Below are 144,179 nucleotides of genomic sequence, written 5' to 3'. Positions count from 1 at the left end.
TTAAAGTAGTAAGAAAAAAGTTTTAGAAACAGGATATTGACACCATCTCAAAATGTCTCCTCACAGATTACTTATAATTTACAAAGAGAAAAGTTGTAACTTTAAGGTGGAAAAAAGAACCTTAACCAAGCGATCAAAGCTAACATCACCTATTTTGGGACAAATGGACACAGCTTCTGACATGGTATAGTCACAAGGGCAGGGCATCACTTAAATGGCATCTCTGCCAAAAAAAACATAACCCAACTGTAAACACAAGGAAACTCCAGTCAAATGCAGAATAAAGAACTTTCTACAAATCAAAACAATACAAAAAAAAAAAAAGAGTATTGATCTGTCTTCAATAAAAAATGTCAAGCAGACAAAGGCTGAGAAACTTTTCCAGATTAAAGGAAACAAAGAAGACATAACTCAATACAAAGAATGATTCTGGATTGGATCCTGGTCTGGAGAAAAAAATAGCTCATAACAGCTTATAATTAATTATTGGGACATCATTGGAACAATTGAGAAAATCTGAATTTAAATTTGGACTGTGGCTTATATTATATGAATGTTAAAATACTTGATTTTGATAACCATGGTTATTATTCTTAGGAAAATACCAAAACATTTCAGGAAAATACCAAAACTTTTCAGGGTAATTTATTCTCAAATTGTTCAGAAAAGAAAGACTGTAATATAAATAGATGCATAAAAAGAGAGATAGCGAACAGAGCAACATATAAGTAAATATGGATCTCCGTAAAGGGTATATGAGGTTTCTTTTGCATAATTCTTGAAACTTTTACATCAATTTGAAATTATGTTAAAATAAAAAGTTACCAAAATGCTAAAAGGAAGTTTTCTGGGACTGACTTAGACATCCACAACATCCTAAACCCCAACTTGAGTGACTGATCAATACCAAGTAGAAAGTATAGGATGTAAAAATGTACCACTTGTCAAACCAAATGGTGTTGGCCAGATGAGGTATAGCTGATGCTAACAGAAATATTGGTGCCACAGGAAATATTTAAGGTTAAAAGTTCTTTTAAGGTAAAACTTCTGTACTAATTTTTTAGACCCAACTTTTCTTGACATGAAAGGGAATAACTGTCCCTCAACCATCATATTGGAATGGGTAGGAATGAAGCCTGCCATGTTTCCTTTTGGCCTTTTAATTTCAAGTTAATATTTTAATAATCTCTTGGCTCTCCAGTTGGTTGCTGTCACCTGCAAATGGACCACTACCAATATGTAATTAGAGGAGAATAACAAATAGTTAGAATATAGATTACACAGGTGCTAGCTTACAAATGCAAATGTTGCAGCAGAAGATTAAGCTCCCAGGAGGCTGTAGGTGTGTATCTCTGCTTATTGCCATCATAATTCATTAATGGTCAAAATAATGCTGAGATCAATTTTCCTGCAGTCATGGGAATGAGAAATAATGATCAGCACCAAAGTAAGATACAAAGACAATCTCAAAATGTTTCTTCCTGTGTACTTGTAACTGAGAAACCAGTCATTGTCATGAATTTCAAAGCTTAACAGGTATTCTTAGCTGTTCTATGTCAAGAGAGAGCACAGCTTAAAGGATCTTGACAAGAATTATTGTTCCCTTAGATAAGACCACATGCAAAAAGAGAGAGAAAAGGAGGTCATTTTTATTTTTTTCATCTTGGTAGTAAAGAAAGGACGGAAGGATGCTGGGATCTGGTAAACACCACAAAAGGCAGTACAGTAAGAGGTTGTCTCAAAAGAAGCTCAATCCTGAAATATACTTGAAGAAGATATACCAGTGAGACTTAGGAAGGTTCCATGCCTAAACCAGTGGTTCCAGTATAGCTTCCTGGGCTTCAGTAGAAGGGATCAAATTTAGGAGGGCTATGTTTGGAACCAGGGACTCTTCATTTTTAACAAGTATTGCATGACCCACTCTTTGAAAAATACTAATGAAGGCAACTGTTTTTATGAATTCAATAACTATAATACTTGTGTTATAGTAGTAAATGCATCTTATAATAAATTAAACAGTCTGGGTGAAATGGTACAGAGGAGCTTATGATGATTGCTCCCGAACCTCAGTCCTATCTCCTGTGAACACTGAGCATTTCTGTTGTTAGTTCTTCTGGTGTAAACAACCCTCCTCCTCCCTCCACCTTCCCCCACCTTTAGAAAATAAATACTGCTCTTTTACAATATGCTCATATATTAGACACATTAGAATAATGAATATTTGAAATAGTGTAATTGGCCTATTATGTAAGTACCAATTTTGTGCAAAATTTGAAATAGTCTAATTCCTGCCAAGAGTAATCAAGAATTGCATAATTTAAAGCTAGCAGGCAGTGTGGATGGCAACTGTGTTTATCTGTATGACTATGTGGCACGCCACTTTAGCCAGTAATCAGTAGTACAGTGGAACTTGTAATTACACACTCCTTGATAATGGGAATTTGGGTATGACGAGTCGGGTGATTGGATCCTGTCCTCTTGCAGCCGGCTCACCTTGGTCATTTCACTAGCTTTGCACTAAGTTGGCTCCGCGTGTTATGCGACTGCATTTTTTGGACCTCGCTTATGAACAGCACAGTTTTACTTGCACCTGCCATCATTTAACAGATACTTGTGAGCCATGCTGTTATTTAAATGCACAGGGATGTCTAGAAGTAATTCAAGTGACTTTCATGTTATTTTAATTTTAAGAATTATAATTTTAAAATAGTTTTTATCCTATAACAAGGTCACCTAAGCTTTCGTTCAGTAGGAGCAAAAACACAATTCTGAGAACATGTTCTTTTGGAACAGAAGTTAGATGTAACAAAACATTATAAAGAGACCACGTGGCTATGCACCATGCTATTCATTTTGGAGAGAGTACTCTGTGAAATATTACAGATAATTCTGAGAAAATTTAAAAATAGCACTAAATCAGATATGACTTTAAGTTTGTAAATATAATCTTATAACTGGGCATGGATAAGGGAATGGGGAAAAAATGCCATGGCTGTAAGGTCATGTGTCCTTTAGCTACAGAGATTGTTGCTACCTCTGCTCTGAGATTGTGCCCTCACAACCTTAATGTATGTAATCACTCATAAATTATGCATTCTTTGAATATATGGGGTGTTCTAAAAATCATTCCTCTTTCAATTTCTTGGTTATGGATGGCCTCCTGTTATGAAAGATAAGAATTTAGCTCATTTATGTTATTTTCTTCCTCCCAATTCTTCCTAGTTTTGGGTAGTACATTATTATTTTTAAGTTTTGTTGTGGTTACCCTTGTAACTTTAAATAGTATGTTATGCCTCAATTTCTCATTCTGAAAACTTAAATCAGTATCTTGACTTTCCATTATAGAAGTTGTGAATATCAGTGACGCTATCTTTCTTTTCATATTTCCTTCACTTTCCAATACCCACTTCTGTCTGCTACACTTTTACATTATAAAGATTAATGCTTGACTTTTTGTTCTACAACATAGCAAGATCTTCCTTACTTTGTCCTTAGGTTGACTGAAAGAGTTTAAAATCAAACAGAGTACTTGCAATATTAAGACTCTATCAATATTGTGCACTGCTGAGCTAAACAGCCCATTAGGACTGCCATTTCCTTGTCTATGAGGGCAGTGTCATAACCCCTCATCTATTCAAAGGAGAATGTTATTTTTGTACCATGTACTAGTCTTTCTTTTGCACTCCATGTAATTATTGAAATCATAAAACAGGTCATTATTCTGCAAAATCAGACCGTAACATTCTCAATTAGCTTTTTGTTTTTTTCTGGAATTCTTAATTGCCTTCTTTTTTATTCACTAAATACATACTTTATCTTATATTCAAGTTTTTTGTTTTTATTTATCTTTGTTCTCAATAACACTATGAACTACATGGAGTTCTCTTTTGTCCCAGAGTCCTTACCTTTGGGGCTCTTCATTCTCCTGCTCCAAAATGGAAGATTTTGTATCATTCTCTACTTCCCTTTCCTGTGTTAGGTCCTTTGCCTCCTTCTTCTTCTTCTTCTTTTTTAAAGATTTTATTGAGGAAGGGGAACAGGACTTTATTGGGGAACAGTGTGCACTTCCAGGCCTTTTTTCCAAGTCAAGTTGTTGTCCTTTCAGTCTTAGTTGTGGAGGGCGCAGCTCAGCTCCAGGTCCAGTTGCCGTTTTTCTAGTTGCAAGGGGCACAGCCCACCATCCCTTGCGGGAGTCGAACTGGCAACCTTGTGGTTGAGAGGACGCACTCCAACCAACTGAGCCATCCGGAAGGCTGCTCAACTCAAGGTGCCGTGTTCAATCTTAGTTACAGGGGGCGGAGCCCACCATCCCTTGTGGGACTTGAGGAGTTGAACCGGCAGCCTTGTGGTTGAGAGCCTACTGGCCCATGTCGGAATCAAACCAGCAGCCTTCGGAGTTAGGAGCATGGAGCGCCAATCACCTGAACCACTGGGCCGGCCCTGCCTTCTTCTTTCTTGAATAACCTCCTCAATGTTTATGTTCTACTCTCACAATTGACTGATAGGTTGGCTGAATATGAAAATTAGTTTCAAATTCAATTTCCCCTAGAATTAATAAACAAAAACAAAACAAAAAAAAACCTCTGTTATCTTCTAGCAGCCAGAGATGTTAATGATAACTTAACATCTCTCAATTGTCATTCCTCTGTAAGTGGCCTAATTTTTTCTCTCTGGAAGCTTTTAGAAAGTTTTATTTATTCTTAGAGTTCTAAAATTTTAGAATGTTGTGTCCAAGTGGGTTATTTTCCCCATTTATTGTGGTTGGCCCTTATGTGGCTATTTTAATACAAAGATTTATGTCCTTTTCTAGGAAATTTTCTTACATAATTTCTCTTTTATCATTTTCTCTGTTCTCCCCTTCTGGATTTCATATTATTTAGCTATTGGATTTCTTAGGTTGGTTTTTTGTATCTCCTCTTTTCTCTCATATTTCCCATCAGTGATCGAGAATGCTGTTTGTACCTCAACATCTGCTTCATGACTGCCATCTTTTTTGTCCACATCAATTGATAAAATAATACAATTTTTAATCAGTGTGTCAGCCTGTTTTTACCACTTTGAGTGCCTCATCCAGAATCATGCCCACCCAATTGCTGCTCCAGGTAGCATCGTCTTGGAGAGTTGATGCTGAAAATGTCAGAGGATGGAATTAAAAAGCAAAAGAAAACCAAACCAAAAAGAAAACCCCCCAAAAATACTTACTGTAGGTCTTGCTTTCCCTCTTCTGCCAGGCTCATCACTCTCTCATAGATAAAATTAAATTGTCCGGCATAATTTGTACTTCACAAAATCATGTTGATTACTACCCAGTACCTTGTGCTCTTCTAGGTAGTTGCAAATTGATTGTTTGATGATTTGTTCTTGTATCTACCCAGGTATCCAAGGTAAGCTGAATAGTCTATAATTATCTTGGTTGTGCTTTTCCCTATTTTTAAAAAACACATACACCATCTGCAGATTCCACTTGTCAGGACCTTTTCCTGTCCAACCTCTCTTTTCTAAAATAAAGGCTGATGGTTTTGCAATTACATTTGCCAATTCCTTACGTACCCTGGGATGCAAGTAATCAGGCCCTGCTGATTTGAATGTATTGAGCTTCCTGAAGTGCTCTTCAATCACTTCTTTCCTCTTGCTTGTCTTTGTACCTCCAATAAGATAGCACTTAATCTGGTTTAGTTTCCTTATCGCTGCTGATTAAAAAGTAAAAAAAAAAAAACAGATTGAAAACACAGTGAAAGCCTCTGGTATTAGTTATTTGCTAATAGTTTTTGTTTAGCAGTACTACTTAATAGTTTTGTTAATAGTTTTAGTAATTGTATTTTGCATCCCATAAATTTTGTCAGTATTCTTCCTTTCCTTTCCTTTTACCTTTCCTTTCCTTCCTCTCCTTTCCTTCCTTCCTTCCTTCCTTCCTTCCTTCCTTCCTTCCTTCCTTCCTTCCTTCCTTCCTCTCTCCCTCCCCCCTCCTCTCTCTCTTTCTTAAATTTCTTACAGATGATCAGGTAAGGAAAAGGGAAGCAATACAAAAGAGGCAAAGAACTTCACATAACTTTATGGCAGAGACATTTACTAATCACCAAATGTCCACATGCTCTCCCAAATTTCCCAGCCTGCTTACAGTTGGGGCAAGAGGCATGAAACTTAGCTTTGGCCAATAGGTACTTAAAAAACATGAGCTACCTTGTCCTCTTTCCTCCTACCTCAGTGAGCTGGAAGCCACGTTTCAGACGGTGTACCAACAGAATGCAAGTGGCCTGGACTACTGACTCACCCATAGAAGGCAGCACTATTGGAGAGCAATCAGACCTCCCAGAGGACCATGTGTTAAGCTGCTAAGATTTTGGAGTTTGTTTTTGCAGCACAGCCTACTTTATCTTTACAAACATAGTACCAATTTATGGATTAGTCAGATTATGCTAGGTTTTGCCAAGGGAACAAATTAACCCTGAAATCTAATGGGCTTACCATAACAAAGGTTTATTTCTTACTTGTGGTATGTGGTAACTTGTCTCCAAAGAAAGCTCCCACTGACTCTTACCTCCTGGTAGTCACACCCTTGTATAGTCATCTCCCACTGTGTCTTTGCACTGATCCCATGACTCATTTTAACCAAGAAAATGTAGCAGAAGTGACACTGTGATGGATCCCAGCCTAAGCATTAGGAAATCCTGACAGCCTCTGCATTTGAAGTCACTCATGACATAAGAAGTCTGAACATCTCATTGCATAGAGAGGCCATGCACAGATGCTTAGAGAATGAGACTCCATGTGGAGGAGTACTGAGAGGCCAGGCCTGAATGAAGAAGCCATTGTGGTTCAATCCCAGTCCAGCTCTCCAAGGACTCAGCATCAGCCACCATCTGACTACAACTACATGAAAGCCTGGGTGAGAAGAGCAGACCTGCCCAGCGGAGCCCAGCTAACTCACAGAATTGTGAGCTACAACAGTAAAGTGTTGTTTAAAGCCATTCTGTATGGGATGGCTTGTTAAGCAGCAATTGCTAACTGAAGAATGCTGTACGTCCAATGTTGGTATATGGGGGTTGAGCTCCACACCTTCACAGAACCATGTCAATACAGTTCCACCATCTTGTATCTGCACCATTGAGAACTTGTGATCTCCTTTACTGCAATGGCAAGGGAAGAGAGGGCTGGGGTTACATACCAACTTTTAAATACTTCTGCCTCTGTTCCCAGTACAGTGGCCAATAGGAAATGTGGGGGAGTAAACGGAGAGTCAATGAGTATTAAATGTCTCTGTCACAGAACCTACCACCTAAAATTTATTTTTTGTTTTCCCCACTAGTATCATAACAAGGTTTATGCAGGAATCATCTGACTGGCTTTCCAAAAATTGTAAGCAGTGGTGTGCAGGACTGGCACATACCGCTCGTAAGATCCCAAAGAACATGTTTCTCCTCCCAATTCTGCATTCTGTGATGCCATGTTGGTAGTGTGACATCAGCCGTAGTGGAAACATTTACACCGTAGAAATTGGCAAATGCTGCAAGTCAGGGCTCTCCCTGCCCCCACCAAAAGCTGGTTGTTCAATATTTACCAGATCACTAGTTGTACAGGATCCCAATACCTTTATTCAGGCTGCCCCTACATTCATGCATATTCATTTATCATTAAAGGTAGAATTTTTTAAACTCTCTATTGATGGTCTTACCTTTCCATTCCATATTTCAAATAATAGGCTAAACCTATGAAATGAAGATGTTTAAACAAACCTGAGTAATCTTCATTAATAATTTTTTTTAAATGACAATTTGAAGTTTTCTATATGTAATCAGAATGTGTATATTTTTATAGTTAACTTCCCTTTTAGTACAGTATTGGAAATGTTGCTATGAAATATAGCACATACCTATTTTCAGCCAGTATCAACAAGGACTTCATCCTTCCAGTAATTATTGCCTCCAGTAACACCATCAGCTACTGATTTATTCTGAAAGCTTCAGTACCTTTTAGGCTTGAGAGTTTATAAGACTAAATCTTTTCTTTTAAGCCTTGTTGAAAGAGTTAATTCAGCTTTCTGTTCCAGTTCACAACTCTTCCTCTCCTAGCCTTTTCCCTCCACACACACACAATCAAGAGATAGGCCATCAATAAAATTCAAGCTTTTATTATGGGATATGAAGCAATAACATTTTAAATAGCACCTTGGAGGCCGGAAGGAGTTAATACATCTTTCAGCATTGCCTACTTTATAGCTATGGGGTATTCTGGACCCTGAAAACCTGGATCATTATTTATTAAAAGTAAGAGAAGGGTCCAGTTGGAGGGAAAACCTCATTCACCAAGCAAGAAAGGATATGCTTACAAATGACATTTGAAAAAAAGATGACCAGAAACCTTTCACTACAAACAACAAGGGATATGAACTTCATCCACATCTAATTATATGGTAAAATAAAATATAAGATGGTTCGAGAATCAAGGAGACAAGTCATCTTTAAAATGCTGTTTCCTGGATAGAATCCAGTGAGACCACCTATGGATAAATTTGATGATCATTAATTCAGAGCAGGATGAAAAAGAATTCTCATTGTATCCACCATCAGGATATTTTCTATCACAATGTTGATAATTTTCTGGGAATTCTGATATCCTTTTGAGTTTTAGGGATTATTCCCTGTGTTAATCAAAGTTCTTCTGTTTAAAAGTATGACTTACTGTATTTTCTAAAAATGTCCACATTCATATACATTCCAGCCACATGTTCTTCTCACAATGTGATGGCGACATTCCTTCACTGAGAGGTGGGATCCCTCGAATATGGGTGGATCTTTGTACCTGCCTCCACAAATAGGATGAGGTGGTAATAACACTGCATGACTTTGGGGGCTAGATCGTAAAAGGCAATATGGCATCCATCTGGCCCTTTCTCCTTGGGACCTGTGCTTTTGGAGCCCTGAGCCTCCAGGTGAAAGTCCATCTACCTTGATGCCACCATAATGAAGAGACCACAGAAGGATAGAGAAATTGCCACATAGCCCCAACTCTGCCAGCCCCGAGCTGCTTGAGTCTTCCCAGCCCAGGTACCTGGCACACATAAGTAAGAGTTCAGACTGAATTCCAGCCCCTGGCCTTCAAACTGCACCAGCTGAAACCAAGTTGGAGTGGAAGTAAACTATCCATGCTAAGCCCCACTCAGTATGCAGATTTGTAAGCAAATAAATCTTGTTTTAAGTCACTAAATTTTGGGGTGATATGTTACACAGCCATTGTAGCTGGAACAGAAGCCCTTTAAGCTAGTGTTATCAAAATAGTGGAGATTAGAATATAAAGGTTCAAGAACATCTAATGGTGCCCCAGAAGAAGAGGCAAAATTGGGTCTCATGATGGGCTGAACGGGAACAAAAGCAGAAAACCAGCAGGAGCCAATCAGCTACTTTGCTCCAGTGTCATCTTTTTTTTCTCCTTCTGTCTTCTTCTCTGGTCTCTTACTTCTCAGCTCTCCCCTCTCTCTCAGAACACTTACTTCCTTGTCTCTGAAGTTAGAGTTTATATGCCCCTGGTTTAAGAGACCAGCCTACACTAGTGGGACCCTTCATTCCAGTGATAAATTCCTGGGAGAGACAATCTAATTGGCCGGCCTTGAGTCAGCTTCTGGTCCAGTCACCCCAGGGAAGGGTCACATTGTACCAACACAGCTGCTACTCCCACACCCTAACTTCCTCTGGGAGTTCTTAGAAGGTGGGCTCAGAGGTTCCAAACAGCAATATACCCAGTATCATTCATGAAAGTTAGAAGGCATTTTGGATGTTTTTATGTATACAGAAGACCCTACCATAGACTCCCCTTTAAATTGCTTGTTATTTTTGTTTACAAATATGCTTAAATGTATACTAATCTCCTCCCCATTCCCATCCCATCTTCATGATTATTTAAAGAGGCTTCTGGATCTCTACAACAACAAAGAAAGTGGATTAGATTGATGTGACCTCAAGGTGACTGAACTCAATGATTAATCTTTTTATTTTCATTTTTATTTTTTGAGGTCTATCTTCTAATGTGAACTTGACTCTTTCCTTTACTACCTTTTGGCTGTTAGGGCCTCTGGGCAACTGGGCCAACTAGAGATCAAAGAGGCCCTCAGGGAAAATGAGGATTCTTGATGAACTTTGATAATTTTCCCTTTACTAATATAAGGTGTTGAAGTCAGGACAGAGAGTACCCAGGGGGAGGAAGAGACTGGATAGGGTCTCTTGGGTGCAGGTAATGTTTGTTTCTTGTTCTGGAAGGTGGACGCATGAGTTTCTAGTTTGTGAAAGTTCATGAACCTGTCTGTACACATATGATATGAACATTTCTCTGCATGTATATATCATCCTGAAAAATGTTTTAAAATATTTCACTAATGATAAGACCTTGTTCAAACTAGCCTCACTCTATATTGTTGATCAATCTGTGAAAAAATGTATCTACTTATATATATGATTTAATCATACAAATAATATTCTGTGTGTGTGTGTGTGTGTGTGTGTGTGTGTTAGGGTGCAAACATTTCTTCAGGATGGTACACAGATATACCTCTCGTAGAAAAGTAGGTTCCTAAAATACTCAATTTGAGGGGCAGTGGAGTGGTAAATGGCTCAAGTCAGACTGTCCAGGTTCCAATCCATGTAGCTTTATGACCTTGGTGAAGTTATTCAACCTCAGCTTCTTTATCTGTAAAATAGAAATAGTAAAAATACCTATGAGAGGGTGGAGACAGATGAATGGGCAGAACACAGAGGGTTTTTAGTGCAGTGAAACTACTCTGTATGATACTATAATGGTGGACACAGGCTATTATACATTTGTCCACACCCATAGAATGTGCAACACCATGAGGGAACCCTAATGTAAACTATGGACTGAGGGTGGTTACGATGTGTCAACATAGGTTCATCACTTATAATAAATGTCTCACACGGTAATGGACGTTGATAATTGGGGGAGGCTGTGTATGTGTGGGGGCAGGGAGCATATGGGGAATCTGTGTACCTTCACCTCAATTTTGCTGTGAACTTAAAAGTGCTCTAAAAAATCAAGTCCTTAAAAAAACAAACCACCTCATAGGCATGTTGTGAGAATTAAAACATAAATAATGCATATAAAGTACCTGGGACAGGGCCTGGCCAGTAGTAAATACTTAATATTAACTGTTCTTATTATGTTACTAGGCTATCTCAAAATAAAAAAAAGAAAGCATCTTTATTTCTACCTTTTACTATGCCATCCACTCTAACTCAACAGACCCCACTGCAATTCAGCACACACTGACTGAACACCGCTATGTGCCAGCTACAGGCAGAGCAGATACTTACAGCATATTTCTGGCTGTTCTGAGTCTCCCACTGCAGAAACCTGAACCCTGGGAGGATTCCTAGGCTTGCAGCATTCCCTGAAAGGTTCTGTGGTTCATTTCTTCCCTACTTCATTGTTGGTTCTGATCTAAGTTTTACACATTTCAATCCTGAGCCAGTGCAAACAGGGGCCAACCCTCCCTAAGAGGAATCTGGCAAGGTGGGAAGGGAGAGATGATGAATTTGCTGCTGTGTTTGGTTTCTGCTGCGGTGGTTGTGTTGTGTTTTGTTTCACTGCAGCACCAGTGTATTTTACCTACACTGAAATACCCTGTGTAGTCTCCGGTAACACCAGTATTATTTTAAGTAAACATAAGGAGGTGGGACAAAAGAAAATGGCTATTAATCAGAATTCAGTCCCGACCGAGCAGCACTCTTCACAATGAGGTTCCTTTAGAACCATCCAAGCTGAACAGTTGTGTGGAGGCCATTCGTAACCAAGGTGATCTGCAGTGGACAGGAACAAAAATGATTAGTTACCTTCTTCAGAATTCACGGTCACCATCGTCTCCAGGAACTCTTGTTCTGCAGCTCAAATCTGGCAGTGCAGCAACAGATGAGCTGAGAACCCACTGACATGAAACTCGTGAGAAATGTAAGGGAAATACTGCTTCTAATTAGGCAAGCCTAACACTCTCACAATTGTCAACAACAAAAATGAAAATAAAACTGAAACCCCAAACCCTGAAGCAGTGTTTTTTCATTAATTTCCTAGTTCCCTTCCTGAATGAGCAGCTTCCTGAGACCACTATGATCTATGTTCCTCTTCCCTTTCAGATACACAATCGGGTGCTTGCAGGCACACAGCTAATGAAGTGGGGAAGCGCTGGGGGAAGGAGGGCCATAACTCAGCAGTGAGCAGTGGAGTCATCCCCCTTCCAGCCTAGGTGGCCCCATGCTCTACAGCCTGGGCGTGTGGAGGAATCTCACCCACTTGGTTATTTTCAGGCGGGGTCATCGAGTACTTAAGGGCATGGGCTTATTGCCAAAATGCTTGGGTTTGAATCTTGGCTCAGTCCCTCGTAGTTTAAACCCTCTGTGCCTCACCTTGCCCATCTGTAAAATAAGAGTGATAATAGTATCTGTCTCCTAGAGTTCCGGTGAGATTAAATGAGTTAATACCTGTAAAACACTTAAAACAGGGCCTAGCACATTCACCATGCAATAAATGTCAGCTATTATCATCATCACCTTGGAATAGTGCCAAATCATGATGACCGTGCAACATCATTGTATTATATTGTCCCCCAGTTGCTTACCATGAAACAACCATATAGGCAAAAATTAGTCAGTCCTCTGGCTATGTTATTATGAGATCCAAGATGAAACACCTAGGGCTGACTAAAGTCAGCAATGACAAAAGTGAAGTTCCAGCATTCTATTTTGCCAGTAAGCCTACTTTGAGGAATACCTTCTATGGGAATTTTCAGGTAGGCAAGCACAAGGTACAAAGATGCTTGCTGCAGCATTATTTACATGGTGAAAAGCTGGACACAGCTTATGGGTGCAATAACTTGAGAAAGATTAAATAAATTAGGTACAGCAATACTACGAATACTATGAAGCCATCAAGAGGGATGTTTTTGAAAAACTTTTAATGACTAGGGAATGCTATGAAATAAACCTAAGTAGAAAAGTAAGCTTCAAAACTGTATGTACAACAGGATCCATCTGATAACTATATATGCACATTTGCAGAAAAAACAACACTCTAGGGAAATGCATCAAGATGTTAACAGTGGGGTTTCTGAGGGTGGAAGGCCTTTATGCACGGTATTTGTTTACTTTTTTATATTTTTTAGTGTCTTCATGCTTTTACCCATGAACACAAATTATTTTTATATTTGGGGAAAACATTAAGTCATGAAATCAAAACATGTAATAAAGAATCTTTCAGAAGACACACAGTGGACTAACCAGAACTAAACCCATGTTTCCTAAACTCCTAGATTTTTAGCCCCAAGCAATGCCACGTAACGGAGACAGTGTTACTACCCTTCTACTTACCTTTTCTTTGGAAGAAAAAGCTATGGGAAATCTCTGGCTGAAAAAAAATAGAGAGATATGGGTGGGGGCAGTGGGGAGGATAGCAAGGGCCTCTTAAGGTGTTAGGATACAATTTGGCATTGACTAATACAACCATTTGTTTTCACAACATTGGGTAGACACATCCTTGGCCCACAGCAAAATGGAAGAGAGCCATCTATCAGCTCTTTTGGAAGAAGTTTAAAAATAAAATGCTGTGGCAAAAAGAGAAGGGAAGGGGAGGGGAGGGGAAGAGAGGAGAGAGGAAGGGACTGGAAAAGAGAAGGAAAGGTAAGAAAAGGGAAAGGAAAGGAATGGAAGGGAAGGGAAAGGAAGGGAAGGGAAGGGAAGAGAAAAACGAATACTAATGCAAAGAGGACATCAGACAAGTCCAGAGAAGCAGCAGAATTCCCGAATTCCAATACCTCTGCCACAGAACCTTACTAATAAACCTCCTTTCCTAAGGAAAGACTACTAAGAAGAGCCCAAATCTGAAAGGACTTGGAAAACCTCCGGGAATACCAATTTAAATTGCTGGCCACCAAATACCATTCAGACTGGGCCCCAGGTATTACCCGTGGGCAGGGGGCCTTCCCCTTTCGGCTGTGTGCTCAGGAGGAAAGGGGGCCTTACAGGAGTTGTGCCTTGGCCTAGAGGCAAGATTAATAAAATTAGGATTATTTATGATGCAGCAGTGATTTAATATTTTTCAAGAACCTGAAGGATTTATGTAGAGGAACTGCTGTTTTAGTAACTAAATCCTTTTGGATGGACTCCAAGATAAACCAGACTTGTCTGGCTTCCGCCCTGGGCCCCTCCACCTCTTCCAGTTTCTCTTGGCAAATATCTCTTCTACTTACTGGAGGGTGATGGTCAAGGAGATGACCTTCCTGGCTGCTTTATCTACCGTCATCCCTACTTCAAAACTCTCTCAGCTTCTCTCTTTGTTCCTTCAAATCTCAAAGGAAGAATCAAGAAGGGAGGGAAGTAACATTTATTGAATGTTTTCTACAAGCCAGGAACTGGCAGATACATTACCTCATTAAATCCCCCACAAACACCTTGTGAGGTAGGCATAATTATCCCTATTTTGCTTGTTCAGGGATAGAGGAAATGTATTCTTTTAGCAGCTGGTAGAATTCCTCCTGGGGACATAAGCATCTTTGTGGGAAAAAGCCTTGATCAGCCTCTGTGGGCTATAAGTGGGAGGATGGGGGGGCTAGGGAAACTTGTGGAGAATGGGATGGGGTGTGATATGGGTTCCACACTCAGAAAGAAGAGACATGGAGGCAAGAGAAGAACCAGAGGTTCAGAAAAAGATTGTGTGGAGCGCAATATGCCTCATTCTCAAAAGTGTAAGTCTTCAAATCTCCAATAATTTTACTAAACTAATAAAATACTGAAAGAAAATTTTCTGAATGGGCTTGTTGGCATAAGGTGAAACAGAAGTCCCATGTGTTTCACCTGAGATGGTGTCAGGTGGTACCACAAGTAAATGAATGTTTCCCACACTTGGCATCTGAGTTACATAAAGGATAAGGGGCAGCGGACTAAGGCTGAGAAAAATTAATGAACTTGACACCGATCATATAGCAGTAATGCATCCATGCATCACGAGCAGAGACAGAATTGAACCCAGGGCCGTTCATCTCCAAAGTCCATTGTTTTTACCTCTATTCCACACGCTGTCCTAAGCGAGAAATCTTTCTCTTCTCTACGACCAACTCTCCCACTGGGATACTCCACCCAATCGCAGTAATAGTAGTGACTATTTATTGAGTGCTACTGTGTCAGGCATTGTTGCATGCATTAGCTCATCAGTCCACCCAACATCACTATATATTTGAGAGTATAATTATATAGATTTTAGAATATGGGAACTGTTGCTTAGAGAAGTTAAGACACTAGCTTAAGACCCTTCTATCTGAGTGGTGAAACCAGCATTTGAACCAGATGGTTGTGATCTCTCATCTCATCCCTTCCCACCTTTTGCAGGAATGATTCCTCTAATTAACCCATTTAATGAACCCCCCACTCTCCCTGCAGCACCCTGGGCTGCACCCTGAGATGTGACCTGGGAGGGTCTGTAGAGGTCATGTAACACTGAACACAGATGGTGCTCTGGTGGTCTCAGGTCAAAGTCACTGTCAACACCTAGGCTAACAGTGTAACTCGGGGGGTTGGCAAACCTTTTCTCTAAGGGGCCAGACAGTAAATGTTTTTGGCTTTATGGGCCATATGGTCTCTGATGCCAACTCCTTAACTCTGCTGTTGTCACATGAAAGCAAACATAGACGTAAATAAATAAACACAGCTGTGTTTCAATAACTTTATTTATGAACACTGAAATTTTAATTTCATATATTTTTTTGTCACAAAATATTATTCTTTTGATTTTCCTCCCCACTATTTAAAAAGGTGAAAAACATTCTTAGTGTGAGAGGCACATAAAATCAGAGGCAGGCTGGATTTGGCCCATAGGTCACAGCTTGTGACCTCTGGTTGTACTGAACTCTCCCTCCTTTTGGGCTCTCCATCTATCTGTGCCTGCATCAGGCTGAACAGTCTCTGGGCTGGGCTTTGATTCTTCCTTCCTCTTGCCTATAAAACCACACAGATTCAGTTCCTGAGCCCCTGTTCATTGCTCTCTCATTCGAAGCTCTCTTCCAACCCTACAGCTTCTCCTGCTGAACCAGAGGAAAAGCAGTTGTCTGCTGTCCCTGAACAAGGCAGCTGCAAAATAAGACCAGTCACACTTAGATGAGCTGGTGAAGGAAGCGAAGCCCCAGGACAAGTTAAAGAAGCATCACCCTAAGGCTATCATAGAACTGCTGTCACTTAGATGACCCGGTGAAGCTAAACCCCAGGACAGGTTAAAGGAATGTTAGCCTAAGGCTATGACAAGGCTTGAGGATGACATGCTTCAAATACATAGACCGATAGTCCTAGAAGTATATCTCTAGGAAGGTGGAGAAGATAGTACTAAGAATCTGAGTCCAAGGAAAGAACTCTGGAGCCCAATATACAAATGCCTTTCTCATCTGGGAGAACAAGGCCAGAGGACAAGAGATGGTAGGACAGGTGAAGGACAGGAATGCAACTCAGCCCAGGGCCAGGGGACAGCTTAGGTGTAGACCCAGAGAGAAGACTAAGGAACAACTAAGAAGGATAACAACTACTAACATATTAACTATTTGCTATGTTCCAGGCACTATAGGATGGTTTCTTTACATGTTATCTTATTGAACCTTTTCAATACTCTGGTAAAACAGGCATTTTAAAAATCTCCCTGCATATATATATATATATATATATATATATATATATATATATATATATATATTCATTGTGCATCTTCTGTGTAGCAGACTCTGTGCTAGATGCTACAGTAGGTAAGTAAGCAAAAACACACCGCATACCTGATTGCATGGAAATGGAAATTGTCTAGTATAGGAATCGGCAATTTGTAAAGGGATAGATAGTAACTATTTTAGGTTTTATGGGCAATAAAAATCTCTGCTACTCAACTCTGCTACTGTAGTGGGAAAGTAGATATAGATAATATGTAAATTAGTGGATATGGCTATGTTTCAATAAAACTTTATTTACAAAATAGTCTGCGGGCCAAACTGGCTATAGTTTGCTGACCCTTTGTCTACTAGAAGAGATAAAAATTAAGTAAATAATTACACAAATAACAATCATGAAGTGCTATCAAATATAAGTTCCTGATGCTACAAAATACAAAAGCCTATAATAGGAAGGATTATACTGATTCAGGGAGATCAGTGATTTCCTAAAGGGAGTGGGCCACTGACGAAGACGGCAAGACTATTTCATACAGAGGAATCAGTATGTACAAAGGCCCTGGGGCAGAAGGGAACATGACAAACACAAGATTGAAAGGTTTTTATGTAGTTGGAGAATGAAGAGTGGGGATCAGTGGATGTAAGATGAGGCTGAAAAAGGCAGGTAGGAGCCAGACAGTGTATGATCATGTGAATCTTGTTAGGGAATTAGGTCTCTATTTAAATATACTCACCATGGCACAAGTAGTTAAGTAACGCTCAAGGCTGTATAACTAGTAAAAAACAGAGCTACTAGAAATCTAGTCTGTTTTCTTCCAGGCCCAACTTCTGTATTCTCTTTGTTCACTTTGGTTTTATGCTTGCCCAGTATCTTTACAAATTCCCCTTTATGAAATTCCAAAATCTCTCAACTAAATTAAAAGGGAATTTTGTCTACACTTAGACTAGGAGGCTAGCAAGGCCCTGAAATGAGCTGAAAACCAAAGTAAAACTGTTAGAGGAGTCACAGATACAGAGAAGAAAGTACACGTAGTGGGGAGAGCTGTACTCTCTATTCTCTTTTCGTCTCTGATGTACCCTTTTATGGAGCCTTATTAAACTGTTCTTTATACTCTGCAAATACGAGTTTTCAGACTATTGCCCAACTCCTTAAACCCACTCTGATGTTCCTTCCTGATCTAGCCCTGGCCTACCCCCTTCCAGCTCTGTCATCACCACCTCATTTGCCCCTCTCGCCTTTGGGAAAATTGGATGACTTGTGTCCATGTCCCCTCTTGAATCCCATACAGTTGCTTCTGTGCGAAGAGCCCATGCCTAGCCCTGACCCTTTGTCTGGATACCTGCCTTTCTTTAAGAATCAACTCAGGAACTACTCACGCTTCCAGTTCTATAGGAAGCCTTCCAGGCAGGCCTCTTCCCCACCTAGCTTCGTGCACACCGCGTTCCTCATCTGTCCTCACACAGTTCCCTGTGTTAATGGCTAACGTCCTAAACTGTTCGTGGCCAGCCTCCCACACTGGACTCTGAGCTTGTGAGCTCAGTGACAGCACAGAACTTACCTGATTGGCATTTAGCGTTCTCTAAGTAGAGGATAACTGAACCCCATATTCCATATGGAGGGTAACTTGTTTAACTGATTATTATCAGTTGTCAGAGCCTTCTGTTTCTGCCTCTTAATTATCCTCATATTTCTCCTTTAGAGCTCCTAGAATCAGCAGTTCTCAGAGTGGGGTCTCTGGTCCAACAGCATCAGCATCACCTGGAAACTTGCTAGAAATGCAAATTCTCAAGGCTTCCTCCACCTCTGTAATCAGAAACCCTGGGGGGTGGGGCCCAGCAATCTGTGTTTTTCATAAACTCCCAGGTCGTTCTGACGTGCACTAAAGTTTGAGAACCACTGCCTTACAGGGAGTTATTCCCTGAGGATGGTACTCAACTTATTTTCAATCTGGAAAAGAAAAAGTGTGGAAATGACAAAAGTTTAATTAGGCTGGAAAATGAATTTTTGGACATGACAATTTAAGTATGTGACAGGTTCAGAGACGTTTAAAGACAAGACTGGTTCTCTGTCTGTCTTGATGTGGTCGTGCTGAAGGGCAGGGATTTGGACAAGATAACCTCACCAGGTGCCTTCCAGTGTTCCAGTTCCCTGCTTCTAGGATATTCTATATACTATGAAAGAAATAAGTTAGGGAGTGGGGCATTACTGCTAGGGGACTTTGGGCTTTCAACCCACAAGGAAGTATATGCTTTTTCTCCCTTGTAAGGTGAGGCTTTGCCAGACTATACTCATAAAAGGGTTGACCAGGACCTTTTGAGAAAGGCAATTGTTTGTTTTTAGGTCATAAAAATAAATCCTCGCTTTGTTTTCAAAGGAACATGCTCTTCATGCAATCTCTACAAACTGAATGACAAGTAGGTGAGGTCCAAGATTAGAAAGATAAAAACTTCATTTGTTGATTCTTGGCCTAGAGATGAAACAATGGGGACAAAGAAGTGGCTTGTTGATATAAGCTCTATAAAACACAATAATATTAGTCGTGTAAACAGAAGAAAATAGGATGGGCTTAATGAGATAAATTACACCAAGTCACCACATTAGGGATTAAAATATTCTGATAAAGCAAACACTAAAAGGTCCAAAAGAAAAGGGTAAAGGGAAGAGTGATAACTGCACATTTAGAAAACAATGGGTCCTTCTATCTAGGGTGCTGTCTGACAAGAAGAGCTTTCAGAGGCTGCCTAAGCTGACTGTGAGCACAGTTAAAATCCCACATTTCATCCAAAAAAAAAAAAAATCACCCTACACGCAAACCCTGGGCAGACAAAGCCAACGCATTCTTTTCTTCCCTATTCTTTTTTACCCCCTACATTTGCACAGCAATCCACTTTGCAATATAAGTCTGTGAAGGGAATAAAAGCACTTCACAAGTTTCTAAATCTATTTGCATTCTCTAGATTTGTTGGCCTGACTTTCAAAGTGTGAAGCAGCAGCTGTTCTCAGGCTTGGTGGGGCAGGGGTGGGAAGGTGGGGGAGGAGCCGGGGAGGTGGGGAGGAGACAGCTAACTTATCAGTGTTTAAGATTGCCCATGTACCTGTGTGAACAGCAACTATCTCATGACCGTTTTTGTAAGAACACTGAACAACTGAAGTATATAGTGCACGTCTTGTGGTATTTAAACTAGTAACGTTGTCAGGTCTTTCGTCGATAGTATATATTTACATAGTTGTCTTTATTAAAGCATATAACTATGAAGAAATAAAACGTTTTCAAAACTTAGAATGGGTAAACTCTCACTGGCTTATACTTCCATAAACTTCTTGGCAATGGTGATAAGCACAAGGTTGCCAAAGCCAGTAAGCATTTAAAAAACAATAGAATGATAATAAGAAACAATAGAAGTACCCAAGCCACGAAGCCCAGCTTCAGGCAAAAAACTGATACTACTACTGCTAGAGTGGACTCCATCTGTGCTTTTCAGGAACATCTTTCCTGGCTGTCAAAAACGAGCTCGGTGTTTTCAAAATGTGAATGACAGGGTTCACGGAAGGAACATTTTAGGCTCCTTTTGCAGTGGAAATAAAAATTCCCAACACTAACCTCTTCCACACACAACCAACACCCTCCCTACCTCCTTTCCCCAAAACCACCTTCTATACTCAACCCAAAAGGATGATGGAAGTGAGAATACTTCATTCCTAGGAAAGAATTTCCTAATTCTCGCCCAGTGTAATTGTGGACCTACCAGTCCATGCTGGTTCTAATGCCCACTAATCTATTATTATGTGAACATGCCTCTTGAAAAACTGGGGTGTGTTTCCAAGGATTTGTTTGAAGACATTGGATAACAGCTGACAGACTGCAAATTTTAGAGATGCTTTCCCATTTGACATCGAAGGAATTCTTACTGAGTGAAATTTAAGAACTAAGTACCACCTTCTCCTCCCTGGTCCTTATTCCTTCCTCTTCTCCCCTCCTCCAACCCTGGGAGCTCAATGCACCGTTCACAGCATAAAGATGGGCTTTGTTCTATCTTCCCAAATAGAACTTTTTCTTAAATGGTTGCAGTGGGAGAGGGGAGTAATTGTGATGTAAAAGCTGGTAGAATTGGTCTATGTATAAAGCAGCTAATCATGAGGTGTTTTTTGTTTTTTTTTAAGCCTGATCTGAGTAGCTAAGATTGTTTACCTGATGGTTTAATTTTTCCTTACCAGAAAAAACCAAATCTAGAGAAATCCCTTCTTTTTCTCTTTCTCATAAATGAAGGTTTTGTATTTTTACTTTTCTTTTTTTGGGGGGCGGGGGTTGTTGTTTTGATAAAATAGGCCTGATTTCAAAAAAAGATTTCAAATGAAGAAAGACACGTGGAAGAGTTCCTAAAGAGTAGACAAAGAATTGTTGAATTCAAAGATAACTGAGTTTGGCTTCTAGCACGTAACAGCAACCCACAGACATGAGGATTCTTATTTCGCCAGGGCTTGTCAATTCTCACTAAACCTTATTCACAGATTTGAGACCTTGGCCATTACTAACAAAACAGATGATGTGAAAGGGAAGTCTTCAGGAGGAAAGTGGAAGTTCCAGTCCAAAAATACCCTAGACCAGATCACATTCCTAAAAGGAGTTCAGCTGAAATCTAATTTACCTCCTAATTTCTATATGTGTTTCTCAAGGTCTTTCCAATGTACGACTTCATATCCATTGGGTGAGATGGCATGACATTCAAGAAGAGCGTATTTGGGACCTAATTCCATTAACCTCTCGCTAGTTAGCCACTTTTTTTTCTTATTATATTATCTAAATGGGCAACTCAGGGCAGTTAGCTACAAAAAAATAACTGTTATATATTCAGTTAAAAAATAACTGTTGTTCATTATTTGTTTTCATACCCCTTCCTCCCCAAATTGTATTTTACTTCCAAAAACATACGTGTACTAGTGTTTTTTTCTTATCAAATAGCGTATGAATAGACATTGGGGTGGGAGGGCATTCAAGGTGGGTGGGTTGGCCTTTCCCTGAGATCCATTTGTCCAGCAGCTGAGAAACACCGTGATGATGTATTTCCTGGGCCTGAGTATTGGGCCATGACAGGACTTGAGTTCCACAGAACACACTTTCTGAATCCTGCTGCAGTCTGATCTTCCAGGATGCAGGCTGGCAGACGTGGTACTTTCCCAGCTCCTGGTATCTTAAAGCAGGGCCTTTATCAAGCCCCAGGCAAAAAAAAAAAAAAAAAGAAAAAAAGGGAAAGGGACCAGGTTGTTCGGGCAACCACAGTGATAAGTACTATAAGTACTACACTAGTTATCTCAGTTAATCTCTTTCAGTCCAGGCAACCACCTTGAGAGACCTGTGCTATTATCCTGATTTTATAGGTGAGGAAACTGAGACCCAGAGAGAAGTGTTTTGCCCAAGGTCATATAGTTAGAGCCAGACAGGAATTCCATTTCAGGACCCTGTAAGAACCTGGTGCTCTTTTCCTTATATCACTCTAGGCTTGGGAGTGGTGTCTGAGGAATGCCATGGGATGTGGGAGATGGAATGGGCATGCTGGGAGGGGAGGGGGAAAAGGCAGAAAAGGGCCAGCAGAGAAGGGAGTCACAAAAGAATTATTCAGGAAATTCTCTGAAGAGCTCTGAGTCCTACTGATTTGGAACTTAGACTATAACTTCATTTAAGGCAGAGATTATGATTTATCATTAGAAAAAGTGTAAAGGAAAGAACAGTGCATCCTAATGTTATTGAGTAGTCTGGTGTCACCATTTTTCATGAATATGGTTTTAGGGTTAATGTTAATGACTTTCCATAAGCTGGAGGTATTAAGAATTGAATTGAAAAACTCTATAGTTAAGATGGTTCATTCTGTGTATCAACCTGAATGGGTTAAGGGATGCCCAGAGACATTTCTGGTTGTATCTATGAGGGTGTCTCCAGAAATTAGCATTTGATTCAGTAGACTGAGTAAAGATCACCCTCACCAATGTGGGTGGGCATCCAATCCATTGGGGGCCCCCCAAATAGAATGAAAAGGAAAAGGAAGGGAGAACTCTCTTCTCTTGTTGAGCTGAGGCATCAAGCTCCTGGTTCTCCTGGTTTACCGGGACTCATACAAGTGGCCCCTCTGTTCTCAGGCCTTCAGACTCAGACTGAATTATACCACTGGCTTTCCTGGTTCTCCAGCTTGTGGATGGCAGATTGTGGGACTCTGTCGCTTCCATAACCATGTGAACCAATTCTATAATAAGTCTCTCTATCTCTTACTAGTTCTGTTTCTCTGGAGAATCCTGACTAATACAACATCATAATTTAATGCAATATTTTTAAATTGTGGGCTGCAACTTGCGTATGTGAAAGAGAGAAAACTGGACTGACATTTAAAACATTTTAGTATGGTTCATAGTGAAAGATATGTGAAAGCCATTGATTTTAAGAGGGCTTTGTAGGATAAAACAAATCCATTCACATTCAACAGGTCAAATATTTCCAAACATGTTATCAGGACCCAGACTACATATAGTGAAAGCCATTATTAATCATAAAACTACGTATGTTCCCATTTTCTTATTTTTTTTTAATGTTATCATTGGTGAAGTTGTAAATAAGGACGGTTGCTCTGCTGTCCTAGAGAAAATTAAAACTTTTAGTCTCCATTATTCCTCTGCTTCAGCTGGCTATTGAGCCCACCTTTTCTGCTGAACTGCAATTTGGGGTATGGATTGGGTGCTGCCAGAAAGCACACAACTGAAGGTGGTTGCATTTCTCTGCTGGCAGACACAATTTTAGAGCCCCGAGGCAGCTGTTAGCTCAGTTTACAGAAATATAAATTTTTAAAGTATCAACCTCACCTCAAAAGTACCAAGAGAAATCCATCCTACCAAGCTCGTGGGCAAAACACATATAAATGTTTTCCTATCAGTAGATCGATGAGGGAAGTGATCTAGTGAGAGCCGAGTGAGACATGGCACTGCGCTGTGAAGGGTAACTAAGGACTCAGCTCTGGCTGGTGGCTGCTAGTGAGCTCTCTGGAGCACGAGGGTTCAAAACCCAGCTAACACAGGTCACTCTGGGAAAGCACTGCGCCTCAGGTTTCTTGTCAGTGAAACAGTGATGATAATAGTATTTGTCTAACAGAAATGATGTGAGGGTCAAATGAGGTAATGCAAACAAGTAAAGCTCTTAGAACAGTGTCGGACACATAGTAAGTGCTCGATAAACAAACGGTAGGTAAATGCACATTTAGAAAATGAATAGGATGAGAATCCATTGTAAAACTCATGCAAGACAAAAAACAAACAAACAAACAAACAAACAAATCAGAATCCTACTGACTTAAAAATTGGTAACATACACATAATATAAAATTTATCAACTTAACCATTTTTAAGTACACAGTTCAGTGCCTTAGGAACATTCACAATGTGGTACTATCACCACCATCCATCCACAGAACTCTTTCCCTCTTGCAAAACTGCAACTCCGCATCTATTGAGCAATAATCCCCATTCCTCCCTCTCCCAACCCCAGGCAACCTCTATTCTTTCTATCTTCTATCTCTGAATTTGACTACTCTACATACCTCATATAAGCAGTCATACAGTATTTGCCTTTCTGTGTATGGCTTATTTCACTTTTCATAATGTCCTTCTAGTTTCTCCATGTTGAAGCATGCGTCAGAATTTCCTGCCTTTTTAAGGCCCATTGATTTTCAACCTATCAATGTAATTTTTTTTTTTTAATTTTCAGAAATTAAACATGTAGCTAGGATAACATCCCCTCTCTCCAGCAAAGGCAAATAACTTCTTGAAACACTCCCCAGAGTTACCTGAAGATACCTGTCTCTATAGAAATGCTAATTGGAAAACCAGTTTTCTTTAGAAAGGTTATAATTCCTTGAGGCAGGCTGTTTACATTAATCAACATTTCTCCAATACTTGTCAGTGTTTTGTAACACTTTTTTAAGTGCCAATTGTAGCTTGCCAGTTCTTCTGAAGTGTGGAGGCTGCAAATGGGGAAAACCAGAGCAGCAACTGTCCTCTTGGGGCTTTTCCTGTCTTGTTGAAACAGTTATTTTTAACATTTTCCTTTTACATAATCATTGCTTATGTGGATGGTGGCTAGAAATATTGGACAGACTGATTAGTCACTGTGTGTAAAAAGTCCTGGTTTCCCTGTATGTTCATATTTGTCTCCCTTAAGGTAAGACACTCAAGTTTTTCACTGGAAGTTGTGGATTTAATCTATTCACACACGCAAACCAGAATCTGTTTACCATTGTCACAGAAATTTTTCCTTTCAATAAACATAATGGTAATAATAATAAAAAAAAGACATGCTAAATTGTTACTATTGAAGAAAAAAAAATGATGGATGCATTTCAACGGTCAACTCTCAGATTATGCCCTGTCACTTTTCAGGGCTTTTCTGGAAAACTGTTTATTAGCATATTATAGATACTTGCCTCTGTGATTCTAGATGAGCATAACATCATCATCCAAGATTTAGCGCTATTTTCATTTCTTTGCAAGCTTAATAATATTCAAAGCTTAGTACACAGAATGATAACCGGTTTCATCATTATATTTCAAAATATTAAGGACATTTCCAAATCAATTTTATAAATTTCATTGCTAGGCTCAAGTGATGAAAAGTCCAGCAGAATAACTATAACGGGAATTAAGAAATTAAAATGAAATTCATTTGCTACTCCGTTATCCTTAATTTACATAAAAGTTTTCTTTTTTTATAGATTTTCTGGTGATTCTGAGCTTGATAGCCCACAAAACGATGCATTAAAGGATTGCTAATGTAATGCCCTAATTTATCTAAAGATTTCCACTTTATATTAATTGATAACTAATGGATATTTGAGACTACCGAAGAAACAAACAAAAATAAAATAGCACAAATAATAAAAGAACTCAAAGATCCAGTGCAAAAACACTGGGTAATACTTTGGTTACTAGTATGACAGCTTTTCCATGACAAGAAAAATAAAATAAAATAAAATCACCACTTTTTTCCTAGTTTTTAAAACAAGAAATATTGTAAGCCAATCTTTTAACTCCAAAGGGAATTTACACTTAACATATGAAGGAAAAGATGTAGACAATGAATGTACAATTATTTTCCCAAACTTTTTATCACGAAAAATTCAAATGGAAAAGTTGAAAGAATAGTAAAATGAATAACTGCAGACTTTATCCCTAAATTCTGTAACTGTTGAGTTCTTGCCAAATTTTCTTTCTCTTGCTTTAACCTTCAAAAAAATTGCACTTTTTAATTGCAGTTGCAGACATCATTTGAAGTTGCATGCTTCACCATGAGTCTTCTAAGAATAACATCCTCATACACAACTACCATATTCTCACATTAAAAAAAAAGATAGCCATAATTCCATTTTACTTAATATCCAGCCCACATTAAAACTGCCCAAGAATGTCTTTTATAATTGCTGTGGGTTTTTCTGGGTTTTTTTCCAACCAGGAGCCAATAAAGATTCGCATACTGCATTTTCATTATATGTCTTTGTTTTTAGGGAATAGTCCTCCCACTTCCCACCCTCCCACCCCCCACCTCTCATAACACTGACTTTTTAAAGAGCCCAGGCCAGTTGTCTTGTGGAATGTCCCAACCTTCTGTATTTATGTCACTTGACTTGTCATCTAGGCCTAGACTTGCCATCCTAGAATTCGTGGAGGTATCTGGAATATTTACTTGCCTTCTAGCCCCAACATTCTGTATTTATGTCATTTGACTTGTTCGTCAAGGCCTAGACTTGACATTCTAGAATCCATAGAGATAATCTGGAATATTTACTTGCCTTCTAGCCCCTTTTCCATCCCCCGAGTTCACCTGCCTTCAACCATGAATAGCAAGAGATCACAGATTAGCTGAACTCAAGCATTAACCCTTCAAAGAACTTGCTAGCTTCAAGGAAGAAAAGTTATTTAAATGAGACTGCCAAAGCAAAAGCTTTTAAGATAAAAGGAAAGGTGTCTCAGTTTAATGTTCATTTCCTAGCAAGTCTAGGGCCTGTAGCAAGGTGGGTCAATGGAAGAGCAGTGAGGGGCTAAGGACAGCTCTTGTTACGGGCATATGCAGGAAGGGACATCAAAGGTGCTGCCTTTAACTATTTTCTTTTGTCTACCAAATGCCTTTCAGCTTCTGTTGAGCTAAATGCTAAACTGAAAGAATAAAAAAGTGTATTATCCCAACTTTTCTCAGACTTTAGAATGGGTTAAAGGGACTGGGGTGGGAGCAATGGGTGGCTAACTTCACAGAGACCCATTATTACGGCCTGAGCTTCAGGCAGTATCTGATTTTGCCCCAAAATACTGTCCTGGTTTTTCAAGAGCATCACCTCCTTAAGTGGACTTGGAAAGCTCTGACAGAAAGGCCCTTTGCTTGAACTATTTCAAGGACAAATAATGAATATATTCTACTGGTGTGAAAATCCCAAATTAATCAGTCTACATTAACACGTAGGAGTGTGCCATACCTGTGCACAAGGCGTAAACAGGTCTAGAAGGAGCATCAATACGCAGAAGAACATGCTACGCTGGCGTTTGTAGCCACACTTCCAGATGGCTTATAGGGCCCAATACCTCTCTAGAAATACAGACTTAAATAAACAAAAGTTCCACCCCTGCAGAGGTGGTGTTATTCTGCAGGCTAGCTGTTTTTAAAAACATGATTGGCCAGATAAGATGCTTATCAGGCTGGTGCCTCAAATCCTCAGTTTATTTGAATGCCTTGTGAATGGGTAATCTCCTACAAGTTTTGGGGCTTTAACAAGGTAAACAAGTAGGTGGGCTGTGAAAGTAAACACTGCATTTCCTCCCAGGCTCATCCTTGGCTCCAAAATTCCGCCCCTCCTCACTCCTTTCACTAGCCCCAGCCTTCCCCTTCCCAAGCTTGGTCTCTTGTACCTTGTAAAAGTACTAAAATTGCAAAGGAGACATTTTTAATTATAACTACTACAGTAATGAATTCAAGTACACTCGTTTGTCATAAAGGGCTTTCCCATCTGTCTCTAAAGTATACTTAAAAAGGCTGTGTATTTGATAACATTAGCACCAAGCATCTTCTACATGTTAATGTTCAGTGTTTTAGATGTTCACTCCCCCCATCCTCAAAGACAGCATGGTGGCAGTTCCAGAAAGCACATTTATCGCTGTGTTTGGGAGTGTCTGTGTGGTCTCTTCCTAATTTATTTGCACTCCAATCCTCAGGGATAGCTTCGCAATCCCTGTAGGCTAAGGGAGATTAGAGATCGGGGTTGTCTGCTTCTCCCCACCCTCAAAGAAAAGGGAAAACAACTTCCCCGAGTCCCACAAGTTCTTCTGGCCACTGTACAAATTGTTCTTGAGCATGGAGGGTTTCCAAAAGCCCTAATTAGCAACTCACAGCAAACATTTCTTTGCATTAGCTAATGATCCGGCTACACTTGTAAGCAAACAGAACCAACATATCTAATCAATGCTGAAAAACCAACCAAATGCCTATTAAACATCTGGATGTAATTTTCTAGTTAGAACAAAATGAAAACATATGCAGGTTCCTTTGATCTGCGTCTTAACAACAACAAAAAAAATGTTGATAAAAAAGCATACTGGTCAGCCAATGTGTCATTTTCATAAAGTCTGCTCGTTTCTCTTCAAATGCTCCCAGTTTAATTTAGTTGGTTTCCTGCAATCTCTAATTTTACCATATTGTGTGAAACCACAAGAGATTCTTTGGATGTGATTTTATTTGAGGTTTTACTGCTGCATGGATCTGCTACTGATTTTTTTCTTCTTCTCTGCTTTCTCCCCTCCATCCCCCATGCCCACCCTGTCCTTTTCTTTGGTAAAAGGGTGTGGGGGGGGGGGCGGGCGGGGGGAAGGTCATAATGCAATGCTAGGAAAATTTCTTCTGGACTTTACATTCTTAGGTTTAAGAAACTCCCAATTAAAAAAAAAAGTCTAATGAGGAAATGTACAGCCAATAACTCACAGTTAAAAGGAAGAGAAAATTACAAAACTTATCTTTTAAAAATTGACATATTATTTCAAATAAAAAAGTAATAGATATAAAAGACGATGCATAATTTCTATGACCAGCAGATTTTCCTACTGTATCTAGTACTTATACTATATATAACATCTAGTTTTTGTAGTTTGCTTATGCTATTGGTGAGCTGAATATTTGATAATCATCAACAAATGAATGAAAATATACCCATATATGCATCAGTGATAAAACAAACAATCTAACAATCTTTTTGTTTCTTTTGCAGAGGATAAAAAAGGAACTTTTTTTCAGAGACGATTTCCTACAGAAGTGGAATACTTAATACTATTTCATGTAAAAATAACATATGAATATGTTAAAGAAGATTATGTTTAATAGACTTTAAATAGAAGACCAAAATTATAGATGGTATGAGTAGGACCATTTTCTTTTAAACAGGCTGTAGGCAATCTACACATATATTATTTATTTAAAACATAAGATTAAAGCTACTTGATTGTTTAAACACCATAATTTGTAATGCAGTTTGATGAGTTTTGTAGTATAATTATTACAGCATGACAATCACAGAGAAAATATGACCTTGAAAAGAGACCCAGCCTTCTCCCTCTCTCAAGGAGGATGCGCTGCTCTAGAAACAAGCCATTGAAAACCCACCATCTTTATGCACACAATTACGGGCCTTCCAATTTTAAAATCATCACTCTTTCTATTCTCCAGTTACTACATTATAAGGAAATCAGAGGCCTGGTGTTTCAAATTCTACTGGTAAAGAAGCATTAGTTAAAAGAGAGTTTCCAATTTTACCCATGGCAAACTGGGAAATATAGTGAGTAACAGCAAACATGTTTGCTGTAAACAGCTATATTAGAGAACATTTGAAGACAATGCTTTGAAGGGGATGGAAAGGTGATAGTAGAGAAGAAGTAGCAACACTTTCGTTCCTATCTCAAAATATACCACTTTAATTTTCTCTGTTTAAATTTAATTACCAGCCTGTGCCAGTAAATCACAGCAAAACTCGGGTAAGTGAGAAAGAAGTCTCAGTGGCCCCAGTTGTCCCAGCATGCACTGACATATTTGTGACATCCAAACACTTTCTACACAGTCCTGAAGCTGATTATGGAATGAACTGACCACAGATTAGCACATGTAGCCCAAACACTAGATGAAGATTTCAAGGCAGACCGGCTGTCAAAGGACAAAGCTTAGTTGCCCAGGGGTCATATAATTTTAAGAAGTCCTGTATGTGGCGCAAGCCTGCTCGGGTCATCACCAAATTTAACCAAGAAAAGAGGGCAGTGCTTCTTCCTTTCCATTCTCCATTTTAGCAAAATGAATATGACCCCCTTCCTAACTCTACTTAATATGGTAAGAACACTGCAAAGCCGCAATGCCCAATTTGTTTAAGAATTTACAATGGTCTTGTACAGCTGGCTAAAATAACTCGTTTAATTTTTCATTTATAATTGATGTTTGGGATTGATGCAGTTATAGACAAAACAATATCATACATATTTAAAAACTGTAACAGTGACATGTATTATCCAAAATGATTCTTTTAATATTTCAAGGAAAAGATCTCTGTAAAATAAAATGTATTTCTGGTTAAATAAATTGTTTTCCATAAGTCTCTTGAAAGTAAAATAATAGGACAGTGGGGTTATTAGTACTAAAAACTTGGTAAGTACATTACAAGGTAACATGAATGCTTGTCAAAGATGTGTCTTTCTCATGGAAGAATTCACCACCATTTGGCCAAAATAGCATTAGTCACTCACCAATCATGTGGAAATAGCTCCACTGAACTGTTCTTTAAACAAAAGTATAAATGCGGCAATATTGAAGGTTTTCTGCTGCGCAGTATATTTAGAGAAACAGACAAAACCTAGAGATTTATATGGTATGCCCCGTTTATTGAAAATCTCAAAATCCCTTTTATTTAAGTCAAGTTTCAAATCCACCTCATAATAATTTTAGCCACCTTATTTACCCAGCGCTTCTTATTTAGTTCCTTACACGGCTCAGCCCTGGATACCACCCAAACTATGGGTCTGGGGTGGGCAGGACATGATTTTTAGGTCTCAATGCTGGTTTATCCCATTGTCTCCCTTTGTTTCCAGGAATTAGAAACAGACTCGCGGTCATGTTGCTGAGAGGCTCCTAAAACTCTCAGCAGTCCTTTACTCCCCAACACAGAGAAGTCGGAACTTTTAAGACAAGGACCCTAGATTTCGAGCCCCGGGGCAAAGCATCGCATCTGCGACTGGGACGCGCGTGCCTTACACTGGCAGCACCTCGGGTATACTTCCCGATAAACGAGAGCAGACCGACCTTTTCGCAAAGTGGTCTCAAATCCTCCAATAAAAACCAAATCCTATCACCTTGGGTGCAAAGGGGGCGTGGGCATTAAAAGCCTCGTCTTATGCGGCTGGTGTACATACGCCAGCTAAATGCGTTGCCCACTTATTTTCCATCAAGTGCACAGTCCACTCCCCGTGCACCCGCGTAAAGGCAGCCCAAGGAAAAACAAACCGGATAAATTTTTGAATGTGACCTCACTTTGAAAAGAGTAGCATCAAACAAGGGGATAGCACCAAAAGATGCATTTGGCTCCAACTACCAAAAAGCCCCCCCCTCCCATAAGAAACTACGCCGTTAGTCGCTGAGTTACTTTCACTGTAATCTCAGGATTTTCATTTAAGGGAAAAGTGAAAAAGTGAACAGTGGCAGGAATTTTGCAAACTCGAACCCCCAGTTTCCGTGGCTGCACACTTGCGGGTCCCTCTCGCTCTCGCGTTCCCGCGCGCTCCCTCCCAGGCCCCACGTTACTTTGATTGACAGCCGGGCCCCGCCACTCTCCTTCCCACCGACCTTCCCATCCACAGTGCCAATCTCCGCGTCTCGCAGCTTCCCATTGGCTGGCTTCAGCGTCCCGCGGCTCCTCCAGGAACAGTTCCTCACCGAGCCCGGGAGGACGCGGCTGGCTGAGGAGGGGTGGGAGGGACCGGAGGGGAGACGGTGGAAACAGCAGAGATGGAAGCAAGTGGAGTGGGAGGGGAGGGGGAATAGGAGGGAGGCGGCCTGTCCAGTGCTGCGCCGCCATAGGCTCCGGGGAGGGTGCGTCAGCACCCCACGTTGGGCACCGCGCATGCGATTGGCTGACGCTGGCCTCCTGCTCCCCCTCCCAGCCGTCCGGGCCCACGTCGCCCGCCGGCTTGGTGCTCTCGTCCCCCGCCCGCCCAGGGCTGGGCGGGGCCCGCGCTGGTTAGCTCCGGAGTGTGAAACCGCGTGTTAATGTAACCGGCGCGAGAGGCGCGGGCGGCGGCGGCAGTGGCAGGAACGGCGACTGCAGGAGCTGCAGCAGCGTCGGCGGGTTCTCTGTGCCCTGCGTCCCTGAGGCAGCCGACTGCACCACCCCCACCCTTTCACGGCCGGGCGGGACCCGCGCCACCAACCCGGACCTTCGCCGGTCCGCGGCGACTTAATCCCGGTGGGCTGCGGCTGCCCGGACTACTCCAGACTCTCCCGCGGAGTTTGCCGGCCGGGAAGGGAGGCCGAGCGGCGAAGCGCACTCCTGTTCTTCTTCCCACCATCTCGTGGATGTCGTACCTCGGGCCGTGAGAGAACTTTGCAGCGGGCTGGAGCGCCCTTTACGTAGAGGCATACGAAGGGAAGGAAAAAAAGAGGACCCAGGAAGGGTCCGAAGCGGCCGGACGGGTTGTGTGGGGCGAGTGCTCACCGGGCGCGGCTCCCGGATGCGCCCTGGCCTCGTGGAGCAGTGGGCGACTGCGGGACTGCCCTTCGTGGAGTAGCCCCGTCGGGCCTGGAGGGTTTGTGCAACCCCGGAGAACACCGAGTGTCGGTCTTACGGAGTGTGCGGGGCAGCCTCCCGGCGCGCCCTCCGCACTTTCCCAGCCTCGCTGTCATTCCGCGCTTCTCAGCCAGGGTTGAGCCTGCGGGGCGCCGGGCGCGGAGCCTACACCGCGGCCGGGACCTCGCTCCCCGCCGCTTTCTAGGGGCTCGCGAGTGCCCGGCAAAGGTGCTGCCTGGACCCGCGAAGGTCGGCTCCGAAACGTCACTAGGTTGGTTTGTGTGGGGTTAGCCGGCAGCCACCTGCACCTCGCCCGCTGCCGGCGCCGCGGGGAAAACCCGGAGTGGAGGCAGACCGGGAGAAGAGCAAAGGAAGACAGCCCGTCTGGATTTGTTTGCCCGGACGGTTGCCGCGCACAGTGATCGCCTACAGGAGCGCGCCGGAGTCACCGTTCCCCCACCTCCTCGCCCAGGCGGCTAAGGCCTGCGGGTTGGAGAACAGCGCGGTCTCGCGGAGGTTCTTCGAGCAGCTGGGCCCGGGGTGCCCCACGATGTGGCCCTGAACTCGGGAGCCCACACTGGCGGGAGCAGGAGCAGCCGGGCGCGGAGTGGCCCGTGCGCCCCGCCGAGCGCGCCTGCGTGCGTGGCCAGCGGGCCCCCTGCGCGTCGCGTTTCTGCCGGGTTTACTGGCTTAATTTTTCTCGGCGGGATTAAAGTTGGAAATTGAGCGGAGAATTGAGTTGCCGGGGAACAGAGCCGCGGCGGCCGCCAGAGCGATGTTCCCGCAGAGCCGGCACCCGGTGAGGCGCGGCTGGCCGGGGAGACGGGGTTGGTGGTGGGTGGGGGGGCCGGGAGGCACTCTTCCGTGCTGTAGGGAGGCGGGTGGCTGCTACATTCTGACTGACCCCTTCGTCTCCGGGGCTGCAAGATTGGGAGGTCCCGGGCCCTGCTCTCTTGAGGTGGGTAGTGGGCTGAAACTCCCAATTCTTCCTCCCACCCTGTTTCTTTTGGGTCACCTCCTACTTGACGTCTAGACAGGGTGACGGGGGCACCGGGAGAGGCCGGGGTTTCGCTCCCGCAGCCACATCCTCCTTCCGCGGGGAGGGGAGGGCGCCCCCCCCCCCGCTTTGTTTCTGGTCTCGCCTATTTGCATGTCAATGCGGCCCCCGTTCCGGCGCGCTTAAGGTGGCCTTGGCGACTCTGGGAACGGGGAGCGTTAGGGATTTGTTTTTCTCCTCTAGTCCCTGGGGTCTTTATCGCCCCCGTGGGGGAGGGCGCGGCGATGACGACAGTCTGGCCTGGTCCTCCCCGGCCGCCGGGGAACCCCTTTGCCTCCAGTCCGGTGACCCGGGAAAAGCTGGAGGGGACTTAGAGCCTCTAGAAGCCGGGGGTCGGCGGAGTGTCCACTTTCCCCCACCCCAAAGTGAAGCGCAAACTCGCGTTCGGGACTCCGTTATCCGCCATTTCTAACTTTATTTTTTGTTTGTGTTCCACCCACCTCTCTGTTCTCTAACTGCTTTATCCACCCGCCCGCATCTCCGTCCCACGGTCCCCCTCGCTGGTCGCCCCCCAGACGCCGCACCAGGCTGCAGGCCAGCCCTTCAAATTCACTATTCCGGAGTCTCTGGACCGCATTAAGGAGGAATTCCAGTTCCTGCAGGCTCAGTATCACAGGTGCGTGTCGGCCCGCGCGGGGCGACTGGTCGCCCGGGCAGTCCCGTGCCCCACGTCGCCCAGCCCCTGGGTGGCGGCGGCGGCTGTACTTAGTATTTGTGTCCAGGCGGTGGCGTGTGGAGTCGCAGTTAAAACCTGTCATTCACGTTACCCCCTTTCCTGGCTCTTCCCGGGCCGCCTCTTCTCTTGTCTCCTCCTCCTCCCATTGTTTCCCTTCTGCCGGTTTGCTGCTGTTCCAGGGAGTCTGTTTTCGTGTGTTTAGGAGTTAAATGAGAACCGTCAGTGTTTGCACTTCATTTATTTGTTTTGCAACAAACAGGCTGAGCTAAAACCTTGGTTCAGTCGATGCCCCAGCCCTGGAGTGTCGGTTCAGGGAGGCAAAGCCAGTGTTGAAATCGCTGTTTGCTATGGTAGAGAATTGGACTGAGGCAAAGTCCATTATGGAACGCTAGATGCTTTTAAGCTGTGCCCATCATTGGTGATCACGAGGGGGGTGGGTGTGTCAGGGAAAGCTCACCTGCTTTGGCGTCATTTCTGGGTAGATTTGGGTAGAACAAGGGATTGGAGTCACATTTGTATCCATCTCAGCTTTAGTCTCTTCATCTAATGATACCTACTTCAAAAGATTTGCAAATAAGAACTATTTGTAAAGCACCACATCCATAGTGGACTTTCCAGAAATGTTAGTTTCTCATTCCTATGAAGTCTTAGCTGATTAGAGCTAAGAAATAACTGTAATGACAGTTTTTATTTTTGTCTTGCTTGAGAAAAAACACAGATGCTAGGGTGTGAATTTTCTTATTTTGTCAGAGGCTTTCTGATTATTGACCTTTTGTCTACTTGAAGATAATAATCTCTATAGAGCTTGAGGCATACCTACCCACACAGTGTTTACCAAGCAGGGAGGACTTCAACCCACTTCACTGCAGTAGCTGCTTGACATATTTTGGCAGGGATTTGGAAATCAAAGGTTTTAAAAGGGACCAATAATTGTAGAGGTAACTTTATAGGTACAGTGTTTCAAAGCTAGAGACTTTGAATTGGCAAAGGTAGTGCAGCTTTTGCCTGAGACTGAAGATTGTGCAAAGGCCAGATTTTGGTGGAGTCTCGAGAAGCACGCTTTGATTCAGGGAAATAGGAGTGAACAGATGACCACCAGGAGGAACAGTCTTCTGGGTAGATCAGAGGTTTTGCCAGATTTTTGTTAATAATTTTTGGCATCTGACCAGGTATGCACCAAGAAGAAAAAGAATAGTAGCTGAATGGATACCCTGTAATGTTCACCTTATTTCTTTCCCCTGTTAAATGCAGGGACAAAGCTTTTGGGTGTTTACCTAGATAGTTTATGGCTTTTCCAAATTGGTCTGTTTTTACTTGAAGTGTAAATATGTGAGGCAGATGTTAAAACAAGTGACATAATGTTTACATTAAGTTGCCTGTTTTGTTTTTGTAGCCTTAAATTGGAATGTGAGAAACTGGCAAGTGAAAAGACAGAAATGCAGAGGCACTATGTGATGGTAGGTATCAATTAGATTTTTTTCCTTTTCATGTAATATGAGCAAATACATGTTCTTAGCATCATAAAACATGAATTAATGAAATGATTGGTTCTTTTTTTCTTACAGTATTATGAAATGTCATATGGATTAAACATAGAAATGCATAAACAGGTAAGCATTAGTTAAATCTTAAGCCGTAATGAGAAATTAGTCATGATTTTCTCAATAGTGGCTTTGTCTTGTGGGGAGTTTGTGTGCTATTTTTCTGCCTTGGTTTCCCTTCTTGCAAATTGGTGGTAATACTTTGCAGCAAGGATTGCTTCTTGACAGTTACAAAATGTTTAAATGACTGGGTGAGAGGTGCTTTGAAAATGTAAACTAGCTTGTGTATAGGCAGATGGGAATTGAGACTCTGAGTTTACTTTTCCACCTGGATAGATAAATTCTCCTCTTGAAAGATCTGAGCATTCTGTAGAGTTGCTGAAGTTGAGAATAGCTAATGTTTTTGTTCTGATTTGGAAAGAAGTGTGGACCTGTGAGACACTCTTGTCTTTAAATAAGGTTAAACAAGGTATATGACTAACTATGGAATTTTCTTTATGCTTTGGAGCTGCATAAAGTGATACTCAAGATTGATGGCCTATTAGCATACATCTTTTTGAAAAATTTCTCAGTTGATACAGGTTTGGATGTAAAAAAAAAGAAAAAAGTGTTCTTTTATGGTCACAACATATGTAGGGAGTTGCTTCAGTTCTAGTGGTTTTAAAAGCGTGAAAAGATTAGTGAGTGGAAAGCTGTAGCTATGACTATGAGTTTGCAAGTTCCCATAAAATTCACACTTATGGCTACTATAATGGTGTATAAAAAGAGTATTGAGCTGGAACAAGGCACTAAGGACCTCATAAGGGAAGAAAAGCTAAATGATTGCTCAGCCCAAAGGACCCTGGATTGAGTAGCCATTGTCTGCCAAAGAAAGCATTAATGGCAGGGTGTGTAAGTATTCTGGAGATATGCTGACATTCACTTTTTCATCAAGACGCTGGTACAATAAGTCTTTTAGAAATCGATTGCCTCTTAAAAAATTATCATCAGATGAAGTTGCACAGTTGGACACATTTCAAAGTGCAACAATACAATTCTTACTTGATGTATATGTGCTATTTCATCTCAAACCCTTGTTTCATTAAATTAAAGAGCATGGCTGACCGGCTGGGGCACAGTGGAGAAATTGATTAGTTCAGCCTTCAGATCTTCCTTATATTCAAAGACTTTCATTAAGCAAGTGCGTTTCAGAGTTGAATTCCGCTTTTGTAATTCTGCACTCTTTGATTTTTAATTCATCATAGATTTCATAACGTTAAGTTATCATCCTGTACATTAGATCTGTTCTCAGATATGTGTTTGAAAAGAGAGAGTGAAGTTCAGGTCCTTTCATTAATAATATAGTTGGGCCTTTTAAAATGCTGATTTTTATTCTGATGTGCAAAGTTGGTAGCCTAGTTTATGTTGGGTTTCTGCCTTTGTTTTTGTGTGTTTAAATGGCTAGTGCATTTAAACATGTTGAGGCATCTGTAACTTGATAGTAATTGGGCTAGAAGATCTGTGGTCATTTAAATAAATTATGCAAATACAGTTGGTCAAGAAGTTCTAACCTGTCACGTTTTTTTTTTTTTTAAGTTAACCATAAAAGCACAATTTTGCTAACAAATATTCAGGAAGAGTAAGAGGAGCCTGAGCTTTTTCTTAAACTCATAAACTCAAAGGATTTAATAACCTCACTGACTCTTTTACAAGGGAATGCCACTTTGTGTGATGTATGCTAGTGCTGGATTTATTGGGGGAGCTACGGAGGTGTGTAATTCTTCTGGGTTCCTGTTGGTTACATGGCAGAGTGAGCTCTTCTTTATCGAGTAGGGAAAAAGTAAGAAGGGGAGAAGAGGGTCAGGAACCCCATAGTGTGAAAATAGTTTTCTAACGAGTTTCTGTACTCCATCAGGCATTTGTGGGTCTACGCTGTCCCTTCGTGAGCCTGTATGGGTTAATAATATGCTGTGTATAATTGGCTCAGTAATTTGAAAAATGTGAAAAGCTGAGATGCCACATTCTTCATAGTAGGGTATTCAGCCCCCTGAAATTTAGTTTATATTGTAAATGCTGACAGACCCTTAACTAGAGTGGTGTGCAAAGCAATGCTATATAATTCAGTTTAAAGTGGCCTTACATTTGAAAAACATCCTCTGAATGTCACACATTAATAATAAGTTCTGAGGAGACATTTGGTGCAGCTAGTAATCATAATTCTTATTAAAACTGGTGACGTCTGGCCCCCAGGGTGTAGCCAGGCTCAAATTGATGCTTTTTGCCGCCTGATCACCAGCATGGCCTAAGTGCTCATTATATTGTAGAGAGGGCCTTTGGAGCTCTCATTAGATTTGACAGGAATTCTCTCTAGGGGGAAACTGGGCATTAGCGAGACTCCTGACAGGCTGAAATTAGTCCTGCTTTATGGCTTATAACCAAATGCTAGCAAGGCATCATCAGGGGACACAAAAAATTGTCATTTCTGACAACATCTTTGTTACTGAAAAAATGCAGTGATGGGGAAACTTTCTGTGGAGAGAGCTTTAATGTTAAGATTTATCTCCTGTGTGACTACTGCTCTCCCTTCCTACCTTTCAGCGGGTTTGTCGAAGGAGTGAGTTTTACAGATTTCAATGTCAGGTCTCCCCAGATTTTTCCATCTGGGAAAAAAAAGGTAGAAGTGTGTCCAAATCAAAAATGGTATGATTGTGGTTTCCTTCCTTGGTTTGGTGCCCGCAGCCCATGTTTATGTTGTGTCAACACTTCCTGATAAGCCTTCCCCTTACTTGCTCAGCTCCCATTTGTGACTGGTTACTGAAAAGTCAAAGGCATAGGGATGGTAATAGATACTTAAAGCTTTTATTGCAGCATTAAAATGATTTTTTTTTCTTTGAGCCTTTTATAGATCTCTGCTTGGTCATCTCTCTCCAGGTAGATCTTACACTACAGCTATCTCTATATAAGAGAGGTGCAGACTTCTCACGAAAAACTCAGGCAGTTCTGATACTCCCAGTGTTTGAGTTCACGTGAATCTAGTTGTTTTGAGGTCTGTGCCTCGTGTTTGGCAGTGTGAATTTTAAAGTGTTGTTGTTTTTTCCTGTGGTATGATATTATTTCATTTGATATTTTTGGCAATAAGGTGCACTATAAATATATAAATAAACTTTTATTTGCCCCACTCGCCTGTCTTTTCAGCAGGTTGATGCAGCCATACCCTAAAGTTGTCATTAGTGGCTTGAATTTGTACCGCACTTACCGGTTTTCAAAAGTGATTTGCCTCACCCTGTGAAGTAGGTTGGTTAGGTGTTTTGCTCTGCCTGCAGCTTGGGTATGTGTTCAGAGTCTGCGCTTTGCTGAACACCTGTTGAACCTTGAGTTTGGGTCACCTGATCCCCAATTCAGTTTTTCTTCCCTTTACCCATTCTACTGCTGTTAGAGGGTGAGGCCAGTGGCAGAATCATTGTTGGGCTTTGGCATAGTGACTCAGGTCTACCTAGCTGCGTGTCTCTCCGCTTCTCACTCTTTGTGCTGACCAGCTTCACATTGGCAGGCCGTTGGGGCTCGGGACGCATCCTAAAAGTTATGAAAATCAGCAGTACTGACTGGTCTGTGGGGGCCTGTAGGGACGGGGTCCCAGAGAGCAGTTTCCAGGCTCTCGGCCTCACGTGGAAAGGTGCTGACCTGGTTATTAGATGGCCATCAGCTGTAACCAGTTAGCCATTAGCCACTATTTTGTATCTAACTGCTGTGGCTACGCTAGAAAGGGCGGATGGATTGCGGTTCGCAAGTGCAGATGGCAGATGGTGCAAATCCTACTTCCTATGTCTCGCCCGGCCTCCAGCAAGACTATGGTGCAGGAAGACCCCTTGTTGGGGTATTGCTGATGTTTGCTTCTTGTGTCTCGACCAGCCGCCATGGAGAATATAGTGGTACGAACCCCCTACCTGTGGCTCTGTTGGTGTTCCTTTTTGGCCTCACCATATCCTGCATTCACCTGCCAGGAGTGGAAGCTCAGACCCTGCATTACAGGGCCACAGCCATGGGTAGGGAGAAAGTTGTAACCAGTCGAGCAATACCTTCTGCAGGTTAAGATACTTTTAAGAACAAAGGAAAATTTGAAACACGTTGCCAGGACTCCTGGTTGAGACCCAGCAACACAGTGAGTTTGATCAGTCACTTTGTCTTCTCTCTGCTTGTATTCTCCTGAAGAGCAGGCAGAGTGAGTGCTTGGGGCTCTCCAGGACGTTGAAGAATTTAAAAATAAATGAAAGGACTAGCTCTGGAAGGAAAATTGTTTTCAACAATCATGTCATGGGGTGGGAAAGGAGAGGAGAAAGGAAAACTCAGGTGAGAGCTTAACATTTCCAAGCTCCATGCAGTATTTCAGAAAACACAGTGTTTCAGACCGTGTAAATTTTGGAGTGAAACTCTTTTCACAGTTTTGATATGTACTTTAAAGTTTCTCTTAAAAAATAAGCTGTTTTTAGTACTTTTTAAAAGTGTTTATATGGAACTGTTAGGGATTACCTTTCTTCCTATTTTTCAGCCAATTGTGTTTTCTGTCTACAGTTTCTCACTTGGAGATTTTTTTTTTCTAAGTCAGTGTCTCAATGGGAAATGACCAGCTGGAGTGTAGGCACTTAGAGTTAAGCTCCACCAGGTGTTAATAGCTTTGTAATACAAAGAGGGTAGCTGTCATCAGGATTGGAGTGGTCCCCAACCTCATATTCATTAGCCAGGCCTGTCCTTTACAGGCATAAGTTAAAAGAGATAAAGCTCCCTGTGTATTGAGAGCCCAGATTCTGAGGTGCAAGATTAGCTTTGTTTTTTACCAGCGAGAAGGGCGGAGTCCTCACTACTTAGCCTGCACCTACCTGAACCCTCCAAAGCTGGGCTAGTTGCTGTTTTCTGTCCAAGGTTGACTAGAGTGAGGCAAATGAGACAGTTGCCTAGGGCACAGAATTTAGGGAAAGTGTCAAAAAACTTAGTACTCTAGATAAACAGTATTTTTAAAATTCAAAATTGATGCCAAAAAACTCCAAGAGGAACAAAATATTATATAAACGTAGGACCAGGGAGGGTTGGGAACAGGGTTGAGGCCACGGAAGCAAATTGCGGGGTCAAAGAGCAGAGAAGAGGTAGAATGAATGGCCCCTTGGGAGCTGCTGTGATTTGTAGGATCTAACGTGGTGTAAAATACTTCAGTGAGGTCCCAACTAATTAGGGACTTTGATTAGTGAATGGGCAAGTCATTAACAAGTTGCCTGGGCCTCGGTTTTCCTCTCTGTAAAGCGAGGGGTTAGACTAGGCAGGTTCTAAAGTCTGGTTCATTTCATGATAGGGGAGTCACATCGCACCCCCACCGGGACCCAGCACCTTGTCTGTATCAATTGAGGAGTCTTGGGCCAGAGAATTTAAGATATTCCTCCAAATAGTGTTTATTAAGAAACACAGAAAGAAAATCTGTTCCCTTAGCAAACATTTAAGTAAATCATCTTCTGTGGTAAAGATATATTCAGTTACTGGCTCATGGAACCATTTTAAGTTTCCATAGATCTGAGTCTTTCCTCTTCTATTATTAAACTTTTGTGGTCTCCAGAAGTGGATTAAATTGGAGGAAACTAAGAAGTTGCCTGGGCTTTCATCAAGGCTTTGATTGACTGTCACCCATCCCCGCAGCCCCAGTGTCCCAGTTGCTTACTGTTGCTTCAGATGTTTAAAAATTGAAATTCTCAGAACTTTAATGTGGAATGTTTGGTATATGGCTTTTAATTAAATTTTAGACAGCTGTTTTGGTCAGTGGGCTTATTTGACAAGATTAGGCATTTATACCTTCAAAATAGTCCTCACTAATGGAATTGATAAGTTCTATAGTGAGAAATGTGCTATAGGGATCGTTCCATGTTTTGGTGTTTTAAGGAGAGAGAGAGAGAGAGAGAGAGAGAGAGAGAGAGAAAGAGAAAGAGAAAGAGAGACATGGTGGTTTGATCTGAAAAATGAAAAAATTTACATTGAAATTTTAACATAAATTAAGATATTCACGTATTACCATTCACTTGGTTAAAGGAAAAATGGTTTCTAAAATTGTTTGCAAAACTATGATTACAGAATTGCCCAGTTTGTAGACTGCCCAGTCGCCCAACACTTTTTATGAAAGTCCAAGAAATGTTGACACAAAGTTTTATCAAATAACCTATGATTTCACACAAATCTATATTTCATTATTTTACAATTCAGTTTTTAATCATTTTAAAGTTTAATTCAATTTACCTGCTTTAAAGCAACATAAAATCATAACTGAGCATATTGTTTACCCCGTTCCCCACATTTTTCTCATACTAGGTACAACAAGGGAATTTTTTAGTTTTTTTTGTAGTATTGGCCACTTAGTCATTCTTTGACCACAAAATATGTTAGCTGAAAAAAAGGGTAGAGTAAAGGCCATTTTGCATATAAGGAAAAAACTGGGAGGAAGAACCAATGGGAATTCTGTGTATTGAATTGATTTTTCATCTGCCAAACAGAAAAATTGCTATTACGTGTGGGTGTACATCACTGTGCACACTGGGGGAATTAGAGTTGTATACACACCTCGCAGATATTCATTAGACATTCATTATTCACTTGATGAAGTGGAATCATTTGTTTCTCAAAATGTAGGTGTACATGAACTAGTGTGTCCAAATCATGTAATTTGTTAAATCGCTGAAGTAAATGCAATACTAGGCTGGGTTTGATATTAGTGCTATTACTGATCTAACCAGATTATTAGTCTGTTGTCTTTTATGCAACCTGTCAGTAAAAAATTTGAAAACATATCACCAGACTTGTTTACTTATAAATTTATAAATTATCTAAACATAGTAGCACAGTAATATATTGTATACATTTAGAATAAAAGGAAATTTTAAACAAAGGGATTAAAATAAAAGTTTTCATATTCTCAGTGCACCCATTGGCTTGTCCTGTGTGGCCGGCGGGTACACCCGCTCTCCGGAGCACTAGCCCTACATTTCAAACTCTCACTCTGCGTTGGAACTATGACCCTGGAAAGGGAGCATCTTTATGACGGTGAACGCAAAACACCTTTAGGCGCTTGGGTCTTTTGGCCTCCTTGGTATGTTTGTTCTTTCTAATTTTGACTTCCTACTTCAGTAATTGCCTCTGCCCATCACGACAACCTTCTGGGTCTGACCCTGACGAGGGTCCCGGCCAGTCTCACTTGACCACCTCTTCCCGCTTCCCTCCAGGTCCTTTAATCCAGCCAAAGGGGTATCTTCTTTGTGCCTAAAATATGTCTTGTGTTTTTCTGTTTTCGTTATTGAAAGCCCCCGGGCCTTTTTGTCACACTGCACATGGCCTCCCTCCATAGCCTTCAAGGTCCAGTTCCAATAACAACGCGGCATGTTTACTTCAAGGCCTTCCATGACTGCTCCAATAGGAGGCTGTCACACCACGTAGTTTTGCTCTGATTTCTGTTTTTTCATGTGCTTCTTTTGTTATTCAGCTAGGCTGCACTTTGCTTGATGCCTGAGTTTGAGACTTACACCTACCCTTGCCAGTGAGTGAGTCAGGCAGGGTAGGCACTTAAGTAGCATTTAGTATGCGCCTTATGAAGAGTGGTAGTTGTGACCATTTTAGATCCTGAACCCATATGAAAATCAGGTTCAAATTGCTTGGCACAAAAAATCCTACATAGTAGCTTTGTCCAGCAATTTTGACTCTTTGTGGACATGGTCGGATTCTTCAGCCAGTCCATGGAACCCAGATTAAAAACCTGAATCAAGAGTATGGGTCCTTATATGAAAATGAAGAATGAAATCTGTTTGATTTCACTACATGTTTTGTAGGACTTCAATTCTAATAATCTCATCTAACCACATTTGCTCAGTTGCTTTCCTTTTGGAAAAGTGATTTATAGTCAGAATATCACTGAGGCTTCTTAATGGGGAGTTTAATTATAGTAGTATATTTGGGTTTGTACTACGAAGAGAGAAAACAGAAGTAGCATGTGGCTAAGGCTTGGGTGTCCATGTGAATTGAGTGTGTGAGTGAATCACTGCCGCTGGAACCTCTGCTTATCTTCAAAGGTTGTCCACAGCCCTAATAGAGTTGTGGATAAGTTGCATTACAAGCTTCAGCCAAGGCATTAAACTTGACTTAGTTGCCAGGTTTCTTAATAATAATGATTGTACCCATTGATTATTTACTTACAGTCTTTATATAGTCCCTTCGCCCTCCAAATAATTTATTATGAAGAATTTCAAATACAGAAATGGAGAAAGAAATACACAGTGCACACCCATATTGTACCCACCTGTATGATACCAGGAGTCTATAAATTAACATTTTGTAATATCTGCCTGTCAGATATCTTACATAGAGCTTTTGCCCCCCTCCTCCCTTCAGAATAAATAAATGACTAATTTTAGAAAGTGTTAATTCTGGAAAACTTACAGGGTTTGTTAGAGCGCCGGGCCTTTCTTTAGCTACCAACCCTGTTTTAGACTGATATGTGGAGGAGGAATTTTCTCCAAGTACATTTTAAGAATTCCATCTTAACAGGGGTTTACAACGTTTTCCTGCAAGACTTGCCCTTTGTGTTTTTGGCATGGGTGTGCTAGGCGATCTACCATTATATGGTGCTTAGGTGCTGTCTTTTTCAGCTGTCACCTGAAAGCAGAGATTTGTACTTAAACAGGAAAGCTGGACTTCCTTTCTCCCAAGCCCTCCTACATTTTGGCCTCTGTAATGTACCCTTAAGATGCAATCAGCATATTTGCTGGGGGAAATATCTTTTGTGTTCTGAGGTAGGAAAGTGGGAAATAATTGTGCAAAAGGACTCTGACCTTGGACTTTGTGTGGCTGAAAATTGTCCTAGTGGAGAATTTAAGTTGGCCACAGAGGCCTTGGGTGTAGAGGGGTGTGAAGTACCAGAAAACAAAACCTCTTTGAGGCGGCTCTCCAAGGCAGGGGGCCTCCGGGAGCGCAGTTTTTGTTCCCACTTCTCCCCCCTGGGCGCCCTCTTGATGCCTTGAGCAAACAGCCAGTCATCGCGTCTTACAAGTAAGGTGACCAGCCAGTGTATTGACACGCACAGACACAATAGAAAACTGCATTAGGAGGCAAGCCATTGGGATTTGCAGAAAATATATTACAGAACACAAGTGACTTGCCGATACTGCTTGTTTAGCAGTTTGCAAGGGCAATGGCAGTATGGATTTTTGAATTAGAAGGGAAGGGCTGTTCTTTCTCTGTGCGGGAACATCTACTTGATGGCTGGGGAGAAAATTGATTTTGAGAACAAAATGCAGCTGCCTTTATTTGTGCCATTTGAAAGGCTTCTGTGGATTAGTGAGTGAAAATAAAAAGGTCTCTTTTGGTTTAGGAAAGGGGGTCTTAACATTGATCTGCATCTTGGTCTGGTATGGAGAGAAGAAGGATGGGGGATGGGCCACCAGTCCCCTGCAGCTCACAGCGCTAGGTGCCCGCTGGGTTCTCAGACAGTTGTTATTTTCAGCTTTGGCTTTCAAAAGTCAGCTTCTTGGGTTGATTATTATAGAGGAAGCTTATTCTGGACAGTAGAATAGTCTACCAGCCCTCACCCATTGAGTTTCCAGTGCCCTAGGAACTGTGCTGTAGGAGCTCTCTGTAAATCCTTCCAGCCCCCCTTTGTGTGGATGGTAATTATTCCTCCTCACAAAACAGTTAGTAGGCTGGTAGGTTAGGGGATGAAGACAGCGCCTACCCCATAGGTAGGTAGTTACCAGGGTTGAGTGAGTTTCTATCTGCCGGAGCAGTTACAATGATGCCTGGCACTGGGCACTGTGAGGATAGCTGTTCTAGAGCTTGTTCTGTAAATCTGTTACTGACCCCTTTAACCCCTGTTGTGGGAATTCTAGGCCACGCTCCCATCTTGGTTTTCCAAGTTCAGCTTTCCTCCCTCCATCTGAATTATTCACTTTTTATTATTTTCCCTGAAGTTTTTTATTTGTTTGTTTTCTTCTAAGATCAGAAGCATTTACCTTAGGCTCATAAGGAAACTTTCTTTTCTTTTTTTTTTTTTTAAATGAAGCCCCTATTGGCAGCCTGTTGTTTAAGGTGTCTAGAGGAATTAAAATGCCTTATTTGGGCCAAACGGGCAAAATGTGTCCTTGGAAGGCAGCAACCATAAGTAGTTAATATAACTGTCAATGAGAATAGAGTTGTGTTTTTTCAGTTAAGGGGATGGATGAACAGCAAAGAAGATTTAGTTCATTTTATTGAAGTGAGTTTTGGCAGAATAAAGGATGGGAGGTCTATTTCTGATTTTTCTTTTCTTTTAATTCTAATGTGGAAAATCCAGCTCTTTATTTGAAGAGACTTTGTTATCCTGAAAAAAAAAAAGGGTGGGGTATGAATTTACAAGGCTAAGTTGTTGTTCGGTTAGAGAAAGAAAAAGTCACCAGCCTTGATGAAGTACACATACATAAAGTTTTCTTTTGGCTATTACAACTTGTAAGGTTCTGTGAAAAATTCTGAATAGGTAATTGTGTTATGTGCTCCATGTAGATCATGGGCTTGAGATTTTTGTGGGCTGTCACATCCACAGCTGCTGCTGTGTGCTAATATTTGGGGGAACAGAGAAAGAAAATGCACAAGGTTTGAGAAAAGCAGGACCATTGGGATTACACATACTGGAAGTTTAGGTTATTGACACTTATTGCCAAGCACGATATAGTAGAAACTTAGTTGTCTTTGTAAGTATTTGGGATAAAGGATGGCACAGCTCAGACAAATTGTGCCCAGAACCTGCTCTCACACTTGCTTAAAAGCTCGGCTGTCTGCTGACATCTGTGTGCTGAGAAGCTCCACATTGCTCTCTTTGTGATTAGCTTAAGAAGCGGCCCTGAAGTCCTGAATGTCTGGAGGGCAGCACAGGGTTCTTGACAACCCCCTCAGCCTGCCAGTTGGCCAGGGTTCTGGAGCCCTTTCCATTTGTAAGCCGGCTGGCTGTTTTACAGTGCCTGGGCCGTGAGCTCCCACAGAGCCAATCTCCTTGCACAGCTACCAAGAAGATTGGACTTGGACCACTGTAATGTATCCAACTTCTGTACTTTTTAGCTGACCAAAGGCCAAAATCATACCAGTAACTCAAGAGGGGAACTGCTGACTTTTGAATCGTGTAGGATATCTATTCCATAATTGACTAACTTGGATGCTGTGATATTCATGAATTAAGTGAAGTATAGGAGGTGTCACATTTTGACTAGGCGGATTTCTCTAAGGGTACAGGGGCTTTTGAACTGGTTGTTAAGTCTGTATTCATTCTTATTTCTTGACCAATGGATCAAATATGTTTTAGCCACCTAAAGAGCCTCAGCCACATCAGTGTTAGTATACACTATAATCTTCTGCAGCCGTTGTTTTGGTCATTATTTTGCCACAAGGTCAGAGACCCCCTCAAAAGCTGTGATTTTGAGTTACTCTTGTCAGTTTATCCCTCAAAGTACTGAAATTGCTTAAGTTTGTACGGAATGAGTACTAGTTGATGCTTTTCAAAACAGTATAAAACGGAAGGGGTTTTTGAGTAGACTTTGCACTGTGAGAATATTGGTATTGACACCATTTATAATTTGGAGTGTAGTTTGAAGACCAGATTCTACTGTTTGTCACAGACTGGTTAATATGGCTGTAAAAAGGAGATGAATGTGGCTACTTTTCCAAGTCTATTACTCAGGAGGACTGTAAATTTGATTGGCTGTTACAATTCTAGCAGAATCATTCGATTTGAGAGCAATAGAAAGATAAGATATCCAATTACCCAAATGATTTGCAGGGTTAGCCAACGTTGTCATGGAGACACGAGTTGGAACAAATTAAATTTTAAGCAATAAAATAATCTTAAAGCCCGTCTGGGAACAAGAAAATTTGGCAGTGGCACTTACCTGAATTGAATCTTAGCTTGACACGATGTTGTTTGACATTGATATACTGTGGGTGCCTAAACTTATATATGGCACACCATTACCTTAAAAAAGTAGCTCGGCCAAACCAGGAAAGGGGAGTATTAGTATAAAGTTGGGATATTAACATTGATTCCATCGTTTAAATGATAATTAGGTTCTGGGTTCCCAAGAATATTTTGTATTTAAGGATTGAAATGCCTTAATAATGATTAAGCAGCATTAATTGGACACTTGAAAAAAGATTGATTTCGCAGCAGCATGCAGTTTTGGGAACTGCTGGCTTCCTTTGTGTGTATGTTAGCAGACCTAAGAGACATCGTGTGGATGTCTTTTGGTGGGGGTGGAGGTGTAAGTATGCATACATTTGCATGCATGAATAAGGAGATTTTGGCACATGCCTGTGCACTGCAGATAATTCTCCGTATTCCTTAACATTTCTACTTTGCTGCAGGCCTGTTTGCAGACTAGGAAACAGTCTGATGCCCTAAAACCTGAGTAAGCGTCAGTCTGGGGCTTAGAAGGTTATTTCCCTTTATTAATGTATTGTTTAACTGATTCCTGGCTTGGGCCACAGATTTGAAAACAGCCGAGTGGCCCAGAAGGAGGGAGGGCTTTTTATCCATATGTCTATTAGACAGATGGAGATGAAAATTGGTCTGAGGTCAAGCCATTTGCAGCGTTCTCACAGCCTTCGATTTTCCTCTCATCCTCACCACAGATCATCTCAAATGATTCAGTAATGACCAAAAGTGCAACATTGACCTTTATTCCCTGGTGGATTACTGTATTTCACAGTCCAAATGGCAGGAAGTCTATACTGTTCTTCCAGAAGGAGCTCAGCATTATTGAACCAGCCCAGCCCTGTGGGAACCCTGTGAGGGCAGACTGGTGTAACAGAATACGTGGGTTAAATTTGGTTTCTGGTGCTCTGGGAAACAAGAATTGACATGTTCTGAACCTACATAATTAATGGAATAATATCTGGGATGCTTTCTAAAAACATGCGAACACATACATTGATTTGTCCACTGGTAAAATAACTGGTGAATTACAGGAGTGGTAACTTCTGGTGGCCCCTGGTTTGTAAATTGTTCTCACTTCCGTGACTGTGGGTTCTACTTATTTAATGCTTCCCCAGCATATATTAGACAATACATTGTAACACTGTATCATTTTAAAATTGTAAATTAAAATGACTGGGCATAAGGGTATCCCAGGATTTTCTTTGACATACTTTTTTTTTTAACTTTTATTTATTTAAGTGTTTTCCCAGGACCCATCAGCTCCAAGTCAAGTAGTTGTTTCAATCTAGTTGTGGAGGGAGAAGCTCCCAGTGGCCCATGTGGGGATCGAACCGGCAACCTTGTTGTTAAGAGCACTGCACTCTAACCAACTGAGCTAACAGGTCACCCTTGACATACTTTTAAATGTATATATTTTTGGTCAATCCATGTGACCCTGAATAAATTTTCTGTCGTACAGAATACCTTTTTTTCCGGAAAGTAGCTTGATTGTTATCTTGGAGAAATGGTGGATTTTTCTCTCTCGCTTAGATTTCTCTGTGGATTGCATTGTGATACAATGATCAATTTTTTTAAAGAATAATTTGTGTTTACAATGATATTCCAGTTTGCCTCCGCCTGCATTGCTGAGTAAATCTTCTGTGAATCTTTAATACAGTAGTGAGGTCTCTCATCTAGGATCCTGGTACTTAGCATCGTCTTAAATACTTAAAGGCTTTTCCAAAAGGTTATGTTTTGAAAATTTTCACTAGCATTCCAGATTTCCTATTAATCATTACCTAAGATGCTTTTGAGAAAATCGTTTTTTCTCAACTGTTGACTTCAATGTGCACAAGTTCTCTTCTTCCCTAAGCAGCTCCCAGTCTTTGATGCCGGCATATGCCGGGTACAGTAGTTACCAAGGCAGAGGCAGACTCTCAGTTTGCAGTAGCGTCCCCTCCCTTAAATTCTGTCTGCTAGCTTCTCTGAGGGTAAGTTGCATTCTGGAGCTTTGCAGGTTTCTTGGCACATGATGTTGATTGAAAAAAAAAAAAAAGATTCCCACTTTCCAGCTGGGAAGGCCAGGAGTCTTATCTTCTTTCCCAAAGGACCACAGCTCCAGTAGCTCAGCCTGGGGGCAGTAAGGCCCAGGGTCGGGGCTTCCTGACTGAGAATGAGTTGGGGGCTTGAGCAATGGCTTTGCCCTGGGGCTTTTCCATCACATACATATCTAACTTGCGGCCGTTTTGTGGCCATGCCACATGGCATCCATGGCGTAGGCCTCCTGGTGGAATGCTGGTTTCCTTAAGAAGTTGGCTCTGGAAGAAGAGTGTCATTCATGTGTGTGGGGCATTCAGTTGTAGCATGGTCACCTCAGGCAGGAAATTCCTCTCCCAACCATCTGAATTGGCTGAAGATTCCAACCTGTTAGGGAAATACCCCAAATTGCTTATCCAGTGATCTCCTACTGAGATGTGGGGAGGGGCTGATAGAGGAGGGCTTGAGAGCAGTGTGCTGTGCTGGTTTGCTGTGTCATGATGGAAGGCGAGGAGATAGTGATGGTAGACCGTTGGAAACCAGTACCAACCAAAGACAGGTTACAGAGGCCTAAAGGTAGCTGTAATGAAAAAGAAGTGCTTTAAATTTCACTGCAAAGAAAATGTTACAAATTTTGAAACAACCTCATCAATTTGGTTTTCAGAGGTAACTTGATTTTTGGGTATTCCCATGTAGCCTCTGTCTTTACAAATGATATTTTATTTTCCTAATTGTAATTTTAGCCTTCCTCCGATGATGGTGACGCAGTCGGCTTTGCCTCCCACTGATCCTGCTATTGTATGATATTATCTAATTTCTCATGCCCTCCCTCATGACTAAGACCTGTGAAGAGGGTGAAACGTGTAGGTTTGCTGGGGTGTGTTCCAGGAGAGGCTTGTTCTCTTTCTGTTCTGAGAACAATACGTGGTGACTTCACGGTGTGTTCTGTGACTCACTCTGCAGAGTTTGTCTTAAAAACCTTCGGTGGCGTAACAGTGCATTTTCCTGTAAGGTCGCCAAAAACTGTCTTTTTCCATCATGGGACAAGTCAGTACGATTTCGTGTTGAACAGCACTTTCTGAACCTCATAATGAGGGCTTCTGAATAATGGAAATATGCTGTTCAGGCACTGAAACAGCTGCCATGCTTTTGTCAAGGATGCATCTTTACCAAAATGACAAATTAGAGCCCAAACGCTCTGCTTGGCAACAGTTGGGTCAAAACATTTAAGTAATTAATTAGAAGGAACTGAAGGGGGAAAAATTTACACAAATAGACAGTGTTGCAGACTCAACTTCATCTTGGAAGTGCAACTGAATTCTTAAAAAAAAAAAAAAAATGAGGGCAGCCATCAAGTGGGTCCTGCCAAGCTTGTCATTTGCAAATAAATCAAAAGACCATCATTGCTGGAAGGAGAACCAATGAATAGAGTTGCTTTGTCATTCTTTGATGGGCCCCACACTCAAGCCTGCTATTAAAAATGAATGCATTCAAGAGACTCTGCATTAAGAACATAAACAATTAAGGGCACTTGAGTTGCTCTGCTGAGAGCTGCCACGAAGAAGACACGAGAGCTTTCTCCGCTCTCCGGAGATGCAGGCCCCTGCAATCTGTCTCTCGAGGAGCCACAGAATGGGAGCAATTAGTGTTGCTATCTCCGCCCCCAGCAGCCTTCAGCAAGTTTTTTTCCCCTTTCTTTTAACCCCTCCTTGTTTTCAGAGAAGCTTCCAGTGTGAACGATGAGCAGTGAAGGAAGAGTCTGGGCCCAGTTGGAAAGGGCTCAGATTTAGAATTCTGTAGGAGCTGCCAAGTGAGGGGGAGTTGGAACACAAAAGTTATTATCTGCCAGTAATTGGTGACTTATGTTCTGATTAATTGAGCCACTAAACGGTTTCTGTCATCTGGTACTCTTTGTTTTGTTTTAATCATAGGGTTTAAGAAGGGGCGATATTACATTGCCATGGGTGGAATTATTTAAATGAATACTGCTTAAGGTTGTTTCCCACAGTAGGCAAATGTGTTCTGACACCCCCGGTTTGTGTTCTTGCCTTGGTCTTGTTTTGTAAAAAATGTGTGGAGAAAGCTGCCATCACCTTGTGGGAAGGCTTTGGTGAGAGGCAGGCCTGACCCCCCCCCCCCCCTTGTTTCTGACCCTGGGCAAGTTTCTTTAACCTGTCAGTCCATTCTCACTGGGGACCAGTGTGGATTGAAGATTATAGAGAGTGGGTGTAAGGAACCCTGCTGTGTGCTAAGCAGTGGACTGCCACTTTCGTGGTTAAGGGATGGCAGCAGCTCCTCAAGCTGTGGTTCTTAGTCCAGTAACTGCAGATCACTGGGAACTTGATAGAAATGCAGATGCTGGGGCCCCAGACCTGTTGACTCAAAAACTGTCGCTTAGCCATCTATTATTTTAGCAAGTCTTTCCGGTGATCCCAATACACTCTTATGTTTGAGGATTACTCATAACCTCATGAACCATTATAACCTCGACTTGGTAAAGATACCCCAAGTTATTTTCATTTGGATGTCTCCCAAACGTGCTTAGTCATTTTATTGACATAATTATGTTTTAAATAGAAAGTCACAGTGGTGCGTTAGAATTTAAGGTAAGATTGCCTTTTCATGAGACTACTGGTGAAGCTTGCTATGGTGGGAGACAGTAAATCTGCTGAATAGAGGGTGTTCTGAAGGAGGTTCTAGGCCAAGAAACCTTTCCCCCTCGTATGAAGGGGAGGGGTGCGTTGAAAGATTGCAGTGTTTTGCGTATGTCGTTTTGGGTACGTGGTTTTGTTCAAACATCTTGAATTTTTATCTAGGTGTATCAGATGTCATCTTCAGGAAATAGAAATGTATTTGTGGGTGCGTTTCTGTGGACTTTGCTCTATTGGTGGGCCAGATCGTCTGCTATTAGGGCCAAATGCACTAATTCTCTCTGCCGGTGAAGGAGAGAGAGGACTGAAGTATACTTGGGCTGTGACTTAGGCTGTGACTTAGGCTGTGACTTATCTAAGGTTTGCAATTTATACCTGAGGTCCCCTGCAAGATGCCTATTCTGCTCTGCAGAACACTGCCGCCAGGGCAGCAAGGGGACAGTGCCCCTGTCGCTGACAGACTGGGGCTGCTGCTTGTGGTACCATTGTTGGGCCGGAGATGACACGGACACGGCCGTGGCCCTGTGCTGTCGAGTCCTGTTTGGGCTCCATTGCTTTGCAAAACAAGGCTGAGTTTATCAGCTTTATTTCTGGTCTTGAGTAAGTTCCAATATCCCACTTCCACTTCCTGGAGAAAGGACGAGGCAGAGAATGTGGCTTCTAATCTTGCTTTATGAGTTTGAGCAAGTCATTTCCTTCAGAAGTCGGTTTCTCCACATGTGACTGAGGATTGTAAGAGGGCTGGGCACCCAAATAGTTTCAGGGTTTGCCAGCCTTGTTGTGACTCAGTGTCACTGTTAGTCACAGGCGTGGCAGCCTGACAGCCCCTTTTTCCCTTCCCAGTTTAATAATACATTTAGACAGTAAATCAAGGGTGGTGTCCACAAGGTCACTGGAGGGGGAAAAGTCACCGGAGGGGAAAAAGTCACCAGTACCCACTACCACAGCAAAATCACTGTTTTTATTTTGGGTATCAACAGTCCTTGGCCACAGGCGTGTGTTGTAAAAACACACAGGCACACTAAACATCACACCTTTATTCTTCCCCTCCTGCTTCATTCAGTAAATGTGCTGGCCATTTAAGCATCATTATCATGAATATAACTTTAATAGTTACTTGCCTTGCCTCTGGGTTGATGCAGTGTATTATTTAACTGTTCTAGTATTAGGTAACTGATTTCTCAGGTGGGCAAATGTTAACATTTTTCAGAATCTCTGCAGATAGTTGTGATGTGTTGAACTGCAGTTAACATCTTTACCTGGCTTTTTCTCTTTTGCTTTGAAACTAATGCTGCAGTGAACAGCTTCATGCATGGAATGCTTTTCATTTGAAATATTTCCTTACGATAAATTCTTACCAAAGGGTTTGGATAATTTCATGCTCTGGAAACACACTGCCCAATTGCTTTCCAAGACGACTACCAATTTACTCTGCCATCAGTAACATTAGCATTGTTTCAGTTTCCCAGAGGACTCATCATCATTGTATTTTATTAAATTTTTAAAAATAAACTAACATAACTGGTTTAAAGTGACGTACCTTACAATCAAATTTGCATTTTGTTTGGTTGCTGGTAAGGTTGAACACTGTTTTTCTGTATTGAACGTCGTTTCACAGACTCAGAAACTTCTAGTCAGAGGGATTTGGACGTTATCTATTTATTTTCCTACGTGTACTTTGTTTTCATGTTCTTGCCCGTTTATCTGTTGCCAGACACTTCTTACCAACACTCCACTGTGTTTTTCTCTTGGCTTCCTGCTAGGTTCAAGGAAACCAAAAGATGAGTTTGCCAGCCCTCAGCATAAGCAGCATTTTTTATGATCCATCAATTTGCAATTTAATGGTGGTGGAGTTTCCCCTCCCTAAGCTGACTTTGGGCAAGGTGCCATTGGATTGCTTTGAGACCATGGGCAATTACTCTTAAGCAGTCCTCACCCTGTTTTGAGCTTCAAACAACACTCATTATATGTTACTCTGTGTGTAGTGGAGAAGTGGGCAGACACTGGGGAGTGGCCTCTTCAGTGTTGTAATTAGATGAGGTGTAAGGAGTAGGAATAGGGAGTCGAGCTTTTAGGAATCATAAAATCTTAAAACTTAAGTTCATATGCCCAGAGCATGTCTTCAATTTAAAAGCCCTGCAAAGTACACCAGGGTTTGGTTCATTCTTGGCCTTTGAGGTATTTGACCATATTTAATTCAGTTAAAATATACAGGTACATGAATGTTACAACTATTAAGTGTAAACCGAAACAACAGGCCCAAAATGGAGTCGCTTATGCTAAGCCCCAGGTCAGAAAACCAAGACTTATTACCTAACCTAATTTCAGTTTCAGCCTCTCCCAGGAACGTAACCTTTAACCAGTCAGCCTAGGATTACCTGGTCAGCAGCGTTAGTGAGGTAATCCTCCATTCCCCTTAGGTGGGCGACCTTGCCTGAAATAATGCATTCTTTGCTAATAATTTCCTTTTTGCGCCCCCTCTCTTTCCTTTTGTACAGCTCTTTGGAATTTCTTTCTATTTGCTAGGTCGGATGTTGCCCTATTTCATGAATCACTGAATAAAGCCAATGAGATCTTCAAATTTACTCAGTTGAATTTTGTTTTTTGACCTAAGATATGATTTCTCACTACTATTTTTGTGTTTCCCCGAAAATAAGACCTAACCGGAAAGTAAGTCCTAGCATGATTTTTTAGGATGACATCCCCTGAACATAAGCCCTAATGTGTCTTTTGAAGCAAACCTTAATATAAGACCTGGTCTTATTTTCGGGGAAACATGGTATAAACAGAGCCTCATTCTGACATTGTTTCGTAATGGTTCATCTGGTTGTATCTTGATTGCTGAGTTGAGGGCGCGCGGGGATTCTGTTTTAGTCTATGAAGCCTCCCTTTACAGCCTGTCGATGGTGTGCTCTGTGGTCAGTGACAGAGGTGGAGGGCACAGCAAGGAGCCTGTCACAGTGTTTAGTTGGAGTCTTGTTCTCATGCTTCCGGTCTTGTTGGGTTGGAAAGACTCCTGCCGGCAGCTGCTAGAATCTGTACGGAAGCTTTATTATGTAAGATGTAGGCTTAGTTTCCCAGACGATAGCGAACTCTGTGGGCGACCTTGAAGGACCTAGAGAAGTTTGTGTGCTGGTGGGGGGCGGAGGGTGGCAGTTTCTAAGTGGATGTGAGGCAGGCCTTGAAGGGTTGGGATAAGAGTACAGCTCTTTGTCTCTTTGTAATAATTCAGCTGTAGTTTCCATATTAGCTTACTTGATTTTGATGGAACGCTGAAGTAGATTGGTGATAAGAGACCTGTGGCCCAGCAGTTGAAGTGACTTAAGGACACCTAGTCCTGGTTCGCCGAGATGCAACCCCAAGTTTTTGGATTATGAGGACCAACACTGTTATCATAAGCAAGTCAGTGAGGGGAGTTGGCATTGGCAAGGAGAATAAAAGATGGTTCCGAACAGATAATTTGGACTCCTGCTTCCTGTTGCCTCAGTTGGGTGGTGGCTCTCCATGAAGGGAGGGCTTGGTGGTGGGGCCTTTACCCAGCTGTGTGAGTTTCTGGGCACAAAGCTTCCATGAAAATCTGAATTGGGCATAGCTCTTGAATGCTGACTAAATGTTGTTGTCTTACATGGTATCAAAAATAGAGGCACAAGGGAAGTTTATAAGCATTTATGACTATAAATGTACCAAATATGTCTTCAGCTTTGGTCAGGAAAATGATTTCTAGGTGGAAAATACAGTTGGCCTGAAGTTTTTTTCCCACTGGAGTTGTCTAGCCTTTGGAAGATGTAGAAGGCAGTCTGGAAAGATTACAGAACTTTCCTAATACTTGCTTAAGCAGGGTCAAATATCCAGTTTAACCTGCTTGTAAACTATGTGGTCAGGAATAGAAGCAGGGGTGGAAAACACTCCTTGTTAATTTGTGCTCAGTTATAAGAATACTCTTGCATTGCAGCAGGAGATAATACTAAGGGACTGTTGTCAGTTTTTATGCTGCTATTTGGACTATTTTAAGGTCTGGGAAAAGTGTTTCTGAAACCTTCCTGTGGTGATGGTGATATTTTAGAACTTAACAAAGTACTGTCAGGGAAACAAGTGGCATCCTCATGCTGCCTGGAGGTATGTACTCTCCTTACAGAGAAGCCAGGGCAGCTCAGGGAATTTCAAGGTAAACCAGAGGTAAGATTTGAATTTAGTTTTCCTTGCTCAAAAGCTAGCTCACTTGATTTTGATAGTTTAAGATTCGGGTTTGGAGACCTGGCAGAGGGAAGAGACAGCTCGCAAAGGCCCTCCTCTGTTTGTATTTCCATTTCTTCTTCAAACCATTTAGTACAGTAGTATCTCGGTTTTCAAACGTCTCCGTTGACGGACATTTTGGTTCTTGTACGTGGTAAACCCGGAAGTAAATGCCTCAGTTTTTGAGCACGCCTCAGAAGTCGAACATGTCACGTGGCTTCCGCTGAGTGCAAGATCCTGAGGCCTAGCTGTCAGCTGTTTTTGAATGTTTCAGAACTCGAATGGTCTTCTGGAACGGATTACGTTTGAAAACCAAGGTACCACGTATTTAGAATCTCCAGAACAGATCTTATGGCCTTTGATGTTTAGTCATCAGTTTGAGCTTTGATCTTTAACCTTCTTCCTCTTGTTTCAGTCTTACCTACTCTAACCCAACTTACATTATCTATGCTTTAATCTGTTCTTCTTTTATTTTGTTTTTAATAATTTTAATATTATTAAAGGTTTACGAGTTCATTCTGTTCACACCAGTTCTTAACTATCATCCCTTGACAGTTAAATTCAGTTTTACCTTAAAGCCTGTGTAATATAACACATATTATTATTAATTAAAGATTATCTTTTCTTCAAAAACCAAAATAAATTTCATCAAGGTCAAATACTTAAGTAGAGAAAGTACAACCATAGCAGCACTACAAGAAAATTAAGAATGGCTTCTATTAATTTTGGGATGTTCTAATTCTGACCCCAAGACCAGGAACATAGGAACAATATTCTTTAGTTTGACCACATAAAAACTTAAAGTTACGCAGAGTGAAAAATCCATAGTAAGCAAGGCTGAAAGACAAGTGGGGCTGGAAAAACTATGGAAAAGGGTCATTTGTCATATGGAAAGAACTACTGTAAAAAAGACAGTGATGAATAAATACCAAAGGAAAAATAGAGAAAGGAAAAAATACAATGGGCCAATAAATACTATTACTATATGAAAAGATGTTTAACTTCAGGAAAAATCCAAGTCATGCAAACAAAAGTGAGGTTATTTTTTAATCTGTTGGATAAAGATTTTTTAAAAGGTCAACAAAACCTAATATTGACATGGTGGGAGAGAACGCCATCCTCATAGACTGGCAATAATGTAAATTGGTGAGTTTTTCTGCTGGGCAGATGCATTATAATTAAAAATATGCATACACTTTGACCTAGCAGTTTGACTTTTAGGGGTTCCTTTTAGAGATCTATGTAGACGGTTATTCGACAGAATTTTTAATTGTGGAAAATTAGGTGAAATATAAATATTAGGAGATTTTAAACACCAGTGTCATGCAGGGCGGCCTGCGAGGTCCCTGCTCCCGCTCCCCACACCAGAGAACGCAAGATGTGGTGAGGCCAAAAAGGAACACCCATGGAGCCATAGATAGGGGAGTCATATCACTATATTCTCGCTGGTGGCTGGGTTGGAGAAACAAGAAACAGGAGCCACACAATTCTCAACCCTCACTGCGCCGCTTGAAGGCTCAGCCACCATCTTCTTGCTAACCCCCATTTTTCTCTGCTAGCGTAGCCACGGCAGTTATATTAGTGGCCAGTGGCTCACTGGTTACAGCTGACGGCCAACTAGCCACAGCTGATGGCCAGCCAATCACAGTTGATGGCCATTTACTACCTGAGCCAACACCTGTCTATGTGAGGCCGAGAGCCTGGAAACTACTTTCTGGGGCTCTCCCCCCACAGTTATTTTAACTTTCATTAAAATAAAATAAAATGTCGACATAAAACACGACATAAAAATGTTGTGTTTATATATAGCTGTGTGTGCTTAAAGTGAGCATTAATCTTTTTTAACGTTGGAAAACCTTAAGTGAATTTTGGAGAAGGGGGAAATGCTGTCAGGATGTAAGGCAGGTAGCAAGGGAGCAGGGAGCAAGGACCTAAGAGTCCATGAAGGGCATTACTACTTCTTTACATATCCCCAATACATGGTGCAGAACACCCTTGCAAAGGAAAGGGACACCTGCCCGTACTTTCGAGGAGAGCCATGACCTTGAGTTAGCTGGAGTGAGTGGCTGTGATCAGATGAATTGGGTGGGGCTGCCCAGTTCTGTTTTTGCACCTGGGACAGCTGCACCTTTTTGCATAGATCTGTTTGCCCTGCTGGTTAAAGCAAGGTCGTGGGTTTGCTCTCTATACCAGTCATTTCCCCTTCTAGTACTGCATTTCTTCCAATGGAACCCTTTTTCATTGGTGGTCAGGGAGAATTGAGTTGGGTTGGCCTAAATCCAATCCCATCAAACCAAAGGCCTTGTTGCTCAGTTAACTAGAACCATCTTAAGAGGACAAAAGGCAGCTCTTTTTTATGTACTTGATTATATGGTTTCTGAGGTTTCTACTTTATCTCGCTCATTCCATGCCCTATTTCTCAAGAGCATGGCTGCGTGCTTCATAATTTTCTTCTCGTGATCTTTTTCATTGCCTAATTCACTAACAGAGGCGGCATTAGTAAGCATTGACAGTGAATGATGAAATAAATAAGGTTGAAGCTGGGACTCTTTTGGGATGACTCTTCAAAGTTCGAGGAAAGCAGAGCTGCTTTGCATTGCTGGCAGGTGTCAGAGGTGGGACAGGCAGGTGGAGTCTACCCTAGGGTGGAAGCACAGCACGCTTTCTTCCCTCCATTCCAGTTTGGCCCTTGTGGTAGAAGGATGTTGTGGATTGGAACTGAGCAGAGACTTTTCCGGTTTTCTTTAAACAGCCTGTGCTGCCAACATGCAGGGCATGTTTTGTCGTGTTCAGCGGAACCATGGGCCCTGTCAGTGAGGTCTTCACATTTGATTCTGAATTATGGTGAAACTACAGATACCCAGAATGTCTCCACGTGACTGTCCCTCTGGACTTCTGTTTTGTTTCAGCAGTATTTTCTTGGCTTGTTTGAAATTTTGAGACTTAGTGAAAGCAACTAACATTGAAGTCTTGTTTCCATTGTGAGAGTTGAGACAAGTGGAAAGGAGGTCTGTGGGCTGCTTTCTTCAGCTCTGTCTCCCTCTAGACTTCTCTTGAAAGCTGGACTGCTTTGGCAGTGCTGCTGCTCCGCTGGTTGGTGGCACCAGTGTGAATGAACTTGCTCTAACTACATAAATGTGCCGTGGAACGCCATAATTGAATAAGTATACAAATGGGGTTGCAATCACCAGGTTAAATGATCATATAGCCTTACACCATGTAGAGTTTCCAATTCAATTAAACTACTCATTATCTCTTATTTAAGTGAACAATAAAGCGTGCAGTTATGTCTTACTTTGCAAGTGGGATTAATATCTACTGTTTATCTCAAGATAAATATTAGTAACTTAGCCTGGGAAAGCAATTTTATGCCCTCAAGAATGAGGTAGTGGAGGGCTCAAGTGTTGGGTATGAAGTTTTATCTTTCTGCACTGATTATGAAGTATACTAAACATTTATATGGCTTTGTCTTTATAGACTGAAATCGCCAAGAGATTGAATACGATTTGTGCACAAGTCATCCCATTTCTGTCTCAGGAAGTAAGTAAAACTGTTCAGCTGTTAAAGTGCAATTATGTTGCTTCTCTGTTTGCAAATTAGCTAGTTTTAAGATGTTAATTTTATCACAAGGAACAAGTGTGAAGAACATCTGTTCCAGCTGAAGTGTGTAAACCCCCTGCTATTCCATCTAACAGATCTGAGGGCACACTGTAGAAGTGGGGACAATAGCTCAACCCTCAAATTAATTTTTTTCTGTGGAAAACTGCAACATGACTATCAGATATAAAGCTTTTCTTTGAGGAGGCGTATAGGCTTGGTAGCTGCTGATGATTACCGGTGTCCTTTCTCTGGAGATCTTTTCTTAGACTGGCTGTTAAAAATGATCCCAGAAGAGTTGACTTGACCATGGAAGCAGGTATTTCATTTGTACGTGTACAGTGGTTGACTTCCTGCTGTTCATGGAGGGAGTGGAAGCTAATGCTCTTAAAATAAGTGTTTATATTACAGAGTTATGTACACATATAATGATCCACCAGGTCTACCTCCATTTTATTAAGGTAAAAGTCATAGAGGTTTATCCTTAATATCTTGAGGGAGAAAAGCTCTTAAGGAGTAATCTATTGTAATTGACTCAAAACCAGTCTATTCTGGTTTGGCCTTAAAGTTTACCTTACTTTTGGTTACAAGTTCATAAATGCTAAACTGTTCTAAGTGCGTACAGATGCATATATCTTGAGACAGAGTGCAAAGCTTATTGAACTCGGAGCTGGAATGCTGGGTGTCTGTTTAGTTGGCATCTACTGCTCTGTGCTGGATAGTGCCACCTGTGCTGTTAGGGCAGCCTCCGCCAGCGTAACAGCGTAGCATTACTGCATGTTACAATTTAGATTTGTTGGCCTTTTGAGCCCTGTTGTTTGTTAGACTCTAGTAATTGTGGTCTCTGCTATAGTCTCGTGCCTCCCAAGCCAAAGACGTGCTCTGTGTTTGTGAGTGGAGTTGAGAGCTGTGCAGGGCGTTCCCAGCCTGCAGACTAAGAATGGGGTCCTTGCCTTCCCATGTGGAGGGAGAAAAATCTAAAAGACTAAAGAAGGAGAGAAATCCCCCGAGTTTCCAAAAACTAGTGGGTTGGGATTTTTTGACTAGAGAAGTGATCGCAGATTTAATGCTTACGTTTTAAGTATCAAAATGGGCTTTTTAAAATGGCTGCAAGCTTTACCTGCTCAAACTTTTCAGAGTGAACCCCTTCTGCAAACCAAGGTGATCTTCCAAATCCCATACTGTTTATTTTCTAAGACCTCAGGTTACCATTTTTGTTGTCCTTTTCGACTTTCTACCATTTCAAGCCAAATTTTCCCATAAGAAGTGAAGTGGCCACTGCTGTTGGTTATAAATAAGGGAAGAGCACGTTTCTGTTTTCCTTTTCCTGTTGGGCATGTGTTCTGTGAAATAATGTGTGCTCGAGAAACTGCATTTAAGTTCGTATTATACTTCAATGTGCATTGTATGTGGCCTTTGTCTTCTTGTTGTTACGGTGGGAAGGTACAGTGTGAAGTTCTTGGCTGCCTTGCTGACACTTTTTTTCTCATTGTTTTCAAAGCATCAACAACAGGTGGCGCAGGCTGTCGAACGTGCCAAACAGGTGACCATGGCAGAGTTGAATGCCATCATCGGGGTACGTGGCCTACCAGGTCTACCTCCTACAGTGTGTATAACCAGCTTTCATTTCTTATTAATTTGATGGCTTTATCTGTCTGTCTATGTGTAAATATAATACTGTGTAGCTTAAAACTGACCTATTAGATAAGGTTGGGAGGAGGAGGGAGTGTCAGGTATGCTGAGGTGTGTAGGGGAAGAGAGATGAGTATAAGGGACATGACAGCAGAAAAGAAAAGCTTTAGGTTAGAGTTTTAAACTCTTTCCTTATTCTGTCCTGTAACTTTAAATCATAGTAAGGTCAAGACAAGTCTCATCATGACCATTTCATTTGGTTATCTTTGCTTCTGCCTTGTGCTTTCTAGGGTACTAGAACCTATATAACTGCTCTTTCTCTTTCATGTGCCTCTTCCATGAATTTTTAAGTCACACCCCAAAGAAAAGAACACTCTTGCTGTTGAAGCGCAGTGATCATTGTCTGCTCTAGTGCCCTCTAGCCTTCCACCAGCTTTCTGCTCTCCTATGCTGAGTTCAGGGGTGCTCCTCACTGGTGGCTGGCTGTCAATCACAAGTCGTTTGTTCTGCATTAATGAGCCTGGTGAATGGTGTGGTCCTTCCCCTGCATGAGTTCACTCCCTCCACCCCCTACTACAGACTCCAGGATGGTTCTCAGGTTTTCTGCCCTTCCAGATTAAGTGAAAGAAGTAGCTGAAACAAGGGACCATCCTTTCTGATTTTATTCATATGTGAGTGCCTTGAGCGGATTCAAATCACTCATTTATCAATTTATGTTAATTGCTTGTGAGAAGATGCCCTGCTGGTCTTTATAGTTCCCTCAGACACTTTGTAATGATAATTAGACATGCTGCTGTACGGATTAAGAGTGCCATAGTCCAATGACGGCCATAGACAATGGAACCAGTTAATCCATCAGGGTTTAAAATTACATCCCAACTGGAGATGGAGAAAAAAACATAAGAGCCAAGGAGGATTAAAGAATGAGCCTCAGCTTGAAAACTCTCCTTTCATCAGTTTCTCAATTGCAGATCTGCAGTCGGGTTGCCTGTGGTAAGCTATTGGCAGTCAATTAGGTGAAATAAACTGGGAGGGTGACCTTCATTTCCTTTTAATAGCTTTTTCCTCCCTGAAATGGGGAGCTTCAGTGGATTTTCAGCTTAAATTTTATTCAAGCTGCTTTATTACACTTGACAGCTTAGCTCTGTATAAACAATTCTCTCCTCCCTCCCCCCCATCCACGCTCTGCATTTCTCCCCCTTTAGTATCACATTTTTTGACTGTTACTTAGTGGACTCTCTAATCACATTCAACAAAAAACACAATTACATCTGCATTTGTCTGCTGCCTTCTGTACCCTTTTCTTGTGTAATGAATTGCTTTATTTCAGAGATCAAATCAAATATTCACTGGTACTTTTGCATGTACCGTGTTTGATTAGCAAAGACTAATAGTAAATTGTACTTGTAGCTTGAGCACAGAATTTTTTAACCCAAGTGACTGAGGATGGAAAAAGCCTGTTTTGATTAAAGGAAAATGTATGCAAAGTAGTTCTCAAGTACCCAGTTAAACTTTGTGGAACATGTTTGTTTTCTGATGGGCTCTAAATTTTTACATATCATTTCTTGGTAGTAAAACTCATATTTTTCCATTCTCAAAGGCAGCCCCATCCGACACATTAGAAAGGAGGAAATTGTATTAACCAGATGTTTATAGGTCATACTCATTTTGAGAAGAATCAGAAAATAAAAATAGCAGGTCATTTTAGAAGGGAAGATGAATCGCTAATTTTATGAATGGCTTTAGTCCAGGAAACATGTTGTTGAGATTATAAAGGCAGATTAGCTCTGCTAGCTAGCAACAATAACCCAAATCAGTGAATTGGGCCCAGCACAAGACTTCATGCCAATTGCATGTCTTTAGCATACTGGCATGTGTGGTTTTTGTAATTGTAATTTTTGCATCAGTATATTAATTTATGTCAGAAGGCTCTTTTAAAGTTTGTGGTGATCAATAATTATCCCACACCTTAAGTTTCATGCTCTGGCATATGCTTGATTTTTGCTTGAAAGGAATTGCGTGCCTCCTCGAAAATCGAAGTAGCATAAAATTGGGTTGACAATTCAGTGGACCTTTGTACCCCTTCATTGAACATGCAGTGTGTCAACCTGTCTCCCCAGAGGGGAGGAGGCTCCGGGAGGCTGTCTGTTCTTACAAGCAGCAGCTGTGCACAGAGTAAATGCAGCCCGGTTTGATAGCAGCTGTCAGTATTGTTCAGGGACCAACTTAGGGTAAAGAACAATGGGAGAGGCCACGTTCTTCGTCTGCATCGACTTTCAGGCTAAGAAAAGAAATAGTAATTTAACGGTTTAGACATCTATTACAAGTGTGAAAGATCATGAAAGAGTACCCTTTAAAATGCAAATGAGCTGAAACATTCTCATTCCCTTTAAGGTACAATCAAGGAGCTTACTGCTTGCTTGACAGGGCTGCAGATAATTCTCTTTAGCAAACCTGGAAGAAGTTAAATCTTCTCAAGGGCACTAAGCTTCTGGGTAAACGCAGGTTGTGTCCTGGGACCGTGGATGCTCTGTTAGGAGGAAGAGAGAGGTTATGTTTTTTTCCATTTGTGTTGAGTGAATTAATGGTGCCCATTTCTTATCAGCATAAAAAACTTAGTTCTCATATCTGATGGAAAGCTGAATTATAAATCTTTTCCATCATAGCACCTGCCTTCAACTTTCATGGATTACTGGTATGTAAGAAAAAATAAGTTTCTTAGATTGTTGATATTTGGAGACACTATTGAAATGTTTTTGTTTTACAATTTTTAACAGCTTTCATTGATAGCAAATTTGATAATTGGCAGAATAATAACTGCAGCCCTACTTTTTGAATTTTGGTTTTCATTTGTTCTTTTGCCATTAAACGTGTTATGTTCTTGCAACAATAGAAAGAGTATTTAATAAGGCGGAGATCTTAATAGGCACAGGGTTTGTTTGTTTTGACACACAACTCGTGCTTTGGAAAACAAGTTTATTAGGTGAAGGGAACTTGGTCATTTGAGATTTTGACTTTTTTACATCAGAATAGTCTCCACAATTTAAGCATCCCTCAAAGACTTTTTTATTTATTTGGAATTCAGTTTAAAAGGCTCAAAATGAAATAGATTAGTTAATGATGTAACACTGTATTTGTGGGATAGTTCATGGCTACCTGTAGGCAGAGGAAATTGACAGCAGGGACTCTTCAGGATCATTGCCCACTGTTCTGTTTGGGGAGTTGGGAATTAAGAGCTCTCTCTACCTGCATTGATCCTAAATAATCAATTTTAGTTTAATTTGGAATTCCAAATAACTAACGTTATCTTTTAATCAGGTTTCCATGACATAATTAATAGATACTACGGTATAGGCATAGGCTTAGGTACCTACATATCTGCACGTACAGGTTTCTTTTTGAATTCAGGTATAATTTATATGTAGTGAAATGCACAGATCTTACATGTACAGTCTGAACCCTTTGGTGCCTGAAGGACCCCTGTAACCACACTCCTCCTCTCAGGGTGCAGATTGTTTCCTTCATCCCAGGAAGTTCCCCTGTCCTCAGCCAGTTTTCCCCCACCTCCTCAGGAAAAATGGTTGGTTTTTGATTAAAAAGTGAAAAAGAGCAGAGTGTGATTTTCTTTTTTAAAGAAAACAGTTGCATAAGTTGTATATCTGTTTCTAACCAAGTGTTTGCTACCCAACTTTGTGGTGCTGTGTGCTCATCTTTCTAATAGCATTTTTGTATTGCGTAACCTAGGGCATCGTGTGGGCCGAGAATCAGATGGACTTGAGTAGGACACTTGGCACTGCCACTTTTTAGGTTTGTGACCTCGGACAACCAGTTCACTTCCATCACTATCCCTGTTGAGTGGGGGTTGTCCTTCCCAGACCACAGAATGCTAGATTATGGTAGCCGCCTCAATGCTAACTGCTTGGTGTAAGAAAATTTGAGCAGTTTTCCATAGCAAATGCCTGTGAACTTCAGGAACTCAAAAAATTGGGGGTTAATGTAGGCACCCTTGTTTTTCTTTCCTGATTTATTTGGAGATCGTCTGACTTATTTCTGTGAATGTAACTTCTGTCAAGGCCCGTGGGGCTCAGGTTTGGGGCTCCAGTTACTAGTCCGAGTCGTATATTCCTACTGCATAGGGAAGTTTGTAATTCTCTATCCTTTAAAACAATTTAGTATGGAGTAAAAGAAGTGTAAGTTATTTTGGGATGTCCGGCTATGCATGTTTGTGTAGGGAATGGCTGTGAACACAGCTCCTGATGTGTCTGTAGCAGCAGCCTTTCTGGCTGTAAGAGATTGAGTTGTAGACCTAAAGGGCTCCCCATTGTTGCACGAGATGATTGGTTTAAGGATTAGCAAAATGTTGGATTATTTTTCTTCTCTGGCTGTAGCTGTCAGCTGTCTATAGGATTTCAGTGTGTGAAGTTTAAGAGGGTGAGGTTAGCCTCTTATTCTTGTGAGTATGCAGTTAATCCCTGGAAAGCCCATCAATAACCCAGCTGCAAGTTTCTTTATAAAACAAATTCACGCTAGGAGAATCATGCATAACTTGCTACCAAGAAGAGAAAACGAAATGGCTACAACAAACATAGATCTTCTAGCTCTGCTAACTTATATTTAATGACATACCCTCCACTTAAATTCCAGTATTCCAGTCGTTTTATTAATTTTCAAAAGAGAAGGAGCAGTATTGCAAAAAAGTTTTTTATGCATCTTCTCCTTCTTTGGTTCAAGTTAGTTTTTTTTTTAGAGTACAGCTGGGTATCTCTCTGACAAATTCAGGGCTTGGTTTCAATGTCTCGAAGTTCTTCTGAACAGTTAGAGTGCTTTTTAGTTATTAGAACACTATTTGAAGTATTGTTTCCTTTTTTAATTCCCCACCTATTTTCATATGATTTGTACTTGATTTCTTGGAAAAAGCATGCTATTGACCCCCTTTCAGAGTAGAGAGAGTAGAGCACCCCGTTTTATGAGATACATCTATTCATTTTCTTAAAAAAATTGATACATAATTTACATGCCATGAAATTCACCCTTTTAAAGCATATAACTCAGTGATTTTTAGTATATTCACAAACTTGTCCAACCATCACCACTACCTAATTCTAGAACATTTGTAACACTGCAGAAACAAATTCCACATCTCCGTTAGCAGTCAGTCTTATTGCCCCACCTCTCCTCAGCCTCTGCAACCCACCAGTCTTTTGGTCTGGATTTGTCTATTCTGAACGTTTCGCATAACTGGAATCATATATGTGGCCTTTTGTGCCTGGCTGCTTTCACTTAGCATAATGTTTTCAAGGTTTATTCATGTTGTAGCATGTACTTTGATCCTTTTTGTTGATGAATAATATTCCATTGTATCAATACACCTTAATTCACTCGTCAGTTGATGGACATTTAGGTTGTTTTCACCTCTTGGCTATTTATGAATAATGCTGCTATGAACATTTGTGTACAAGTTTTTATGGGGCCATGTTTTATCTTGGGTCTATAGCTACTAGGAGTGGAATTGCCAGGTCAAATGGTAACTCCGTGTTTAACTTTTTCAATTTTTAAAAAATTATTTTTTAAATTGGGGAATATTGGGGAACAGTGTGTTTTTTCAGGACCCATCAGCTCCAAGTCCAGTCGTTGCCCTTCAATCTAGTTGTGGAGGACGCAGCTCAGCTCCAAGTCCAGTCACTGTTTTCAATCTTTAGTTGCAGGGAGTGCAGCCCACCATCCCAGTCCACCATGCCAGTGGGAATTGAACTGGCAACCTTGTTGAGAGCTTGCGCTCTATTCAGCTGAGCCATCCGGCCGCCCCATTGGCAGCTCAGCGGCAGCTCGTTGTCTTCAATCTAGTTGTGGAGGGCATAGCTCATTGGCCACGTGGGACTCGAACCAGCGACCCTGTTGTTAAGAGCTCATGCTCTAACCAACTGAGCCATCCCGCCGCCCCCTGTGTAACTTTTTGAGCAACGGCCAGGCTGTTTTCCAAAGTAGTGGATGAGAATTCCAATTTCTCTACATCTTCTCCAACACTTGTTGTTTCATCTTTTCAATTCTAGCCATCCTAGTGGGTATGACGTGGTATCTCATTTGTGGTTTTGATTTGCATGTCCCTGATGGCTAATGATATTGAGCATCTTTTCATCAAAACTGTATGTGGTTTTAGAAGTGTAACTACCTAAATAAACATTTTTAAAATTTATGCTAATTTAGGCCTGTAAGTCCCGGGGCTCTCTGGTGACTGTCAACAACTGTAACAGTCATCCAGGGCCGGGCAGGTGGGATGAGCAAGTCCGTGATGACATAGGCTGAAGTGCCCTGTGTGGATTAGCTGAAGTGCAGAAAGAAGAAAGAAGAGTTCAGATCCTTTTCAGAATTTTAGGCCTTCCTCCTACTGGCCTTTAGTTTTTTTCTCTCTGTCATTCTCTGTGTACTCCAGCATTGAGATGGGGCCTTTCAATGGATCGCTGTTGTTGTTTAATTGTCTTCAAGTGGCTTGAGAATTCTTGGCCCCAGGAAGCAGTTTCTGCCTGTTTATCACCCTTTCCCCTCTTCACGGGAGAGGCCATTCATATAATGGGAGGTTTTCAGATAACTCCTGGAGTAGTGTCCTTGATTTTTCTGCTGCCACACAGCTGTTTCCCACTTTTCCCACTTGTTTACTGTAGCATACCAATTTTCTTTTTCTGCACTCTCCCAAGATAAGAACTGAGTGTTTTAAAGAACAGGGAAATAGCAGAAATCAAGTAAGAGTGATTTGGAAAGAACTGTCAACAAATGCTACTTTCACATTTTTCCGCTTTAAACATGTTTAAATACCAAGTGCTATAAATGCCACTTACTGTCACGCTTTTAGCATTAGAGATGCTATTTTGGGCATGGCTTTAGTTCTGGTTGGGTTGTTTGTGATCTGTGTGACATAGTTTTCTCTGAGGTTATAAATGGGGTGAAAGTTCAGAAATTCAAGTTGATTCAGTGGTTGATGAAAAGGAACTTAGCATCCAGTCAGGGTGAGGTGGGCACGGGCCTTCACTTTCATTCTAGGTGCCCTTTCCAGTTGTAGAGGCAGAGCTCTGTGGTGATGAAACACATGCTACACCTGTTTTAGAAACAAAAATGTAGAAACACTACAGTATTACGTTAAAGCTCTGAATGTAAACAGCAAAAGTCAGTTTTATTATGGTAACATAATTGATCCAGGCTGCACTAGGTAGAATGTGAATTAACATTCTAAATGCGTGGCTGTTGTTTGACATGGATGAGGTTACTTTATTCCTTGTGGGTTTTCGGTATCATTAACTCAGAGTTTGCTGTTTGTTTTATTAATACTTGTCTCACTCCCAGCCTATTCACATTGTTTAGGTAAGAGCAAGTACATTCATCTTATTCTCCAGGCTAAACCTGTCCATAATCACCTCTGAGGCACCAGAACACCAATATGTAAAAGTTCCCAGCATAGGTCTTTCCAAATTTTTTTACACAATGTGAAGTTTTTGTTTTATTTTGAGATTGTTAGTAGAGTCAGATCTAGGAAGCAGATGCCCCCTGTCCGCCCCCCCCCCCTTTCTTTTGAGTGTGACAATGTACTCGATGGTGATGTGATGAAGGGACAGTGAACAATTGAATGTTGAAAAGTTTTATTCCCCCCGCCCCCCTTTCTGCCTCTCTCCCACCCTTGTTTCTCAATCTAGTTGTGTAGGACACAGCTCCCTGGCCCATGCTGGTATGAGCCTTGCGCTCCCCCGGCTGAGGCAGTCGGTTGCCGGTTGGCTGCTCACAGCAGCTCACGGCAGCTCTCACCGGCATCTGGCCACTCACAATGGCTGTCAGCCACTCACACTGGCCACTGGCTGCTCATGGCGGCACATGGTAGCCCACAGCAGCCTGCAGCAGCTCATGCCAACCTCTGGCTGCTCATGGCAGCGCAGCTCCAAGGAGAGCCGTTGTCTACAATCTTAATGTAGAGGGCGCAGCTCACTGGCACATGTGGGAATCGAACCAGTGACCTCGGTGTTAGGAGCAGGGCGCTCCAACCACCTGAGCCACAACGCAGGCCTGTTATTTATTTTTTAAGCAACAATTTGGCAAGTCCCTAGCATTCAGGAGCATGAATTTTAATGTAATGGAACAGAATTCCAGCTTAGATCTAGACCAGAATTTCTCAACCTAAGCACTATTAACATTTGGGGCTCAATAATTCTCTGTGGCAGGGGGCTGTCCTGTGCTTTATAGGATGTTTAACTGCATCCCTGGCTTCTCCCACTAGATACCAGTAGAATTCTAACCCTTTTATCCCCAGTTGTGACAACGATAAATGCCTATAGACGTGGCCAAATGTCCTTGGGGTGGGAAAAGGGGTGTGTGTGTGTCAAAATTGCTCTGTTTGAGAACCTTCTGGTCTAGTTTGATAGCCTGAGTAACCAACTGTATTTCTAAAAACTACCATTGCTCATTAAAAATGCCTTTTCTGATAGCTTTGTATAAACTGTTTTGCTTGTGTGTTCTGTGCTGTATAAATCTAAAAGCATTAACTTAAGAAAAAAAGTTTACTAATTAGTGTAAGCTAATGAATGGATAGACAGTTGAATTATCCCACCCTTGCTGTCTTGTTGAGAAAGATTTCATAGTTTCCCATGACATTTTCAAGTTTGGGTCTATAGAGGACTGATGCATGTAAACTCCTCTAATTGGCAGAGGCATTAGGGTTTTTTAGGTTTTGCTGGCCATATAGCAATGTCAGTATCACTTTTTTTCTAAAATATATATTTTAAGTAGCATTCATGTTTTTTTTATTTTTGTTTTTTTTTTCCTTTTGGTAAAGGTGATGGATACTAGATTGTCTGTCTCAGGTAAGCCTTGTGGAGAAAAACTGTTCTTCCAAGGACACATGGGGCAGGTGGGCTGCTCTTTTGGAGTTAATTGTTTCACTCTCCAGGATGTGGGCCCTCTATTCATTTCCATAAATACTTTATCTTTGAAATGACACTTCTTACCCTTAAGCATCTTCTGCTGAGAGAAGCCAGAGCTCCCTCTGTTTAGGCTTGATTCTTTATAAGCTTCCTTGGAAGAGAGCTGGAACAGATAGCGTCCTTTTTCAGATAACAGGGACAGAGAATCCGAAAGCTGGGGCTAGAGAGTTGGCACTCTTGAGTTGTAAACCTAAGAACAAATTCCCATCTGTGACTGCTACTTCCGCATGGTGCAAATGGGTTTATATCTCTGGGTAAATGTCCAGTGGTGAGTTTGCAGTATTGCATGCCCTTGAGCTTCTCGTTACCTCGGAAGAGAAACGTGAGATCTCTGGTGGAGCAAGAAGTCACCCTCTTCTTTCCCCTTGCTTGGGACTGCTCCTTCTGTACCTCCTTATGAGCATGACGGGGCTGCTGCCGTCCCAAGAGAAATTCTGTTCTAAGGAACAAAGCTTTGCAGTCATCGTTCTGGCTGTGAGTCCCGTTGCAAACCACCCTCATCTGTGAAGTGGTAGTCATGATGCCCACCTTCCCTGCCTCAAGTGTGTTCTGAGCTGAGGCCAAGATACTGGATATTAAAACACATATTATCTGGGAGCTGTACATGGCAGGATAAAGAAGTAGAATGAGACAGCAGTATCCTTATTTCTGTTTTGAAAGGGTTTCGCTTTGGAAAAAAATAGAACTTTTCAAGATGGCCAAGCTGTGGGCGGAGGAACCCAGTTGCCTTTAATAATGAACAGTGAGCTATTTCTTGAAGGGGAAGCTTAGAGCACGGCAGAGGTGGAGTTATTCACGGACGGATAGGCTCTTGGATCTCCCCACTGATGGTATCAGCCTGAATGTTGGGTTTCCCCGGGCGGTCTGCTTCACAGCTGCCGCAAAGCCCCTTGGTAAATCTCTCTTTTCAGTAACATATCAGAGTATGCTTTCCAGTTCATCTTTCTAACAACTAACTTAAATTTGGCAGAAAATCCACTTCCTTCTTGAGTATCCAAATGTTGCCTTTGCTCTGACATAAAACCCCAACCCTGATGTTGCCTTTCACTGACTTGATTCTGGATTTTTGGGGGAGCAGGGGCGTGCAGGGAGCGGTGATAGGGTAGTGACCTCAACCCTGTAGTTAATGCCTTTCCCTCTGCTGAGCCTCTCTCATCTTTTAGTCAGTGCCGTGCTTAATTACCCTGTTGCACTCACTTGTGTATGCATCACTGCATTTCCCTCCCAGAAGCCGGACATAGCTCTTACTCTCCAAGTAATGATAGTAATTGCTGGTAGGGCAGACCTGGTCCTCATCCTTCTCCGAGCACATTTCTTATGGCAGGTGTCTAGTTCCTAATTAAGTGCTAATGAGCATGCCTAGTGGACCGTGACTCTGCTGCCAGCTTCTTCAGTTTTATGTCTTGCGATTGCCGAGCTCTTAAAAGGTGACAGAGCAAGAATTAGTGTCTTCGGGATGACATGAAGGTGATTTTCTGCGTAAAGAAATTGTTACTATGATCTCAAATGGCAAATGAGTAGTTTTATAAATACTTTCCGAGAACACTATTAGTGCTGCCCACTTGGACCTCGCCCCCTTTTCCAATTTCCCTCTAATTAGAACTGGAAGTTTAAAGAGAACATTGGCCCTGACAGGTTTTTTTAAAACATGCTAGTAGTGGTTGAAGATTTACCATAAAATGATTGTAGACACCAATTTCTACTTTTAAGATGCTGTTTTGTCTTGCTCTTGAGGGTGGGAAGCATGTTTAGGAGTCAATTAAAAATCAGTGGTCTTGGTGGAAATTACTGAAGACCTGGCATGAAGATTTAATATATTCAGTACACGCAAGGGGGTAATAAATAAAATGAGTAATTGAGTCCCAGGGAAGTGAGCACAAATCAGAATCTTAAGAATTTCCTAACATTACACCTTAAAAATTGAGCTTTAATCGTTTTTACTGTCTCATCAAAAACGACTTTTGTGTTGGACAGCTGAAATGTGGCCAGATTTATGGTAGAAGGGCCATTTCTTGGCTACTTTCTCATTCCCTACAACATGCTCTTAAATATAACATATGAGAGCACCGATACTTTTCAATGTGAACAGATCTGTAATCTCTGGAATGGGTTAAGCAATAGAGGAAAGGCATTTGGGAATGGGGACCTGGGTCACTGTGGTGGTGCCTCACAGGACTAGTGGGCGTGTGTTCCCGTCAAGGTTCCTGGCCTCAATGGGTCTTAATGTGTTTCCTCTGTGCCATTGAAAGGCTGGGTTTGGGGCATAGAACTCGGAGAAAGAACGGATAAACAAAGCTTCACCTTAGCTAAGGTTTCTTCCCACTCTCCCGTGTGTGGCCCCCGGAGGCTCCCCACTGTATGTGACGGTGCAGTGGTACTGGAGCGCAGCCCTGCGGCTCGTTCCTCCATGGACTCCTCCCGCCCCCCTGCTGGGGAACCTCGGCAGTTTTCTCAACACTTCGAGCCTTGGTTCCTTCTGAGAAATGGGAATATCAGTACCTCCTAACAGCTCTGTGAGGGCTTAGTGAGAGATGGACACACAGTGCCTGGGGGTGGGATGCGTAAGGGATGTTGGTTCTTCCTGCTTTCTGAGTTCTGTGAATTAAAGATAATACTTTGGCTTTGTTTCATCATCATACCATTGTGGCAAGTTAACGCAAGAATGCTGGGGTGAAATGGAGTCACCTAATAACTGGTGACTACTCAGGCCTGTCGTTACTGTATTATCGGATGCATATCCACGACTTTAACCTTTCTGAAAACAGGATGAGTCTTAAATCTAAAAACCTATGGCATCCTAGATTCAGTGGCACACTGGGTTTCATCCCTGGGGGCACTTAGCGGTGGAACTAACATGTGAGTTGCCTACTAAGCCAGGCTTGCTGATGATAAGCAGCTGTGCTCTCGGGGGCTGCGTTGTGCCGGAAAGTGACAGTGTAGATCTGAAGATTATATTTGGGAAAGATTGTGTCTTATCAGGTAACTGAGTAGTTGAAATCTTTTGATGAAAGTGCTAATCACATTTTTCCCCTTTTCCCTCCCTCTCTCTTCCCTTTTTGCTCCCTTCACGTGTGTCAAACCTGTTGTTTCCTCCATCCTCTCATGTCACCTGTGTTTCCCCCACCCCCATGCCACCGCTACTGCCACCACCACCTCCTCCTCTTCTTCCTCCTGCCCTCTTTCACCACCACCAACAGCAGCAGCAGTTGCAAGCTCAGCATCTGTCTCATGGCCACGGACCCCCAGTGCCCCTAACGCCTCACCCTTCAGGACTGCAGCCTCCTGGAATCCCGCCCCTGGGCGGCAGCGCCGGCCTCCTGGCGCTGTCTAGTGCCCTGAGTGGGCAGTCTCACTTGGCAATGAAAGACGACAAGAAGCACCACGAGGCAGAGCACCACAGAGGTGAGCGGCCGGGCAAGCCGGACTAGGACTGTGTCCTCGCACTCACGCAGTGCTGCAGACTTGTGCGCTGCTGCACAGAGCCCCACCCAGACAGGAGCAAGCAGTGAGCTGAGAGGAGCGGGCGCAGAGCTTGGCCACTGACACACAGTTCAGCCTGGAGCTTCTCTGGGTTTAACTTGGGCATCTGTAGATTTCCCAGTCGCTTTAGATGGCAGGCATCTTGACATCTTGGCAACTGCCTAGTTAATGCCAGTGGCCTGTACCATATTATGGAAAACTGTTAACTGCTTAATTGGGTAATTTTCAAAGAAAGTAATGTTGTTAAATGGGGCGAAATAAGAAGTTAAATTTGAAAGTGAATGTGTTCAAATGAGAGGTTTGATAATTGCATCTGTTACTACTTAGTTTCATAGGCTTTAATTCTAGTATGCGTTAAACATTGGGCAAAATTGCACTTGACTAATTTTTTGAAGAAAAGTAATTTATTCTGTCAAGAAATAAAAAAATAGGCTTTGTGTATGGTTAAACTGTAAATCTTATGTTTACAAAATACTGTAATTTTCAGGAAATCACTGTATTAGGAATGTGCAATGACTTATATAAATAAAAGCCATTTTTAAAACTGTTTGGGGCTTGTGTTCTAATTATTCCCCCCTTTTTTTTATTTCTGTTCTTGCCTCTGTGTCTGAACGGGCATGTCTGTGCGTTTCTTGGTAACCTCGGGAGCAGACAGAGAACCGGGCACAGTAAGTACTCTCCCGCCTGCTGCACGCAACACACCCCTTCCTGCAGCGCGTCCCAAGCTGTCTTTCTTTAAACACAGGCACAGACGCACATATTCATCCCGTCTCAGTGACCTGGTTTTTCTTTAAACTTAAAAAAAACAAAAAAGACTATCCTCCTCACCCCTGTCTTTTTAATAAAAGTTTTGTTAGATGAGAGCGACATGATTTGGGGGCAAAGCTGTTTGCTATGATCTGTATGTGCCTCAGACCCACTTGAAAAACACATTTGCTGTTGCATTCTGAGTCCAGGTTGCCTGTAGTTTAAAAGAGTAGTCATATTTATCTTAAAATCGGTTTTATAGGCAAGAGGTCACAATCCATATGTGAAATTGGTTAGTAATGTGGTTTTTCTACCTGAACCATTCATTATCCTCTGTGAATGCATCTTAGTTGCTAGGTTTCCATGTCTAGTTTTCTTTTCATAATTGTCCTTGCAGTGTGAACTCGAACTTAAATTTATTTTAGACCAAAGAACTGAACATCTGAGCAAGCTCTTAAAAACAAGGAAATTTAGTGGATGGGGGTTCTGTGCTTAGAGAGGCCTTCTTTCACCTGCCTAAATCTTACCCATTTTACATAATGCACACTTGATCTGTACATGTATCTGCCAGTTAGCTGTGGGGAGATTTGTATCTAAAATGCATCTCTCAAATGTTGTGGAGCAAATAAAGTGAGAAATTGGCCCCTTTTCAGCAATAATAACCTACAGTTTTTGCCTCCTTCCCTCCTTTCTTTCTAAACAAGGCAATGTTTTGGCCATCTTAAATCTAACTATGGTTGAAAAATGGAATAGTGAACTTTTAAATCATTTTTACATTTTTTTGTTATGAGTTTGGGGGGAAGATATTTAAATCGTTTTCAGTTTAAAATGTTCAGATTTTAGATTTTTATTTTTCCCCTCTCGTGTACAAGAGTAGCTACTCTAAAAACAATACTGAGACAGGATGTGTTTAGGGGAATGGGGTGCTGGTGAAAGGATGGGGTAGGTAGGTTTAAAATTCCGGTACTACAACTCTTCTCTGGAAAATGTTGGGGGGAGATAAAATGATAGCTAGGGAATAAAATATCCACTACTTCTAAAGTATAAACCTAAGTAAACCGACTTTGATTTATGGAGGTGACCTTTATGTTTTGCTGTTTCAAGTGTCCCTATAGATTGTCATCTTTTCTGCTATGTTCATTCAATAGAGTGTCAAATTAAAAACTTTAATCCTGGACCAGAGAACAGATGGCAGAGGATGTTGGGTGAGCCCATGTCCTTTAGTCTGCTCCGTGCATTAATTTATTGAACTTATTCTAGGTTTTGGACTTTCATTTAACTTTTTGTTCTCAGTACTCTTGTTTCACCTTAAATCACACTATATTCATTTGTTGTTTACTGTATGAAAGGTAATAATATAGGAAATGCATGTGTAGTTAGAGATATGTAGGCACATATATCACAAGCCCTTTCTCAAAGAACTGAGGAGAAGCAATCAATATATTAAACTAAAAGATAGACTGTAGAAAGTTTCAGCAAAAATTCTTGATAGTTGTGGAAGGGGTACTATTGTATGCACCTCTATGAAATGCCAGTGACAGGAGGGGTAGAAGTTTGCATGCTTCAGCTAATAGACGCACCTCTGTATTTCTGAGTGTGTATAATAACCTCCTGTTTGTATTTTACCTCCGATTTGTATTTTTGGGTGAAAAATGTAAGCAAGAACTTAATTCATTAGGGAAGTGAGTTCTTGAATTTCAGGCAGCTGTAGATTGTTTCTAAGTCCACAAGTTGAGTGAGTTAGCAGTCGGTGAACTTTCAAGTCAAAATGTGGATGCACTGCGTAAAGCATTCTATAAAATAATATAAAAAATGGTTACTTAATGTGTTACTTGTATGCTTCCTTTCTCACATCAAATTTTGGACAAGTCTCAATGATAATTTCAGTGAGTGTTTTCAGAATAAGTATATATATTCTTTTTCTTGCCTAATTATTACAGAAAACTCTTGGTGATGATGATATAAAGTGGGAAAACTACACTAATTTGTAACAAACACTTAATTCAGTCTAGAGAGGAATTGTTCACTGTCCACGTAAGTGGGATTTTCTACCAGTTATATAAAATTAAGTAGCTCTTCAAACTTTGTGTAAAATTGAAATAAGAAGCAATAGTTAATAAGATAGTATGTACTATTAGTGCCTAAAATATTATAGTACTTAATCTCTTTAATAAAATGGTTTGAATTATGAAGTCAGATTTTTACTTGGCAGATAAAGTCACTTGATTGTAATGCTGCTTTTGTAGTGGCGAGAGTGTCTTTCTTTATCTTAGACATTTGCAAATGTCATTAATGCCTGGTATAACAGAGGATAGCTGGATTCTCATCACCTTCAGCATTCTTTCTGTTGCGAAACATTATTTTGGTTAAAGTATAGGAAGAAAGTCAGTCCTCAAAGAGATATGTTAGGGTCTCTGGGAATGTCAGGAGTCTTCGGAGCAAACTCTTTAAGAACACTAAGGAGATCTGAAAAATTCCACAATAGTGTATGGTCTTATATTTTCCTGCTCTTCTTTCTGTATTGAACAAATATTAGTTATATCAGTGCAAAACCCAGGGAATCATACAGATCGAGAGGGAATGTCAATGTGTATGGATTTTTGTCTGTGAGTCCAAAACTAGTTGGTTCATAGGTTGTATTTGTTTATTTTTATTGACAAAATTATTCCACTTGATAGTTTAAGGTTCTATGGTTGGAAAACAAGTGAGCCTTAATGTAATCTGTTTTAATGTAAAACCCAGGAAATGAAAGCACTAAGAACAGAGTTGAAAGTATAGACACTGTTTTTAAAGTTTCTTTTTCTGAACGAGATGAATGATAGCTAGTAACTTCGAAGAGGTTTATTTTGCTGTATGGCTGTTGTTTTAAAATTAAGATTTGGCTACTATTTTTCTAATTTGCCAAAACTTGGTTGTTGTTTTTAGCATAAACCTACTATCAGAATGATACTGTTAAGGAAAGAAATATGAAACGACCTAACAAAGGCTTTTATTTCTTCAGTGGTAATAAAAAGCTTTAGATATTTTAGTTAAAGATGAATTGCATTAAATTTTGGCTGAAGGGACTATCATTTAAATAAGTCTACTTGAAAGACCTGGAATTCGAGTATTGACAAAGAGTTGTATGGCTTTTAGCAAAATAGAGAATGTGTGTTTAAATACTTATTTGTTTAACAGATACTTATTGAGCACTTACTATGTGCCAAGCACTGCTTGAAGGACTACATATACTTGTTGCCATTTTACAGTGATGTCTTTTAATAGCACAGTCAAATATTTGTTGAATGAAAAGCACTGAACTACCTAACCCATGGAATATGTGGAAAAAGGAGGAGACGAGAGGGGTGGTATTTGGGAGAGACTCCTGGTCTGTGGACTTAGGCCAGGTTCAGAGATGGGCCTCAGAAGTTTCTTGAACCGTCTAAAAATTGTATGCGGAGTGCTCTTTTGCATAATTCTGGGGAGAGAGAACTTTTCTAAAAAGGGGTTCCTGGTCCAGAGAAGTTTAAGTACAATTCATCTACATTAGAGGTCCTAACAGTACTATTACCATCATTTTATCAGAAAGACACCAAGCTCAACGAGCTTGGGTGCCTCTGCTTATGTATTTACGTAGTTAATGGTGGTCGAGAATTAGCTTGTGTCCCTCTGAGGGACCATGTTGTCACTCCTGTAATTGACTTCTAAAATTATCGGGTTCATATTTAGAACTTACTTAAAAGCAGTTATGAAAACCATCACTGCACTTAATATAAGGTGGTGTCTTTTCTCCAGCTGTTCTTCTTCTTGACTGGTTAATTGGCAGAGGGAGAACAGGACCACTCATCACTTTTTCTCAAGACAACACAGTACTAGAGAGGGCAAGGAGGAAATAGAAGGCTTGCTTTGGAGAATACTTTATTGTTGGTCTTTTTGTAAAATTTTATTTTTTGAATATCACATTGGTTCCAAGTGGCTCTTTAGGACTGTGGCAGCTGAGGGGTGGTGGTGATAGAAAAAACACCTGTTTTGGACAGAGGCAGACCCCAGAGGAATTCTGGCTGCACAGGTAAGGTTTATCATCCTTTGCAGCCTTCCCCTAGCCTCACCGACAAAGCGCCGGTGGTGGCTAAGGGTTTAGGAACCACAAGCAGGAAGTCATCAGACATAACATAGCAAGCCTTTAGGAATGTCTCCCCTGAGTACCTGCTCGCATAATAATAAATGCTTTATTAGTCATGCCCAACGAAGTTACTTGTGGTTTCCTTTCCTTTTTAAAATACAACGAGTGAGGCAGTCATAGAAATTAGGGCCCAGGTGACAGGCTGGCAGTTTACTGATGTTTTTTTAGGATGTTGGGACCATGAAACTGATCTCAGCTTCTTATGAACATGATCAGCCTCATGATAATCAAATTCGTCAAATGTAGATGGGATGTAGGAGGAGGTATATTCGTCTAAACATTCATGACTTTATTTTGACCTGACACATGTCAAGGAATTGTCTGGAAATAAAGGAGAAAACTGAGTCATCTGAAGTTTTCAATATTTAGGCACAGTGGAAAACACTAAGTTTTTTTAAGCTGGTGCCTCAGCAGATTTTCCTTTTGACAGAAGTGAAAACTGAAAAAAATAGATCCTCTGGGAAAATTGGTATCACTGTCATGAGAAGGGTGAACCCCTGAAGAAAAGAGAGCCCCACCAGTTTTGAGATTGTTAGGAGTGGTGTGTACCTGTAACCGGCGGAGGATTCTGTCGTAACTCACCAGGTGGATATTGGGGCCTGTGTGTGACTGGAAAAATGTTTAGGTTTTAATCTCACTGTGATTACAGTGAATACAGGGCATCATTACTGTAAAAACAAGCCAAAGAACAAGTAGGGACACACTATTTTCTCCCTCCAAAACCTTTCTATATTTAGTTTGTGTTCTGTAATTAAATAACTTGCTGCCTACCATTTGGAGCAGGTTTTCCTATCTTTTCCTTCTGGCACCATTATCATTTTATCATTCCCTTTGGAACGTAGGAGGCAACAAACTGCGTCTCCCGTCTTTCAGATACAGACAGGTGGATGGATGTAAGAGCCATCAGATACCCAAATAACTGAGTCAGGTCCTGACCCAGTGCTTTCTAGTTTCGGGGCCTTTTTTGCATTAGAAAGTATTTCATCAGGGGCTGGAGAAAGAAGAGGGACAGCAACCCCTAAGTAGCACTTCGAAAACCTGCTTTTAAAAGCAGTTTGAAATACAGGTTTGATTTTTGCTGTGACCAAAGTGTTGATTAGGGGAATAACGGTGTCATGAGGTGTTTAAAAAATTATTTAAAAATAATTGTCAGCTCCAAAGTTTTTGTTTTACCTGGAGAAGGTGGGTAGAGGGCAAGCTGGGGATGTAGAGGGTGGTGCCTCTGACATCTTGTGGTTTAATACAATACCTCTCTCAGCCCAGATATTCACTGGGTCTGTATGCAGTCTCCTAAATGGCTGTGTTCTTTTTGGGAGTCCTCTTGACTGAGTCACCCACTTGCATCCGGCTGCTGAGTTCCTAGATCAAGGTGCAAGAACATGCTGATTCTTTCCCATATTTTGCATTTAAACTGAATGGAAAATAGATGTGTACCCTTCAGCAGACCCGCTTTACGGCCAGGGCTTCTGGGATGTGATGTGGTTGCCAAGTAGACACATTTCTACTTTCACTTTTCACGATTTACAAGTAGGGATTCCATTCGCTTTATGGGTTAAAAAATTCACTTGTGGAAATGTCAGGGAGAACACGTGAATGACCAGTTGGACTGCAGCAAAAAGTACAGTGTGGGGTGATGACTTAATTGGTACCAGGTGTCGGTGGAGAAGGCACACAGATGTGATGGGGTACGTCGTTACCTAATTGTTTTAATGTTCACCAAGAAGTTAATTGTCAGTGTAGAGTGTGCTAGCAAATTAGGTTCCCATTGCCTCAGTGTAACTGAGGATAAATGAGGTGTCATGAGTTTCCAATCTGTACCTCTGACACAAACACTTTTCCTGCGGGGAGGAGGAATGTTCCCTAGGGGAATCAGCATGGCAGCTAAAGAAATCCATTTGAATAATGTGCATTATTTTCGCATTAGGGGAACCTGTCTAGCTTTTGCTGTATCCATGAGTGGTTTTTCCTTTCCGATTTGCTGCTGGTGGCCTCAAGGTTGAGGTTTGGTTGGCAGAAGAGTTGCTTTGAGGTCTCAGAATAGATGAAGGATATATGAAGGCTTTGTAACAAGTGTTCTGGTAGCACTGACAATGTAAAGTTTCATTAAACTTGCTCTTTCATATTTTCTGGAGTTTACCTTCCACAATATCTCAGCATACATGAACTGCTATTACTGTTAAATTGCTGAAGAAAAAGTAAAATTCTATACAGACGGGTTGTATCCATATTGAAGCAGCTGGGACTCTCTACCTTAGTCTTGAGTAGGTGAGCATGAAATAAAAACAACATTGTCTGGAATGGTCACAATAAAGGTAACAGAAAATCCAAATCTTAACATTTCTTTTGTTTCGACTAAGTCCTCTCTAAGATTCAACAGACTCTTCTATTTACATTATAAATTTTTACGTGAGGGAATGGTATAATAGTTGCATTTGGATATTTAGTTTTGCTCTATTTTAAGAGAATGTATTGTCCACTTCTGCCCACTGGGCTCAAACCCTGCCAACGATCTAGTTAACTTGCATCCATTGAAATACAACGGGGAACGTTCCTGGGGAACATGTTTTTATAAAACACGGTTCACCAGTCAAGAAGTTGTGCTCTGGATTTGACCACTCAAGGGGTGCACCCAGTTGTAAGAGTGGAAGTTCTATTTTTTCTTTTCTGAGTAACTATTTTGCTCACTCTCATAAATATTCTTAACTGTCACATCACTGTTTGTGCCAGGAGAGGGGACCCTCAGGAAGCATATATTAGTCATAGCGAACAATTTCCTTGTGGCCAGTGAAGAGGCCCACTGAGATTTTATGTTCTCAAAGAATTCCAGGTTTTCTTAAGAGGGAGAGGTCAGGCCCTTCTTGTGCATGTTTTATCTGTTCTTGCACCTCATCTAGTCATTTCATGTGTAGTTTCTACGTACAATGGAGAGAAAGTCATGCCAGTTCGGCTAATAGGTCTTCTGGGGCCTCTTTCTGTCTTTCATACTGAACATTCCAGGTGTGTGTGTGTGTGTGTGTGTGTGTGTGTGTGTGTGTGTCTTTTTTCTTTAGAGACTGGTCGGATATGCATTTCCCTTTATCGTTTTACTTAGCTGTATGCCCATATGTGCAACATGAAAGGTGCAGAAAATCGTCATGGTTTTAGAATTTTGGTTTGTTGTGAAATCATAATGTGTTTTCACATCTTGATTTGCTCAGATTTAAATATCCCCCATGGGCTGTGTAAAACTCCTATTTTGAATTCTTGTAGAAGACATAAGGTAAATAAGATGATTTTGTTTAGTTCTTAACAAAATTTTAGAACAATGGACAACATATATACCGTCTGGAAATTCCAGCCCTCAGGGCATGTGTAATAGAAGTCGGCCTAATAATTACAGTGTTTGAAAAATTCTGGCAGATATTTAAATTTTACCAGCTGCAAGGTGAAATCAAACATTGAATTGCTTGGCTAGAGTGAGAGTCTGTCAGTCAGCATGGTAACACTAGTTCTCATACTGATCAAGAAAAAAAAAGGATCCACAATTAAATATTTGGCAAATAAATATTTGAAAAATGAATGTCACTTTGTAATTGCTGTTTGGTAGATTAAAATCTTTCAAAATGTGGACTCGAAGAGAGGTCTGTGGTGGTAAATAGGTCTCTGGGATGCTGTCATTGAGGACCTTCACGTGAAACCAGTGCTGTGGGTTCCTGGGCTGCTTTGTTTTCCAATGAGGCCCCTTGTCAGGTGAATCTTGGGTAATAGATGGCAGGACTCATGAGTGGAAAGGCAGGAATTTGCGACGATTTCAGGTCATTTTGAAGTAAGCTGTGAAATGTTCATTTTTAAAATTTTATGTTCATATTTTTGGTCTTGTGGACATACAACTAAGTAAATCAAGGTGTGTGTGTGTGTGTGTGTGCATAAATTGACTTTGAAAATCACGCTTCTGGGAGTGGAGGCACTTTGACTTAATGGGAAGAGCTTCTTGATTTAAGGCAAATCGCCTTCCCTCTCTGGGAATCCTCCCAATAAAATGAGGGGATGAGCAGGATGACACTGTCTTTTAAGGTTGCTTTGGCCTCTTCAAAGCTTGGATTCTAAGTATCTTCTGTGTTTAGAATGCATGACTTTTTTTTCTTTTTTTAATTTATTGGGGTGACAATTGTTAGTAAAATTACATAGATTTCAGGTGTACAATTCTGTATTACATCATCTATAAATCCCATTGTGTGTTCATCACCCAGAGTCAGTTCTCCTTCCATCACCATATATTCGATCCCCCTTACCCTCATCTCCCACCCCCCAACCCCCACACCCTCTGGCAACCACCAAACCATTGTCTGTGTCTATGAGTTTCTGTTTCTCATTTGTTTGTCTTGTTCTTTTGTTGCTTTTGGTTTATATACCACATATCAGTGAAATCACATGGTTCTCTGCTTTTTCTGTCTGACTTATTTCGCTCAGCATTACACTCTCAAGATCCATCCATGTTGTCACAAATGTTCCTATATCATCTTTTCTTACCGCCGAATAGTATTCCATTGTGTATATATACCACAACTTCTTCATGACTTTTTAAATAACTTAAAAGTGAAGCACCCTCAGTTTTATTCTTTTGTCAACGGCCTCTTCTTAAATGTTGATTAAATATTAATGTGAAAAGTGATTCTACCTTATCCTTGTCCAAATCAAACAAATCAAGACAGAGCCCCAAATTTTGAAGGATCCAGGGATATTCAGGCAGTAACCCATGTATAATCTCTTCTTTCTAAAACTATGTATAAAATGGCTCATAATGACCATCAAAATGACTGTATTCCACCCTTGAACCATTAGATAGTACATGAGGAAGAAACAAAGCGTGGCGGAAAAAGACTTACAGTATCATGAGACATCCAGTAATAACCAGTGAAGTCACTCTTGGTTGGGTTTCTGGGGAGCAGATGAAGGAACCATGAAGCTTAGGGTCACCAAGGCAGTAGTGAACCAAATGGTCGTTGCTGGCAGTGAAGTTCATGAGGCTGGAACTATTGGCTTAAATCATGAACAACAATAAAAGCGTCAGAACTGGAAGATGTCGGGGGTGATGACACACAGAAAACTAGGTTTATGGGAACAAGGGTAAAAGGAAGTGGTCCATTTTTTGTGGGCCTGCAGCATAAGCCAGGGACCCGTGGCTCCTGACTGGCTCTCGCGGGCCTTTCCAGCCAACACTCTTTCTACTGCCTTGTTTTGAATCAGTTTTACAGCATCAAAAGTATGATGAGACATTTTGTTTCGTAACTTGTCTAAGTCTGCCATTTAAATGGGGCCAATTTTCAAAGACGCAGGGGTGCTAATTACTAACCCTGTCCAAATTTAGAGGAACTTTTCAGAGCTTTTCAAAAACGCATTCTGATGGCAGGCCTCATTTAAACTGCTGAAGCAGGAATTACAGTAGTAACTTCTAACACGTAGATGGGAGGCGTGAAAGCTTGACTGGTTTACAGGTCCGCCATTTCTATCGTCTGTAACAAAAATTGTATTGTTCCTAACAGTGTGGTTTACTTCTGTGTTTGCAGTACCATTTGACATCATTAAAAAAAATAAGATCATTGGAAAGCTCTTTGAATGGCCGAGTAAGGTTTGGATGTCCAGCGTTAGGTACAGCAGAAGGGCTGTGAAGTGATACTGTGATGAGAGACTTGAAAATTGCCAGTGGACACCAACTCTGTGGTTCTGCTGGGCACGTGGGCAGATGTAAAACTGAGTACAATACAGCCCTGCCCTGAAATGCTTCTGCTCAGAGCCTGGAAGAGGAGACTTTGGGGCTGATGTAGTCTGTAATACAGCTGTATTTGGACACTTTATACTTGAGTGCAAGCTACTGCTCCCCTCCTTGGCTCCGCTTTTCTGAGTGCATGTTAGCACTTCGCAGGACTTTTATTGTCTCAGACAGTGGGGTCTGGGTCTGAGGGGTTAGTTTTTAGCAGCCATTTACCAAGGTAATTAGTTCTGAGATTCAGCCTGTTCACCTTTCAGCCCTCACACTGCTAAAGAAGGTACTCTGAGCTTCTCTGTATCGAATGGCATTGGTCCTTGCTTTTGTTTTTCGGTAAGCCTCCTGGCGTTGATCTAGCTTGAACAATCACGAATGAAAGCTCAGCTTACTTCATAGTCAGCCCCTGAAGTGGGCAAAGGGACTTCAGATTGCCTTCTGGTCCCTAGTTTTGATTTCCTTCTGTGTGTGATTGAGCTGGAAATACTCCTGTGATGGGGTCCACAGTTGTCACTAAGGAGCTTTGAGAGCCAGCCACCTGGCTGATTATTACTGCAGGCTGGTTAGGAATGAAGACCCACAGTGGTTAAAAATGTGCCATAAAAGATTTGCTCCTGGTACATACCATTGCATTAGAGGTGGTCTAATGCAAAGGTTTCCCCCAGACCCTTTTTTTTTAAGTTGTGGCAGAGAAAGGTAACATAATTGTCTCTTGGCCCTAGGCCCCTTCCCTGTTCTCTAACATCTTTCAGGAATGGATTTATCTGGGCTTTGTGAAAGGAGGGTTTTGCACAGCCGTTCAGTGTTGTTCCAGGCAGTAACACATCACTGAACAAATTGCCCCCTTGCATATGCTAATCCCACACTTAAAAGAACTCATTGTAACATGTTCTGACGCCTTAGCCCCCAGGGAGATGGGAATTGAAAGCTGTCAGATCATGTCATGTGACCCCAAAATATCTAAAATGCCTCTTTTCTTTGGGTCAGCAGTTCATACTCAGCACAGGCTAATGAAAGTATCCTGTGTGGTTTGTGGAAAAGATTAGTAGTCCTTGTTCCTGCTTTTGTGTGGGAGCTGGCCTGGCTGTTGAAGATTCACTGACTGGCTGAAATTCCCTCTTTGGGTCTTAAATTTCGGTGCTTTTGGCAAGGAACATCAAATCTTATTTCAACAATAAATTAAAAGAATTCTGAAGGGGTTCCTTCATTGTTGCTGTGGAAAGTGTTGATTTGCTTTGTAGGAAACCCTGCTGTTAATCCCACCTATATTCTCTTTGTGCCTTTTGAGAGGGGCCCACATTGACTGTTGCCATCACAGAATATGTCTAATAGAATAATATCAGGTTTTACTCGGGTCATTCATATTCCTGACCAGGAAGTTGCAGTGGGAAAGAATAAAAGCACACCCACAGATAAACAGCAAGCTCCCGTTTCTCTAACAGTAAACGGAACAGAACATTTTAAGTGAGTTGGGCCTGAAGGATCCACTGGGCTGTGGACAGTTTGAATGCACAGTCATGGTCTCCCTTTTAAGTGCTTAAAGCTCTATAAATGTTTGCCATCCAAGTCTTCAGATGAGACGAATTAGATGGAATGAAAGGCCATGTAGGTATCACCTTTCTAAAACAAGCTATCACATTTCAGGTTGGGTTTTCATGTGTCCAAGGAGACCCGGGAAGAAATCTTGGATTAATTTTTTTTTTGTCTTGCAGAGTAATTCCCTCTTGGTCCCAGATAGTCTAAGAGGCACAGATAAACGCAGAAATGGTCCTGAATTTTCCAATGACATCAAAAAAAGAAAGGTGGATGATAAGGACTCCAGCCACTATGTAAGTAAATAAAGGACTCGAAGTAATAATATTTGTTTGCTTACTTGCTTATTTGCTAAGTGAGTGTACAAGCATACTCTAAGACTTTAGTGCTAATTCCATATCCCTTGAAATAATACTACAAAGAGGATAGATTCGTACATTGCAGGATTTTATCTCCCTCTCGAGCTGTAACTTATACTTCTGCCAGGCTCAGTACTAAATTTTAGACTTTCTGTCTTACAGTGATGCAGGGCTGGCTTCATGGGCATGCAGCCTGAGCCACTGCACAGGACCCTGCGTGCAAAAGAACCTCGTTTTGCCCTTGGTTTTCGTGCTCTTCTCTCAGCCATCTTCAAATTCTCAGTTTTGAACAAGGGCCTGCATTTTCATTTTGTCCTGCTCCTTGCAAATGTGGTAGCCTGTGCTGCTAAAGTAATCAGAGTAAGAGTTTTGGTGTCACAAAATACCTTTTTGGATGCTCTTCTGATATATTCAGTCTCGTACTTGGTGTTAAAGCAGAGTTCACAGCGAGCAGTTTAGTGATGTAAGTCCGTGGTAAAAACGGAAGGAAAAGTGGAGACATCAACTTCAGACCCTGCAGATGAGACCACGTGACCGCTTGATGGACTAAGGACTGCTGACTCAGATCTAGCTGAAACCACATTCACGAGGAGAGCAAACCAAGCCAAATGGCCATTGGCTCTGGTCTTGGGTCATAAATGTTGCAGCTGACAGATAACTTGGAGTTTTCTTGCATGTCTCCAAGTGTCTGTTTCAGGATGGATACATTCTCAGGAACAGTATGAGACGAGAACGCTGAATTAGGCCACTTCACGTTGCTCCTGACGGAAGAAGAGCCTGCCCTTGGCTGGCTGGTGTGCAGGCTATATGGGGGTTTACAAGCTGGGCTTCTCTGCCTCCTGCTGGCTGGCTCAAGGCCGTAGCTAACAATGGGTAATGTTTCCTGAGGAACAACTCAAGTTAGTGCCAAGTACTGGGTGCTTTTAGATGGATTGTTTCTTTTCACTCTTAAAACAACCCTGTCAGTTTGGTACCATCACCTCTATTTTCATAGATAAAGTGAAGCACAGAGCTTGTAAGTGATTTGCGCAAGGTCAGAGTTAGTGGCAGAGCCTAGAGGCAGTCTTAACTCCAGAATCCATGATTTTAAACACTATGCTAAGATTCCCAAACCAAGGGCCTAGGATGGATATTTTGCTAGAGGTCCTTAGAATCAGTGCACACTTTGCATTATGATAATATCTTAAGAACCCAAGGTTTTGGTCCTCCCCAGCCTTTTAGCACATACTGTTTGCCCCTGGCTTTTGCTCAGAATCTGTGTCCAATGCAGGTGCTTTTATATACGGCATCAACTGTTAATGAGCTAGTGAGAAGGCCCATAACAAGCAGGAGTTTGGAAATTTGCCAGTGCCATTCCAAGTTGTTCTGCATGAGGCTCATGTATGTAAGTTATTTAGTAGTGAGTGAGCCATAGTCCACAGCTCTGTGAGACTGTTTGGTAAGGCGTGTACTAGTTTGTCAAGTTGTACAGTTGGCTGGGGTGATGCATTGAGATGATGGTGAAGAATCTGGGGCACAAGCTGCAGAACAGGAACAGTAACTGTACTGTGCAGTTTATATTTGCAGAAGCGTTCAGTACAAGAAGACCGAGCTCTAAATTACAGAATACTTAAGGACTGACGTCACAGTTCCATTGTATTAGGTTGGTGCAAAAGAACTGTGGTTTAACAGGTTAAAAAAATATTGCAAAAACCACATTTGCACCAACCTAATAATAAATTAACTGTCTGCTACTCTTTGTCATTGCAGTTTATATATTATGTTAACCATTTCTATAATTTTTTTCTAACAGGGAAGCCCCTTTAGCTTACATGTTTTCACTTCACCATCCTTGGGTTCTTTATAGCTGAAAGCATTTTTGATTTTCTGTGTGCTTTACTAAGAGAAAGCAAATTTTCTTTAGTGTTCATTTTTTTCTTTTATTACATAAAACTGTTTCTTTCAGTGGACTGTTATTCTGAATTACCCAGGCTTCCTCATTAGTTGTAATTTTATGTTGTTAATAGTGAATTGCATGGTGCCTTTATAACAGCGACTAAAGTATATCTGGTAACACATTGAAGAAAGTAAATTGGGTCTCCCACACATAATGCTCTAGGTATGGTTAGGAAAAAAATTCAAGACACGACTTTCAGGTTGATGGTAACTTTCTGGCCTAGACTTGTGACTCATAGAAGATCAATGTGGGTAATATTTGCACTTGCACTAATATTTCTCAAACATTATTTGTGTATTTTTAGTTGACAGTGACATCAGAGAAAGGACTGTTTAGATCATAAACTACAGACCTACTCCCTTTTGAGAATTAGGACCCATTGCGATATACCGCTTTTTCAATTTGCTCATTGTATTATTACTCTGCACTAAAGGACATTAGTCCTTTTGGCTAAGAAAGTAAGTAGACTTTTTCAGCCTACCCTGAACTTGTTGTAGGAGTGATCACATCAGTAAATTGAACAACAGCTTTTCTGAAGCTTTTCCAAACTCAGTGCAACCTTGGGGTTTCCTCTGATTACCAAATTGTCTGGCTTTTATGAAGAGACAATGAAAACCCTGCTGCAGCAGGAAGCTGGTGCCCTCCAGATATTGCCATCCTGCCTTCCTGCCATCTCTCCAAAATTTTTCCAAGCTGATTGCAAAATGGGTTTATTGTTAACATGAGGTCAGATCTTGGTATGTTATTCCAGCCAGTAACTAACTTAGTTGTTTTCAGTTTTTTGTTTGCTTTATTTCTTTTTTTTTTTTGCAGTAGTCACCCCATGGGAACATGATTTAAGTTTGTCTTTATAATTACATATTGTCTATGAACATTAGATTTGTTGTCTGTCTTCAAGATTATACACATAAAAGCAGTGACATGACACTGTGTTCTGAATTTGAAATCCAATGGGAAAAGCGCTCTGATATAATGCAGATTTGAGATTATAAGGGAGATTCAGCTGTTGCAAACATTTATTGAGCCCTTACTATGTGCCACGCCCTGTACGTGGGCTGTGTTTCCCCGAAAATAAGACCTAACGGGACAATCAGCTCTAATGCGTCTTTTGGAGCAAAAATTAATATAAGACCCGGTCTTATTTTACTATAATGTAAGACCAGGTCTTATATAATATAATAGAAGACTGGGTCTTATATTAATATTTGTTCCAAAAGATGCATTAGAGCTGATTGTCCGGCTAGGTCTTATTTTCCGAGTTACAGCGTATGCTATTACAATAAGAATTTCTGCTCGGGGCTTTGCATAGCCTCAGGTCAGATGAGAAGGGGCCAAAGGGGTATTAAATACCAGTGCTAGCAATCTGCAAGGCAGCCTGTGGGCATATCCTGGGTGTTTTTTCTTAGTCTGTCTGATACCAAGAACTATAGAAATTTAACTGGGCCTCAAACCCTTTAATAAATGGCATTAAAAATTTTTTTTCTAGGACAGTGATGGTGACAAAAGCGATGACAACTTAGTTGTGGATGTGTCTAATGAGGTACCCATTCTTTTTATCAACTTTATTTTCAGAATGACTTGTGAGAGAAAGGAAGCGGAGTCCCAGTGTTTTGGTTTTTTGCAACTTTATACGTTAAGAACTTAATGGTTGTTCATGGATGGAACAATAATGCTCTAACTGACCCAAACTTTCGTTTCATTTAAAAAAAAAAGCTGTGCTTCCTTAATCATTTTGGATTCCTAAGTTGGGTGTCTGGTGCTCATTTCCTTCCCATGCCCTCTGGGCCAAGTACTGCCTCATAAGGAAGGATATGATTGTTCTTAGACGTTTGTTTCTCTATGGTGTCTTCATGGGTGTGTTTGCAAACATCATACTGTTAATTATAACAACATTGTTAGTTAGGGTGCACACCCCCAAGCCCCCTAAATCTAAAGAACTTGCAGTACTTCCTTTAATTTAGAGAATTAGTGTGGAAATAAGAGTGTATAAAGAGAAAGGTCTGTCCATTGTAAGAAAAATCATGAAATCTTTGCTTATGCTTCTTGAGGACCCATCTTCTCCGAGAGCAAGCCCTGCCCATTCACCCAGGGAAAACGGGATCGACAAAAACCGCCTGCTAAAGAAAGATGCTTCAAGCAGCCCAGCGTCCACGGCTTCCTCGGGAAGTTCTACTTCTTTGAAATCCAAAGAAATGAGCTTGGTAGGTAATAACTCTTACTTGCCTATATAGCAGTTTAGTTTTTTTCATGGACCAGAGGACCCTAAAGTATTTGAAATGTGGGGTTTTTACTGAGTGAGAGTTACATTTTTAAGTAGTATTGAAAAGAGACACTCATCTTTCTTCTCTTTGTCCCCATACAGCATTGCTTTCCCCCCCCAATCATCTATTTTGGGCCGTGATTAGAGAGTGATAACAAGCTTCCGTGTCTATTGCCTTCTTCCTTGGAAGATATGTTCCCGGTACACTCTCTCTGAAACTTCCAAGTTAGGAAACAGTTCAAACCTCTTAGGTCCTGAGAAGTCCTCATTATCTTAAGTTGTCCATTTTACCTCATTTTAGCCTGATGCATCCTGTTGGGGCTTGTTGTGATTGGATAGCTGGTCAGAATGGTGATATACGCCGGCAGCACTGGGTGAAGCCGGGACTGGTAGAGGGAGGGGGGTGCCTCAGAATCCATTGGTGTTTGCAGTCATTCAGCAAACACTGTGGAGCGCGTCGTTCCTTAACTCACAATAACTGAGCCATAACAGCCCTGCAGTTAAATCCTTATATGGTGTCCATACTCATCCCATTTCACTGATGAGGAGGAAAGCCTGAGGAACTTCCCAGTTTAGCTGGGGTCTCTCTCTAGCCCATGTTCTTTGCTACTGCACCGTGGCACTGCTCAGACTGTGATTTCAAGGATATGAAAGGTTGAGAGGCAAAAGAAGATGCCCTATCACCCTGTTACTGTCTTGGCTCCTGCACTTGTGGTCCACACTGGTTATATGTGCAAGTGGGCAATGATGCTTAAGTCCCAAGGGCTATTTATTTTAGGCACATCCCTCAAACACAATGATAAGATGAGTCTAGGGCTTTTGCCTCTGAAATGCTGGTATGCTTCTCATAAAATCAGGGACCTCACTATCTCACCATTGGTCTCACTCCCACTGCCAATAAAAGGCAAGATTAGAATAAGGGTCTTCCCTCTGACATTCTTGGTGACCAGGCATTCGTTTCCGAGTGACCAGGAACTTTTCTCTGGATGGTCATCCTTCTAACTTGGCCTAGACCCAAAGCCCACAAGCCTGATGGAAAAATACTTTTTAAAATAAAATCTGCGGAGGAAGAAGTGTGATCATGTTCTGTGTCTCTAGCTCGAGTTTTAATTCTGGCAGGAAGAGGAAAGGTCAACATTTCTCGCTCACAAGTTAATGCTGTCAACATTGTGTGGATTTATGAAAATTGGCTGAGGGAGTAGCGAGAAGGTGCCCAGTGTCCCAGCTGCTGTTGTGATAAATTGTGTAATATGGCTTGGATTAAAAATAATACTCATTTAATTTGTTTAATGATACCAGCATGAAAAAGCCAGCACGCCTGTTCTGAAATCCAGCACACCGACGCCTCGGAGCGACATGCCAACACCGGGCACCAGCGCCACTCCAGGACTCCGTCCAGGCCTCGGCAAGCCTCCAGCCATGGACCCCCTCGTTAACCAAGCGGGTAAAGCATCACCTTTTATTGTGCTTTGTTTTGTTTTTCCTTTCCCAGCATGATGCATCATCTGTTCATGTTGTGACGCCATTTCCCCATTGAACATGAAATGCACTGCCTGCCGCCCTCCTTCCTGTCTCTGAAAAGCCATGATAAGAAACAGATGTTCGTCCTTGAGTTTCAGCACCTACACCCTGTTTGATCTCCGACTGTTTACATTCGGCTTTTCTTTTATTTCCAATTAATCCAAATCCTCGGGACTTCACTGTTGTCTCTGATAATTATTGCAAATGTAAGCTTCTTCCCAAACTATCGGCATGTGTCTGAGTTCGATAATATTGATTGAAATGGCCCGTCTGGCTGGCCCACCAGTGCTTCTTGCTTGCGTTAGTCGGCTGATTTTCTTCTGGTCCATCCCCCAGGAGTCAGGGGTCTTTCCTTCAGTAGAAATTGGGAGTGTTTCACTGAGACTCCAGCTGGTAAATAAACTCTTAACTTTCAACTTAATTTTCCTCACTGGGAAAGGAAAAAAGTAACCTTGGACCCAAAAAGGCACCAGAATATTCTATCTAAACCCGTGCTTTGGTTTACATAAAGCCAGGATCGGGTTTTCATTTGGAATTGGTACCAGGGAATGGAAGGTTCAGACTGAAGGAGAAATCTTTGATTTTACCAAGAAAACCTTCTTTTGAGATTAAGGCAGGTAAACAGGTAGTATCTGTGCCTTGGTTTGCCTTCTGTGAATTGGGTGGAATAATGTCGCTTCATTCCCCCTGATTTCCCAGTGCTACTTAATGTACCAAGGAAGAAATGAGTGGGCAGTACGCCCCTGGGGTCTGTTCTTTCCTAGAGATGAGTTCAGTCCCGGGGAAGGAGGGATCCTGTGATGCATTGTAGGCGGTTACCACCCACGCCCCCTCCGCCCCAGCCTGTACTCTTTCTCCTTCTCCTTAATGGCACTGAAAGGGACCCTGGAATGGCTGGCCAGGCTGGACCAGAGCGGACAGTTGAGTCACGTGCAGCTTGTTCTTCCTTGCAGCGGCAGGCCTTAGGACGCCCCTGGCGGTGCCCGGCCCGTACCCCGCCCCGTTTGGGATGGTGCCCCACGCGGGCATGAACGGCGAGCTGACCAGCCCCGGCGCCGCCTACGCCAGCCTCCACAACATGTCCCCGCAGATGAGCGCGGCTGCCGCCGCCGCTGCTGTGGTGGCCTACGGGCGCTCCCCGATGGTAGGTGGCCACAGTGGATGGGGCTGGCTGGGGTCGCGGTGGGTGCCGCAGAGCTTGGAGGGCCAGGGTGGCAGCCCCCACGCCTTGGAAACAAAGACCCAGTGTCCTGGCAGCGTGTGCCTTCAGCTTGTTCGCCTTCAGCCACATGCCGCTTCATTTAGGGCCAAACGCTTTCCTGTTTTTGTGGATGAAAAAAGGCAGTGTTTAGGAGCTACTTTAGTAGTTCAGGGGACATCTGGTTTTCTCCCACCGAAGTAGATTTTTGGGGGGAAGGCGATGAAATGACTTAAGTAGCTCACAGAAGCCTTTTCATTGGTTTTCTTGTTTTTTTTCCTCTTTCATTCTTAGGAAAAAAAATATTTGAGAAGCCATAATTTTCTCTTTCCGTGCTTATATTATTTTTTAAACCCAACAGCATAGCTCAGGTGTAAATGTGATCTTAGTGCAACAGGCAGAAACACCAAAGGACTGAAACCATGGGACAGGTTCTCTGTCTTCTTGCCCTTCCTTCTGCCACTGTGTAAATGGCCCCATTTTTGATTGGGAAGATTAAAAACTGCACGTGAAGGGTAAAATTGTGCAGTCCTTGATTGCATCAGTAAAAGGGGCTAGATTATAACCCATAGCAGATAAAAGTCCCTGAATCTTTTCTCGTGGCTTTTTGAAATATGACACGTGCATTTCTCTCCTCTCCCCTCTTCAAATAACATTACTCCCAGTAACTTCGAGTGAGAGTCAAGTTTATTGGTTTTTCCCTTAATGTTGCAGTAGTAGGAAAGGCTGTGTGCAGTGGAGGGCAAGATGGTTTAAAGCAAAGTGGCAGCTGAGGGACTAGACACTCATTCAGGTGTACAATATCATGTATGAATCCTTAAGCATTAACTTAGCCCTGTGCTAAGAAACTAGCGGCAATTTTGACTCCTAGTGACTTTTGATAATATCTGGAGACACTTTAGATGATCACAACTGGGGGATGCCATTGGCACTTGAAGGGTAGAGGCCAGGGATGCCGCTAAACATCCTGCCATATCCAGGACAGCCCCCGACAAAGACCAATGTGGCCCAAAATGTTAGCGCCAAGGTTGAGAAATCCTGGCTGCGACAGTGCACTGCCGTGTGTATTTGTTTGGACAAGGCAGAACATCCAAATCCATGGGAAGTACTGACCATGAGAAGCTTGTTCTCGGTGCACAAAGACATCACACTCCATCCCACCTCCCAGAACAAAAATTTTGTCTTGTGGTGTTTAGAGGTGGTTGTATTACTTCTTGCATTATAACACTTCCTTTAGAAAATGCTAGCACGTGGTACTGTTCCTGTTGATGTTGCTTTGAGGAAGCTGTGAGTTTCCAGTGAGAAGTCTTGAAAGACATTCATGAAGTGCCTACCCTGTATATACTGAGTCTGCGATGCCTTATTTTATTTCCAGGTTGGGTTTGATCCTCCCCCTCATATGCGAGTACCTACGATCCCTCCCAACCTGGCAGGAATCCCTGGGGGGAAACCGTAAGTACCTCCAACTCCTTGGTTTTGTTTTCAAGGCTGTTACTTAGTCATGGTTGTGAGCAAACTAGAATTCCAAAGGAAGCGTAGATCTGGGCATTTCCAAGGAGATGTCTAGTGTCTTTTTCTGAGTGTTAACACTTTCTATAAATAGGCACCTTGTAGGTATCATGCCTGTGTCTTCTCACTGTGGGTAATGTCATGTAGTTAGTTATTTCTGGAGAGAAACTGTTGGAGACAGGGTAAGGATGCAAGGACCAAGGGTGGTTGGCGCTCCTCGCTTGACCCTTCTTTAGAAAGCTGCTCTGCTTTGCCACATGTTTAGAGGGGAGCTGCAAGTGATTTTCAGCAGGACTGTGTTATGGGCAGTAAGCTGTCATGAACTCTCAAAATCTCAGAAATTTGAAAGGAAATCTCAGAAGTTTGCATACCCAGCTGAGTGCCACCTTTTCCTTATTTTGGTGGAAACGAGAGTTGTGTAAAGGGTAGGTCCATTGGATGCCAACATCCAAGGTTGACCCCAAGTACAGTTTTGCTCGGTGCCTTACTCCGACAGGTCCAGAATTACAAAAAGCTGTGTGAGGAAGCAAGAAAGTTAGGTTAAAGGGCCAAAGAGCATTCAGAACTTGCAAAACCCTGTTGGTTGTTCCTCCAGAGTCACTTGGAATCACTTACTTTCCATAGTGTTAATAATCAGAAATGTGATGTCAAAGGATTCCTAAAGTCCTCAATTTGTATACAAAGTAAATGGGAACATGTCTTACCTCCCAGCAAACACTCTGCCTGTTCTAAGGGTACAAGACAGCAGAAAGCCGGTTCCAATTTTGTTGATTTTTCTAAATCGAGATACATGTCATAGGCCTTCAGTTTATTTTTGTTACACCCTCGACCTTTGTGCGTTTGTAATGGACACATAAATTAAAGTTGAAAGCAAACATTACTGCTTTATTGCATTATTCTGAGTGGTCCGTTCAACTCTCTGGTCATCCTTGTGGTTTTGATTGGGGACTTGTTTCAAATAAACCACTAGTATGAGGAAAAATGGAATTCTTTATCCCATCCCTCACCGGCTTTTAGGAAAGCAGATTCCCATTGTTCCACTTTTTTTTTTTTTTCATGCATGATAATATCTATTTCATAGTGATTTGACTGCGGATGAAATGAGGCTTTTCTCTACGTTAGGAGTGACTAGAGGTGTTAAGAATGGAAGGTGACATCTGGGCCCAGGGCAGACCAGGACTGGGGAGTGGGGCAGTGTTGCAGATGTGTACTTAGCTGGTAGATTCCTCCCAATTAAATACCCATGAACTCCAGTGTTGTGTGTTTTCTTGGGCATGCCCCCGTGTGTCCAGTCTGGGATGTCCTGGGGCACTTACGGGTTTTTCTTATATGTGGCTGCTGGCAAGGTAGCTGTTATGTTTCCCACTGACTGGTGAGTGGATAAAGAACAAATCAATTCTATTGGGATAGAGGCTATAATTAATAGTAACTGATGAATCTTTGGGGAAATAATAAGCAAATAAAGCCAAGTTCAGCTGACCATTAGGGAAAGCCAGTTTCAAGAGGCAGAAGTATGGGGTGTGCCCAGCCGCCAAGACCCTGCCTTGAAGGTGCTGTGTGCAGCAGATGTGGGGGAAGGTGGGCGGAGCTGTGAACTACAATGCTGGTCTCCAAGGCCGGCATGCGGACCCAGATCCTTGTAACTGTGTTCCTGCCTGTGTGTATGTGTCATGTGTGTCCACACCATGATTAGACACAAAGTTTAAACCTTCAGTGAATGACAGTACTGGTGCCCTGCTTATTAGAGCCAGCTAGTCATGCCCTTGGCTTATGAGCACCTTGTGTTTGTGTTCACAGCCGCGTAAACTAGGATACGAGGTGCCCAGGGACTGTGGCACAGTGGCAAAGGTGTGAGGCTCTCCTGTATGGCAGTGCTTCTCTCCCTTGGCCTCTGGAATAGAGCGGTCATTGCCGTCTAAAACGGTTCATGTATATTTTTTAGGATTCTCTTTCAAGTTTGAGATGAGCACATTATACGAGCAAGATGGAGTTAATGTCAGAGAGGAAAATGAATTGTCACCAGGGCCTGGGCTACACAGTCTTACTCCCCATATTAATTCATTAATTAGTAACTCTTCTTATTATTTAGTGAAGTAATACTGCCTGAGGCAGTGCTTCTCAACCCATCTGTGATGACAGACCAGTTTTTTCCCAGTATGACAAAGATTGATGCACTTGTTACATAATAACACAGATGAATAGGAGGGAAAAGATGCAAAATATCCCAATTTTTTAGTGTAAGAATCATGAACTGACTTAAGTTGCTGTATAAATGCTTCTCAACTAGTGGACAATAGCAAACATTTGCACGCCACACTGAACAGCACTGGTCTGAGACACTTAAGAGAGATGGTGAGAAACCACTATGTCCAGGATTGGGTGAAGGTGGTTTTGCAAGTGTCGTTCTCTGAGATGCCAATTGAAATAATATTTATTTGGGTGGCTATTCATGGATGTTTGAGCAAGAGCTGTGTGTCAGGCTTGTGCTAGGTGCTGGGCATGCTCCAGGAAGGAGAAAGTTCGCCTTCCCTGCCTGAAGGGGGTGGGGGCTACTCATATGGTGGAGAAACATTGAAGGAACAATGAATACTTGAGTTAGTCTGTAATCAGTGATAAGTGCTGTGAAGACAGAGAGTGGGTTGTAGGCAAACATGTAAAGAAGGACCAGAATTAGGAAGGGCAGGGCTTAGGGTGAGGCAGATACACTGGAAGCTGACTCCTGTGTGGGAAGTAATAAGCCCGCGGGGAAGAGGGGGCAGAGAGGACAGCGTTATTGGGGACAGTGTGAGAAGGCTCCCAGCAGGGAACTTGAAGGATTCATGTGCACATGGATGAGTGCCTCCTAAAAATGGTGCAGCCAGAAGAGTTCAGTTGGGGCTGGCGAGACCTGGAAATGCCTCTAGTGTAAACGCTCCTCTGTGGCTCACGCCTTCTACCATAGCCCCACCAGCGGCTGTGTGCTTCTGACCGGGCGCGTCTGGTGATGGCTGGCTTGCTGCTGCTGGAGTGTTCTATTTTCTCTGGCCGTAGGAAAACTCTTCCAGTCCTTGAGCTGAGCTCTGCCTCCCTGGAACTTTTACCCATCAATTCTGGTTCTTTCCTATCCCCTGAGACCACACAGTGTGCCGCTTTCATTATCACCCTCATGACAGCTCTTTAGATATATTTGGAGACCACCATCTCACCACGAGGCATCTCTTCTGCCTGAGTATGTCCACTGCTTTAGCCCTGTCTTGTGGGATATGATTTCAGGTTCCCACATCATCTGCTCACTAAAATCTAGTCAGCTCCCTCCTGCTCTCTCTTCCACAGATTTCACTGAGACTTGCTGCATAGGCGTGGGGGACCCTATTGGGAGCTCATAGCCTAGTGATGGAGACAGCATTAATCAAATCACAAAAATAAATGCATAATTATAATTGAGATAAGAGCTATGATAGAAAGGAACACTCTTCTATGAAAGCCTGTGACAGGCTGATCTCATCTGGGAGGATCAAGGAAGGATTCTTAGAAGTGTTTTCTGAGCTATATTAACCCTGTAGGGAGGGGCAGAGCATAAAACTCTAGGTGGAGGAACCAGCATATGCAAAGGCCCTGTGGCCTATCAAAATGGACTAGAGCAATACGACTCTGTACTTGTTTTTGGTGGTAAAGTCATCTAAGGTCTCAGTGGGGTTTCCCAATTAATCTGGTCATTTCTCTCTCTCCCCAATCAGACTCTCCTAACTTCTCTATCTTTGATAAAGGCATAGTCTCCATTCTGTCTGACATCTGGGTCCAAACTTTAGCCTTTACATTCTTCCTTGTTTAACTCCCATTTTTACCCAGTCTTTTTATTTGTTAAAATCCTCACTTGTTTCTATCCACATTTGCGATAAGATCCTAGACAAGCTTTTCCCTTTCTACAGTGTTTATCTGATCTGATCCATTTCTTACTAGGAGGTCTTCAAAAGTTGCATATAAGCTCTTGATGGTGGCATTTAAGGTTCCTCTGGTAATATCACCCCAGCTGCTTTTCCAGCCTCATGTCCTCTGTTTTCTGCACCTTGTGCTCTGGCCAAATGGGATAACCCCTTATTCCTTGACGATGCCTCCTTATACCTAGAGCAATGTGCCTTCTCACCAGTCTTTTCCCTCTTCCTGTGGAAATATTTTCTGTTCAAAGACTACTTCAGTTGCTGTCTTCTTCATGAAGCCTTTGCCGACACCTTCCCATATATGAACTCTCTCCAGTAGCACCTTGTAACATCGTGTGACACTTTTTCACACTTTGGCCTCGAGTTACATTCATGTCTATGTGTCCTATTTCTATCTGCTTCTTCCCCCACTAGAATCGAAGCTTCTGAAATCCCCTTGTCCCCTTGAGTGTAGATAGATACCCAGGGAGCAAATGTTTGCTGCGCTGACTAGGTGGGAGGTGAACCCACGATCGTCTAAGACCCTGTCACTCATCCTTTCCAAAGGAGATTCACATTTTGCATCTTAGAGTTAAGTGGTGCTAATTTATAAGTGGGAACCCTGACTATATTTCCAAATCTGCAAGGTGAAATTTATTTGGTATTGTTTGGTCAGCTTAACTTGAACTAATTTTCAGTTTTAGGAAGTGTATTGCCCTGAGCTCTGTGGAGATCAGTGGTGAAAGAAATTCAGAAGTGTCGTCAGGTTGACGTCTCTTTGTTGTGCTTCACCCCCCCACCCCCACCCCCAAGAGCAGTGCTTTCCTCCCCATAAATACTGGGGCCTGTGCTCTGCCTGCCTCCTGTAGTAGCACCTAGAGGTCAGTAATAACTCACACTAATAATAGTTTGGCCTAAGATTCCAGCTTAGTTCCAGGTTCCTTCACCCTGTGTTTTAATGCTAGACGTGTAATTGAGAAATCTTCCACCCACTTGTTTAGTGTTTAAATAAATATTTAAAGTACCTTTTTGGAGTTGGAGCCTAAAGGGAAAAGACAGTGCTAACTACATTGGGGGTAAAATCACCTCTTAGGAAACATGTTTTGCAGCAGTGTAGAGAGGCCACCCCTGGCTTCTAGCTAAGAAGACATTTCAGTGGCCAGTACCCCCTCCAACCCCCCCACATGCACTTTTTCTGTTCCTGATTTTGTGCTGGTTCCTCTGTTGACCGTGTCTAGATTCCACAGCTGGTTTAGTTAGTGGATTTGAAGTTAATTCAGCCATCTTTTTACTTAATGATATTTGGGTGTTCTTTGTTTTTTGTCTATTAAATGCTAAAAGTAATGTGCCTGTTTTGTGCCTTATCATCACCATGCAGGTTTAATTTAACCTGTTTTTCTTCCCTTTGATGACCTAAGAATGTATAGCTAATTTCTTGAGATGATACTGATATGTGAGGCCCTTTCTTTTGATGTCAGTTATGTTTAGCTGCTGGACGATTGTCTTTCCCTTCTCTCTCCCCCTCTTCAGAAATGACTTTCAGCTGATCAGATCTAAGTATAGTTTGTACAGTTCTTGTGCAGATAATACTTCTTGCCTATAATGGTTGGTATCTTGGCTAGAATTTTTGACTTGAGCTTTGAGATGGCTGTATTTTAAACTTCTCTTTGTTTTACCTCTCGTCCAGTAATCTGTTGGTTTGTACCTTTGTTCTGCATTAGCAACCTGTAGCTTCTGCCCCAGCACATTAACAAATTTGGAAATGTTTAATTGATGAAGAAGTAGCACCTGGCACTCAGAATCATAAATGCTGACTGTAGCCAGAGAGCATCCCAGTGTATCTGCTAGGCCAGCTCTTGTTTTCTCTGTCTAGTAATTTTTCTTTCACATACCCATTTTTAGTTCTGCATTTGCCTTTTAAAACATGAGAACAGCAGTATATTCAGCTAAATAAGGAAACAAACAAAAAGTCTTCCCATGCTTTGGAAATCCTCCACGTGTAGTTTGTCACTAAGGCCCTCTGTCTTGTCGGGACACCAAGTTGGAAAAATCCTGTGAAAGAAGGAAAGGATTTTGTAGATGTTGTCGGTTAGATGTGCAGACCCTAAGAAATGTTAAAGGTAAAGCTTCTTATATTGGCCAAGGAGATTGTGCCGTAAGTAGATGAATTATATTCCTGAAGACCTGTTTTCTTTTCCCGAAAGCTTAGGATAATATGGCTCTGATTTTCTGATGACCCCATATCATTGCCCCACCACCTTCACTGTCCTAGGTCTTCAGGCTAAGAGTATCCTCCAGAATCGTAACTCACATTATTCTCCCCTATCTTAGAATGAGCCAGATAGCCCAGCCTTCAAATCTTACTGTGCCCAGGGCTCTAGAAAGAAGTACACTGATATGTCGACATGCCTAGTGTGTCCTTTTATGCAGGGTAGCTGTCTCCATCCTGCTAGGACCACATTATCCCTCTTGAGGTGAGGATGTCGATGGTAGTGCCACGTGGGAGCTAAGGTAAAGGTTAGAGCGCCACTTTTGTAGCTGGACTGACCTGAACTTGAATCTTGGCTCTCCCACTTACTAGCTGGATGGGCTAGTCATCCTGTCCTGTGTGGGTTTCCCTCCTCTCCAAACATTAAGGGATGGCGAGCTACCTCCTGAGACATGGGGACCAAAGCTTACATCTATATCGTGCTTCATAACTTTTCTGGAAGTGCTGTCCACAGAACGTCATTTACTTTGCACCTCAGCAGTCACGCTATAGGATATAAGTTTTGTCAGGGCACGTTGCGACAGTAGGGAAAAGAGGCCCAAATAAGTGACATGATCCCCAAATCACGTTAGTGACTGAACTGAAACTCTAACTCACTTTTTGCGGTTGACTGGATTCTTTTCAGTGGCCAGACACAGGATCAAGCTTGTTGCATGTGACCTGTGGCTGCTCCTGCCTTAGCTTGCTTTGGGAGGCTCCCGCATCCACTGGTCTCTGCTGACTTGGGGAGGGGCCGTGGAATTCACTCAGTTATTGTTGTTTTGCCTCATTGCCTTTTGTTTTCACTTCAATCAGCTCTCTAGGGACTGCTTCCCTCCTTGGGAACGTGGATACCATCTCTTAGTGATATTTGGTGCGACCGCTAGAAATTCCTTGGGAAAAGCTGACTGGCATACCCCAGGGGTTAGCGGACTGTCCATGTTCTTACTGTAGCTGACTTTCCTTGCAGGGCGACCTTTCATACCTGGATTTATAAGTGGCTGGGTAGCAGTAAACAGCTTAGGGTGATCGGATTCATTTACTGAGTGAGTGCCAGCTGTATGCTGGCTGCAGAAGTCATTCCCACCTGTCCCTGAAGAACCTGGAATGAGAAAGATAGAAATGGAATCACGTGCAGTCAATAGTCCATGGTGTGATATGTGCCGTCGTCGAGATTGATAGGACGAGCCAGGACCCTGGAAGAGAATCTTCCTGGCTGGGGAGGTTGTGGCAGGCTGAGGGCGGGAGGATGTGAGTGTAGTTCGGAGGGAGGCGTTGCTGTTCTCAGCAGGAGGGAACAGTGTGTGCACAACGTGGAGATGTGACAGCCTGCAGTATTTTAGGGGACTGGCCTGTGCCACGTGGCTAGGAGTGAAGGATACCGGACGGTCGCATGAAGTGAGGCTTACCGACACTAAATTATGAAGGGCTTGAGGAACCCTGAAGAGCTTGAAGAGCAAGGGAGGGTTTTTGGCATGATCAGATTTTTGATACCTGTTAATAGAACAGGAAATCCCACGTCAGGAGAGGCCAAGTGCACAGGCAGTGGGGTCTTGGCCACAGCCATCATCTCCGAGGCCCGTGGTTCTTCATTACTGTTTACTGCTGTTCCTGTCTATTTACAGCAAACCAGTAACTCTGTAAACACCTGTTTTCCTTTGGCCACAGAACACAGCATAGTTTCATTAACAGGAGCCAGCCTGCTAGGGAAAAACAACCTGCTTCCCTGGAAACACAGTCTTGTTTTCCAGTTCACCACCGCTGCTGCGAGGACTCCCGGTGGGAACTCTGAGTTCCTCCCCCTCTGTCTTGTGCCCAATAAATGAAGTCTCCTGCTCTGAACATGTTTGATTTTATTCAGTTTTTAAATCTGTGACGTTCAGTGGGCCTTCTTTTGTTCAGTTCTGCAACCAGATTTCACATGTAGATGCTGATCTGCGGGTTCAAAAAGTGGGGTGAGTTGGGGGCTCCACTCTCTGAGGCTTTCTTGGGTACAGGTGGGTGGCCATGGCAGTGTCACCCTAATGAGGGCTCGAGGGACTGTTCTTTCTGCCCTGCGGTTTGCCACAGTCATATCCCAACTTCCTCCGCTTCTGTTTGCCGTTGTCTCCCCACCCTCACTTGCCCTTAGGATTTAGGAATTTCCTGGTTTATCTTGCCTGTTCTTTGCCTGCGTTTTCCTGACTCCCACCACATGGTCCTCCTTTTCCGCATTTCCTGACCCTCACACTTTTCCACTGGTCCAGATAAGAGCCCTTGCTTCAACATATCCTCACTTCCTCTTTTAAAGTCCTGGGTGTTTAATATTGTCGGCACTGTCATTGCCTGAAGGCCCCTGCTGCTGTCAAGCACGGTGTTAGTGTTTCAGTTTTGCAGCTGTTATCTCTTTTAATCCTTACAACAACCCTTGTGTTTTATTATTATTGTTTCTACCTTATGGATTAGGAAACAGACACATGATAGGCTGCAGGTACTCAGGCCAGTTATAAAGACCACAGTTAGTGAGGCCACTGAGCTGACGCTTCACATCTCAGGTTCATTTAAACCAAAATCTGAGCTATCGACTTACTGTGGACCTAATCTAACATGTTCATCGGTTGGGAGCCCTTCCCTCCACTTTTTCTTGAATAGACAAATGAATCTAAGCTTTTAATTATTGAGATAGACTTACAAAAGAGTGCGTAAATTGTATGTGTATAGCTCAGTGACTTGTCACCACAAGCACCAAAGAAGCCCCCTTTTGGGAACCTTCCAGTCACCAAGGTAACCAGCACTCAGACTTTTAATACAATAGGTGGGTTTTGCCTGTGATTGAACTTCTGTAAATACACTCACGCCATATACATTCTTTTGTAGCTGGCTCCTTTCTGAATTTGGGCTTGAGAGATACTTGTAAATACTATCTGTTTATCAGTTCCCCTTCCTGGTCGATTTTAGTTTTCCTAGTTCCTCATCAGCAGAGAAGGTAAGTTTCCTTGGGCATCTCTTTTAACATCATCATGATGTGCCATGAATGTGACCTTTTCTCAAAGATGGTCCTGTTTTTCCTGGCGGTGAACCACTAACGCCAAACCGTTTGGTTTGCTCCCCTGGTGTTTCCTTCCAGTCCCTCCTTCTCTGAGACCCATCTGCCCTCTGTGCCCTTCAGGTTTATTCATTTCATTAGGCTCGCAGCACAGCGGGCAGCGCCAGCTTCCCCTGAGGCCCCTGTGACTGATGTATTGACATCCACGTGGGTTTCCCCTGGGATGGACCTACGTTCACAGTGTGTGACGGCAGTTGTGTGCTCTCTGTGAATAAAGTTTAAATTGCCTCAGTATGATGATCACAGACCGTCTGTGTGGACACCTGGGAGAGAGATGGTATCATCCAGAGATAAGCGAACAGCCCTCCGTCTGTACATTGTGCATCAGTGTTCATCTGGAACATTTAACTCCATCATAAGCAGAGTTCCAATGGAAGCAAAAATAAAGTTTCCTTCCCCTAAAAATCCAGAATGGCTAAACTTGGCCCACCTGGACGCCCCCACCTTCATTTGCGGCAAACAGGGAAACCAACCTTCACGTTATTCTCGTGACAAAAAAGCTTTGAGAAGCAAGTGCTCTCCAGATCTCACCCACAGTTCTTCTAAAATATGTTCAATTTATTTTACTTAGGGAATACTCACTGGTCATTTCTCCAACTTCACTTGGTTATTTGTTTGTTATTTTCAGATCCAGGTCATGGTGCCTGATATCAGGATCACATGACTTGATACTGGACCTTGAATAATTCTCCTAGAACGTGAATCGACTTAAACCGCAGTTCTTGTGGTCTCTCATCTGCACCTTCTCTTTGATTCCAAATATCCCATAATAAATGGCAAGGTTCAATTAACTAATGTGCATGTATTGAAATATCATGTGGACTTAATACATTACTAAGGACACTGAAGGATACTATTGGTTAAAAGATAGAAAATTTAGTGGTTTGGTGACATAAGAGCTTTGAGCTGTAAGTTATTTACATGCGTATTTATTTCCCAGGACAGTGTATTATTCCCATTATATATGCTTAATTATTCAAATTAAGAGTAATATTAAAGATTTGGGCCAAGTAGCCATTCAATATTAGTTATTGGAACCAATTTGCCAGGAGATAGCAGATATCTAAGATTGTTTTCTTTGGTTGGTGGAAGGGGAAGTTCTTTTAAAAGTCTTTCGTGTATTTGATATAAGCTGCTGTATGGGCTTTATGTGTAGGCTAATAAAGACTCCGTGGCTTGTGTCAGTTTTCAATTTTGTGTTTGCAAAGTTATTTTACAAAATTTGAGTTAGCATTAAAATGAAGATTTAAGTTCTGTATTAATACCCACGGTCTTTAGATCTGTAAAGGGACTGCAAGGTGCCAATGACAAATTCCAGAGAGCGCCCAGGTATATCCCAGAGGGTGATGGGAAAGAGGGAATGCTACATACTTCAGTTATTGTTTATGTATGTGGTCATGTAAAAAAGGTTTAATGTTGAACTTCTAGATTGCCTAGCAATGCATCAGATAAGAAGGAAGTAGTGGTGTTTAAAGTGCCATGTGCGTAATTCCATCAGTTTTGATGCAGGGCGAAAATATTAGTACTCCTGTTTCTTCCATTCACCAAAGTGTTTCTATGTATGTTTTATAACATCTGTTACATATTAGTGCTTGGAGTTTAAATATTTTGATCATTAGAAAAAAAGTATGCGTTAAAATTTTCACGAGGAAACAGAAGCGTGCATTAGGATTAATTTGTGTTTAACAGGAGAAGAAAACAATAGTTAAATAACAGAAGTTCATTTCTCTCTCCCATAGTGTCACCAGTGCCTCTGCCTTCTATGTTTTTGTTCTACCTCCCCCAACAATTGATTTCCATTTTCAACTTCACCTTTTGGCCCAAAAGGGCTGCTGGAACTCCAGTCATTTTGCTCATATCAGGAAGGAGGAAAGAAGAAGGCAGGCACCACCCCCACCCCGTTAAAATTCCTTTTCTCTTCTTTTTGTTTTTTTTTAATTAATAAACTTAATTTTTTGAGCAGTTTTAGGTTCACAGCATAATTAATTGGAAAGTAAAGAGAGGTCTCATATTCCCCACAGGGTCGCCTTTGTAAATTTTACATTAAGAACTTTTTCTAAGTACTGCCCAGCAGCTTCTGCCTACATCTCTTTGGTCAAAACCTGGGCTGACCTGGCCATAGGGAAGCTGGGAAGAAGAGTAGACTTTTAGCTGGGAGCTTTGCTGGGGTTCGTGGCCAAAGCAGACAGGGAGATTGTTGAGGAGGAAACTTGAAATCTCTATCAGAAAGCCATTTGACCTAAGAGAATCGCTTATATTTTTCTCGTCAGCAAAAGAGAGTTTAAGTTCAGGTCTTAAACTGGTATCTTTTGAAAGCTGTTTTTGTTGATTAGTGTTGAGATGTACTGTTTACTGTGTGTAATTATTATGAGTTCTTAAAGGGCTTATCTTTAAGCATGGAAAATAGTCATTTTAAATTACACAAAGAAATGACAACAGTGATACAAGGTGCATGGAAGGAGGTATTGTATACTAATTTGGAAGCACATTTAGTGTTTTATAATGGGATTTGAAGAAATGCTTTATGGAATGGATAAAGCACAGTTTAAAAATCCTAAAAATATTTTTTAAATACAGTTCAATATATGTGTCTTTTGGTACACCCTAGACTTCTATTACCTCTTTTAAATTTGTTCCATCAGTAAATACTTCAACTTACTGATTTTGAAAGGAAATCGTAACAAGCGAATCTTCCTTTGTGTTTCTCATAGAAGCATGCTGAGGTGTAACTAATTGCTTTATGATAAATGCCTTTTGTGTTTCCTCTCCTGTCCTCTCTTCTCTCCAATCACCGTCTGTCCAAAAGTGCATACTCCTTCCACGTTACTGCAGATGGTCAGATGCAGCCTGTCCCTTTCCCCCCCGATGCCCTCATCGGACCTGGCATCCCCCGACATGCTCGCCAGATCAACACCCTGAACCACGGGGAGGTGGTGTGTGCCGTGACCATCAGCAACCCCACGAGACACGTGTACACGGGTGGGAAGGGCTGCGTCAAGGTCTGGGACATCAGCCACCCCGGCAATAAGAGCCCTGTCTCTCAGCTCGACTGTCTGGTGAGTGAACAGGAACCAGTGCACAAGGGTAATTTCTCCCTGGAGCCTCAATAAGGAAATAGCTGTCCAGGCCTGGGTTTTATTCCCATTATGAGGAAATGGAAGCCCATTCTGTTTCCTGTGTTAGCTATTTAGCTCCCCCCATCCCTCTCCCTTAAATGTGAAGGTTTCCTTTGTTGCTCTTTTAGTGGTTAAATCCCAGAGTTGATGGATTTCTTTAAAACAAATATTTTACAGTCGTTTACAGAAGCCTATCCTTGTTTGAATGTGTATTCAAAAGGGGGTTTCCCATTTAATGGTTGAAAATACAGCCAGCCCTGTGCTATGAGCCTGCAAACCACTCAACTTTTAATTTCCCTACAGCTTTGGATAAATATTGAATAGTAAACATTTGATAACATGGCATTAAAATCATTCTGAACAGGGTCTGTGTTTTCAGGGACACCTGGGAGAGCTGGCTGGGTTTTGTTACCTTAACTTCATGAAAGGGTTAATAGATTACACTGTAAGAAATCAGGGCCGCTGTTAGCAAACCACGAGCCATGAGAGTGCTTCTCTTAGGTACCCAATCCACCTTCTCACAGAGCATGAGAATACCATAGACACGCTGGGACACGTTCCCGTCTCTAAACTGTAACCCCAGGCTTCACAGACCACATACCATTGGCCTCAGGTGGGAAGAAGGCCACCCTGGCCCTGGTATGTCTGCCTACATGTTGTTTTCACAGATGGTGCCGTTTACGCACTGCCTGCCTGGCAAATGGTGAGGATTCTGGAGAGAGTGCTTCCAAAAAGAAAAGTGGCAGTATTTCTGAGATTTTTTGGAGGGTGGGGGTAGTTATTGGCTTATTTTTTTTTTTTTAATGAAATGGCTTAAAAATATGTCCATTCATGACATTTAAACATTCTTAAACACAGCTCAACATTCTAATAGTAGTTGGGAGTCTTTTGTAACACGCATCACCTTTTTTGAAATTATGTGCTCACAGTTTCTCTAATCTTTGAAGAGCAGGCCATGGTTAAAGCGTGGTGAAAGAATTTGGCTATTATCTATTTGGGTTGAAGGAGAGCACTTACATTGCTTTTGGGGGTGGGGGTCATCTTAGGTTCCACCAGTTTAGGTCCTACCTCCCTTTTTAATATGTATTGATTTTAATAGAGGGATGTCCTCTTTTTTCAATGTCTTTGGCCTTTGGACGGAGAGCCTTAAATATGACAGCAGCCATGCTACAACTTAAGAAAGCACCTCTGTTAAATTCCTAGACAAGGCTCCATCTGGCTAATGAAGACACAGTGGCAGCTTTAGGTATAGTTAAGACTAATGCAAACTAAAACATGGGCAGCAGGTCTGCAGTTTCCAAGTAGTAAAGAATGGAGGAGGATGAGATGGAAGATTTATAAATTGGCTTTGAAGAGCGGTTTCCTCATGCAGAAGTATGTGCACGCCTACCTTACATCTACTGATGATCTCAGTCCTGTCCACTCAGCAGGGAACTGGACATCAGGTACAGTTATGTTTAAGTGTGAGATCCTATGACTTTGTTTTGCTTACTATTTTGAAGGAGAAAGTTGCCGTCGGATCCCGATCTTTACTGTAGAGCTCTTGCTTGTTAGAGTCCATGAAATACCACTTTTCAAGTCAAAAGCCAAGATAGCAGTTAGAGAACATAGCATTGTTACTGCTTGTGTAACGCATTACAGCAATTGAATTATGTTTATTTCACAGAATAGAGATAACTACATCCGTTCCTGCAAATTGCTCCCCGATGGCTGCACTCTCATAGTGGGAGGGGAAGCCAGCACTCTGTCCATTTGGGACCTGGCTGCTCCTACCCCGCGTATCAAGGCCGAGCTGACGTCCTCGGCCCCCGCCTGCTACGCCCTGGCTATCAGCCCCGACTCCAAGGTCTGCTTCTCCTGCTGCAGCGACGGCAACATTGCCGTGTGGGACCTGCACAACCAGACGCTGGTGAGGTGAGCGCAGGTTGTTTCCTTGGATTCAGAACGCCTCCTATCGCCCCTGCTTTTGCAGCTGCCCCCAGGAGCTGAGCTCACACATTAAAACCCTGCTTTGTTCCAGACTTGAACCTGGCTTTTGGGAGTGCAAAGACAGAACTGCGTTGCTTCCCTCGGGGGCTCGCCATCTGGCTGCTGTGCTTGGCTGTCCCCAGGCTTTATGTTTACCTCCCTCATGTTCCCATTCTTGAGCCACATTGAGATGCCAGACTTGTTTAAAAATATTCCTGGCTTTTCCCAGGGGGCAACACATCCTGGATTACACGGTGGTATGAAGGGTCCTCAGTGCTGGATGGTTTTGGCTTTGCCTAGAGCCTTGTTTGTGCAAACAGTAGCCAACTGATAAAGGATACCAAAGTCAACAAAAGGACATTAGAAGAGATTCTACGAATTTCACTCACAAAATGGTTTTAAAGCCTCCGTGTTTCTCAATAGCTAACTAAATATGCCCTGTCCAGGGGTTGTTCACCTAGGAACGAGCCCAGCTTCCTGGAACCTGCCCTCCTAACCATAGTGAGAGCTGCAGTTCTGCCACCTCTGTATCTCTCCTTTGCTCTGGCAGCTCACTCCCTCTACCCAACTCGGTGCTCAGACCAGAGATGGTACAAAAAAGTCTTAAAAATGTCAGCACTCTGTAAACATCCAAGGCAAAACTAGTATGCCTTTCGCCCTTTCGTTTCACAGTTCATCTTCACTAGGAAACACTCTTTGGTTATGGTGTGATTTGAGGCTGTGGATTGTTTAAGAGGCCTCCTCTAATGCTTTTGGGCCCCATGTGCCAGAGAGAAGGGACGGACGGACTGTGGAAGTCATCACAACAATCATCACTCTCCCTTCAAACCTCTTTAGAAATCCAGTAAGTGTCACTGAGCCAGGCTCTGTTCCTGCATGTGGGTGACGGTGTGGCAGTTTTTTCTCTTGTCAGTCACTGAGCACCTCAGAATGAGCAAAATGGTCTAATTAATGGAGCTGAGCTGACAGCCCCTTAGACGAGGAGCCAGAGGCAGAGAAGTTCAGGTCACTTGCCCCAGGTCACACAGCTGGGCATGGTGGAGCTGTGGTCGGGGTCCAGGTATTCTGCTCTTTGGTCTGTGTGCCGAACCCCTGCTCTGTGCTGGTCCCTGGGGGTAAATACTGATAGATAATAGGGTGGTGCTTTAGAAGTCTCGTTCTCCATTTGGACTGGCCACGTGTGACTAGCAGCTGCTCTGTGTCACAGGGTGACATAGAGTCTATTGAATATCTTTGTATCCACTGTGACCCGCCACATTCTGAACAGTCCTAAGTAGGATCTGCTTTCTAGGAACCTGACAGTACCACTGAGACGTGTGCACGGAGGAATGGAGGGAACACCCCCAATTGCTGTAAGTCAGCAAAGACATTTGTGGTCAAAGACAGAAAGGAAAGCATTTCATGAATTCTAGAAGGAAAAAAAGGCAAAGGGTGACATGAAGAGGAGGTCACTGGGTTTCAAGAGTGTTTGGAGAAAAGAAAATCAGCATTTTCAACAGTGAAGCAGAATCTGCTCTGGGCCTGTGGGACCAGCGGAGAGGGCTTGGAGGCAAACTGGGTGGTTGGGGTGCACATGGGTGGCCACAGACTTGGGGAGGATTGGGGTACGTGGAGGGGACAGGACTAAGACAGGAGTTCAGAATAGCTTGCAAAGGAAAGATTTTTGAAGTGGTGGTTCACATCTTGTCTCAGAATTCAGGGCAATAGTGGTGCTTTTTCTTTTACACGTTCATTAGATTCCAAGCTTGGCTAAAAGTGTGGAGCTCTTTGGGAATATGGGCAAGCATGGAAACTTTTCTCTTGGTATTGAAATTCCCCAGCAGCTCTCTAATGATGCCTATCACCACAGCGATCGGGCCTCTGAACATGTCTCACCTGGTCTGGTCACTCTCCTGCCAGCTCCCTGTGGCACGCAGAACCAGGGCCAGGACCCGCAAACCACCAGCCCTGCAGTGGCTCACGTTGGCCCCTCCCTCAGCAGGCCCCACCTGTTGCCTGGCGGAGCATCTGTGCTCAGCAGATTCCTGTTGGTTAATTGTTCTTGGTGGTGTGTTTTTGACTGAAGCACGAGGTTCTCCTTTAAGAGAACAACTTTGTGCTTAGCTTCAAGGCAGGGTCTTGCTGAGGTGCTGACGAGTCGCCTTCAGCAATTAGCTTTGTCTCTGCTCAGCACCTTGGAATCATGAGGTCAGCACGAATCTTTGTCTCTTGGCGTCCAGATATCCAAATGCAGGGCACCTCCTGATATGGAAAGTGAGGTTGGGTAAATATGTGAGCTCATGCTTTGTTGGCATGAAGGACACTGCTGTGTTGATTCACTCAGGAAAACGAGCACTTGTAGACCCGGAGCGTATAATGGAGTGGTGCAGACCTGCAGGATTAAAGGCCAGGCCTTCGTTGTCTTTAAGGAATACAGTTGGGATTTGGTGTGTTTGTCTTTTTTTTTTTTTTTCCTTTTAACACTTAAACACTTTCCCAGACCTGGGAGAAATTTTACCTTCCAGACGGATTTGTAAGAGTAGCTAGAGGAGTGTGTTTAACTTCTCCTGTGTAGTGACCTAAAATGGCATTCCATTTCTTTAGCACTTGGATCGTGAAAAAGAAAAAGAAAATGTGCAGGTGCTGTATCTTCCTCCTCGGGGGAAGGTTAGTTTGATCTTGCACATCAGCAGACACTGAAGAGATGACATACACACACCGAGTCCAAAACTAACAACACAACAGTGTTTACCTTGAGCTCTGGCAGGAAATCATTATTCAATCTGGTTTGTTTTATCAGGCAATTCCAGGGCCACACAGATGGGGCCAGCTGTATTGACATTTCTAACGATGGCACCAAGCTCTGGACGGGCGGCTTGGACAACACAGTCAGATCCTGGGACCTGCGCGAAGGGCGGCAGCTGCAGCAGCACGACTTCACCTCACAGGTGACTGGCTTTTTCCTTCCTGGAATCTATGAGGTGCTGTGTGTGTGGTGTCCTCTCCCTCCCTTCATGCCCCCACAATAATAGAAGCTAGACAGACCAGGCTTAAATTTTAGATACTGATTTTTTTTTTAAAAAATCACAAAAAAATTCCTTGAAAGAGAATGGTGTCTAAACTCCTATAGGTTAAGTAAGACATGTTAGCTATTATGTATGAGTTTGTTTACGGGATTCCTGCAGGGAAGAATACACAGTTTTCCTTCAGTAGTGTCTGATCTGTTTTATGTATTCTCTCCATTTAATGTGGGGATGAGAGATGATTATTTGATTCACATATAAACAGAGCTTGAAAAACACAGCATATCACAAGGAGTCGAGAAAAATCACAACAGCTCTGAAAGTTAATTCATTTCCCTTGCATCAGGGAGCTTAAAAAAAGGCAGCAGCATCTCCGTGGATAACCATTTTATTCCTCATCCCATACAAAATTAACTCATGGCTGACTAGATTTATAGAATTTTGAAATGATACAAAAATGGCAACTTTGTGGATTGTGAAGATTATTTAGATGACGAATGAGTCTAAATCTGTTTTGGGAAAGACAGTGCTTGCCATTTTAAGTGCTTTCTGACAGTAGAATTGTCCTTTTCATCATTGTTTGTTTACTTTTTTTTGTAATAAAAACGATTCCACTCAGAAATATAGAACAACAATGGAAAACAACTATATATACTACTAAATTTTCTGTACCTCTTAAAATTTTGTTGTGTTTCTTTTTTTTTTTTTTTTTAAGATTTTATTGGGGAAGGGGAACAGAACTTTATTGGGGAACAGTGTGCACTTTCAGGACTTTTTCTCCAAGTCAAGTTGTTGTCCTTTCAATCTTAGTAATGGAGGGTTCTGTTCAGCTTCAAGTTATTGTTCTTTCAGTCTTAGTTGTGGAGGGCACAGCTCAGCTCCAGGTCCAGTTGCCGTTGCTAGTTGCAGGGGGCACAGCCCACCATCCCTTGCGGGAGTCAAACCAGCAACCTTGTGGTTGAGAGGACGCATTCCAACAAACTGAGCTATCCAGGAGCTCAGCAGCAGCTCAGCTCAAGGTGCCGTGTTCAATTTTAGTTGCAGGGGGCGCTGCCCACCATCCCTTGCGGGAGTCGAGGAATTGAACTGGCAACCTTGTGGTTGAGAGGACATGCTCCAACCAACTGAGCCATCCGGGAGCTCAGCGGCAGCTCAGCTCAAGGTGCCATGTTCAATTTTAGTTGCAGGGGGCGCTGACCACCATCCCTTGCGGGAGTCGAGGAATTGAACTGGCAACCTTGTGGTTGAGAGCACACTGGCCCATGTGGGAATCGAACTGGCAGCCTTCGGAGTTAGGAGCACGGATCTCTAACCGCCTGAGCCACCGGGCCGGCCCTTTGTTGTGTTTCTGACAGTCCTCCCTGTTTTAGCCCTTTTCACAATATGAATAGGATACTATTTTTGGTCTGCCTTTTAAAAAGAACTTATGGAAATTTTTCACATACATTTAAGAGTACAAAAAATGTTCAAGCATATATGAAAGTACAGAGAATTGTACAATAATCCCCAGAGGCCCATCACCCAGCTTTAACAGTTAGTAACACCTGACCGTCTGGTCTCATTCTGTCATTTCAGCCAGAAGTATTGCAGTTCGTGTCTGTAAAAGACAAGGACCCCTTTAAAACAACACACATGAATACCATTATTATTAAGAATAGTTTCTTAATTTCATCACACGATAGAAGTGTTGCGATTTTTCCAGTCGTTTCATAAAGTTTTTTAACACGTGGCTCATCTAGGTTGAGTCGCTTGTCCTGTAAACTTTACCAGTCTGGAGTTTGCTGATACCATGCTCCTGTTCTTGCTGTTTTCTTTATCCCCCCTCATGTTGCCTTTTTACTGCCTGAGTTTATTGAGCAGAATCATCAGTGAGCCTGTTCTGCTTTTTGTAGATATTCTCCCTTGGGTACTGCCCGACTGGGGAGTGGCTGGCTGTGGGCATGGAGAGCAGCAATGTGGAAGTTCTCCACGTGAACAAGCCTGACAAGTACCAGCTGCATCTCCACGAGAGCTGTGTGCTGTCCCTGAAGTTTGCTTATTGTGGTGAGTTCAGCTGAAAGGAAACCTGAGAACATTGGTGGCCTAAATGGAAAAGACTTCTAAAAAAATAAAATAAAATAATAACAGTAGCGATCATATCTGGAAAAAATGTTGTCTGAGCAGCTGGATGCAATAATTCTTTTGTCTTAATATGTCCCTCAGAGCATAGTGATGTCTGTTTTCCTAATTTGAGAAAAGTCAACAGGCAATGAAATTGCCTCATACAAGGTTTTGACACATATTTGTTTTTAGTGGGTAGAGTCTGGGGTGAGGGTGGGAGGGCAATAAGGTGCCACTCTGAAGAGGGCTGGGTGGGGAGTTATAGAAAACTGGGGAAGGAGCAGAGGAAATCAATAGGAACTGACCAGGGTGAGGAACCTACAGTCAGAGAATAGACTATTTAGCTGAACCCAACTGTACACTCTTCAAGGAAGAGAAAGAGGGTAGAAGTTCCCATGGAGTCACATGTTTGATCACGAGATGGCTGGCTGGCTGACTGGCTCAGTAGCTATCACTTACCACATTCTGTGTGCTATATATTGTGTCTGGCATTTTCTTTAGGCTCGTCATTTAATCCTTGCCAGTTCCATTTTATTATAGGGAAACTAACTAAGGGAGAACAACTTCATTGCTTGCTATTTGAGGACCCACTGTGTGCTGGGTGTGATGCTACCAAGGTACCTTGGAGGCTGACAAAGTCCCCACTGCTGCTTGACTAAACCCACAATCACAGATGGTTCACAGAGGAGCCTGAATTTAAAACTTGCTCTCTCTAGTCATGTCATAGCCCAACCCTTTAGACGTGGTACTTCATGATATAAAATGCTCTGTCTGGTTAAGTCCATGTAGCTAATGGTAGAGTAGGAATTTTAATCTTGTTAAACTACATGTTCCTTTGCTAATTCTAGGTAAATGGTTTGTGAGTACTGGCAAAGATAACCTCCTCAATGCTTGGCGGACCCCCTATGGAGCTAGTATATTCCAGGTAAGTCAGGGCTCCTCGCCGAGAATGACAGTGACCACGGTGTTCCCGTGACACCAGAAGTGAAGGTACCTTGGAGGGAGCAGGGCCCCTGAGTATCTGTTTCACATTAAACACTTGCGCCCATTTTTTTTTCCTTTTAGTCCAAAGAGTCCTCATCCGTGCTCAGCTGTGACATCTCTGTGGATGATAAGTACATAGTCACTGGCTCAGGGGACAAGAAGGCTACAGTCTACGAAGTCATCTACTGAAAAGATGCGGTTTAACGTTTGTAGTTGAATTGGGCCAAAATGTTTTGAATTTGTAGAAATAGAGAAGTTGTAACTTTGAAAACACGAAAACCCGTTTCGAAACTTTGACACAAAACTACTTTGAGTCTACAAAGAGGAGGCGATGAGTCCATCAACAGAAGGTCACCTATCTACCCAGACCAAATGGAGCGCCGAGGCCAGGTGGACGGGGGCCAAGGGCGGCAGGCTGGAGGAGCAGAGCCTGCTGTCCGGCAGAGCCCGTCCTTTGCTTTCTGTGTCATCTGCCCAGATTACCTTTCTGTTCCTTGTGCTTCCCCTCACGTTCCGTCCTTGGTAGAGCAGTGGTGTCTCCAATGAACTTGTTTCCTGGTTTTGCATCTTGTGAAATGTTTTTTTTGTTTTTTTTTTGTATTTTTGTTGAAGGTTAAACATTTGTATAAATTGTAAATATATTTGGTTTATTACAGTAAAAGCTTTAGTACCAATAAGTGGTTTTCCTTTTCCTTCTTTATTGTTTTTATCAACGCTTTGGGATCATTAATGTGGGTTTTATAAGCAAAGTCCAAACATTTGTAGAGAAAGTTTCAAAATGCACTTCTGATTTTGTAAATATACTTGGCCAGGATTCCCATGGCCCTAGAACCTAATCGACCCTTCTGAGTTACCAGAAGCTTAGACTAGGAATAGTGAGTAAACTGAAGGTATATTGATGACTGTTTTATTTGGGATACTCAAATAGCTTGGTCTAAACGCATTCTTTTGTTAGGAAACTCTTGTAATTGGAGGGTACAGGTTATAGCTCTGCTTTTGCTTGCTGGTTCATTAGGAAATAATATTCTTTTCTCTAGGAAGGCCCGGCATATTCAATTCTATATTTCCCTTCACAAGCCTTACATTTCAAGAAATGTAGATGAGTTGGCTGGTTTTAGTGTTAAGATTGATGATGTTCGCAAAGCTGTAGAGTTCATTAACCTGTGAAAGAAAGGTGGAATGTCAGCTGGCTTTGTCTTCATTAATACTTATTTGATCTATGATATTAATTTGTTGTACGTAAGCCAACCACACCCAGCACTTATCCTCATTCTTCGCATTGAGGCTTCCCCTGCAGCGCCAGCCATTTCTCTCTCATTAGTCTGGTCTTGTCTTCATGGACAAGCTTTTCCTAATTTGATTAGATGAAATCGAACCCTGGGCTTTTAATATGTTGCCATGCATGTTTCCTCCTGAAAAGGCTACCTGGCTCTTTCTTTATATACCTATTATTTACTGCTATGTTTTAGAAAATACTGATTAATAATTTTAAGCCACGTTTCCTGGCTGTTTATAAAAATAGCATCTAAGGAATTTTTAACGTTTGTGTTCTCTTACGATCCAGCGAGTTGTTGGCATTTTGTCTTAATATTTTTCATTTGTTATCCAGACCTTGTTTTTATACAGTTAACAACATTGTTTTGTTTGCTTTTTGCCAAAATGATATTTGTTTATGTACAGAGTCTGTGAAATATTTTCTCTTCTCGTTAAGCGAACTGCAAAGCCGTAATTACTGAAGCTGATTTCCCTCTCATTCCCTTCCTTGTATAATGAAGCAGGTTTCTATACTACAGATTCTGATGGTTTATTAACATAATGTTTACCTTTTCTGTTCTTTCTCTTTCCCTGCCTTACTTCCCTATTTTCTGTAGTAGTGGGGAAGAGGTTAAGTTGCTCTAACAGAGACCCAACAACACAGTGGCTTAGAGACCACAGGGTTTCGGTGTCTCCCACGCAGTAAAACGCAGAGGCCCAGGCCAGCAGCGGGGTTCTTTGCTGCCACACAGGCTCCCGTGGAAGTTCAGGGGAAGGGATGTGCTTTCAAGCAGGTGACTAGGAATTTGCTCATCACTCCCATTCCCAGTCCATGAGCAGGGACTTGGTCACGTCCAAGACTGGGAGATGTGATCTCTAGCTGTGCAGCCGTATGTCCATGGAGAAGTGGGGACACATTTGAAAGGATTCCGGGTTAAAGAAAGAGTCTTGTTTCCAGCTGTGCATTTTCTCCCTTCATGCGTTGTAGGTTCCCAAGCTTCCAATAGTCTTTCTCTAATGGATTTTCTGAGAGGCTAGGTCTAGAGCTTGTCAACTCATGGGTTATATTGAGGCTGATGAAGCCACTTTAGTTTGCTTTTGGATGAAACACTAGTTTGGTCCTGTAAGAGGCGTTCTAGAGCTTCTAGAGCTAGTCCCTCTGCTCAGGGGATTTGGAATCTTGGAAAATGGCCTAGACAATTGTTTCCTCACTCCTAAATAAGAATGATAAAATGTTGCACTTGCCTTTCGGGGTCTTGAGGATCAGAAGTGGGTATGTGAAACAGGGTTGTGAACTGAGGGTGTGAGTGGGAGAATGATTTCTTCCTCAGCTGTGACTTCAGGAATTAGCTGTGAATCACCACCCTCACCCCCAAGAGGTGGGAAGCAAAACCCAGCTAAGCCAAATGTTTGTAATACCTCTTGTCTTGAATATGAATCTCAAATTAGGGTTCAGTAAATTCAGATTCAACTAGATGTTGATCACCAACAGGTGCTAGGCAGCTTCACGTATGAAGATGTGAGTAGGTGATTGTCGTTATCTTGAATGAAATAACCAAGGTTCAGGGAAACCATGTCCCCACGGCCTCACAGGAGGTGGAACCAAATTTAGGTTTCATCCTGTGCCCTGTGTTCTTTCAAATCTCATAGAGTGGTTTTTCCTAGGTGTCCAAAGTTCCTCTTCATTTCACTTGAAATATTTACAACTTGCACCATACCCATACCCTTTGGTACTAGTCTGGTGCAAAATTATAGGTGTGGATAGGTTTATGTTCACTAATTTATAACTGAATTTAATAATTGTTTTCCCTATTCTTTTTAATAGATTTATCTTGTATATGTGTATTTATCACTTATACCTAGAATAGTCTTATACCTAGAGTGTAGTTTTCTACCATGTAGTTCTTCCATAGGATTGAAGTTCATTAGGTAAAAATTGAAGTCCTGGTTAGATTGGTTTTGTATTTTTGTAACTAGGTGTTCCTACCACTTATAATAAGGACAAGATATTTCATCAATACGATAATTGACGTTTATTAAGTTTCTGTTATTTGCCAGGTGATAGGGAAGTGTTTGACATAAATTATAATAACCTACACAGTGAGGATTAAAAATTCACAGGATGGGGTTTTTGATGGGATCATTTTTTTACAGTTTCACGACCTGTAAATAGCAGCTGGCTCCAAAGCCATAGCACATGCATACAGGGATTTTTAAAATGGCACTTTTGCTAACAGCACACCGAGGTTGTGACTTCCCCGAAAATTTTCCAACAAATCAGAGAGAGGGATCAAATTCTGAATCTCAGCATAGTGTTTAATTCCATCGAGAGACTGCTGCATCTGTCATCAGTTTCAGCTTGAGTGATGACGTTGCAAACCGTGCCCTCTGCTCTAGATCCCTGGGTTTACTTCTCTGGGATATCTTCTATTCACTCTTCGCTCAGCAATGAAATCAGCTCACCACAGTTTCAGGCTTCCCTGAGCAAGATGAAGTTTGTATTTAAGGGTGATTTTCAGCCTGGGGAATTTACTCTCCAGACTTCTAGTACTTAAACAGTTCAGTGATTTGGTTTTCTTTCATTGGGTTCATGTTTCTAAGAGAAGTTTTGCTCAAACTTTAGTCGGTATCATAATCACCAGGAGGACAAGTTAAAATTCAAATCTCTGGCCCCAATCTCAGTTTTTGGTTCAGTAGATCAGGATGGGAGCTGAGAATTTGACTTTCTTAATCAAGTTCCCAGGTGGTCCGGAGGCTGCTGGTTTGGGGACCAATGAGAACTGATGTAGAGCAGTAATCCTTGCAGTGGAGTTATTAGCGCACGAGGTCAGACAATTAAGTTCAAGAACTCATCCTAGAAAAAGTGCTACATACCTCGTTGCTGAATATCACTATGGTCACCTTTGAAGTACTCCCCTTGGGCAGCTATGCACCAACACCAGCAGCTAGTCCACCCTTCAGAGCAGTTTTGGAACTCTTTTTCTGGAATGGCCATTGGGTGTCATCGTATTACACTTGATGTCCTGAATGTCATCAAAATGTCTTCTTTTTAATATTTCCTTTATCTTTGCGTAAAGAAAGAAGTAATTGGAGGCCAGATCAGGTGATTAGGGAGGGTGTTCCAATACAGTCATTTGTTTAGTGGCTAAAAACTCCCTCACAGACAGTGCTGTGTGAGCTGGTGCATTGTCATGATGCAAGAGTCACGAATTGTTGGTGAAAAGCTCAGGTCATCTGACTTTTTCACGCAGACTTTTCAGCACTTCCAAATAGTACGTTTGGTTAACTGTGTGTCCAGTTGGTACAAATTCATAACGAACAAGCCCTCTGATTCTCTTAAGACTGCACTCTCCCATATTTTAGGCTTTGGGGCTGAGGATTAAAAGTAAAATGGCAAAATGTAAGGCATGCCGTTTTGAAGTTACTGTTCTTGCGTTAGTTTCCATTCCCAAAACTAACTTTCGAAGCTGAATATTATAATAGGTATAAAACAAAATTTAAGTTTTTAAAAGCGTTGCTTTTTTTACTTAGCCATAACTCAGTGTGAAGTATGTGAATCCTCTAAGGCTTGGAAAACCTCCCATAATGACCTAATGTAGTGGAAACCTCGAGAATGTACACAGTGTTTATTTGGAGTGGTGATACATAATTAAAAGTTAGAAATTGTTCTTTGAAAATTGGAATACTTTGTGTAGAACAATAAGCTGCTGATTTTATAGGATGCTTTTATTCTTCAAATTATATGAGATATAGTCAGTCAGTTGGTGTTTACTGAGGATGTTACCTTGGTACATGGCAAGGTGACCTCTGGGCTGATGGCTAAGGTGAAATTATTCCCATGTGGGGGTACTGGGGGAGAATCTGCTGATAGTAACGGAAGTGCTGTAGCTGATGCACTGCCCTAAGGAAACTAGCCGTAAGGGATGGGCAGTCTCGAATGTGAATTACCGGTTTGACATAAGCTGGCTAAGACAACCCAGGATCCCATTCCAGCAGGTGGTTGGAAGAACTGTGTGCCAGGCACTGTGCCAAGAGCTTCCGGATGTATTCTTGTGATACCTGTATTTTTTAATTCCATGAATGTATCATACACCTCTGATTCTCAATTTGGAAAATAGGGCGAGGTACAAAGAAGAAAATAAAAAATCCATAATGGTACTACCTAGAAAAAATATTTTTATGCCACTTATATCAAATGTAATAGAGACGGTTAATAATAGTGAGCATTTGTTGAGTGTGCCAAGGACAGTGGAGCACTTTGTGTTACTGAATTTTCACAAAAGCCCAATGACGTAGTTACTGTTTTCATACTCATTTAACAAAAGAGGAAACTGAGGCACACAGCTTCAGTGTCTAGCCTGAGACCACACAGCTATATAATTGTTGGAGTCCGATTTAATCCAGGTGGTCACACTCCAAAGGCCTGTCTTAATTCTGCTGTTCCACTTCCTTGTCCACATGGTTTTAGAACCTGCTTTTTTTTGTCTTTTTGTTTTCCACTTGAGGTAATTGACAAAATTATAAGCAATGTAAACTATATACAATGTGATGATTTGATACCTGTATACATTGTGAAAAGGATTCCCCCCATAGAATTCATTAACAACACATCCATCACTTCTCATTTGTTTTCTTGGGATGAGAACACAAGTTGTACTCAGCAAATTTCAGTTATACAATACAGTATTATCCTCAAACCGTTTTCATCTTAAGGTAAGTTTGTACCTTTAACCAACCTCTTGCTATCTCCCCCCACCCCCCACCCCCTGGCAATTACCATTCTTCTGTTTCTGAGTTCCACTTTTTTTTTTTTCAATCCCACATATAGATGATACCATGTAGTCTTTTCCCTGTCTGGCTTATATCACTTAGCATAATACCCTCCAGGTTAATCCATGTTGTCACGAATGGTAGGATTGCCTTCTTTTTAAAGGCTGAATAATAATTGTGTGTGTGTGTGTGTGTGTGTGTGTGTGTGTGACATTCCCTTTATGCATTCATCTGTTGAGGGGCACTTAGGTTGTTTCTATATGTTAGCTATTATAAATAATGCTTTAATGAACATGGGAGTGCAGATATTTCATTTAGATAATGATTTCGTTTCCTTTGTATATATACCCAGAAGTGGGATTGCTGGGTCATAAGGTAGTTCTATTTTTAAGTTCTTGAGAAACCTCTATAGTGTTTTCCATAGTGGCTGCACCAATTTACATTGCTATCATCAGTGTATGAGGGTTTCCCTTTTCTCCACATCCTCACCAGTATTTGTTATCTCTTTTGGCAATAGATGTCCTAAGAGGTGTTGAGGTGAGAAATTACTATCTCCTTGTAGTTTTGATTTGCATTTTCCTGAGGGTTAGTAATGTTGAATCCCACCTTTTCATGTACCTGTTGACTATTTGTGTATCTTTTTTGGAAAAATGTCTATTCAGGTTCTTCGCCCATTTTTAAATTTGGTTATTTATTTTTTCCTATTGAGTTGACTTTATTTTTCTTTATTAAAATTTATTCACAAACAACTTGCAATTTTGGGTTTACTAAAAGTTGGCCGTTTCTCCTTTGTTAGGTATATTTATCGTTAGGAGTATTAGGTTATTTCGAATATTGAGGTTATTATTATCCTTGTAAAGATATTTATATATCATATTTTCTCCTTATTTCTGCTTTCCTTAGAATTAATCCCCCAAAATGGAATTACTTCATCAAAAAATAGAATGGTATTTCAGATCTTTGATATTACACACCACCAAGTTGCTTTCTAGAAATACTGGGCCCATGTATACCATCCCCAGCAAAACATGGCAATGCCAGCTTCTCTCAGGTTTGCCACATTGTTCTTAACCTTAAAAAAAATATTTGCTAATGATAGGCAATAAGTGATATCCCATTTAGTTTTGCTCTAGTTTAGATTCATTCTTTGAAAGGATCCTGGAGAGGTTTGCTGATCGGTCATCCTATACCCACACTTAAGATGTCTGTCCTGTTAACAGTTCTTAGAAAACCTTTTACAGACCGTTGATAGCTTCTTCTAGACACTGCAATTGGCAGTCTCATTTTTTCAAAACATATTTGTATTGTAAAAACTTACGCTTTGTTTCCAGTATTAAGAATTAAGTGTTATTTTCCATCGTTACTCTTTGTTTGCCTCAAAGAGGTAATTTAGAAACCCCAATGATAGTAAACCTCAGTGAGTTAAAAGTAGAGAGCTACAAACTACATCTATATCATTTTTGTTGTTTAAAATAAAAGGTTCTTCTGTAGTTGCACGAGTAATATCCTACTTGTAATGAGACCACAAACTGGTCACTGGTGTGTTGGAAGAACGCTGTGTTTGACAACTCCAGTCAGGTACAGCCCCAGCTGTGATTCATCAGTTATCATTTGTGCATGGCCATAGGCAAATTCCTTAGCCCCTCAGGATCTCTCTTCAACTGCAAAATTGGAATGAAAATGCCTAGCTCACAGGGTTGTTACAGGGATTAAACAAGGTACCATTTTTTTGAGAATTCAAAAATTAAATTTGAGAATTTTTAAACATTTTAAGAATTTTTATCAATTTTTTTGAGACTGACAATTTTGAGAATTTAACACAGTCTTGGTCCTTCTTTTCTTTGAGAAGTTGCCACTTTATGCCCAGTTGGGCTGCCCACTGGATTGGCCAGCTGGTTTTTACTGTTACCTGTGAACGCCTGGGACAGTGAGTAGGTGGTCCCTGGGTGGACTTGAACTGAAGCTTGCATATCTGTGACTGCCGCTATCAGCAACTCCAGTTTCGTCTGTTCAAGCGCATCTGTGGATCTTGTGAAGTCTGGTCTCTGCATCCAGGACCCTCTGAATTGGCATCTTTCCTTAGGAATAACCAAACCCAAATGTCAGCATCTGAAAGGCAGTTTCTACAGAAAGGACTCGCTTTGCAATGCTGCCCAGGTTTGTAGGTGTGCTGCAGACTTGTTTCCATCCTGATGCCGTCAGCTGACAACTGGTGTTTGCCCATGTGCACAGCACCTCTCAGCTCTGGGAAGACAGACTAGCAGTGTCAGGAAATGGATTTTAACTCAATAGCTTAGGTTGGGAGGGTACCCTTTATTCCTTAGCACACTAATCATTCAGACCATTTTCTAGGCGGGAAATGTGTGTTTCCATATCCTTTAGAGTTTGGATGGAATATATCTTTTGCAATTTTAAAGGTATACTTGTATTTCACTCAAAAGAGTGATTTGTAAGGCTTGCACAATTTCCACCTATTTCATTAATTGCAGAGTGTCAGCATTTTGTTTTGTTTTTTGGGTTTTTTTGGATGCGTGTGGCCCTTGCTCTTGCTGTGAGTAGGGCATCCTATTTCATTTCTTTTCCTCACTCTATGTCTAGTTAGAGAAGTACCCAGTATAATGACCCAAGTTTGTTGGATGCTATGAAACTAATACAGTAAGCAACAGCAAATACGCAAAGCCACTTGCAAAAGTGAAGCAGGAAGGGTCCAATAATCAAATTACTGCCATATATATATATATATATATATATATATATATATATATACACACACACACACACACACACATATAAATGCAGTAATGTGTATATATACACATACATATATAATGTACACATATACATATATATGTATTATTGAAGGAAGATGTTACAAAGCATTAAAACCCCCCAAACCTCTTTAGCCTAATATTTCTATTTTTGACGTATTTCCCCTTATTTCTGATGAATTTCCCTCTTTCTACATGCATTCATAGGTAAGCACAGCATTTCATTTTGTATTCTGGTCTTTGCATTAGCTATCGTAAGTCCTTCCCCCCATATTTCTGCATAGTCTTCAGTTCTTTTTATACATCACCATTTATTAGACTACTTTTGCAATGTTGCATGGTTATTCTTACCACATTTTAATTCTGATAACTAATACTGCATTAAGCATCTTCATACACAGAACTTTTTTCTTTTAAACTGTTACCTTGAAATAATCTCAGGAATGGGATTGCTAGATCACAGAGTGTGAATGCATTATAAGCCTGTTTTTTCATTTCTGTAGCTGGCTTTCATGTTTGCATAGGTGTCAGATCTCTTCACCCAACACAAGCATTTCAATCAAGAGTTTTATTTTTATCAAGCATTTCACGTGTAGTATTTCTTGGGAATGTTTTATATAGCAAAATTAAAGAAAGGAACACACAGTTTCCATAATATAAACCATCAGCTTTCAAGTGAGGCCCATGTGTCCAAATCTATGCCCTTCTGGTTTTCTTTCTGACGTACGATGTGACTGGTATCCTACTTTCTGCATGAAAGACAGCTGATGAGAAAGACAAAGCTCTTGTTCTTGGGGTGAGTGATTCATTGGTTGATTGCCTAACGTTTTCCACTTGGGAGCGAATTCCTTCTGTGATTTCCAGAGCTTGAAGAGACATTAGTTTGCTTTTCAATTTACATGGCCATTCTACTGAATCCACCGCGCAGCACTCTGCAGTTGTAATAGCCCCATACGTAACTTCACATTTGGAATGTAAAGTGCAACCATTCTTAATAGTTTAGTTTAATAGCCACTCTTTTCTTTCTCCTGTGGTTTCTTGTATATTATTTTTTAAAGCAGACAGCCATTTTAATGCCACCACATTCTCCATTTAACATACCCTCTGCAGTGAAAATCCTTTTAAAAACAGCTATAGTCCCTTGGAAAGCAAATCACTCAGGATGTGAAAACATTGATCTATGGGGAAAAAAAGGACCCAATGAGCCCTTGTCTGGAATTCTCCTTCTTCTCTTTCAACTCTAAGAAAAGTGAGAGTGATGTATAAGAACATGGATGAGCAGGTGGCCTGAGCCACCGGGATACGAGCTGTGTAGACCAGCGAGATTAGGTAGTTGAGGGATGGTGGTTTTTAAGATCAGTTTTTTAAGGTAGCAGACCATCACCACCTGTGTATTTTACTTGACTGGCTAAATTTTGAATCAAAGAAAACCTTTGTTTGTTTGTTTGTTTGTTTGTTTTAAAACCTTATGAAGTTTCAGGTCACTTCCAATTCCTTTTCTTCCTTACACCCCTTCTGATCGCAGGACTTGTAGCCTGGCTGACTCCCCTTCAGTACTGTCTTCTGAGATCAGCAGAGGAAGAGTTCCTGCTCTCAGCAATTGGGGGGCGGCATCCCTAATTCTGTTACCAGGGAAACCAGTTTCAGCTGGGGGCAAAGAAGGTAAAAGGTTCAAACATCTTATTTGAAATAGTGAAATAAGAATGCAACCCGTAACTCCCTTCTTCCCCCACCTATCTAACGTCAATTTCTATGGAAACAGGATCAGAAAGGCCACCTACAGCCAACAACTGACAGTAGGCTCAGGCATCTCTAGGTGGCAGGCACCCTTTTGATATCTGCAAATGCCAATTTGTACAATCCCATGACATATCATTAGGCTGGAAAGACTCTTATTTGAAAAGTGAATAAAATAAAATTCACCCAGCCAAGATGTCTGTCCTTCTAACGTTTTATCAAACAGATAATCACTCAGGAATATGGTCCAGGTGGTTATTATTGCTTTCCTTGATAGCCACTACCAATGGGCAAACCTTGTCTGTCATGTTTGTCTTTAGTCTAATGTCTGAACTAATACTTAGCAGCGTAATGACCATCTCTTCTGGACTGTAATTTATATCAGATATTTTGATCCTCAGATTATGCAGACTTTCTGTGCCTTCAATACATAGAATGTAAATTTTACGTTGGTTTTAATCTCTGCGGTAATACTTAATCAGTTGATCACATTGTCTACTAATTTATATCCATTTTAGATGTTTTACCATCTAGAAGACATGGACTTGCAGGATGAAATAGTTGGAAATCCTAACGTTCACGTCTAAATAATTGAAAAGCTCTAGGTGGTTCCTCACATCTGCGGAGCTGAATCCCCCGCAGGTAAGTGAGATACTTTTTAAAAATGCATCATCACGGCCATAATTCAACGGAACATTTCAACACGGGCTGAATGTGGAAAAATTAGTAGCAGAAGGGACTCTATAAAAAGGAGCAGAGTGCTTTAAAGGGTTTTCAACCCTCACCGTTCCCATGTACAGATGCTGAATCACTCACTTTATGAATTTTTGCCTTTCCAGTTGGCTTTTGTTAAAATAAAAATCCAAAAAAAAAAAAAAAAAGGCAAAACAAAAAACACACCATCTGCACTGGGATCCTTTATTAACATTAGCCTTAAATTATTTAGATTAAATAGACTAGAGTTTTACTGTTTAAGTTTTAAACCTCAGTGGATTATTTATACTTAGTCGATACCAGTTGCTACCTATTAATGGTGGCACAAAATATACAAACTCTTAAATTGTTCAGCACAAACCTACATCTCTGAAAAACACATCTGTAGAACAATACCCATGTATGATGAGCTCAGCCCGAGTCCACACTGTCCTGGTCATCCACAGTCCTCGTAGCATCCACACCAAGGGACACTTTCCCATTAGCTACAACTCAGCGAACACATTTTCTAAGGGCGAGGTGATGAAGAGTTGGTTGGTTGAATGACTCAATAAGAAAAGTGCTGAAATGGAGTTTGGTGCTGTCCTTTCTCACTCCTCCTGGGGACAAAGAAGCATTAAGATAAATGACCAGTTAGATAATTAACACAAGCTGAAAAACATTAAATCTAGACTGCCACTTTCTCTTCTCCCCCTTCTGTCTTTCCTCAAACTGTGAAATGGGAGTGGCTGACATTCCACGCAGGCCTCACTAACATCCTTAATACATGTATGATTTAAGTTGGGAGATAGAGAAATGTGTATAAATAAGACTTCAAACAGAAATTTCATTGTATGTAGTGTGTGGTCCCGTATGTTGGCAATTAACAGTTGTTCAAAAGCAGGTGATTAAATGATTGTGAGAACTTTTGGAATTAACTTCTTGGCACAGTCACAAAAATATCAGTGACTCTCTTACTAGAATGGGCAGTTTTTCTCCCGGCATTTCACAAGATTCTCTTGTCTATATTGTGAGCTACTCTGTCTTATGGCTATTTCAATTTTAGGAATTATTGTTCTGTAATTTGCCAGTAATTGAAATCTTCTAAGTCATTCTGATCAACATTTCCATGATTCTAGAATGTGAGGAAAATCATAGAAGAAATAAATGCCAATCAAATAAAACTAGAGTTGATAAAAACATTAGAGCAAATCCTCAAGTCAGCCCTGAATTACACTTTGCTTTTTGAACTTTAAATAAAAACAACCCCACTGACATGTAGTCATGTGTAAGTAATGCTGCCTGGTATACTTCTTATTGAATCATAATGTTACTGTAATCACCAGTAGAATCCCAGAGCAAATGCGTGTCTGTATCGTACTCTATAAGCTAAACACACAGAGGAAACCAGCCTTTGTCCCAGCCAGAACAGAAAATCTTTTCTCCATCCAGAACTCAGTGGAAGCATTTGCTACCTAAAAGAACTAGACTTGACTTTTTAAAATGCAACCTTTGAAATGTTAGAGGTGAATATAAAGATAAGGGCAGGCCCCAAATACCAAATTGGTTCAGTGTGACAGAATAGGCAATAATGTGCTTTGAAAATAGGGTAAAGGAAAAAGGATACGTCAATTTTAGAACAAGCTATTACTTCATTTAACAACCATTTGCTATGTGCAGGGAACTCTGGTAGATGCTATTTGAGAGATGTAAGAGTAATTACTAAGGTTCACATTTTTTTTTTTTTTTAAACTGACTCTTTTTTTTAAAAAAAGATTTTATTGGGGAAGGGAAACAGGACTTTATTGGGGAACAGTGTGTACTTCCAGGCCTTTTTTCCAAGTCAAGTTGTTGTCCTTTCAATCTTAGGGGTGGAGGGTGCCGTTCAGCTTCAAGTTGTTGTTATTTCAGTCAGAGTTGTGGAGGGCACAGCTCAGCTCCAGGTCCAGTTGCCGTTGCTAGTTGCAGGGGGCACAGCCCACCATCCCTTGTGGGAGTCCAACCGGCAACCTTGTGGTTAAGAGCCCATTGGCCCATGTTGGAATTGAACTGGCAGCCTTTGGAGTTAGGAGCATGGAGCTCTAACTACCTGAGCCACCGGGCCGGCCCCTAAGGTTCACATTTATTTAGCACTTACTGCATGTCAAGCATTTTCCTAAGTACTCTACTTGCCATATTTCATTTAAAAATAACAAGACCTAATTTCCGCCCTGGAGGGCCAGGACTAGGGTGAGTTGATGGAGGCACTGCTCTTGGGCTCCAAGTTTAAGATGATACCAAAACACTCAGGAATCAAGATAAATGATGTTTTATTTACCAGGGACTCTTGTTCACTGCTGGTGGGAATGCAGAATGGTACAGCCACTTTGGAAGATAGTTTGGCAGCTTCCTGCAAAGCTAAACATACTCTTAACACTCTTACCATAGCATCCAGCAATCAAGCTCCTTGGTATTTACACAAAGGAGTTGAAAACTTATGTCCATATAAAAATCTGCACAAGGAGATTTATAGCTGCTTTATTTGTAATTGTTAAAACTGGAAGCAACCAAGATGTCCTTCAGCAGGTGAATGGATATAAAAGTAATAATAAGGATGCAAGCATAAGCAACTGAAAATGTCAGTGCTGACATGTTTCCTACTTGGAATACCAGGAACTCTTCATTAGCTAAATTATTAGGTTAAAAAAAAAAAGAGGTTTTCTTTAGATCTCATAAGAAGTTTGTCCAGAAGAAAAATTCAAAATTATGAAGAAGACCATTTGAAAACGGGTTTGCATCCTCTCTGGTTAAGGATACACTTCAACCTAATGTGTTGGATTCTTTTGGTTAATGATTAGAGGTAGGTGAGGATTCTTTGTCTCCTGCCCGTTGTCTCCCCCTCCTCACTACCAGTCAGGGAAGTACATCATTATAACAATGGCCCCCTTGGATTATTTTCCCCTGTGGCCACACCTCTTTGCAATGTGATGTTGATGCTAGTCCCGTGGAGAGTTTGGGTGGATTGTTTTGCCTCCTTGAATTTGAGCTGGGCTTGTCCTGCCTTTGACCAATAGCACATGGTGGAAGTGACTTGCGCTAGTTTCTCTAGAGGTCTTTTAGCATCCACTCTGACACTCCCAGAAGCATGATATCATTGTGTGTGAAGAAACCTAGTCTATTCTCCTGAGGGCGAGTGCTCATGTGGAATACAATGGGGGGCTGACAGCCAGCATCAACCACCAGACATGTGATTGAAGGCAGCCCCAGTCAAACCATGAAACAACCATACCTGCACAAAGCCAGTGGAACAATGACCCAGACTTCCAGTCAACAGAATTGTGAGAATTAATAAATCATTGCTTCAATAGACATATGAAAAAATGCTCAACATCACTAATCATCAGAGAAATGCAAATCAAAACCACAATGAGATATCACCTCACCCCAGTCAGAATGGCAATCATCAACAAGACAAATAGTAACAAATGTTGGAGAGGCTGTAGCGAAAAAGGAACCCTCATACACTGTTGGTGGGAATGCAGACTGGTGCAGCCGTTATGGAAGGCAGTGTGGAGGTTCCTCAAAAAATTACGAATAGAATTACCATATGACCCAGCAATCCCTCTCCTGGGTATCTACCCAAAAAATCTGAAAACATTTAGAGATAAAGACACGTGTGCTCCAATGTTCATTGCAGCTTTGTTTACGGTGGCCAAGATATGGAAACAACCAAAATGTCCTTCGATAGATGAATGGATGAAGAAGTTGTGGTATATATACACAATGGAATACTATTCGGCGGTAAGAAAAGATGATATAGGAACATTTGTGACTACATGGATGGATCTTGAGAGTGTAATGCTGAGCGAAATAAGTCAGAAAAAGCAGAGAACCATGTGATTTCACTGATATGTGGTATATAAACCAAAAGCAACAAAAGAACAAGACAAACAAATGAGAAACAGAAACTCATAGACACAGACAATGGTTTGGTGATTGCCAGAGGGTAAGGGGGGTGGGGGGTGGGAGATGAGGGTAAGGGGGATCGAATATATGGTGATGGAAGGAGAACTGACTCTGGGTGATGAACACACAATGGGATTTATAGATGATGTAATACAGAATTGTACACCTGAAATCTATGTAATTTTACTAACAATTGTCACCCCAATAAATTTAATAAAAAAAAAAATCATTGCTTCAAACCACTAAGGTTGGGGTGGTTGGTCACACAGCAACAGGTAACTGACACAGGTGGTCTGTGAAAAACGGAAGCTGACCTCGGAAGGTCCCCACTTTCATAACAAAACATCATAGAACCTTTCCTCTAGGCTCGGTGCAGCTCCTGTTCTCTGTCCTCCTGAGTATTCTGAAAGGCATCCCGTGTGGAAGTGTCAGCAAGGCGTCTGGTCAAATCAGGCAGCAGGACCACGTGGAATTCAGGAGCTGCGGGCGCTCTGACGTCGCTGGGCTGCTGGGCTGCTGGGCTCCCAGGGGGCTTACTGCTTTGTTCCTGCAGGATGATGGTACATGCGTAATCATTCTAGCTAAACATAGTCCCAATGAAAAACTTACACCTACCATTCTTATGCTAATTAAGGGACCCTTGATGTTGATTTAGATAATGATATTCGAAGCATTTACAGAATCTGGAGTATGAACTATGGATTAGCGTTCTTCACTTCATAATTAACTGTCCTAACCTACGGACGCCTGAGTAGAGTTTGTGCTAACTCACAGCAACCGGGGAGATTGACATTAACATACACGGCCCTGTGGATCCCTGATTTTATGGAAGTCTCTTCCCTCTCCTCTTTCTCCAGGCAGAAACCTCAGACTTGAGTACAGTCATCCCTCCTTATCCGAAGATTCACTTTCTGCTCAGTTTCAGTTACCCACAGTCAACTATGGTTCGAAAATATTAAATGGAAAATTCCAGAAATAAACAATTCTTGAGTTTTAAAAGGTGCACTGTTCTGAGTCGTGCAGTGAAATCTCATGCCATCCCACTCCGTCAGACCCAGGACGTGAATCATCCCGTTGTATCCATGCTAGATAGTCCTGCCTGTTAGTCACTTAGGAGCCGTCTCTGTCATCAGATCGACTGTTGGGGTATCACAGTGCTTGTGTTTAAGTAACCCTTATTTTCTGTAATGATAGCCCCAGAGCACAAGATTAGTGATACTGGCAAATCAGATTTGTCAACGAGAAGCCATGACGTGCTTCCTTTAAGTGAAAGGTGAAAGTTTTTGATTTAAGGAAAGAAAAATTGTATGTTGAAGTTGCTAAGAGCTACAGTAAGAAGGAAGATTCAGTCTGTGAAATTGTGAAGAGAGAAAAAGAAATGTGTACTAGTTTTGATCCTCCTGACATATCAGAAAGTCAGTAATAGCCTAGTGCTACGTCACAGTACCTATGTCATTCACCTCACTTCATCTATCATGTAGGCATTGTATCATCTCACATAGTCACAAGAAGAGTATAGTACGATAAGATATTTTGAGAGCGAGAGAGAGGCCACATTCACATAACTTTTATTGCAGTATATTTTTATAATTGTTCCATTTTATTATTTATTGTTGTTAATCTCTTACTGTGCCTAATTTGTAAATTAAACTTTATCATAGGCATGCATGTAGAGGTAAAAACAGTATATAGTATAGGGTTTGGTACTACGAGTGGTTTCAGTATCCACTGGGAGTCTTGGAATGTACCCCCCGTGGATAAGGGCGCACTGCTGTATAACACCATCCTATACGAGACTGCTGAGCTGAAAGAGGATATGAACTCCCCAAGGGAGAAGGGCAGGACTGACGATGGAAGATGGGAAGACACCCTGGGGCCCATCCAGGAGGAATCTGGAAAAAAGGAAAAAGGCTTGGTCTGATTTTTGACTCTTACTCAGTGTTTTTAAATCAATATTTCCCCACCTCCTTCAGGCGGCACATACAGAAAAGGAAGCTGTTCATAAGAGGCAATGGGAGAACTGAGAAGCTGTGGGTACTGACAGTCCCAATCACTGAGGGACTCAGGGTTTCCCCCGTGTGCCTCGGCAACCATGGCCAGGCTGGCTATTTGCCTTTCTTTATGTAATACACATGACATATGTATGTAATTAACGTAAATAAAAGGTGACTATTACAATAATCTGTAGGAAAATGTTCACTACCCCCTGATATCACTGGAGCACCCTAGGCAGAGCACAGCCGAGGCTGTGAGTCTCTGCACCCAGCCACATTCAGTCACAAACTCAGTAGAAAGAGGCAGAGAAGTGTAAGAAAGGGGACATCAAAATCAATGGGAATTTAAAATTGTATATTGGAGAAAAAAATATCACTTTATTAACTTTCATAAACTCTACGAATTAGATACTAAAATCTAAATAGCTACCCGTGGGTTAAATGAGAAGCGCTAATAAAAGAACTACCATTCCCAATTAAATCAAGAACAAAACAGTCCCAAGTTGCCAAATTAGCTCTCTCAAATTAGTTGGGTCTAAATAAATCTGTCACAAGGGTAAAGATGGGAACTACATATACTGAGTGACTGCTATCTATGTTCCAGAGACTTCTGTATCTGATTTCATTCCTTTTAGCATAGTTCAGCCCATGTAGGCTGTCCTATCTCCCATCTTAAAACCAAAAACCAAAGTCCAAAATCAAAACAAAAAATGTCCTTAACTCCATGCCCCAGAGGTACTGCTCTGTTGGTCTTCTCCTTATCACATCATTTTTTTGCAGAATAATTCCATCCCAGTAGCCTCCATTTCTTGACCTCCTGCCTCAATTCAACACACTCAGCAGGCTTTTAATCCCATCCGCACCAGAGAAACTGCTCTTGACAGGGTCTCCATTGCTCACCTTGCCAAATCCATTGGCCAATTCTTTATGTTTTTCTTGTTTGAACTCTCAGCTGCTTTTAAAACAGTTTGACTCCTTTGTCCCAGAAACGCCCTCTTTTCTTTGCCGTGGAGACATCAAACTCTTCCAGATTGCCTGCAGCCTCTCTGGAGGATGGCCTTTGCTCATTGGTACTCCCTGTTTTCTTTACAACCCTCCAGCCACCCTCGCTTTCTTTCTGTTTCTGAAACATGCCTAGCTTGTTCTTGTTTGTCCAGTGCTGTTGCCCAAACTGTTCCTTCTGCCTGGTTGCCACATGGAGATTCCTTCTTATCACTCAGCTCAAATATTACCTTAAAGAGTCCCAGATCTCATTATCTAAAGTCACCCCCCACCTTTTCTCCTTCTGTTGTATCTTTTTTCGTGCATGTATTTCTATCTTAAATCCTTCTTTGTGAACTTGTTTATTGTTTTCCTTCCTCCCCAACACTGTGAACTCCTTGAGAGCAAACTCAGTATCAGTAGCAACCTGAAGATACACATTACGGTTGCCAGCCTCCAAGATGGCCTCCAGTTACCTTTGCCTCCTGGTATTCAGGCCCTGTGTAATCCCTTCCTACATTGAAGCAAGGCTAACCTGTGTGACCAATAGAATACTAACAAAGTGACAGCGTGGGACTTTTGCCTTGGTCTCTTGAATTGCTTCCTTTGGGGAAAGCCAGCTGCCATGTGGTGAAGTCACTCAAGCAGCCCTGTGGAGAGGAACTGGGGTCTCTTCTAACAATCAGCACCAATTAGCCAGCGATGAGAGTGACCCTGCAGATCCCTCAGGCCCCGTCAAGATATTGATTGACTTTAGTCTGCCAATAACTGACTGCAGCCTCATCAGAGATCCCCAACTCAAGCCAGACTGTCCAGCCAAGCCAGCCCCCACATTCCTTTTTTTTTTTTTTTTAATTTTTATTTTATTAAATTTATTGGGGTGACAATTGTTAGTAAAATTACATAGATTTCAGGTGTACAATTCTGTATTACATCATCTATAAATCCCATTGTGTGTTCATCACCCAGAGTCAGTTCTCCTTCCATCACCATATATTCGATCCCCCTTACCCTCATCTCCCACCCCCACCCCGCCCCCTTACCCTCTGGCAACCACTAAACTATTGTCTGTGTCTATGAGTTTCTGTTTCTCATTTGTTTGTCTTGTTCTTTTGTTGTTTTTGGTTTATATACCACATATCAGTGAAATCACATGGTTCTCTGCTTTTTCTGTCTGACTTGTTTCGCTCAGCATTACTCTCTCAAGATCCATCCATGTTGTCACAAATGTTCCTATATCATCTTTTCTTACTGCCGAATAGTATTCCATTGTGTATATATACCACAACTTCTTTATCCATTCATCTATCGAAGGACATTTTGGTTGTTTCCATGTCTTGGCCACCGTAAACAAAGCTGCAATGAACATTGGAGCACACGTGTCTTTATCTCTAAATGTTTTCAGATTTTTGGGTAGATACCCAGGAGAGGGATTGCTGGGTCATATGGCAATTCTATTCGTAATTTTTGAGGAACCTCCACACTGCCTTCCATAACGGCTGCACCAGTCTGCATTCCCACCAACAGTGTATGAGGGTTCCTTTTCTCCACAGCCTCTCCAACATTTGTTACTATTTGTCTTGTTGATGATAGCCATTCTGACTGGGGTGAGGTGATATCTCATTGTGGTTTTGATTTGCATTTCTCTGATGATTAGTGATGTTGAGCATTTTTTCATATGTCTATTTGCCATTTGTATGTCCTCTTTGGAGAAATGTCTCTTCAAGTCCTCTGCCCATTTTTCAATTGGGTTGTTTGTTTTTTTGTTGTTGAGTTGCATGAGTTCCTTGTATATTCTGGATACTAGCCCTTATCGGAGGCACTGTTTGCAAAAATCTTCTCCCATTCAGTTGGTGGCCTCTTTATTTTGTCAATGGTTTCTTTTGCTGTGCAGAAGCTTTTAAGTTTCATATAGTCCCATTCGTTTATTTTAGCTTTTACTTCCATTGCCTTTGGAGTCAAGTTCATAAAATGCTCTTTGAACCCAAGGTCCATAAGTTTAGTACCTATGTTTTCTTCTATGCAGTTTATTGTGTCAGGTCTTATGCTTAAGTCTTTGATCCATTTTGAATTAACTTTGGTACATGGTGACAAATAGCAGTCCAGTTTCATTCTTTTGCACGTGGCTATCCAATTCTCCCAGCACCATTTATTGAAGAGGCTGTCTTTGCTCCATTGTATGTTTTAGCTTCTTTGTCAAAAATTATCTGTCCATATTTATGTGGTTTTATTTCTGGGTTCTCAATTCTATTCCATTGGTCTATGTGTCTGTTTTTCTGCCAATACCATGCTGTTTTGATTATTGTAGCCCTGTAGTACAAGCCAAAGTCAGGAAGTGTGATACCTCCATTATTGTTCTTTTTCTTAAGATTGCTTTGGCTATTCGGGTCTTTTGTGGTTCCAAACAAATCTGATGATTTTTGTTCTATTTCTTTAAAAAATGCCATTGGGATTTTGATGGGGATTGCATTGAATCTGTATATTGCTTTGGGTAATATGGCCATTTTAACTATGTTGATTCTTCCAATCCATGAGCACGGAATGTCTTTCCATTTCTTTGTGTCTTCTTCAATTTCTTTCAAAAATGTCTTATAGTTTTCAGCATATAGGTCTTTCACATCCTTGGTTAAGTTTATTCCTAGGTATTTTATTCTTTTTGCTGCAATTGCAAAAGGAATTGTGTTTTTTATAATTTCTTTTTCTGAGATTTCATTGTTAGTATATAGGAAGGCAATGGACTTTTGTGCGTTGATTTTGTAGCCGGCAACTTTACTGTATTCGTTGATTGTTTCTAATAGCTTTTTGGTGGAGTCTTTAGGGTTTTCTATATATAGCATCATGTCATCTGCAAAGAGTGATAATTTAACTTCTTCATTCCCAATTTGGATGCCTTTTATTTCTTTCTCTTGCCTGATTGCTCTGGCAAGGACTTCCAACACTATGTTGAAAAGCAGAGGTGATAGGGGACATCCCTGTCGTGTTCCTGAACGTAGAGCAAAGGGCTTCAGTTTTCTCCATTAATTATGAGATTAGCAGAGGGCTTGTCATATATGGCCTTTATTATGTTAAGGTATTTTCCTTCTATACCCATTTTATTAAGTGTTTTAATCATAAATGGATGTTGTATCTTGTCAAATGCTTTTTCTGCATCAATTGATATAATCATATGATTTTTGTCCTTTATTTTGTTTATGTGATGTATCACATTGATGGATTCGTATGTTGAACCATCCTTGTGCCCCGGGATGAACCCCACTTGGTCGTGATGAATAATCTTTTTAATGCATTGTTGTATTCGATTTGCTAGAATTTTATTTAGGATTTTTGCATCGGTATTCATTAGAGATATTGGTCTGTAGTTTTCTTTTTTGTGCTGTCCTTACCAGGTTTTGGTATCAGGGTAATGTTGGCCTCATAAAATGAGTTAGGGAGTACTGTCTCTTCTTCAATTTTTGGAAGAGTTTGTGCAGAATTGGTATTAGATCCTCTTTGAAGGTTTGGTAGAATTCACTAGTGAAGCCATCTGGTCCCGGACTTTTGCTTTTGGGAAGGTTTTGGATGACTGATTCAATTTAGTTACTGGTGATCGGTCTGTTTAGATTTTCCAGTTCTTCATGGTTCAGCCTTGGAAGGCTATATGTTTCTAAGAACTTGTCCATTTCTTCTAGGTTGTTGAATTTGGTGGCATATAGTCCTTCATAGTATTCTTGGATGATCCTTTGTATTTCTGTGGTGTCCGTGATAACTTCCCTTTTACGTTTCTGATTTTGTTAATCAGTGTCTTCTCTCTTTTATCTTAGTAAGTCTAGCCAAGGGTTTGTCAATTTTGTTAATCTTTTCAAAGAACCAGCTCTTTGTCACATTAATTTTTTCTATTGTCTTTTTGTTCTCTATTTCATTTAGTTCTGCTCTAATTTTTGTTATTTCCTTTCTTCTGCTGACCTTGGGTTTTACTTGTTCTTTTTCTAGTTCTTTAAGGTGTAACATGAGGTTATTTATTTGGGAGTTTTCTTGTTTCTTGAGATAGGCCTGTAATGAGATAAATTTCCCTCTTAAAACTGCTTTCGCTGCATCCCAAAAATTTTGGTAGGATGTATTTTCATTGTCATTTGTTTCTATGTATCTTTTGATCTCTCCTCTAATTTCTTCTTTGACCCAGTCCTTCTTTAAAAGTATGTTGTTTAGTCTCCATGTATTTGTGTTTTTCCCTTTCTTTTTACAGTTGATATCCAATTTCAAAGCCTTGTGATCAGAGAATATGCATGGTATGATTTCAATCTTCTTAAATTTGTTGAGACTGATTTTATGTCCCAATATATGGTCTATCCTTGAGAATGTTCCATGTACACTAGAAAAGAATGTATAGTCTGATGTTTTAGGATGAAGTGCTCTATAAATGTCAATTATGTCCATTTCATCTAATGTGTCATTTAGGGCTACTATTTCGTTATTTATTTTCTGTTTGGATGATCTATCCATAGCTGTCAATGATGTATTTAAGTCCCCTAGTATAATTGTGTTTTGGTCAATTTCTCCCTTTAGTTCTGTTAGTAGTTGCTTGGTGTATTTCGGTGCTCCCTGATTGGGGGCATAAATATTGATGACTGTTATGTCTTCTTGTTGTACAGTCCCTTCACCATTATGAAATGTCCATCTTTGTCTCTTGTTATCTTTTTCACCTTGAAGTCTGTTTCATCTGATATCATTATGGCTACACCTGATTTTCTCTGGGTACCATTTGCTTGGAGTGTCAATTTCCACCCTTTCACTTTGAGTCTATGCTTGTCCTTGTAGCTGAGATGTGTCTCTTGGAGACAGCATGTGGTTGGGTTTAGTTTTTTATCCAATCTGCTACTCTGTGCCTTTTTATTGGTGAGTTCAGTCCATTTACATTTAGGGTGATTATTGATATGTGAGGATTTCCTGTCATTCTATCTTTAGTTTTCTGGTAAGGCTGTGTCTCCATTGTTTCTTTGCCTTTTTGTTGTCTATTATTTCTGTGTGGTGGTATTCTATGATGTTTCCCTCTGTTTCTTCTTTTATTTCAGTATATATTTCAATTCTGGATTTATTTTGAGTGGTTACCCTTAAGTTTATGTAAAAGAAAGTTTGATATTTAGAGTATTCCATTTTCTTCAGCACGCTTACTTTCTCCATTGCCGTATTCCGGTTCAGGCCTTTTCTCTCCCCCTTTTTGAGTTTTCGTTGCCACAAATTGTCCCTGTTGATGGTGGTCGAATAGCCTCCTTTTGTGTTTCTTGTAGTGCAGGTCGTGTATTAGAAAATTCCCTCAGCTTCTGTATGTCTGGAAAGGTCTTTATTCCTCCTTCATATCTAAAGGATATCTTTGCTGGATATATTATTCTTGGCTCATGGTTTCTCTCTTTCAATAGTTTGAATATTTGGTTCCACTCCTCCTGGCTTGTAGAGTTTCTGCTGAAAAATCTGATGATAATCTAATGGGCTTTCCTTTGTAAGTTACCGTCTTCTTTTCCCTGGCTGCCTTGAGGATTCTTTCTTTGTCGTTGATTTTAGACAGCTTCAATACAATGTGCCTTGGAGAAGGCCTGTTGGGATTGAGGTAACTAGGTGTTCTATTTGCTTCTTGGATTCGAGGGTCCAGTTCTGTCCACAAATTTGGGAAGTTCTCATCGACAATTTGTTTGAATATATTCTCTGTTCCTTCTCTCTTTCTTCTCCTTCTGGTATGCCCATTATTCTTATATTGCTCTTTCTGATGGAGTCAGAAAGTTCTTGTAGAGTTCTTTCATTTCTTTTAAGTCTCAAGTCTCTTTCTTCTTCTATTTGTGTCATTTCCAGGTTTCTATCTTCGATGTCACTGATTCTTTGCTCCATCTGGTCAACTCTACTACCTAAGCTGGTTATTTCATTCTTAATTTCTTCTATTGAGTTCTTAATCTCCAGAAATTCTATTTGGTTCTTTTTTAAGATTTCAATCTCTTTTGTAAAATGCTCATGCTGTTCTTTGATTGAGTTTCTGAGTTCATTTAACTGCCTATCTGTGTTTTCTTGTATCTCGTTGAGTTTTTTCAGAACTGCAATCTTGAATTCTCTGTCATTTAAGTCACATATTTCTGTATCTTTAAGTGCCTTCTCTGGAGATTTTTCACTTTCTTTCTGAGCTATCTTGTTGCCTTGGTTATTCATGGCGATTACTGGTTTACTATTTCTCTTCCTAGACATCTACAGGAGTGACTTCTGCAACAGGTTGATAGAAAGCGGTCTGTCTTTTGTTTGCCAGTACTTGTTGGTAGAATGTTTTATTATTTCTCCAACTGCAGCTTATTTTTCTTGTCCCACACGGTAGTGCTGTTTTCTCTGCACTATTCCAACTTCTCACACAATGGGGGGATTCCCTGGGAGACGGGCTTCTCCTCTGTTAATAGTTCGTCTAGGTCACAGGGCGCAGTGTCCCGGTGAGTATGCGGAGAGCTTTTGATGTTCCTGATTCAGAGCCCGTATATTTCAGCAGTTCTGTTTACTCCTGCAGGGATCCGCCCAGATATGTGGGGTCAGGGGCTGGGTGAGTTGTGAGAGGTGGCCCAGAGCAATGGCGACGACCACCACCACAGCCGGTCCTGCTTCTACAGCTCTCCCCTTTGCTGGAACTAGTTGGGCTGTGTATTTGTGTTTGCGGCCCACAGTTCTCAAAACAGCAAATTTTCTGTTGTTTTGATCTGACACTGCTACTGTTTCGCTTCTAGCACCGGGCAGGTGGGGGCGGGGCGAGCTCTGGGAGGGGAGGGAGGGGGCAGCTAGTCTCAGTGCCTAAGGCTCCGTTCTCTGCTCGGCAGTGCGGGCATAAACCACCGTTTTCAGCCTTTTTCCCTCAGTCTTTTCTCCGAGGTCTCTGCCGTGAGCGTTGGGTTCAGCCGTGTTGTATGCTGTCCCCTCAGCCCTGTGGAGCCCTGGCGGAGCCCTAGCAGTCAGAGTTCTTCCCTCTCCCGCAGCTGCGGTAGTTCCGGGGAGCAGCGAGCTCGGCGCACTGAGCTGGGTCTGCGTCCTGCGCCCGCGCGGCTCCGTCTCCGTGCACTTCTCCCTTTCCTCCTCCCTCCACTCGCGCGAATCTCCCACCTGTAGGTGATTTCAGTCGGTAGTGGGCCTCTTCGTCTTGCCTGTCTGCTGTGCAGGGAGTCCTTTGTGGAGTTTTTGTTGTTCGATTGTTTGTAAATTCCAGGGGAGCTTTACAGAGGCTCACCTCACGCCGCCATTTTTCCGGAAGTCCCAGCCCCCACATTCCTGATCCACAGAAACCATGGGAAATAATACTAGGTTGGTGCAAAAGTAATTGCAAAAATCGCAATTGCTTTTGTACCAACCTAATAAATGAGCATTGTTATTTTAAGTCATTAAGTTTTTGTGTGGTTTGTAAAGCAGCATTAGAAAATGAATGCAAATACCTTTATTTATTTGAAAAGGATGCTTGAACTAGCAACTTAATTCCTGCCCTTCACTTAACCGTATTTGGCATGAGTGTGAATCCACATTACATCAGGGTATCAACAAGTGTTTACTGATTTCGCGCTGTATGGCAAACACTGCTAAGCTAGAGATACAGAGCTGAACAATACGGCTCAGGCACTCAACTAGCTCTTGATACAGTTTAAAAGACAATAGCTCTTGATATAATTTAGGAGACAACTAAGAGTATGTGAAAAATTAACAACTTAAACTAAAAATGTAAGGGTTGATGATTTCAGAGGGAGGCAAGAAATCTTAAAGTTTGCTTACCATGAGAAGTTTTCGTGGTAGAGATGGTCATGGACCTACATGAAAATACATGGTCTAGATCTAGAATATTTACGATTCTCAAACTTTAGAGTACATCAGAATTACCTGGAGAGCTTGTTAAAGCTCAGATTTCTAGACCCTACAGCCAGAGTTTCAGATTCAGTTGGTCATGGGTGGGGGTCTGGAAGAATTTGCATTTCTAACAAGTTCACACATAACCCTGATGCCGCTGGTCCACACAGTTTGATGCCTGCTGCTCAAAGTGTGATCGACACGCCAATAGCACCAGTATCTCTTGGAAGCTTGTTAGAAATGTAGGTTCTCAGGCCCCACCCCATACCTACCTGAATCAGAATCTGGATGATAACAAGTTGTGCACATTAGAGTTTGAGAAGAACTATAGCGGAAAGACAGGTTGTGCTGTCATCAGCAAGCTGGTCTGAACACATCTGAGGTCAGGCACAGCCCATGTGTATGAAAGAAAACTTCTCTATGGTCAGCCCATTTGGTTTCATGGATTTTTCTCAGGCAGATCACTTTTTTCACTCATTGATTTTTGCTGAAGCTTGTGTCTTCCTCATCAGTTTTCTGCAGATAATTTCAATTCATTTTGTTTAATTTCCTCACCAGCTTGGCATTTCCCCCCCTGGCAACAGGCAGTACGACTAACTGTGCTTGCCTGTGAGTGACTAGATATGGCACAACTGTGGAACACGGCAAAAGGTCAAGGGGATACGGCCCTGTGCAAAAGCAGAGAGGCCTGGATGCCTTCTGGAAAGCCAGGGAATTTGAGCCAGGACCAGTCTTGGGGGCCGAGTGATGTCTGTGCTGTTTGCTAAGTGAGAAGCAGGTGACAATGAGCATGCTTGTGGCAATGCTTTGAACAGGACTGAAAAATTCTATGCTAACGTGAGGAGGAACGGGCGGTTTTCCACTGGTGATTATGAGATAGATGTGGTGACATCAGCTGCTCTAATGTTCAGCCCAAAGAATTTTATCTTGTGCCTTTTGTACTCTCACAAAGGCCACACCATTCCCACGAACAGAGAGGGCCATTGTATCTGCTCCATCACGTCAAGACAGGGAGAGAAAACCCTGTTCCTCATATCTTACGATCCCAATTTTTTCTTCCTTCCTTTCTTGTCTTTTTTGTGGGTTTTCCTATTTTATCCCATTGACTGAAATCGTATCAGCTACATTCTTGTAGGAGTAGCAAGCTCCCTCTTTAAAAAGGTGTTTCGTTTGGTTTGGTTTTTTCTTCTGGTGGTGGTGATGGTTTCACAGATACATGCTTATCTCCAAACTCATCGAGTCTTGTGCATTAAATATGTACAGCTGTTTGAATGGCAATAATACCTCAATAAAAGTGGTTTCAGCAGTAAATAAATAGAAAGGCCTTTTTTACCCTCCATTTGAAGTAATTTAGCAAACGTTCCTTGACTTTGGGCAAAGAAGAACAAGACAATCTCTTTCCTTAAGGAAGAAAGCCACACTTATTTCCCAAAACTGCAAAACAGTGTTATGTGTTATATAAATACTACTGAGCTTACACAGTCATTCAGTTCTCTTAGGCAAAGTTTCCCAAACTTTCTCTGTCCATGGCACCCTGTAAGGTTTTCATGGTACCCCAGGCCAAAAGGAGTATTGAACAGTTATTGCTAATTCAGTAGTCAGGTCCAAACAACTTAATAATTTAATTTGTGTTCTATAAACTTAGTGGCCTTTGTGAGAGCACAAAAGGCAAGATAAAATTCTTTCGGCTTGATTTAATCTTGTGTTGTTTGGTACAATAACACACTGTATAGGTAGTAGGCTGTATAATCTAGGTTTGTGTAAGTGCACTCTGGTGTTCCCATAATGTCAAAATCACCTGAGGGCCTTTCCTCAGAATGTTTCCCCTCAATCTTTATGTTTTTGCAAGATCCACAGCAACACTTCTCAACGACACCTTCTCTTTTTCTCTCTCCCCTGAATGGTCTCAAAGCTTCTCACTTGCTCAACCTGAAGAATCTCCTAGACCAGGGGTGTCCAAACTTTTTCCAATATTTTTTACCAAGGGCCATATGCAGTAAAATACACAAACAGCCGGGCCACTCACTTGAGGTGAAGTACGTATTGCCTCACCTGGTTTATTTAAGTAAACTAAATATATTTTTGGAATTTGCTGCGGGCCAATTAACAATGGATTGCGGACCGCAGTTGGCCGGTGGGCCACAGTTCTGACACCCTGTCCTAGACCCAACCCATGTCCCTTTTCAGTTTCTCTCCCCCTCCTCACTCTTTGCTACCTGCCAGCTCCTCCTTCAGCTCTCTCTGCCCTGCTGTCCCTTCCATGCCAGGCCAGGTGAGGAAACAAACAAGGCACTGAGAAAGTATCTGAAAGCCCATTGCTTCCACATTCCTGTTGCTTCTTTCTTGCTGTACCCGCACCCATTTTCTGGCTTCTGCATCCCCACAAAACAGAGATATAGGCTGACAAAGACTGACTTGGTAGGGAAGAGGGATTTCGAGGGCGTATTTGTGAGACGTGGAAGACAGGTGAGGCTGACCAGTTCATCAGTGGGTATTGGGGCTGCCATTGCTGGAAACTTGGCAGCTTCCCGCTAC

At 41.7% G+C, this 144,179-nt stretch overlaps 1 protein-coding gene across 2 annotated transcripts; it reads left to right on the top strand.

The window, feature by feature from the left end:
• Positions 1–32,000: 32,000 nt before the first annotated feature.
• TLE1 (TLE family member 1, transcriptional corepressor) lies at positions 32,001–116,355 on the top strand. Of its 2 annotated transcripts, none has more exons than XM_019736681.2 (20): positions 32,001–33,317; positions 34,091–34,191; positions 35,645–35,708; positions 35,817–35,861; positions 60,120–60,182; positions 61,741–61,815; positions 74,029–74,233; positions 74,963–74,979; positions 86,676–86,792; positions 90,278–90,331; positions 90,840–90,992; positions 92,351–92,495; positions 93,526–93,716; positions 95,146–95,222; positions 107,315–107,564; positions 109,291–109,538; positions 112,372–112,519; positions 114,487–114,637; positions 115,543–115,619; positions 115,760–116,355. In XM_019736681.2, the coding sequence occupies exons 1-20, from the start codon at positions 33,294–33,296 to the stop codon at positions 115,865–115,867; spliced, it is 2,313 nt and encodes a 770-aa protein (XP_019592240.1). In that variant the 5' UTR covers positions 32,001–33,293; the 3' UTR covers positions 115,868–116,355. The 2 variants fall into 2 exon arrangements, with proteins under 2 accessions (XP_019592240.1, XP_019592238.1); XM_019736679.2 differs by having other exon boundaries at positions 61,741–61,845.
• The last annotated feature ends 27,824 nt before the right edge of the window (positions 116,356–144,179 follow it).

The sequence above is a fragment of the Rhinolophus sinicus genome, linkage group LG04, assembly GCF_036562045.2.
Source record: "Rhinolophus sinicus isolate RSC01 linkage group LG04, ASM3656204v1, whole genome shotgun sequence".
Classification (NCBI taxonomy): Eukaryota; Metazoa; Chordata; class Mammalia; order Chiroptera; family Rhinolophidae; genus Rhinolophus; species Rhinolophus sinicus.
This window is presented reverse-complemented; position numbering and strand designations above follow the sequence as displayed.

Bases quoted from the DNA above. Each gene is read 5' to 3' on its own strand.
- TLE1 (XM_019736679.2), top strand. From the start codon at position 33,294: ATGTTCCCGCAGAGCCGGCACCCG. The intron at 90,993-92,350 runs GTAGGTAATAAC...TAATGATACCAG, and splicing joins AATCCAAAGAAATGAGCTTG to CATGAAAAAGCCAGCACGCC. The intron at 92,496-93,525 runs GTAAAGCATCAC...TCTTCCTTGCAG, and splicing joins CCCCCTCGTTAACCAAGCGG to CGGCAGGCCTTAGGACGCCC.